A 135,862-nucleotide genomic window follows, 5' to 3' on the forward strand; every position below is an offset into this window, starting at 1 on the left:
TTACCCTGACCTTGAAGCTGACCCTGACCTTGGCCCTGACCCGAAACCTAACACTAACCCTAACTCTAACCCTAACCCTAGCTCTGCATTTAACCCTTACCCTAACCTTAACCATACCGCTAACCGAAACCCTACCCCAACTGTAACTCTAACCTTACTCAAAACCGAACACTGACCTGAACCTGGTTTGACCTTGACCCTGACCTTGAATGTAACCATGACCCCGACCCTGACCTTGACCCCATTCATAACGCTAACCCTAAGTCTATCCCTAACCCAAGCTCTACATTTAACCCTTACCCTAACCATAACCAGAACCCTAACAGTAACCCTACCCTAACCCTAACCCTAACTCTAATGTTACTCTACCCCGAACACTAACCGTGACCCTGTCTTTGAGCTTGACCCTGACCCTGTCCCTAACGCTAACCATGACCCAGACACTGACCTTGACTGTAACCATGACCCTGACTCTGACCTTGATGATGACCCTAACTTGACCCTGACCCTAATCCTAAATCTAACTCTAACCCTAACCCTAGCTCTGCATTTGGCTTTTACCCTACCTTAACCATAACCCTAACCATAACCCTACCCTAAATCGATCCCTAACCCTAACCTTTCTCTAACTCGAACACTGACCGTGACCCAGGTTTGACCTTGACCCTGACCCAGACCCTAAAGCTAACCATGACCCTGACCCTGACCTTGACCTTAACCGTGAGGCGGACACTGACCTTGACGCTGACGCTGTCCTTGACCGAGACTCTAACTCTAACCCTAACTCTAACCATAACCTTAGCTCTGCATTTAACCCTTACCGTAACCATAACCATAACCCTAACCGTAACCTTACCCTAATCCTTACCCTAACTCTAACCTTACTCTAACCCGAAAACTGACCCTAACCCAAGCTTTGACCTTGACCCTGACCCTAACCCTAACGCTAACCAAAACCCTGACACTGACCTTGACCATACCCATGACCCTGACGCTGACCTTGACGCTGACCCTGACCTTGACCGTGACCCTAACCCTAACTCTAACCATAACCCTAGCTCTGCATTGAACACTTACCCTACCTTAACCATAACTCTAACAGTAACCCTACCCTAACCCTAACGTTACTCAAACCCAAACCCAGACCCCGACCCTTGCTTTGACCTGGAGTCTTACCCAGACCCTAACGCTAACCATGACCCTGACCCTGACCTTGACCGTACCCATGACCCTTACCCTGAACTTGAAGCTGACCCTGACCTTGACCCTGACCCCAAACCTAACCCTAACCCTAACTCTAACCCTAACCCTAGCTCTGAATTTAACCCTTACCCTAACCTTAACCATACCGTTAACCGAAACCCTACCCTAACCCTAACTCTAACCTTCCTCTAACCGGAACACTGACCCTGAACCTGGTTTGACCTTGACCGTGACCATGACCTTGAATGTAACCATGACCCCGACCCTGACCTTGACCCTGATCATAACGCTAAACCTAAGTCTAACCCTAACCCAAGCTCTACATTTAGCTCTTACCCTACATCATAACCAGAACCCTAAAAGTAACCCTACCCTGACCCTAACCCTAACCCTAGCATTACTCTAACCCGAACACTGACCCTGATCCTGGATTTGACCTTGAATCTGAACCAGAACCTGACTCTAATTTTGACCCTGATCATGACCTTGAACGAAACCATGACCCTGACACTGACCTTGAGGCTGACCCTGACCTTGACCCTGACCAAAAACCTAACCCTAACCATAACTGTAACCCTAACCCTAGCTCTCCATTTAAACCTTACACTAACCTGAACCATAACGCTAACCATAACCCTACCCTAACCCTAACCCTAACCCTAACCCTAACTCAAACCTTACTCTAACTGGAACACTGACCCTGAACCTGTCTTTGACCTTGACCCTGACCCAGACCCTAACGCTAATCATGACCCTGACCATGACCTTGAATGTAACCATGACACTGACCATGACCTTGACACTGACCCTGACCCTGACCCTAAACCTAACCCTAACGCTAACTGTAACCTTAACCCTAGGTCTGCATGTAACCCTTAACCTAACCTTAAAAATAACCCTAAACGTAACCCTACCCTAACCCTAACTATAACCTTATTCTAACCCGAACAATGACCCTTATCATGCGTTTGACCTTGACCCTGACCCTGACCCTAACGCTAAACATGACCGAGATCCTGACCTTGACCGTAACTATGACCCTGACGTTGGCCTTGAGGCTGACACAGACCTTGACCCTGACCCTAACCATAACCTTAAATCTAACCCTAACCCTAGCTCTGCATTTAACCTTTACCCTATCTTAACCATAACCCTAACCGTAACCCTACACTAACTCTATCCGTAATCCTAACCTTACTGTAACCTGAACACTGACCCTGACCCTACCTTTGACCTTGACCCTGACCCTGACCCTAATGCTAACCATGACCGTTATCATGACCTTTACCGTAACCATGATCCTGATCATGACCTTGACGCTGACCCTGACCTTGACCCTGACCCTAACACTAACCCTAACTCTAACCCTAACCCTAGCTCTGCATTTGACCTTTACCCTACCTTAACCATAACCCTAACCGTAACCCTACCCTAACTCGAATCCTAACCCTAACCTTACTGTAACTCAAACACTGACTCTGACCCTGGTTGACCTTGACACTGACGCAGACCCTAACGCTTACCATAACCCTGACCATGACCTTGAAAGTAACCATGACACTGACCATGACCTTGACGCTGACCCTATTCTTGACCCTGACCCTAAACCTAACCCGAACCCTAACTGTAACCCTAAACCTAGCTCTGCATTTAACGCTTACCCTAACGTTAACCATAACCATAACCGTAACACTAGCCTAACCCTAACTCTAACCTTACTCTAAACCGACCACTGACCCTGACCCTGTATTTGACCTGACCCTGACCCTGACCCTAACGCTAACCCTGACCCTGACCCTGACCTTGACGCTGACCCTGACCTTGACCCTGACTCTAATCCTAAACCTAACTCTAAACCTAACCCTAGCTCTGCATTTAACCATTACGCTAACCTTAACCATAACCCTAACCGTAATCCTACCCTAACTCGATCCCTAACCCTAACCTTACTCTAACGCAACCACTGACCCTGAACCTGGTATGACCTTGACTCTGACCCAGACCCTAAGGCTAACCATGACTCTGAACATGACCTTGAATTTAAACATGACCCTGACCCTGACCTTGACGCTGACCCTAATGTTGACCGTGACCCTAAAACTAACCGTAACCCTAACTGTAACCCTAACCCTAGCTCTGAATTTAACCATAACCCTAACATTAACCATAACCCTAACAGTATCCCTACCCTAACCCTAAACCTAACCCTAAATCTAACCTTACTCTAAACCGACCACTGACCCTGACCCTGTCTTTGACCTTGACCGAGATCCTGACCCTCACGCTAAACATTACCCTGACCCTGACCTTGACCATAACCATGACCCAGACCCTGACCTTGACACTGACCCTGACCTTGACCCTGACCCTAACCCTAAACCTAACTCTAAAAATAAACCTAGCTCTACATTTAACCGTTACGCTAACCTTAACCATAACCCTAAACGTAACCCTACCCTAACCCTAACGCTAACCTTACTCTAACCCGAACACTGACTCTGACCCACGCTTTCACCTTGACCCTGACCGAGACCGAAACGCTAACCATGATCCTGACACTGACCCTGACCGTAACCATGACCCTGACCTTGACGCTGACCCAGACCTTGACCCTGACCCTAACCCTAACCTTAAATCTAACCCTAACCCTAGCTCTGCATTTGACCTTTACCCTACCTTAACCATAACCCTAACCTTAACCCTACCCTAAATCGATCCCTAACCCTAACCTTACTCTAACTCGAACACTGATCCTAACCCAGGTTTTGACCTTGACCCTGACCCAGACCCTAAAGCTAACCATGACCCTGATCCTGACCTTGACCTTAACCATGACCCGGACACTGACCTTGACGCTGACCCTGTCCTTGACTGTGACTCTAACCCTAACCCTAACTCTAACCCTAACCCTAGCTCTGCATTTAACCCTTACCGTAACCTTAACCATAACCCTAACCGTAACCCTATCCTAACCCTTACCCTAACTCTTACCTTACTCTAACCTGAACACTGACCCTAAACGAGGCTTTGACCTTGAACCTGACCCTGACCCGAACGCTAACCAAAACCCTGACCCTGACCTGAACATACCCATGACCCTGACCCTGACCTCGACGCTGACACTGACCGTGACCCTATCCCTAACTCTAATCCTAACCCTAGCTCTGTATTGAACCCTTACCCTAACCTTAACCATAACCCCAAGAGTAACCCTACACTAACTCTAACACTAACGTTACTCAAACCCAAACACAGACCCTGACCCTTGCTATGACCTTGAGTCTTACCCAGACCATAACGCTAACCATGACCATGACCCTGACCTTGACCGTAATCATGACCCTTACCCTGACCTTGAAGCTGACCCTGACCTTGACCCTGACCCCAAACCTAACCCTAACTCTGAACCTAACCCTAGCTCTGCATTTAACCCTTACCCTAAACTTAACCATACTGCTAACCGAAACCCTACCCTAACCGTAACTCTAACCTTACTCTAACCCGAAAACTGACCCTGAACCTGGTTTAACCTTGACCCTGACCCTGACTTTAATGTAACCATGACCCCAACCCTGACCTAGACCCTGATCATAACACTAACCCTAAGTCTAACCCTAACCCAAGCTCTACATTTAAACCTTACCCTAACCATAACCAGAACCCTAACAGTAACCCTACACTAACCCTAACCCTAACCCTAACCTTACTCTAACCTGAACACTGACCCTGACCGTGGCTTTGACCTTGACTGTGACCCAGAACCTAACGCTAATTTTGACCCTTATCATGACCTTGAACGTAACCATGACCCTGACACTGACCTTGAGGCTGACCCTAACCTTGACCCTGACCATAAACGTAACCCTAACCGTAACTGTAACCCTAATACTAGCTCTGCATTTAACCCTTAGGCTAACCTTAACCAAAATGCTAACAGTAACCCTACCCTAACCGGAACTCAAACCTTACTCTAACCGGAACACTGACCCTGACACTGTCTTTGACCTTGACTCTGACCCAGACTCTAAGGTTAACCATGACCCTGACCATGACCTTGAATGTAACCATGAACCTGACCCTGAACTTGAGGCTGACCCTGACCTTGACCCTGACCATAAACCTAACCCTAACCAAACTGTAACCCTAACCCTAGCTCTGCATTTAACCCTTACCCTAACATTAACCATAAACCTAACCATATCCCTACCCTAACCCTAAACCTAACCGTAACCCAAACCTTACTCTAAACGGACCACTGAACCTGACCCTGTCTTTGACCTTGACCCTGACCCTGGCCCTAACGCTAACCATGACCCTGACCCTGACCTTGACGCTGACCCTCACGTTGACCCTGACTCTAACCCTAACCCTAACTATAAACCTAACCCTACCTCTGCATGTAACCGTGATGCTAACCTTAACCATAACTCTAGCCGAAACCCTACCCTAACCCTAACTCTAACCTTACTCTAACCCGAACACTGACCCTGATCCAGATTTTAACCTTGACCCTGACCCACACCCTAAAGCTAACCATGACTCTGATCCTGACCTTGACCTTAACCATGACCCTGACTTGATGCTGACCCTGTCTTTAACCGTGACTCTAACGCTAACCCTAACTCTAAACCTAAACTTAGCTCTGCATTTAACGCTTACCGGAAACTTAACCATAACCCTAACCATAACCCTACCCTAACCCTTACCGTAACTCTACCTTACTCAAACCCTAACACTGACCCTAAACCAGGGTTTGACCTTGACCATGACCCTGAAGCGAACGCTAACAAAAACCCTGACCCTGACCTTGACCGTACCCATGACCCTGACCCTGACTGTGACCATAACCCTAACTCTAAACCTAACCCTAGCTCTGCATTGAACCCTTACCCTAAACTTAACCATAACCTTAACAGTAACCCTACCCTAACCCGAACATTACTCAAACCCAAACACAGACCCTGACCCTTGCTTTGATCTTGAGTCTTACCCAGACCCTAATGCTAACCATGAACCTGACCCTGACCATGACCGTAACCATGACCCTTACCCTGACCTTGAAGCTGACCTTTACCTTGACTCTGACCCCAAATCTAACACTAACCCTAACTCTAACCCTAACCCTAGCTCTGCATTTAACCCTTACCCTAACCTTAACCATACTGCTAACCGAAACCCTACCCTAACCGTAACTCTAACCTTACTCTAACCCGAACACTGACCCTGAACCTGGTTTGACCTTGACCATGACCCTGACCTTGAATGTAACCATAACCCCGACACTGACCTTGACACTGATCATAACGCTAACCCAAGGTCTAACCCTAACCCAAGCTCTACATTCAACCCTTACCCTAACCATAACCAGAACCCTAAAAGTAACCCTACCCTAACCCTAACCCTAACGTTAACCTTAACCTTACTCAGCCCGAACACTGACCCTGACCCTGGCTTTGACCTTGATTCTGACCCAGAACCTAACACTAATTTTGACCCTGATCATGACCTTGAATGTAAACAGGACCCTGACACTGACCTTGAGGCTGACCCTGACCTTGACCCTGACCCTAAACCTAACCCTAACCCTAACTGTAACCCTAACCCTAGCTCTGCATTTAACCCTTATGCTAACATTAACCATAACGCTAACCATAACCCTACCCTAACCCTAACCCTAACTCGAACCTTACTCTAACAGGAACACTGACCCTGACCCTGTCTTTGACCTTGACAGTGACCCAGACCCTAACGCCAACCATGACCCTGACCATGACCTTGAGTGTAACCATGACACTGACCATGACCTTGACGCTCAACCTGACCCTGACCCTAAAGCTAACCCTAACCCTAACTGTAACCTTAACCCTAGGTCTGCATTTAACCCTTACCCTAACCTTAGGCATAACCCTAACCGTAACCCTTCCCTAACTCTAACTGTAACCTTATTCTAACCAGAACACTGACCCTGAACCTGGTTTGACCTTGACCTTGACCCTGACCCTGAATGTAACCATGACCCCGACCCTGACCTTGACCCTGATCATAACGCTAACCCTAAGTCTAACCCTAACCCAAGCTCTACATTTAACCCTTACACTAACCATAACCAGAACCCTAACAGTAACCCTACCCAAACCCTAACCCTAACGTTAACCTTAACCAAACTCAGCCCGAACACTGACCCTGACCCTGGCTTTGACCTTGACTCTGACCCAGAACCTAACGCTAATTTTGACTCTGATCATGAACTTGAACGTAACCAGGACCCTGACACTGACCTTGAGGCTGACCCTGACCTTGACCCTGACCCTAAACCTAACCCTAACTGTAACTGTAACCCTAACCCTAGCTCTGCATTTAACACTTACCCTAACATTAACCATAACCCTAACCTTATCCCTACCCAAACCCTAAACCTAACCCTAACTCAAACCTTAATCTAAACCGACCACTGACCCTGACCTTGTCTTTGACCTTGACCGTGACCCTGACCGTAACGCTAACCAGGACCCTGACTCTGAACTTGATGCTGACCCTGACCTTGACCCTGACCCTAACCCTATACCTAACTCAAAACCTAACCCTAGCTCTGCATTTAACCGTTACGCTAACCTTAACCATAACCCTAACCTTAACCCTACCCTAACCCTAACTCTAACCTTACTCTAACCCGAACACTGACCCTGACCCAGGCTTTCACCTTGACCCAGACGGAGACCCAAACGCTAACCATGACCCTGACACTGACCCTGACCGTAACCATGACCCTGACCCTGCATTTTACGCTGACCCTGACCGTGACCCTGACCCTAACCCTAACCCTAACTCTAACCCTAACCCTAGCTCTACATTGGACCTTTACCCTACCTTAACCATAACCATAACAGTAACACTAAACTAAATCGATCCCTAATATTAAAATTACTCTAACTCAAACACTGACCCTGACCCTGGTTTGACCTTGACTCTGACCAAGACCCTAAGGCTAACCATGACCCTGACCATGACCTTGAATGTAATCATGACCGTGACCCTGACTTGACGCTGACCCTAATCTTGACCCTGACCGTAAACCTAACCCTAACTGTAACCCTAGCTCTGCATTTAACCCTTACCCTAACATTAACCATAACCCTAACCGTATCCCTAACCCTAACCCTAATCCTAACCCTACTCTAACCTTACTCTAAACCGACCACTGACCCTGACCCGGTTTTGACCTTGACCCTGACCCTGACCCTAAACCTAATTATGACCCTGACGCTGACCTTGACCATAACCATGACACTGACCTGACCTTCACGCTGACCCTGACATTGACCCTGACCCTATCCCTAAACCTAACTCTAAACCTAACCCTAGCTCTGCATTTAACCGTTACGCTAAACTTAACCATAACCCTAACTTTCACCCTATCCTAATTCTAACCCTAACCTTACTCTAACTCGAACATGACCCTAATCCTGTCTATGACCTTGACCGTGACCCTGATCAGAATGCTAACGACGACCCACACGCTGACCTTGACCGTAACCATGACCCTGTCCCTGACCTTGATTCTGACCCTAACCTTGACCCTGACCCTACCCTAAATCTAACTCTCACCCTAACCCTAGCTCTGCATTTGGCCTTTACCCTACCTTAACCATAAAACTAACCATAACCCTACACTAAATCGATCCCTAACCCTAATCTTACTCTAACTCGAACACTGACCCTGATCCTGGATTTGACCTTGACTCTGACCCAGAACCTAACGCTAATTTTGACGCTGATCATGACCTTGAAGGTAACCAAGACACTGACACTGACGTTGAGGCTGACCCTAACCTTGACCCTGACCCTAAACCTAACTCTAACCGTAACTGTAACCCTAACACTAGATCTGCATTTAACCCTTATGCTAACCTTAACCATAACGCTAACCATAACCCTACCCCAACCCTAACCCTAACCCTAACTCGAACCTTACTCTAACCGAAACACTGACCCTGACCCTGTCTTTGACCTTGACAGTGACCCAGACCCTAACGCCAACCATGACCCTGAACATGACCTTGAATGTAACCATGACATTGACCATGACCTTGACGCTGAACCTGACCCTGACCCTAAAGCTAACCCTAACCCTAACTGTAACCTTAAACCTAGGTCTGCATTTAACCCTTACAATAAACTTAACCATAACCCTAACTGTAACCCTACACTAACCCTAACCCTGGAATCCAATATCTAGTCGCCGATTTTTAGCGAGTCCACACGCCAGGGTGGTCGGGGTCCAATGCAGCCCCGGCCAGGCCCAGGCCCCTTGGACTGGGCCACAGGAGGACACAGAGGAGGGTCCCGGCCCCCACGGTAGCGGTGCGGGCAGTTCTCCAAGGGCTTGGGCGTTTTCCAGAGGGAGGAGATGGAGGGGACTGATTTCTTCAGCGCCCCACAGACCACGCCACCCCACCCCACCCATGGGACACATCCCGAGAGAGAGAGAGAGACGCCCCATACACTCGCTCCCCTCCCCCATGCGCTGTGCCCCAGCCCTGACCTGGGGGAATAGGCGGCAGCCCACCCACAGGGCGGGGGGCACAGCTGAAAGGGGTTGTGGGGGAGGGCGGCCCCTGGCCGGGGTCAAAGGGCGAGCGCCCCGCGCGTGCGCAGTCATTGGCAGCGGCGGCCACGCACTGGGGGTGGGGGGCGGGGAGGTGAAGGAGGCCAGGCGAGGAGAGGAGGGGGGCTGGAAGGTCTCCACCTTGGCGAGTCCAGCCGTGGAGGCGCATCTTGTGTTAGTGTGAGTGAGTGAGTGTGAGTGTGTGTGTGTGTGTGTGTGTGTGTGTTGTCTGTGTGTCTGTGTGTCTGTGTGTGTGTGTGTAGAGAGACAGCCCGCCACCCCGGCCCGCCCCTCCCTGCCCCCCCCGCCCCGCCCCGCCCCGCCCGTCACCCCGGTCCCTCGGAGCCCGCCGGACCCGGCCGGCAAATTCGACAGGCCCGGCCCGGCCCGGCCCCCGCGGGGCCTGGGGCGGGAGGAGGCGGCGGGGAAGCGCAGAGAGGCTCGGCTTCTTGAGCGGGGCAGGGGCGCCCTCCGCCGTCCACGGCCACACCACCCCGAACGCGCCCGATCTCCTCTGATCTCGGAAGCTAAGCAGGGTCGGGCCTGGGAATACCGGGTGCCGTAGGCTTATTCTTTTTTTTTTTGGCCTCTTGTTCTGTCCCCTTTCTGGGAGCGCGGCGGAGGCCCGGGCTGGGGGTCACCCCCACCCTCAGCGCCCACCGCGGTGCCTGGCACCCCAGCCAGCACCGTGGGACCTCCTCTTGTCCCGAGCCGCGACACCGCCGCCACGCGGCAGCATGCGTGGCATCTGGACTGTCAGGTCTCAGACCAAAGGTCTGCTCTGTGGGAACCGACAGAGCTGGAGGAAACCTTGAGAGTCTGAGAGGGGAGGGAGTTGCAGAAGAAGGCCAGGATGTCATTTTGAGGGAGTATGTGACCAGTACTCGTCCCGTTGCTTTTGGGGTTCTATGGGCTACACGTAGGAATCTTTGGTGGTGGCACCTGAAGTTGGGGGATCCGGAGTCACACCCAGACCTGCTCCACAGGCCTCCTTTTACTTTTCTCTTCGGATTCATTATTTTTAAAAAGTGTCTCTTATCTCTATTAGTGCATTTTCTTTTCTCTCTCTTTTCAAGCAGATGATGGGAGTCCAAGTATTAAGGTGACATGTGTTGCCCGTGCCCCCCTCCCCCCTGTGTTCTTATTCATCTACCTCTCATGTTGTTCCAGCGTATTGTGGGGGCACCAATGTTAAGGTCGGGTACATCGCCCCCTCCCCGCCTCCCCCCCGGGTCAGAGCTTCAAGTGCGCCCATCCCCCAGTGGGTGCGCACCCACCCCATTCCTAATGGAAGTGTATGCCCATCCCCTCCCCACGCCCGCCCGACACCCACCCGATGAAGGTGATTCCTCTGTGTCCACTTAGGTGTCCATCGGTTCGTACCCATTTGCTGGTGAGCGCGAGCACGTGCTGCTCGTGTGTCCATTCTTGGGATACTTGGCTTACTGGAACGGGTTCCAGCTCTGGCCAGGAGAACCACGAGAGGTGCCCTCTCACCGCTGCTCCTCACAGCCGAATGGCACTCCGTGGTGTCCACGCGCCACATTTTATTTACGCACTCGTGGGTCGATGGGCACTCGGGTCGCTTCCAGGTCTTTGCGATTGTGACTTGTGCCTTGACTCTAACCCTAACCCTTACCCAGCCCGTCCCCTCCTCGGCCCCTGCCTGACTGACTCCTTCCCGCCCGGCCTGTCACCTGTCACCTGTCACCGTCCTCGGCCCCTGCCTGACACGCTCCTCCCCACCCGGGCCGTCACCATCCTTGGCCCCTGCCTGACGGGGCTCCTCCGTCGCCTGGGCCTTCCAAGGGCTTGGTGTGGACGCTGCTTCCAGGACGCCCTCCCAGGAACCCGGTAGCAGGGCGGCCGCAGCGTCTCCCGCAACCCAACCGTCCGCCTGCCGCCCTGGCTAAGTGGCCTGCGGGGGACGTGCTCCCGCTGTGCCGCGGGGACCCAGCCTGGTGTCTTCTCTGAGGCCCCGCGGCTGCCACTCCCCGCAAGGGGAGAGCCGCAGAGGTGGGGACCGCCTCCTGATGGGGACGTACACGCAGCTCTCCACGTCGGATTCCGGGGCTCTCTGTCCTGCCCGAAGGCCCAGCTGGCCTGCGGGTCCTTAGAGTGGCAAAAACATCCGAAAACTGAGATTGAGGGTCCGGTGGGTGTCTGCGCTTTTGTACTGGGCACCCCAGGGAGGCCCCGGGGCTGCCTGGACTACGCGGTCTGCTGGGCGGGGGGTGTGGAGGAGCAACTGATGCCCTTTGCACTTTGGGTAGCAAGTGTCTGAGGTGTCTCTGATCCCTGCACCGTGTCGGGGGGGGAGGGGGGGGAGGAGGAGGAGGAGGAGGAGGAGGAGCGGGAGGCCGTGACCTGCAGTCGTGTTCCCGGGGTGGCACGGCATGTGGCTTCTTCCACGGGCTGCTTGGCCTGGGCTCCCTGCACCTGGGCCTTTGGAGGACTGGCCCTGTGCTTGCCAACACTTCCTGCAGGGACCCAGAGCTGGGAGGTTGCATCTCTGAGCCCTGGGTCGGGCAGAGCCCCAGCGGGCCATGCCCACAAGCTCTCTCAGCACGGGTCCCCCAGAAGGCTCCTTTGGGACCAGGATTCTCTTGCGGGTGACTCTTTAAGGTCTGGCCCCTGGACGGAGGGGCACCAGGAGTAGAGGAGCAGGAAGGGGAAGGGGGTGGCCATGCGAGGGGACACTTTCAGGCCAAGTCCCAGCTTCAGCCTGATCCTCGTGGGAACCCCGGGGTGGACATCACACCTCCTGGTTGTCCCGCTCTGAGACAAGGAGCCGGGCTTCGCATTCCCACAGCAGCCAGTCGTGGGCTGAGGACACCTGGGGCGTTGGGAACTCCCTGGCTTCTCCTTGGTTTAACATCTGGAGCTGCTTGTGAATTGTGCCGCCACACACACCCGAGTGCAGGTGTCTTCTGCACAGACTGCGGGCCTCGCTCTTCTGAATGCCGCTAGCTCGCCACCCACCCACGGGTGAACCTGGTCAGGGTACTTTCTCTCAGGGGCAGACTCTCCTCCGGGCGGGCTACCGGTGTCTCTGTTTGCTCCTTTCTTTCTTCCATTTCCGGAAAGGCTTCCTTACTGGGTGTGGAAATCTCCTATGCCTTTCCTCGCCTATTCTGTCAGCTTTCAAATTCTCTTTCAGTTGCCACCCTCACAGATGGATTAGGAAACTCTTTCCGGTGCACTCATTAGTGAAATGACCTCAATGACGCTGGAATCCAATATCTAGTCGCCGATTTTTAGCGAGTCCACACGCCAGGGTGGTCGGGGTCCAATGCAGCCCCGGCCAGGCCCAGGCCCCTTGGACTGGGCCACAGGAGGACACAGAGGAGGGTCCCGGCCCCCACGGTAGCGTTGCCGGCAGTTCTCCAAGGGCTTGGGCGTTTTCCAGAGGGAGGAGATGGAGGGGACTGATTTCTTCAGCGCCCCACAGACCACGCCACCCCACCCCACCCATGGGACACATCCCGAGAGAGAGAGACGCCCCATACACTCGCTCCCCTCCCCCATGCGCTGTGCCCCAGCCCTGACCTGGGGGAATAGGCGGCAGCCCACCCACAGGGCGGGGGGCACAGCTGAAAGGGGTTGTGTGGGAGGGCGGCCCCTGGCCGGGGTCAAAGGGCGAGCGCCCCGCGAGTGCGCAGTCATTGGCAGCGGCGGCCACGCGCTGGGGGTGGGCAGCGGGTAGGTGAAGGAGGCCAGGGGAGGAGAGGAGGGGGGCTGGAAGGTCTCCACCTTGGCGAGTCCAGCCGTGGAGGCGCATCTTGTGTTAGTGTGAGTGAGTGAGTGTGAGTGTGTGTGTGTGTGTGTGTGTGTGTGTGTTGTCTGTGTGTCTGTGTGTCTGTGTGTGTGTGTGTAGAGAGACAGCCCGCCACCCCGGCCCGCCCCTCCCTGCCCGCCCCGCCCCGCCCGTCACCCCGGTCCCTCGGAGCCCGCCGGACCGGCCGGCAAATTCGACAGGCCCGGCCCGGCCCGGCCCCCGCGGGGCCTGGGGCGGGAGGAGGCGGAGGGGAAGCGCAGAGAGGCTCGGCTTCTTGAGCGGGGCAGGGGCGCCCTCCGCCGTCCACGGCCACACCACCCCGAACGCGCCCGATCTCGTCTGATCTCAGAAGCTAAGCAGGGTCGGGCCTGGGAATACCGGGTGCCGTAGGCTTCTTCTTTTTTTTTTTTGGCCTCTTGTTCTGTCCCCTTTCTGGGAGCGCGGCGGAGGCCCGGGCTGGGGGTCACCCCACCCTCAGTGCCCGCCGCGGTGCCTGGCGCCCCAGCCAGCACCGTGGGGCCTCCTCTTGTCCCGAGCCGCGACACCGCCGCCACGCGGCAGCATGCGTGGCATCTGGACTGTCAGGTCTCAGACCAAAAGTCTGCTCTGTGGGAACCGACAGAGCTGGAGGAAACCTTGAGAGTCTGAGAGGGGAGGGAGTTGCAGAAGAAGGCCAGGATGTCATTTTGAGGGAGTATGTGACCAGTACTCGTCCCGTTGCTTTTGGGGTTCTATGGGCTACACGTAGGAATCTTTGGTGGTGGCACCTGATGTTGGGGGATCCGGAGTCACACCCAGACCTGCTCCACAGGCCTCCTTTTACTTTTCTCTTCGGATTCATTATTTTTAAAAAGTGTCTCTTATCTCTATTAGTGCATTTTCTTTTCTCTCTCTATTCAAGCAGATGATGGGAGTCCAAGTATTAAGGTGACATGTGTTGCCCGTGCCCCCCTCCCCCCTGTGTTCTTATTCATTTACCTCTCATGTTGTTCCAGCGTATTGTGGGGGCACCAATGTTAAGGTCGGGTACATCGCCCCCTCCCCGCCTCCCCCCTCGGGTCAGAGCTTCAAGTGCGCCCATCCCCCAGTGGGTGCGCACCCACCCCATTCCTAATGGAAGTGTATGCCCATCCCCTCCCCACGCCCGCCCGACACCCACCCGATGAAGGTGATTCCTCTGTGTCCACTTAGGTGTCCATCGGTTCGTACCCATTTGCTGGTGAGCGCGAGCACGTGCTGCTCGTGTGTCCATTCTTGGGATACTTGGCTTACTGGAACGGGTTCCAGCTCTGGCCAGGAGAACCACGAGAGGTGCCCTCTCACCGCTGCTCCTCACAGCCGAATGGCACTCCGTGGTGTCCACGCGCCACATTTTATTTACGCACTCGTGGGTCGATGGGCACTCGGGTCGCTTCCAGGTCTTTGCGATTGTGACTTGTGCCTTGACTCTAACCCTAACCCTTACCCAGCCCGTCCCCTCCTCGGCCCCTGCCTGACTGACTCCTTCCCGCCCGGCCTGTCACCTGTCACCTGTCACCGTCCTCGGCCCCTGCCTGACACGCTCCTCCCCACCCGGGCCGTCACCGTCCTCGGCCCCTGACTGACGGGGCTCCTCCGTCGCCTGGGCCTTCCAAAGGCTTGGTGTGGACGCTGCTTCCAGGACGCCCTCCCAGGAACCCGGTAGCAGGGCGGCCGCAGCGTCTCCCGCAACCCAACCGTCCGCCTGCCGCCCTGGCTAAGTGGCCTGCGGGGGACGTGCTCCCGCTGGGCCGCGGGGGCCCAGCCTGGTGTCTTCCCTGAGGCCCTGGGGCTGCCGGCTGCCGCTCCCCCCAAGGGGAGAGCCGCGGAGGTGGGGACCGCCTCCTGATGGGGACGTACACGCAGCTCTCCACGTCGGATTCTGGGGCTCTCTGTCCTGCCCGAAGGCCCAGCGGGCCTGCGGGTCCTTAGAGTGGCAAAAGCATCCGAAAGCTGAGATTGAGGGTCCGGTGGGTGTCTGCACTTTTGTGCTGGGCACCCCAGGGAGGCCCGGGGGCTGGCTGGACAACGCGGTCTGCTGGGCGGGGGGTTTGGAGGAGCAACTGATGCCCTTTGCACTTTGGGTAGCAAGAGTCTGAGGTGTCTCTGAGCCCTGTGCCATGTCGGGGGGGGTGCGGGGCGGAGGAGGAGGAGGAGGAGGTGGGAAGGGCCGGGGCCTGCAGTCCTGTTCCCGGGGTGGCACGGCAAGTGGCTTCTTCCACAGGCTGCTTGGCCTGGGCTCCCTGCACCTGGGCCTTTGGAGGACCGGCCCTGTGCTTGCCAACACTTCCTGCAGGGACCCAGAGCTGGGAGGTGGCATCTCTCAGCCCTGGGTCGGGCAGAGCCCCAGCGGGCCATGCCCACAACCTCTCTCAGCACCGGTCCCCCAGAAGGCTCCTTTGGGACCAGGATTCTCTTGCGGTGACTCTTTAAGGTCTGGACCCTGGATGGAGGGGCACCAGGAGTAGAGGAGCAGGAAGGGGAAGGGGGTGGCCATGCGAGGGGACACTTTGAGGCCGAGTCCCAGCTTCAGCCTGATCCTCCTGGGAACCCCGCTCTGAGACAAGGAGCCGGGCTTCGCATTCCCACAGCAGCCAGTCTTGGGCTGAGGACACCTGGGGCGTTGGGAACTCCCTGGCTTCTTCTGGGTTTAACGTCTAGAGCTGCTTGGGAATCGTGCCGCCACACACACCCGAGTGCAGGTGTCTTCCGCATAGACTGCGGGCCTCGCTCTTCTGAATGCCGCTGGCTCGCCACCCACCCACGGGTGGACCACCTGGTCAGGGTACTTTCTCTCAGGGGCAGACTCTTTTCCGGGCGGGCTACCGGTGTCTCTGTTTGCTCGTTTCGTTCTTCCATTTCGGGAAAGTCTTCCTTGCTGGGTGTGGAAATCTCCTGTGCCTTCCCTCGCCTATTCTGTCAGCTTTAAAATTCTCTTTCAGTTGCCACCCTCACAGATGGATTAGGAAACTCTTTCCGGTGCACTCATTAGTGAAATGACCTCAGTGAAGCTGGAATCCAATATCTAATGGCCGATTTTTAGCGAGTCCACACGCCAGGGTGGTCGGGGTCCAATGCAGCCCCGGCCAGGCCCGGGCCCCTTGGACTGGGCCACAGGAGGACACAGAGGAGGGTCCCGGCCCCCACGAAGCGGTGCCGGCAGTTCTCCACGGGCTTGGGCGATTTCCAGAGGTAGGAGATGGAGGGGACTGATTTCTTCAGCGCCCCACAGACCACGCCACCCCACCCCACCCATGGGACACATCCCCAGAGAGAGACGCATCATACACTGGCTCCCCTCCCCGTTGCGCTGTGCCCCAGCCCTGGCCCGGGGGAATAGGCGGCAGCCCACCCACAGGGCGAGGGGGGGCGCAGCTGAAAGGGGTTATGGGGGAGGGCGGCCCCTGGCTGGGGTCAAAGGGCGAGCTCCCCGCGCGTGCCCGTGTGCAGTCAGCGGCGGCGACGCGCCGGGGGTGGGCAGCGGGTACGTGAAGGAGGCCAGGCGAGGAGACGAGGGGGGCTGGGAGGGCTCCACCTTGGCGAGTCCAGCCGTGGAGGCGCATCTTGTGTGAGTATGCGTGAGTGTGAGTGTGTGTGTGTGTATAGAGAGACAGCCCCCCGCCCCGCCCCGCCCCGCCCCGCCCCGCCCGTCACCCCCGACCCTCGGAGCACACCGGACCCGGCCCGGCGCGGGGCCTGGGGCGGGAGGAGGCGGCGGCGGCGGCGGCGGCGGCGGCGGGAAAGCGCAGAGAGGCTCGGCTTCTTGAGCGGGGCAGGGGCGCCCTCCGCCGTCTAGGGCCACACCACCCCGAACGCCCCCGAGCTCGTCTGGTCTGGGAAGCTAATCAGGGTCGGGCCTCCTTAGTACTTGGATGGAAGACCGCCTGGGAATACCGGGTGCCTTAGGCTTCTTCTGTTTTTTTTTTTTTTTTTTTTTTTTTTTTTTTTTTGCCTCTTGTTCTATTCCCTTTCTGGGAGCGCGGCGGCGGCCCGGGGTGGGGGTGACCCCCACCCTCAGCGCCCGCCGCGGTGCCTGGCGCCCCAGCCCGCACCGTGGGGCCTCCTCTTGTCCCAAGCCGCGACACCGCCGCCACGCGGCAGCACGCGTGGCATCTGGACTGTCAGGTCTCAGACCAAAGGTCTGCTCTGTGGGAACCGACACGCTGGAGGAAACCTTGAGAGTCTGAGAGGGGAGGGAGTTCCAGAAGAAGGCCAGGATGTCATTTTGAGGGAGTATGTGACCAGAACTCGTCCCGTTGCTTTTGGGGTTCTATGGGCTACACGCAGGAATCTTTGGTGGTGGCACCTGATGTTGGGGGATCCGGAGTCACACCCAGACCTGCTCCACAGGCCTCCTTTTACTTTTCTCTTCGGATTCATTATTTTTAAAAAGTGTCTCTTACCTCTATTATTGCATTTTCTTTTCTCTCTCTCTTCAAGCAGATGATGGGAGTACAAGTATTCAGGTGACATGTGTTGCCCGTGCCCCCCTCCCCCCTGTGTTCTTATTCAGATACCTCTCATGTTGTCCCAGCGTATCGTGGGGGCACCAATGTTAAGGTCGGGTACGTCGCCCTCTCCAAGCCTCCACCCTCGGGTCAGAGCTTCAAGCGCGCCCATCCCCCAGTCGGTGCGCACCCACCCCATCCCTAACGGATGTGTATGCCCATCCCTCCCCCCACCCGCCCGACACCCACCCGATGAAGGTGATTCCTCTCTGTCCACTTAGGTGTCCAGACGTTTGTATCAGTTTGCAGGTGAGCGCGAGCACGTGGTGCTCGTGTGTCCATTCTTGGGATACTCGGCTTACTGGAACGGTTTCCAGCTCTGGCCAGGAGAACACGAGAGGCGCCCTCTCACCGCTGCTCCTCACAGCCGAATGGCACTCCGTGGTGTCCACGCGCCACATTTTATTAATGCACTCCTGGATGGATGGGCACTCGGGTCGCTTCCACATCTTTGCGATTGTGAATTGTGCCCTAACTGTCACCCTACCCCTTACCCAGCCCGTCTCCTCTGCCCCTGCCTGACGCACTCCTCCCCGGCCAGGCCCGTCACTGTCCTGGGCCCCCGCCTGACCGGCTCCTCCCCGCCCGGCCTGTCACCGTCCTCTGCCCCGGCCTGACATGCTCCTTCTCGCCCGGCCTCTCACCGTCCTCGGCCCCTGCCTGACCGGCTCCTCCGTCGCCTGGGCCTTCCAAGGGCTTGGTGTGGACGCTGCTTCCAGGAAGCCCTCCAGAAACCCGGCAGCAGGGTGGCCGCAGCAGTCTCCAGCAGCCGTCCCTAAGTCGCGTGAGTGCGGGGGACGTGCCCCCGCTGTGCCGCGGGGGCCCAGCCTGGTGTCTTCCCTGAGGCCCTGCGGCGGCTGCCGGCTGGGCTGCCGCTCCCCGCAAGGGGAGAGCCGCGGAGGTGGGGACCGCCTCCTGATGGGGACGTACACGCAGCTCTCCACGTCGGATTCCGGGGCTCTCTGTCCTGCCCGAAGGCCCAGCGGGCCTGCGGGTCCTTAGAGTGGCAAAAGCATCCGAAAGCTGAGATTGAGGGTCCGGTGGGTGTCTGCACTTTTGTGCTGGGCACCCCAGGGAGGCCCGGGGGCTGGCTGGACAACGCGGTCTGCTGGGCGGGGGGTTTGGAGGAGCAACTGATGCCCTTTGCACTTTGGGTAGCAAGAGTCTGAGGTGTCTCTGAGCCCTGTGCCATGTCGGGAGGGGGTGCGGGGCGGAGGAGGAGGAGGAGGAGGTGGGAAGGGCCGGGGCCTGCAGTCCTGTTCCCGGGGTGGCACGGCAAGTGGCTTCTTCCACAGGCTGCTTGGCCTGGGCTCCCTGCACCTGGGCCTTTGGAGGACCGGCCCTGTGCTTGCCAACACTTCCTGCAGGGACCCAGAGCTGGGAGGTGGCATCTCTCAGCCCTGGGTCGGGCAGAGCCCCAGCGGGCCATGCCCACAACCTCTCTCAGCACCGGTCCCCCAGAAGGCTCCTTTGGGACCAGGATTCTCTTGCGGTGACTCTTTAAGGTCTGGCCCCTGGATGGAGGGGCACCAGGAGTAGAGGAGCAGGAAGGGGAAGGGGGTGGCCATGCGAGGGGACACTTTGAGGCCGAGTCCCAGCTTCAGCCTGATCCTCCTGGGAACCCCGCTCTGAGACAAGGAGCCGGGCTTCGCATTCCCACAGCAGCCAGTCGTGGGCTGAGGACACCTGGGGCGTTGGGAACTCCCTGGCTTCTCCTTGGTTTAACGTCTAGAGCTGCTTGTGAATCGCGCCGCCACACACACCCGAGCGAGCGCAGGTGTCTTCCGCACAGACTGCGGGCCTCGCTCTTCTGAACGCCGCTAGCTCGCCACCCACCCATGGGTGAACCTGGTCAGGGTGCTTTCTCTAAGGGGCAGACTCTTTTCCGGGCGGGCTACCGGTGTCTCTGTTTGCTCGTTTCTTTCTTCCATTTCGGGAAAGTCTTCCTTGCTGGGTGTGGAAATCTCCTATGCCTTCCCTCGCCTATTCTGTCAGCTTTAAAATTCTCTTTCAGTGGCCACCCTCACAGATGGATTAGGAAACTCTTTCCGGTGCACTCATTAGTGAAATGACCTCCAGGAAGCTGGAATCCAATATCTAATGGCCGATTTTTAGCGAGTCCACACGCCAGGGTGGTCGGGGTCCAATGCAGCCCCGGCCAGGCCCAGGCCCCTTGGACTGGGCCACAGGAGGACACGGAGGAGGGTCCCGGCCCCCACGAAGCGGTGCCGGCAGTTCTCCACGGGCTTGGGCGTTTTCCAGAGGTAGGAGATGGAGGGGACTGATTTCTTCAGCGCCCCCCAAACCACGCCACCCCACCCCACCCATGGGACACATCCCCAGAGAGAGACGCCCCATACACTGGCTGTGCCCCAGCCCTGGCCCGGGGGAATAGGCGGCAGCCCACCCACAGGGCGAGGGGGGGGGCGCAGCTGAAAGGGGTTGTGGGGGAGGGCGGCCCCTGGCTGGGGTCAAAGGGCGAGCGTCCCGCGCGTGCGCAGTCAGCGGCAGGCAGCGACGCGCTGGGGGTGGGCAGCGGGTAGGTGAAGGAGGCCGGGCGAGGAGACGAGGGGGGCTGGGAGGGCTCCACCTTGGCGAGTCCAGCCGTGGAGGCGCATCTTGTGTGAGTGTGAGTGAGTGTGAGTGTGTGTGTGTGTGTATAGAGAGACAGCCCCCCGCCCCGCCCCGCCCCGCGCCGCCCCGCCCATCACCCCCGTCCCTGGGAGCCCGCGGGACCCGGCGGGAGAACTCAACCGGCCCGGCCCGGCACGGGAGGCGGCGGCGGCGGGGAAGCCCAGAGAGGCTCGGCTTCTTGAGCGGGGCAGGGGCGCCCTCCGCCGCCGTCTAGGGCCACACCACCCTGAACGCCCCCGATCTCGTCTGGTCTGGGAAGCTAAGCAGGGTCGGGCCCGGTTAGTACTTGGATGGGAGACCGCCTGGGAATACCGGGTGCCACAGGCTGCCGCTTTTTTTTTTTTTTTTTGCCTCTTGTTCTGTCCCCTTTCTGGGAGCGCGGCGGCGGCGGCCCGGGGTGGGGGTCACCCCCACCCTCAGCGCCTGCGCGTGGGGCCTCCTCTTGTCCCAAGCCGCGACACCGCCGCCACGCGGCAGCATGCGTGGCATCTGGACTGTCAGGTCTCAGACCAAAGGTCTGCTCTGTGGGAACCGACACGCTGGAGGAAACCTTGAGAGTCTGAGAGGGGAGGGAGTTCCAGAAGAAGGCCAGGATGTCATTTTGAGGGAGTATGTGACCAGAACTCGTCCCGTTGCTTTTGGGGTTCTATGGGCTACACGCAGGAATCTTTGGTGGAGGCACCTGATGTTGGGGGATCCGGAGTCACACCCAGACCTGCTCCACAGGCCTCCTTTTACTTTTCTCTTCGGATTCATTATTTTTAAAAAGTGTCTCTTACCTCTAGGATTGCATTTTCTTTTCTCTCTCTCTTCAAGCAGATGATGGGAGTACAAGTATTCAGGTGACATGTGACGCCCGTGCCCCCCTCCCCCCTGCGTTCTTTTTTTTTTTTTTTTTTGAGACAGAGTCTCGTTTTGCTGCCCAGGCTAGAGTGAGTGCCATGGCGTCAGTCTAGCTCACAGCAACCTCAATCTCCGGGCTCAAGCAATCCTGCTGCCTCAGCCTCCCGAGTAGTTGGGACTACAGGCATGCACCACCACGCCCGGCTGTGTTTTTCTATACATATTAGTTGGCCAATTAATTTCTTTCTATTTTTAGTAGAGACGGGGTCTCGCTCTTGCTCAGGCTGGTTTCGAACTCCTGACCTGGAGCAATCCGCCCGCCTCGGCCTCCCAGAGAGCTAGGATTACAGGCGTGAGCCACCGCGCCCGGCCCCCCCTGTGTTCTTATTCATATACCTCTCATGTTGTTCCAGCGTATTGTGGGGGTACCAATGTTAAGGTCGGGTGCCTTGCCCTCTCCAAGCCTCCCCCCTCGGGTCAGAGCTTCAAGTGCGCCCATCCCCCAGTCGGTGCGCACCCACCCCATGCCTAATGGATGTGTATGCCCCTCCCCTCCCCCCACCCGCCCGACACCCACCCGATGAAGGTGATTCCTCTCTGTCCACTTAGGCGTCCATCCGTTCGTACCAATTTGCCGGTGAGCGCGCTCACGTGGTGCTCGTGTGTCCATTCTTGGGATACCTGGCCTACTGGAACGGGTTCCAGCTCTGGCCAGGAGAACACGAGAGGCGCCCTCTCACCGCTGCTCCTCACAGCCGAATGGCACTCCGTGGTGTCCACGCGCCACATTTTATTGATGCACTCCTGGATGGATGGGCACTCGGGTCGCTTCCACGTCTTTGCGATTGTGAATTGTGCCCTAACTGTCACCCTAACCCTTACCCAGCCCGTCTCCTCTGCCCCTGCCTGACGCACTCCTCCCCGGCCAGGCCCGTCACTGTCCTGGGCCCCCGCCTGACCGGCTCCTCCCCGCCCGGCCTGTCACCGTCCTCTGCCCCTGCCTGACATGCTCCTTCCCGCCCGCCCGGCCTCTCACCGTCCTGGGCCCCTGCCTGACCGGCTCCTCCGTCGCCTGGGCCTTCCAAGGGCTTGGTGTGGACGCTGCTTCCAGGAAGCCCACCAGAAACCCGGCAACAGGGTGGCCGCAGCAGTCTCCAGCAGCCGTCCCTAAGTCGCCTGAGTGCGGGGGACGTGCCCCCGCTGTGCCGCGGGGGCCCAGCCTGGTGTCTTCCCTGAGGCCCTGCGGCGGCTGCCGGCTGGGCTGCCGCTCCCCGCAAGGGGAGAGCCGCGGAGGTGGGGACCGCCTCCTCATGGGGACGTACACGCAGCTCTCCACGTCGGATTCCGGGGCTCTCTGTCCTGCCCGAAGGCCCAGCTGGCCTGCGGGTCCTTAGAGTGGCAAAAACATCCGAAAACTGAGATTGAGGGTCCGGTGGGTGTCTGCACTTTTGTGCTGGGCACCCCAGGGAGGCCCGGGGGCTGGCTGGACAACGTGGTCTGCTGGGCGGGGGGGTTGGAGGAGCAACTGATGCCCTTTGCACTTTGGGTAGCAAGAGTCTGAGGTGTCTCTGAGCCCTGTGCCCTGTGGGGGGGGGCGGGGGGGGAGGAGGAGGAGGAGGAGGAGGAGGTGGGAAGGGCCGGGGCCTGCAGTCCTGTTCCCGGGGTGGCACGGCAAGTGGCTTCTTCCACAGGCTGCTTGGCCTGGGCTCCCTGCACCTGGGCCTTTGGAGGACCGGCCCTGTGCTTGCCAACACTTCCTGCAGGGACCCAGAGCTGGGAGGTGGCATCTCTCAGCCCTGGGTCGGGCAGAACCCCAGCGGGCCATGCCCACAACCTCTCTCAGCACCGGTCCCCCAGAAGGCTCCTTTGGGACCAGGATTCTCTTGCGGTGACTCTTTAAGGTCTGGCCCCTGGATGGAGGGGCACCAGGAGTAGAGGAGCAGGAAGGGGAAGGGGGTGGCCATGCGAGGGGACACTTTGAGGCCGAGTCCCAGCTTCAGCCTGATCCTCCTGGGAACCCCGCTCTGAGACAAGGAGCCGGGCTTCGCATTCCCACAGCAGCCAGTCGTGGGCTGAGGACACCTGGGGCGTTGGGAACTCCCTGGCTTCTCCTTGGTTTAACGTCTAGAGCTGCTTGTGAATCGCGCCGCCACACACACCCGAGCGCAGGTGTCTTCCGCACAGACTGCGGGCCTCGCTCTTCTGAACGCCGCTAGCTCGCCACCCACCCACGGGTGAACCTGGTCAGGGTGCTTTCTCTAAGGGGCAGACTCTTTTCCGGGCGGGCTACCGGTGTCTCTGTTTGCTCGTTTCTTTCTTCCATTTCGGGAAAGTCTTCCTTGCTGGGTGTGGAAATCTCCTATGCCTTCCCTCGCCTATTCTGTCAGCTTTCAAATTCTCTTTCAGTGGCCACCCTCACAGATGGATTAGGAAACTCTTTCCGGTGCACTCATTAGTGAAATGACCTCCAGGAAGCTGGAATCCAATATCTAATGGCCGATTTTTAGCGAGTCCACACGCCAGGGTGGTCGGGGTCCAATGCAGCCCCGGCCAGGCCCAGGCCCCTTGGACTGGGCCACAGGAGGACACGGAGGAGGGTCCCGGCCCCCACGAAGCGGTGCCGGCAGTTCTCCACGGGCTTGGGCGTTTTCCAGAGGTAGGAGATGGAGGGGACTGATTTCTTCAGCGCCCCCCAAACCACGCCACCCCACCCCACCCATGGGACACATCCCCAGAGAGAGACGCCCCATACACTGGCTGTGCCCCAGCCCTGGCCCGGGGGAATAGGCGGCAGCCCACCCACAGGGCGGGGGGGGGGGGGCGCAGCTGAAAGGGGTTGTGGGGGAGGGCGGCCCCTGGCTGGGGTCAAAGGGCGAGCGTCCCGCGCGTGCGCAGTCAGCGGCAGGCAGCGACGCGCTGGGGGTGGGCAGCGGGTAGGTGAAGGAGGCCGGGCGAGGAGACGAGGGGGGCTGGGAGGGCTCCACCTTGGCGAGTCCAGCCGTGGAGGCGCATCTTGTGTGAGTGTGAGTGAGTGTGAGTGTGTGTGTGTGTGTAGAGAGAGACAGCCCCCCGCCCCGCCCCGCCCATCACCCCCGTCCCTGGGAGCCCGCGGGACCCGGCCGGCGAACTCAACCGGCCCGGCCCGGCGCGGGAGGCGGCGGCGGGGAAGCCCAGAGAGGCTCGGCTTCTTGAGCGGGGCAGGGGCGCCCTCCGCCGCCGTCTAGGGCCACACCACCCTGAACGCCCCCGATCTCGTCTGGTCTGGGAAGCTAAGCAGGGTCGGGCCCGGTTAGTACTTGGATGGGAGACCGCCTGGGAATACCGGGTGCCACAGGCTGCTGCTTTTTTTTTTTTTTTTTTGCCTCTTGTTCTGTCCCCTTTCTGGGAGCGCGGCGGCGGCCCGGGGTGGGGGTCACCCCCACCCTCAGCGCCCGCGCGGTGCCTGGCGCCCCAGCCCGCACCGTGGGGCCTCCTCTTGTCCCAAGCCGCGACACCGCCGCCACGCGGCAGCATGCGTGGCATCTGGACTGTCAGGTCTCAGACCAAAGGTCTGCTCTGTGGGAACCGACACGCTGGAGGAAACCTTGAGAGTCTGAGAGGGGAGGGAGTTCCAGAAGAAGGCCAGGATGTCATTTTGAGGGAGTATGTGACCAGAACTCGTCCCGTTGCTTTTGGGGTTCTATGGGCTACACGCAGGAATCTTTGGTGGTGGCACCTGATGTTGGGGGATCCGGAGTCACACCCAGACCTGCTCCACAGGCCTCCTTTTACTTTTCTCTTCGGATTCATTATTTTTAAAAAGTGTCTCTTACCTCTATGATTGCATTTTCTTTTCTCTCTCTCTTCAAGCAGATGATGGGAGTACAAGTATTCAGGTGACATGTGACGCCCGTGCCCCCCTCCCCCCTGCGTTCTTTTTTTTTTTTTTTTTTGAGACAGAGTCTCGTTTTGCTGCCCAGGCTAGAGTGAGTGCCATGGCGTCAGCCTAGCTCACAGCAACCTCAATCTCCGGGCTCAAGCAATCCTGCTGCCTCAGCCTCCCGAGTAGTTGGGACTACAGGCATGCACCACCACGCCCGGCTGTGTTTTACTATATATATTAGTTGGCCAATTAATTTCTTTCTATTTTTAGTAGAGACGGGGTCTCGCTCTTGCTCAGGCTGGTTTCGAACTCCTGACCTGGAGCAATCCGCCCGCCTCGGCCTCCCAGAGAGCTAGGATTACAGGCGTGAGCCACCGCGCCCGGCCCCCCCTGTGTTCTTATTCATATACCTCTCATGTTGTTCCAGCGTATTGTGGGGGTACCAATGTTAAGGTCGGGTGCCTTGCCCTCTCCAAGCCTCCCCCCTCGGGTCAGAGCTTCAAGTGCGCCCATCCCCCAGTCGGTGCGCACCCACCCCATGCCTAATGGATGTGTATGCCCCTCCCCTCCCCCCACCCGCCCGACACCCACCCGATGAAGGTGATTCCTCTCTGTCCACTTAGGCGTCCATCCGTTCGTACCAATTTGCTGGTGAGCGCGCTCACGTGGTGCTCGTGTGTCCATTCTTGGGATACCTGGCCTACTGGAACGGGTTCCAGCTCTGGCCAGGAGAACACGAGAGGCGCCCTCTCACCGCTGCTCCTCACAGCCGAATGGCACTCCGTGGTGTCCACGCGCCACATTTTATTGATGCACTCCTGGATGGATGGGCACTCGGGTGGCTTCCACGTCTTTGCGATTGTGAATTGTGCCCTAACTGTCATCCTAACCCTTACCCAGCCCGTCTCCTCTGCCCCTGCCTGACGCACTCCTCCCCGGCCAGGCCCGTCACTGTCCTGGGCCCCCGCCTGACCGGCTCCTCCCCGCCCGGCCTGTCACCGTCCTCTGCCCCTGCCTGACATGCTCCTTCCCGCCCGCCCGGCCTCTCACCGTCCTGGGCCCCTGCCTGACCGGCTCCTCCGTCGCCTGGGCCTTCCATGGGCTTGGTGTGGACGCTGCTTCCAGGAAGCCCACCAGAAACCCGGCAGCAGGGTGGCCGCAGCAGTCTCCAGCAGCCGTCCCTAAGTCGCCTGAGTGCGGGGGACGTGCCCCCGCTGTGCCGCGGGGGCCCAGCCTGGTGTCTTCCCTGAGGCCCTGCGGCTGCCGGCTGGGCTGCCGCTCCCCGCAAGGGGAGAGCCGCGGAGGTGGGGACCGCCTCCTCATGGGGACGTACACGCAGCTCTCCACGTCGGATTCCGGGGCTCTCTGTCCTGCCCGAAGGCCCAGCTGGCCTGCGGGTCCTTAGAGTGGCAAAAACATCCGAAAACTGAGATTGAGGGTCCGGTGGGTGTCTGCACTTTTGTGCTGGGCACCCCAGGGAGGCCCGGGGGCTGGCTGGACAACGTGGTCTGCTGGGCGGGGGGGTTGGAGGAGCAACTGATGCCCTTTGCACTTTGGGTAGCAAGAGTCTGAGGTGTCTCTGAGCCCTGTGCCCTGTGGGGGGGGGGCGGAGGGGAGGAGGAGGAGGAGGAGGAGGAGGAGGTGGTGGGAAGGGCCAGGGCCTGCAGTCCTGTTCCCGGGGTGGCACGGCAAGTGGCTTCTTCCACAGGCTGCTTGGCCTGGGCTCCCTGCACCTGGGCCTTTGGAGGACCGGCCCTGTGCTTGCCAACACTTCCTGCAGGGACCCAGAGCTGGGAGGTGGCATCTCTCAGCCCTGGGTCGGGCAGAGCCCCAGCGGGCCATGCCCACAACCTCTCTCAGCACCGGTTCCCCAGAAGGCTCCTTTGGGACCAGGATTCTCTTGCGGTGACTCTTTAAGGTCTGGCCCCTGGATGTAGGGGCACCAGGAGTAGAGGAGCAGGAAGGGGAAGGGGGTGGCCATGCGAGGGGACACTTTGAGGCCGAGTCCCAGCTTCAGCCTGATCCTCCTGGGAACCCCGCTCTGAGACAAGGAGCCGGGCTTCGCATTCCCACAGCAGCCAGTCGTGGGCTGAGGACACCTGGGGCGTTGGGAACTCCTTGGCTTCTCCTTGGTTTAACGTCTAGAGCTGCTTGTGAATCGCGCCGCCACACACACCCGAGCGCAGGTGTCTTCCGCACAGACTGCGGGCCTCGCTCTTCTGAACGCCGCTAGCTCGCCACCCACCCATGGGTGAACCCGGTCAGGGTGCTTTCTCTAAGGGGCAGACTCTTTTCCGGGCGGGCTACCGGTGTCTCTGTTTGCTCGTTTCTTTCTTCCATTTCGGGAAAGTCTTCCTTGCTGGGTGTGGAAATCTCCTATGCCTTCCCTCGCCTATTCTGTCAGCTTTAAAATTCTCTTTCAGTTGCCACCCTCACAGATGGATTAGGAAACTCTTTCCGGTGCACTCATTAGTGAAATGACCTCCAGGAAGCTGGAATCCAATATCTAATGGCCGATTTTTAGCGAGTCCACACGCCAGGGTGGTCGGGGTCCAATGCAGCCCCGGCCAGGCCCAGGCCCCTTGGACTGGGCCACAGGAGGACACGGAGGAGGGTCCCGGCCCCCACGAAGCGGTGCCGGCAGTTCTCCACGGGCTTGGGCGTTTTCCAGAGGTAGGAGATGGAGGGGACTGATTTCTTCAGCGCCCCCCAAACCACGCCACCCCACCCCACCCATGGGACACATCCCCAGAGAGAGACGCCCCATACACTGGCTGTGCCCCAGCCCTGGCCCGGGGGAATAGGCGGCAGCCCACCCACAGGGCGAGGGGGGGGGGCGCAGCTGAAAGGGGTTGTGGGGGAGGGCGGCCCCTGGCTGGGGTCAAAGGGCGAGCGTCCCGCGCGTGCGCAGTCAGCGGCAGGCAGCGACGCGCTGGGGGTGGGCAGCGGGTAGGTGAAGGAGGCCGGGCGAGGAGACGAGGGGGGCTGGGAGGGCTCCACCTTGGCGAGTCCAGCCGTGGAGGCGCATCTTGTGTGAGTGTGAGTGAGTGTGAGTGTGTGTGTGTGTGTAGAGAGAGACAGCCACCCGCCCCGCCCCGCCCATCACCCCCGTCCCTGGGAGCCCGCGGGACCCGGCCGGCGAACTCAACCGGCCCGGCCCGGCGCGGGAGGCGGCGGCGGGGAAGCCCAGAGAGGCTCGGCTTCTTGAGCGGGGCAGGGGCGCCCTCCGCCGCCGTCTAGGGCCACACCACCCTGAACGCCCCCGATCTCGTCTGGTCTGGGAAGCTAAGCAGGGTCGGGCCCGGTTAGTACTTGGATGGGAGACCGCCTGGGAATACCGGGTGCCACAGGCTGCTGCTTTTTTTTTTTTTTTTTTGCCTCTTGTTCTGTCCCCTTTCTGGGAGCGCGGCGGCGGCCCGGGGTGGGGGTCACCCCCACCCTCAGCGCCCGCGCGGTGCCTGGCGCCCCAGCCCGCACCGTGGGGCCTCCTCTTGTCCCAAGCCGCGACACCGCCGCCACGCGGCAGCATGCGTGGCATCTGGACTGTCAGGTCTCAGACCAAAGGTCTGCTCTGTGGGAACCGACACGCTGGAGGAAACCTTGAGAGTCTGAGAGGGGAGGGAGTTCCAGAAGAAGGCCAGGATGTCATTTTGAGGGAGTATGTGACCAGAACTCGTCCCGTTGCTTTTGGGGTTCTATGGGCTACACGCAGGAATCTTTGGTGGTGGCACCTGATGTTGGGGGATCCGGAGTCACACCCAGACCTGCTCCACAGGCCTCCTTTTACTTTTCTCTTCGGATTCATTATTTTTAAAAAGTGTCTCTTACCTCTAGGATTGCATTTTCTTTTCTCTCTCTCTTCAAGCAGATGATGGGAGTACAAGTATTCAGGTGACATGTGACGCCCGTGCCCCCCTCCCCCCTGCGTTCTTTTTTTTTTTTTTTTTTTTGAGACAGAGTCTCGTTTTGCTGCCCAGGCTAGAGTGAGTGCCATGGCGTCAGCCTAGCTCACAGCAACCTCAATCTCCGGGCTCAAGCAATCCTGCTGCCTCAGCCTCCCGAGTAGTTGGGACTACAGGCATGCACCACCACGCCCGGCTGTGTTTTTCTATATATATTAGTTGGCCAATTAATTTCTTTCTATTTTTAGTAGAGACGGGGTCTCGCTCTTGCTCAGGCTGGTTTCGAACTCCTGACCTGGAGCAATCCGCCCGCCTCGGCCTCCCAGAGAGCTAGGATTACAGGCGTGAGCCACCGCGCCCGGCCCCCCCTGTGTTCTTATTCATATACCTCTCATGTTGTTCCAGCGTATTGTGGGGGTACCAATGTTAAGGTCGGGTGCCTTGCCCTCTCCAAGCCTCCCCCCTCGGGTCAGAGCTTCAAGTGCGCCCATCCCCCAGTCGGTGCGCACCCACCCCATGCCTAATGGATGTGTATGCCCCTCCCCTCCCCCCACCCGCCCGACACCCACCCGACGAAGGTGATTCCTCTCTGTCGACTTAGGCGTCCATCCGTTCGTACCAATTTGCTGGTGAGCGCGCTCACGTGGTGCTCGTGTGTCCATTCTTGGGATACCTGGCCTACTGGAACGGGTTCCAGCTCTGGCCAGGAGAACACGAGAGGCGCCCTCTCACCGCTGCTCCTCACAGCCGAATGGCACTCCGTGGTGTCCACGCGCCACATTTTATTGATGCACTCCTGGATGGATGGGCACTCGGGTCGCTTCCACGTCTTTGCGATTGTGAATTGTGCCCTAACTGTCACCCTAACCCTTACCCAGCCCGTCTCCTCTGCCCCTGCCTGACGCACTCCTCCCCGGCCAGGCCCGTCACTGTCCTGGGCCCCCGCCTGACCGGCTCCTCCCCGCCCGGCCTGTCACCGTCCTCTGCCCCTGCCTGACACGCTCCTTCCCGCCCGCCCGGCCTCTCACCGTCCTGGGCCCCTGCCTGACCGGCTCCTCCGTCGCCTGGGCCTTCCAAGGGCTTGGTGTGGACGCTGCTTCCAGGAAGCCCACCAGAAACCCGGCAGCAGGGTGGCCGCAGCAGTCTCCAGCAGCCGTCCCTAAGTCGCCTGAGTGCGGGGGACGTGCCCCCGCTGTGCCGCGGGGGCCCAGCCTGGTGTCTTCCCTGAGGCCCTGCGGCTGCCGGCTGGGCTGCCGCTCCCCGCAAGGGGAGAGCCGCGGAGGTGGGGACCGCCTCCTGATGGGGACGTACACGCAGCTCTCCACGTCGGATTCCGGGGCTCTCTGTCCTGCCCGAAGGCCCAGCTGGCCTGCGGGTCCTTAGAGTGGCAAAAACATCCGAAAACTGAGATTGAGGGTCCGGTGGGTGTCTGCACTTTTGTGCTGGGCACCCCAGGGAGGCCCGGGGGCTGGCTGGACAACGTGGTCTGCTGGGCGGGGGGGTTGGAGGAGCAACTGATGCCCTTTGCACTTTGGGTAGCAAGAGTCTGAGGTGTCTCTGAGCCCTGTGCCCTGTGGGGGGGGGCGGGGGGGGAGGAGGAGGAGGAGGAGGAGGAGGTGGGAAGGGCCGGGGCCTGCAGTCCTGTTCCCGGGGTGGCAAGGCAAGTGGCTTCTTCCACAGGCTGCTTGGCCTGGGCTCCCTGCACCTGGGCCTTTGGAGGACCGGCCCTGTGCTTGCCAACACTTCCTGCAGGGACCCAGAGCTGGGAGGTGGCATCTCTCAGCCCTGGGTCGGGCAGAGCCCCAGCGGGCCATGCCCACAACCTCTCTCAGCACCGGTCCCCCAGAAGGCTCCTTTGGGACCAGGATTCTCTTGCGGTGACTCTTTAAGGTCTGGCCCCTGGATGGAGGGGCACCAGGAGTAGAGGAGCAGGAAGGGGAAGGGGGTGGCCATGCGAGGGGACACTTTGAGGCCGAGTCCCAGCTTCAGCCTGATCCTCCTGGGAACCCCGCTCTGAGACAAGGAGCCGGGCTTCGCATTCCCACAGCAGCCAGTCGTGGGCTGAGGACACCTGGGGCGTTGGGAACTCCCTGGCTTCTCCTTGGTTTAACGTCTAGAGCTGCTTGTGAATCGCGCCGCCACACACACCCGAGCGCAGGTGTCTTCCGCACAGACTGCGGGCCTCGCTCTTCTGAACGCCGCTAGCTCGCCACCCACCCACGGGTGAACCCGGTCAGGGTGCTTTCTCTAAGGGGCAGACTCTTTTCCGGGCGGGCTACCGGTGTCTCTGTTTGCTCGTTTCTTTCTTCCATTTCGGGAAAGTCTTCCTTGCTGGGTGTGGAAATCTCCTATGCCTTCCCTCGCCTATTCTGTCAGCTTTCAAATTCTCTTTCAGTGGCCACCCTCACAGATGGATTAGGAAACTCTTTCCGGTGCACTCATTAGTGAAATGACCTCCAGGAAGCTGGAATCCAATATCTAATGGCCGATTTTTAGCGAGTCCACACGCCAGGGTGGTCGGGGTCCAATGCAGCCCCGGCCAGGCCCAGGCCCCTTGGACTGGGCCACAGGAGGACACGGAGGAGGGTCCCGGCCCCCACGAAGCGGTGCCGGCAGTTCTCCACGGGCTTGGGCGTTTTCCAGAGGTAGGAGATGGAGGGGACTGATTTCTTCAGCGCCCCCCAAACCACGCCACCCCACCCCACCCATGGGACACATCCCCAGAGAGAGACGCCCCATACACTGGCTGTGCCCCAGCCCTGGCCCGGGGGAATAGGCGGCAGCCCACCCACAGGGCGAGGGGGGGGGCGCAGCTGAAAGGGGTTGTGGGGGAGGGCGGCCCCTGGCTGGGGTCAAAGGGCGAGCGTCCCGCGCGTGCGCAGTCAGCGGCAGCGACGCGCTGGGGGTGGGCAGCGGGTAGGTGAAGGAGGCCGGGCGAGGAGACGAGGGGGGCTGGGAGGGCTCCACCTTGGCGAGTCCAGCCGTGGAGGCGCATCTTGTGTGAGTGTGAGTGAGTGTGAGTGTGTGTGTGTGTGTAGAGAGAGACAGCCCCCCGCCCCGCCCCGCCCATCACCCCCGTCCCTGGGAGCCCGCGGGACCCGGCCGGCGAACTCAACCGGCCCGGCCCGGCGCGGGAGGCGGCGGCGGGGAAGCCCAGAGAGGCTCGGCTTCTTGAGCGGGGCAGGGGCGCCCTCCGCCGCCGTCTAGGGCCACACCACCCTGAACGCCCCCGATCTCGTCTGCTCTGGGAAGCTAAGCAGGGTCGGGCCCGGTTAGTACTTGGATGGGAGACCGCCTGGGAATACCGGGTGCCACAGGCTGCTGCTTTTTTTTTTTTTTTTTTTTTTTTTTTGCCTCTTGTTCTGTCCCCTTTCTGGGAGCGCGGCGGCGGCCCGGGGTGGGGGTCACCCCCACCCTCAGCGCCCGCGCGGTGCCTGGCGCCCCAGCCCGCACCGTGGGGCCTCCTCTTGTCCCAAGCCGCGACACCGCCGCCACGCGGCAGCATGCGTGGCATCTGGACTGTCAGGTCTCAGACCAAAGGTCTGCTCTGTGGGAACCGACACGCTGGAGGAAACCTTGAGAGTCTGAGAGGGGAGGGAGTTCCAGAAGAAGGCCAGGATGTCATTTTGAGGGAGTATGTGACCAGAACTCGTCCCGTTGCTTTTGGGGTTCTATGGGCTACACGCAGGAATCTTTGGTGGTGGCACCTGATGTTGGGGGATCCGGAGTCACACCCAGACCTGCTCCACAGGCCTCCTTTTACTTTTCTCTTCGGATTCATTATTTTTAAAAAGTGTCTCTTACCTCTATGATTGCATTTTCTTTTCTCTCTCTCTTCAAGCAGATGATGGGAGTACAAGTATTCAGGTGACATGTGACGCCCGTGCCCCCCTCCCCCCTGCGTTCTTTTTTTTTTTTTTTTTTTGAGACAGAGTCTCGTTTTGCTGCCCAGGCTAGAGTGAGTGCCATGGCGTCAGCCTAGCTCACAGCAACCTCAATCTCCGGGCTCAAGCAATCCTGCTGCCTCAGCCTCCCGAGTAGTTGGGACTACAGGCATGCACCACCACGCCCGGCTGTGTTTTTCTATATATTAGTTGGCCAATTAATTTCTTTCTATTTTTAGTAGAGACGGGGTCTCGCTCTTGCTCAGGCTGGTTTCGAACTCCTGACCTGGAGCAATCCGCCCGCCTCGGCCTCCCAGAGAGCTAGGATTACAGGCGTGAGCCACCGCGCCCGGCCCCCCCTGTGTTCTTATTCATATACCTCTCATGTTGTTCCAGCGTATTGTGGGGGTACCAATGTTAAGGTCGGGTGCCTTGCCCTCTCCAAGCCTCCCCCCTCGGGTCAGAGCTTCAAGTGCGCCCATCCCCCAGTCGGTGCGCACCCACCCCATGCCTAATGGATGTGTATGCCCCTCCCCTCCCCCCACCCGCCCGACACCCACCCGACGAAGGTGATTCCTCTCTGTCCACTTAGGCGTCCATCCGTTCGTACCAATTTGCTGGTGAGCGCGCTCACGTGGTGCTCGTGTGTCCATTCTTGGGATACCTGGCCTACTGGAACGGGTTCCAGCTCTGGCCAGGAGAACACGAGAGGCGCCCTCTCACCGCTGCTCCTCACAGCCGAATGGCACTCCGTGGTGTCCACGCGCCACATTTTATTGATGCACTCCTGGATGGATGGGCACTCGGGTCGCTTCCACGTCTTTGCGATTGTGAATTGTGCCCTAACTGTCACCCTAACCCTTACCCAGCCCGTCTCCTCTGCCCCTGCCTGACGCACTCCTCCCCGGCCAGACCCGTCACTGTCCTGGGCCCCCGCCTGACCGGCTCCTCCCCGCCCGGCCTGTCACCGTCCTCTGCCCCTGCCTGACACGCTCCTTCCCGCCCGCCCGGCCTCTCACCGTCCTGGGCCCCTGCCTGACCGGCTCCTCCGTCGCCTGGGCCTTCCAAGGGCTTGGTGTGGACGCTGCTTCCAGGAAGCCCACCAGAAACCCGGCAGCAGGGTGGCCGCAGCAGTCTCCAGCAGCCGTCCCTAAGTCGCCTGAGTGCGGGGGACGTGCCCCCGCTGTGCCGCGGGGGCCCAGCCTGGTGTCTTCCCTGAGGCCCTGCGGCTGCCGGCTGGGCTGCCGCTCCCCGCAAGGGGAGAGCCGCGGAGGTGGGGACCGCCTCCTGATGGGGACGTACACGCAGCTCTCCACGTCGGATTCCGGGGCTCTCTGTCCTGCCCGAAGGCCCAGCTGGCCTGCGGGTCCTTAGAGTGGCAAAAACATCCGAAAACTGAGATTGAGGGTCCGGTGGGTGTCTGCACTTTTGTGCTGGGCACCCCAGGGAGGCCCGGGGGCTGGCTGGACAACGTGGTCTGCTGGGCGGGGGGGGTTGGAGGAGCAACTGATGCCCTTTGCACTTTGGGTAGCAAGAGTCTGAGGTGTCTCTGAGCCCTGTGCCCTGTGGGGGGGGCGGGGGGGGAGGAGGAGGAGGAGGAGGAGGAGGTGGGAAGGGCCGGGGCCTGCAGTCCTGTTCCCGGGGTGGCACGGCAAGTGGCTTCTTCCACAGGCTGCTTGGCCTGGGCTCCCTGCACCTGGGCCTTTGGAGGACCGGCCCTGTGCTTGCCAACACTTCCTGCAGGGACCCAGAGCTGGGAGGTGGCATCTCTCAGCCCTGGGTCGGGCAGAGCCCCAGCGGGCCATGCCCACAACCTCTCTCAGCACCGGTCCCCCAGAAGGCTCCTTTGGGACCAGGATTCTCTTGCGGTGACTCTTTAAGGTCTGGCCCCTGGATGGAGGGGCACCAGGAGTAGAGGAGCAGGAAGGGGAAGGGGGTGGCCATGCGAGGGGACACTTTGAGGCCGAGTCCCAGCTTCAGCCTGATCCTCCTGGGAACCCCGCTCTGAGACAAGGAGCCGGGCTTCGCATTCCCACAGCAGCCAGTCGTGGGCTGAGGACACCTGGGGCGTTGGGAACTCCCTGGCTTCTCCTTGGTTTAACGTCTAGAGCTGCTTGTGAATCGCGCCGCCACACACACCCGAGCGCAGGTGTCTTCCGCACAGACTGCGGGCCTCGCTCTTCTGAACGCCGCTAGCTCGCCACCCACCCACGGGTGAACCCGGTCAGGGTGCTTTCTCTAAGGGGCAGACTCTTTTCCGGGCGGGCTACCGGTGTCTCTGTTTGCTCGTTTCTTTCTTCCATTTCGGGAAAGTCTTCCTTGCTGGGTGTGGAAATCTCCTATGCCTTCCCTCGCCTATTCTGTCAGCTTTCAAATTCTCTTTCAGTGGCCACCCTCACAGATGGATTAGGAAACTCTTTCCGGTGCACTCATTAGTGAAATGACCTCCAGGAAGCTGGAATCCAATATCTAATGGCCGATTTTTAGCGAGTCCACACGCCAGGGTGGTCGGGGTCCAATGCAGCCCCGGCCAGGCCCAGGCCCGTTGGACTGGGCCACAGGAGGACACGGAGGAGGGTCCCGGCCCCCACGAAGCGGTGCCGGCAGTTCTCCACGGGCTTGGGCGTTTTCCAGAGGTAGGAGATGGAGGGGACTGATTTCTTCAGCGCCCCCCAAACCACGCCACCCCACCCCACCCATGGGACACATCCCCAGAGAGAGACGCCCCATACACTGGCTGTGCCCCAGCCCTGGCCCGGGGGAATAGGCGGCAGCCCACCCACAGGGCGAGGGGGGGGCGCAGCTGAAAGGGGTTGTGGGGGAGGGCGGCCCCTGGCTGGGGTCAAAGGGCGAGCGTCCCGCGCGTGCGCAGTCAGCGGCAGGCAGCGACGCGCTGGGGGTGGGCAGCGGGTAGGTGAAGGAGGCCGGGCGAGGAGACGAGGGGGGCTGGGAGGGCTCCACCTTGGCGAGTCCAGCCGTGGAGGCGCATCTTGTGTGAGTGTGAGTGAGTGTGAGTGTGTGTGTGTGTGTAGAGAGAGACAGCCCCCCGCCCCGCCCCGCCCATCACCCCCGTCCCTGGGAGCCCGCGGGACCCGGCCGGCGAACTCAACCGGCCCGGCCCGGCGCGGGAGGCGGCGGCGGGGAAGCCCAGAGAGGCTCGGCTTCTTGAGCGGGGCAGGGGCGCCCTCCGCCGCCGTCTAGGGCCACACCACCCTGAACGCCCCCGATCTCGTCTGCTCTGGGAAGCTAAGCAGGGTCGGGCCCGGTTAGTACTTGGATGGGAGACCGCCTGGGAATACCGGGTGCCACAGGCTGCTGCTTTTTTTTTTTTTTTTTTTTTTTTTTGCCTCTTGTTCTGTCCCCTTTCTGGGAGCGCGGCGGCGGCCCGGGGTGGGGGTCACCCCCACCCTCAGCGCCCGCGCGGTGCCTGGCGCCCCAGCCCGCACCGTGGGGCCTCCTCTTGTCCCAAGCCGCGACACCGCCGCCACGCGGCAGCATGCGTGGCATCTGGACTGTCAGGTCTCAGACCAAAGGTCTGCTCTGTGGGAACCGACACGCTGGAGGAAACCTTGAGAGTCTGAGAGGGGAGGGAGTTCCAGAAGAAGGCCAGGATGTCATTTTGAGGGAGTATGTGACCAGAACTCGTCCCGTTGCTTTTGGGGTTCTATGGGCTACACGCAGGAATCTTTGGTGGTGGCACCTGATGTTGGGGGATCCGGAGTCACACCCAGACCTGCTCCACAGGCCTCCTTTTACTTTTCTCTTCGGATTCATTATTTTTAAAAAGTGTCTCTTACCTCTAGGATTGCATTTTCTTTTCTCTCTCTCTTCAAGCAGATGATGGGAGTACAAGTATTCAGGTGACATGTGACGCCCGTGCCCCCCTCCCCCCTGCGTTCTTTTTTTTTTTTTTTTTTTGAGACAGAGTCTCGTTTTGCTGCCCAGGCTAGAGTGAGTGCCATGGCGTCAGCCTAGCTCACAGCAACCTCAATCTCCGGGCTCAAGCAATCCTGCTGCCTCAGCCTCCCGAGTAGTTGGGACTACAGGCATGCACCACCACGCCCGGCTGTGTTTTTCTATATATATTAGTTGGCCAATTAATTTCTTTCTATTTTTAGTAGAGACGGGGTCTCGCTCTTGCTCAGGCTGGTTTCGAACTCCTGACCTGGAGCAATCCGCCCGCCTCGGCCTCCCAGAGAGCTAGGATTACAGGCGTGAGCCACCGCGCCCGGCCCCCCCTGTGTTCTTATTCATATACCTCTCATGTTGTTCCAGCGTATTGTGGGGGTACCAATGTTAAGGTCGGGTGCCTTGCCCTCTCCAAGCCTCCCCCCTCGGGTCAGAGCTTCAAGTGCGCCCATCCCCCAGTCGGTGCGCACCCACCCCATGCCTAATGGATGTGTATGCCCCTCCCCTCCCCCCACCCGCCCGACACCCACCCGACGAAGGTGATTCCTCTCTGTCCACTTAGGCGTCCATCCGTTCGTACCAATTTGCCGGTGAGCGCGCTCACGTGGTGCTCGTGTGTCCATTCTTGGGATACCTGGCCTACTGGAACGGGTTCCAGCTCTGGCCAGGAGAACACGAGAGGCGCCCTCTCACCGCTGCTCCTCACAGCCGAATGGCACTCCGTGGTGTCCACGCGCCACATTTTATTGATGCACTCCTGGATGGATGGGCACTCGGGTGGCTTCCACGTCTTTGCGATTGTGAATTGTGCCCTAACTGTCACCCTAACCCTTACCCAGCCCGTCTCCTCTGCCCCTGCCTGACGCACTCCTCCCCGGCCAGGCCCGTCACTGTCCTGGGCCCCCGCCTGACCGGCTCCTCCCCGCCCGGCCTGTCACCGTCCTCTGCCCCTGCCTGACACGCTCCTTCCCGCCCGCCCGGCCTCTCACCGTCCTGGGCCCCTGCCTGACCGGCTCCTCCGTCGCCTGGGCCTTCCAAGGGCTTGGTGTGGACGCTGCTTCCAGGAAGCCCACCAGAAACCCGGCAGCAGGGTGGCCGCAGCAGTCTCCAGCAGCCGTCCCTAAGTCGCCTGAGTGCGGGGGACGTGCCCCCGCTGTGCCGCGGGGGCCCAGCCTGGTGTCTTCCCTGAGGCCCTGCGGCTGCCGGCTGGGCTGCCGCTCCCCGCAAGGGGAGAGCCGCGGAGGTGGGGACCACCTCCTGATGGGGACGTACACGCAGCTCTCCACGTCGGATTCCGGGGCTCTCTGTCCTGCCCGAAGGCCCAGCTGGCCTGCGGGTCCTTAGAGTGGCAAAAACATCCGAAAACTGAGATTGAGGGTCCGGTGGGTGTCTGCACTTTTGTGCTGGGCACCCCAGGGAGGCCCGGGGGCTGGCTGGACAACGTGGTCTGCTGGGCGGGGGGGTTGGAGGAGCAACTGATGCCCTTTGCACTTTGGGTAGCAAGAGTCTGAGGTGTCTCTGAGCCCTGTGCCCTGTGGGGGGGCGGCGGAGGGGAGGAGGAGGAGGAGGAGGAGGAGGAGGAGGTGGGAAGGGCCGGGGCCTGCAGTCCTGTTCCCGGGGTGGCACGGCAAGTGGCTTCTTCCACAGGCTGCTTGGCCTGGGCTCCCTGCACCTGGGCCTTTGGAGGACCGGCCCTGTGCTTGCCAACACTTCCTGCAGGGACCCAGAGCTGGGAGGTGGCATCTCTCAGCCCTGGGTCGGGCAGAGCCCCAGCGGGCCATGCCCACAACCTCTCTCAGCACCGGTCCCCCAGAAGGCTCCTTTGGGACCAGGATTCTCTTGCGGTGACTCTTTAAGGTCTGGCCCCTGGATGGAGGGGCACCAGGAGTAGAGGAGCAGGAAGGGGAAGGGGGTGGCCATGCGAGGGGACACTTTGAGGCCGAGTCCCAGCTTCAGCCTGATCCTCCTGGGAACCCCGCTCTGAGACAAGGAGCCGGGCTTCGCATTCCCACAGCAGCCAGTCGTGGGCTGAGGACACCTGGGGCGTTGGGAACTCCCTGGCTTCTCCTTGGTTTAACGTCTAGAGCTGCTTGTGAATCGCGCCGCCACACACACCCGAGCGCAGGTGTCTTCCGCACAGACTGCGGGCCTCGCTCTTCTGAACGCCGCTAGCTCGCCACCCACCCACGGGTGAACCCGGTCAGGGTGCTTTCTCTAAGGGGCAGACTCTTTTCCGGGCGGGCTACCGGTGTCTCTGTTTGCTCGTTTCTTTCTTCCATTTCGGGAAAGTCTTCCTTGCTGGGTGTGGAAATCTCCTATGCCTTCCCTCGCCTATTCTGTCAGCTTTCAAATTCTCTTTCAGTGGCCACCCTCACAGATGGATTAGGAAACTCTTTCCGGTGCACTCATTAGTGAAATGACCTCCAGGAAGCTGGAATCCAATATCTAATGGCCGATTTTTAGCGAGTCCACACGCCAGGGTGGTCGGGGTCCAATGCAGCCCCGGCCAGGCCCAGGCCCCTTGGACTGGGCCACAGGAGGACACGGAGGAGGGTCCCGGCCCCCACGAAGCGGTGCCGGCAGTTCTCCACGGGCTTGGGCGTTTTCCAGAGGTAGGAGATGGAGGGGACTGATTTCTTCAGCGCCCCCCAAACCACGCCACCCCACCCCACCCATGGGACACATCCCCAGAGAGAGACGCCCCATACACTGGCTGTGCCCCAGCCCTGGCCCGGGGGAATAGGCGGCAGCCCACCCACAGGGCGGGGGGGGGGGGCGCAGCTGAAAGGGGTTGTGGGGGAGGGCGGCCCCTGGCTGGGGTCAAAGGGCGAGCGTCCCGCGCGTGCGCAGTCAGCGGCAGGCAGCGACGCGCTGGGGGTGGGCAGCGGGTAGGTGAAGGAGGCCGGGCGAGGAGACGAGGGGGGCTGGGAGGGCTCCACCTTGGCGAGTCCAGCCGTGGAGGCGCATCTTGTGTGAGTGTGAGTGAGTGTGAGTGTGTGTGTGTGTGTAGAGAGAGACAGCCCCCCGCCCCGCCCCGCCCATCACCCCCGTCCCTGGGAGCCCGCGGGACCCGGCCGGCGAACTCAACCGGCCCGGCCCCGCGCGGGAGGCGGCGGCGGGGAAGCCCAGAGAGGCTCGGCTTCTTGAGCGGGGCAGGGGCGCCCTCCGCCGCCGTCTAGGGCCACACCACCCTGAACGCCCCCGATCTCGTCTGGTCTGGGAAGCTAAGCAGGGTCGGGCCCGGTTAGTACTTGGATGGGAGACCGCCTGGGAATACCGGGTGCCACAGGCTGCTGCTTTTTTTTTTTTTTTTTTTTTTTTTTGCCTCTTGTTCTGTCCCCTTTCTGGGAGCGCGGCGGCGGCCCGGGGTGGGGGTCACCCCCACCCTCAGCGCCCGCGCGGTGCCTGGCGCCCCAGCCCGCACCGTGGGGCCTCCTCTTGTCCCAAGCCGCGACACCGCCGCCACGCGGCAGCATGCGTGGCATCTGGACTGTCAGGTCTCAGACCAAAGGTCTGCTCTGTGGGAACCGACACGCTGGAGGAAACCTTGAGAGTCTGAGAGGGGAGGGAGTTCCAGAAGAAGGCCAGGATGTCATTTTGAGGGAGTATGTGACCAGAACTCGTCCCGTTGCTTTTGGGGTTCTATGGGCTACACGCAGGAATCTTTGGTGGTGGCACCTGATGTTGGGGGATCCGGAGTCACACCCAGACCTGCTCCACAGGCCTCCTTTTACTTTTCTCTTCGGATTCATTATTTTTAAAAAGTGTCTCTTACCTCTAGGATTGCATTTTCTTTTCTCTCTCTCTTCAAGCAGATGATGGGAGTACAAGTATTCAGGTGACATGTGACGCCCGTGCCCCCCTCCCCCCTGCGTTCTTTTTTTTTTTTTTTTTTTGAGACAGAGTCTCGTTTTGCTGCCCAGGCTAGAGTGAGTGCCATGGCGTCAGCCTAGCTCACAGCAACCTCAATCTCCGGGCTCAAGCAATCCTGCTGCCTCAGCCTCCCGAGTAGTTGGGACTACAGGCATGCACCACCACGCCCGGCTGTGTTTTTCTATATATATTAGTTGGCCAATTAATTTCTTTCTATTTTTAGTAGAGACGGGGTCTCGCTCTTGCTCAGGCTGGTTTCGAACTCCTGACCTGGAGCAATCCGCCCGCCTCGGCCTCCCAGAGAGCTAGGATTACAGGCGTGAGCCACCGCGCCCGGCCCCCCCTGTGTTCTTATTCATATACCTCTCATGTTGTTCCAGCGTATTGTGGGGGTACCAATGTTAAGGTCGGGTGCCTTGCCCTCTCCAAGCCTCCCCCCTCGGGTCAGAGCTTCAAGTGCGCCCATCCCCCAGTCGGTGCGCACCCACCCCATGCCTAATGGATGTGTATGCCCCTCCCCTCCCCCCACCCGCCCGACACCCACCCGACGAAGGTGATTCCTCTCTGTCCACTTAGGCGTCCATCCGTTCGTACCAATTTGCTGGTGAGCGCGCTCACGTGGTGCTCGTGTGTCCATTCTTGGGATACCTGGCCTACTGGAACGGGTTCCAGCTCTGGCCAGGAGAACACGAGAGGCGCCCTCTCACCGCTGCTCCTCACAGCCGAATGGCACTCCGTGGTGTCCACGCGCCACATTTTATTGATGCACTCCTGGATGGATGGGCACTCGGGTCGCTTCCACGTCTTTGCGATTGTGAATTGTGCCCTAACTGTCACCCTAACCCTTACCCAGCCCGTCTCCTCTGCCCCTGCCTGACGCACTCCTCCCCGGCCAGGCCCGTCACTGTCCTGGGCCCCCGCCTGACCGGCTCCTCCCCGCCCGGCCTGTCACCGTCCTCTGCCCCTGCCTGACACGCTCCTTCCCGCCCGCCCGGCCTCTCACCGTCCTGGGCCCCTGCCTGACCGGCTCCTCCGTCGCCTGGGCCTTCCAAGGGCTTGGTGTGGACGCTGCTTCCAGGAAGCCCACCAGAAACCCGGCAGCAGGGTGGCCGCAGCAGTCTCCAGCAGCCGTCCCTAAGTCGCCTGAGTGCGGGGGACGTGCCCCCGCTGTGCCGCGGGGGCCCAGCCTGGTGTCTTCCCTGAGGCCCTGCGGCTGCCGGCTGGGCTGCCGCTCCCCGCAAGGGGAGAGCCGCGGAGGTGGGGACCGCCTCCTGATGGGGACGTACACGCAGCTCTCCACGTCGGATTCCGGGGCTCTCTGTCCTGCCCGAAGGCCCAGCTGGCCTGCGGGTCCTTAGAGTGGCAAAAACATCCGAAAACTGAGATTGAGGGTCCGGTGGGTGTCTGCACTTTTGTGCTGGGCACCCCAGGGAGGCCCGGGGGCTGGCTGGACAACGTGGTCTGCTGGGCGGGGGGGTTGGAGGAGCAACTGATGCCCTTTGCACTTTGGGTAGCAAGAGTCTGAGGTGTCTCTGAGCCCTGTGCCCTGTGGGGGGGGGGCGGAGGGGAGGAGGAGGAGGAGGAGGAGGAGGAGGAGGTGGGAAGGGCCGGGGCCTGCAGTCCTGTTCCCGGGGTGGCACGGCAAGTGGCTTCTTCCACAGGCTGCTTGGCCTGGGCTCCCTGCACCTGGGCCTTTGGAGGACCGGCCCTGTGCTTGCCAACACTTCCTGCAGGGACCCAGAGCTGGGAGGTGGCATCTCTCAGCCCTGGGTCGGGCAGAGCCCCAGCGGGCCATGCCCACAACCTCTCTCAGCACCGGTCCCCCAGAAGGCTCCTTTGGGACCAGGATTCTCTTGCGGTGACTCTTTAAGGTCTGGCCCCTGGATGGAGGGGCACCAGGAGTAGAGGAGCAGGAAGGGGAAGGGGGTGGCCATGCGAGGGGACACTTTGAGGCCGAGTCCCAGCTTCAGCCTGATCCTCCTGGGAACCCCGCTCTGAGACAAGGAGCCGGGCTTCGCATTCCCACAGCAGCCAGTCGTGGGCTGAGGACACCTGGGGCGTTGGGAACTCCCTGGCTTCTCCTTGGTTTAACGTCTAGAGCTGCTTGTGAATCGCGCCGCCACACACACCCGAGCGAGCGCAGGTGTCTTCCGCACAGACTGCGGGCCTCGCTCTTCTGAACGCCGCTAGCTCGCCACCCACCCACGGGTGAACCCGGTCAGGGTGCTTTCTCTAAGGGGCAGACTCTTTTCCGGGCGGGCTACCGGTGTCTCTGTTTGCTCGTTTCTTTCTTCCATTTCGGGAAAGTCTTCCTTGCTGGGTGTGGAAATCTCCTATGCCTTCCCTCGCCTATTCTGTCAGCTTTAAAATTCTCTTTCAGTTGCCACCCTCACAGATGGATTAGGAAACTCTTTCCGGTGCACTCATTAGTGAAATGACCTCCAGGAAGCTGGAATCCAATATCTAATGGCCGATTTTTAGCGAGTCCACACGCCAGGGTGGTCGGGGCCAATGCAGCCCCGGCCAGGCCCAGGCCCCTTGGACTGGGCCACAGGAGGACACGGAGGAGGGTCCCGGCCCCCACGAAGCGGTGCCGGCAGTTCTCCACGGGCTTGGGCGTTTTCCAGAGGTAGGAGATGGAGGGGACTGATTTCTTCAGCGCCCCCCAAACCACGCCACCCCACCCCACCCATGGGACACATCCCCAGAGAGAGACGCCCCATACACTGGCTGTGCCCCAGCCCTGGCCCGGGGGAATAGGCGGCAGCCCACCCACAGGGCGGGGGGGGGGGGCGCAGCTGAAAGGGGTTGTGGGGGAGGGCGGCCCCTGGCTGGGGTCAAAGGGCGAGCGTCCCGCGCGTGCGCAGTCAGCGGCAGGCAGCGACGCGCTGGGGGTGGGCAGCGGGTAGGTGAAGGAGGCCGGGCGAGGAGACGAGGGGGGCTGGGAGGGCTCCACCTTGGCGAGTCCAGCCGTGGAGGCGCATCTTGTGTGAGTGTGAGTGAGTGTGAGTGTGTGTGTGTGTGTAGAGAGAGACAGCCCCCCGCCCCGCCCCGCCCATCACCCCCGTACCTGGGAGCCCGCGGGACCCGGCCGGCGAACTCAACCGGCCCGGCCCGGCGCGGGAGGCGGCGGCGGGGAAGCCCAGAGAGGCTCGGCTTCTTGAGCGGGGCAGGGGCGCCCTCCGCCGCCGTCTAGGGCCACACCACCCTGAACGCCCCCGATCTCGTCTGCTCTGGGAAGCTAAGCAGGGTCGGGCCCGGTTAGTACTTGGATGGGAGACCGCCTGGGAATACCGGGTGCCACAGGCTGCTGCTTTTTTTTTTTTTTTTTTTTTTTTTTGCCTCTTGTTCTGTCCCCTTTCTGGGAGCGCGGCGGCGGCCCGGGGTGGGGGTCACCCCCACCCTCAGCGCCCGCGCGGTGCCTGGCGCCCCAGCCCGCACCGTGGGGCCTCCTCTTGTCCCAAGCCGCGACACCGCCGCCACGCGGCAGCATGCGTGGCATCTGGACTGTCAGGTCTCAGACCAAAGGTCTGCTCTGTGGGAACCGACACGCTGGAGGAAACCTTGAGAGTCTGAGAGGGGAGGGAGTTCCAGAAGAAGGCCAGGATGTCATTTTGAGGGAGTATGTGACCAGAACTCGTCCCGTTGCTTTTGGGGTTCTATGGGCTACACGCAGGAATCTTTGGTGGTGGCACCTGATGTTGGGGGATCCGGAGTCACACCCAGACCTGCTCCACAGGCCTCCTTTTACTTTTCTCTTCGGATTCATTATTTTTAAAAAGTGTCTCTTACCTCTAGGATTGCATTTTCTTTTCTCTCTCTCTTCAAGCAGATGATGGGAGTACAAGTATTCAGGTGACATGTGACGCCCGTGCCCCCCTCCCCCCTGCGTTCTTTTTTTTTTTTTTTTTTTGAGACAGAGTCTCGTTTTGCTGCCCAGGCTAGAGTGAGTGCCATGGCGTCAGCCTAGCTCACAGCAACCTCAATCTCCGGGCTCAAGCAATCCTGCTGCCTCAGCCTCCCGAGTAGTTGGGACTACAGGCATGCACCACCACGCCCGGCTGTGTTTTTCTATATATATTAGTTGGCCAATTAATTTCTTTCTATTTTTAGTAGAGACGGGGTCTCGCTCTTGCTCAGGCTGGTTTCGAACTCCTGACCTGGAGCAATCCGCCCGCCTCGGCCTCCCAGAGAGCTAGGATTACAGGCGTGAGCCACCGCGCCCGGCCCCCCCTGTGTTCTTATTCATATACCTCTCATGTTGTTCCAGCGTATTGTGGGGGTACCAATGTTAAGGTCGGGTGCCTTGCCCTCTCCAAGCCTCCCCCCTCGGGTCAGAGCTTCAAGTGCGCCCATCCCCCAGTCGGTGCGCACCCACCCCATGCCTAATGGATGTGTATGCCCCTCCCCTCCCCCCACCCGCCCGACACCCACCCGACGAAGGTGATTCCTCTCTGTCCACTTAGGCGTCCATCCGTTCGTACCAATTTGCTGGTGAGCGCGCTCACGTGGTGCTCGTGTGTCCATTCTTGGGATACCTGGCCTACTGGAACGGGTTCCAGCTCTGGCCAGGAGAACACGAGAGGCGCCCTCTCACCGCTGCTCCTCACAGCCGAATGGCACTCCGTGGTGTCCACGCGCCACATTTTATTGATGCACTCCTGGATGGATGGGCACTCGGGTGGCTTCCACGTCTTTGCGATTGTGAATTGTGCCCTAACTGTCACCCTAACCCTTACCCAGCCCGTCTCCTCTGCCCCTGCCTGACGCACTCCTCCCCGGCCAGGCCCGTCACTGTCCTGGGCCCCCGCCTGACCGGCTCCTCCCCGCCCGGCCGGTCACCGTCCTCTGCCCCTGCCTGACACGCTCCTTCCCGCCCGGCCTCTCACCGTCCTCGGCCCCTGCCTGACCGGCTCCTCCGTCGCCTGGGCCTTCCAAGGGCTTGGTGTGGATGCTGCTTCCAGGAAGCCCTCCAGAAACCCGGCAGCAGGGTGGCCGCAGCAGTCTCCAGCAGCCGTCCCTAAGTCGCGTGAGTGCGGGGGACGTGCCCCCGCTGTGCCGCGGGGGCCCAGCCTGGTGTCTTCCCTGAGGCCCTGCGGCTGCCGGCTGGGCTGCGGCTCCCCGCAAGGGGAGAGCCGCGGAGGTGGGGACTGGGGACGTACACGCAGCTCTCCACGTCGGATTCCGGGGCTCTCTGTCCTGCCCGAAGGCCCAGCTGGCCTGCGGGTCCTTAGAGTGGCAAAAACCTCCGAAAACTGAGACTGAGGGTCCGGTGGGTGTCTGCACTTTTGTGCTGGGCACCCCAGGGAGGCCCGGGGGCTGGCTGGACAACGCGGTCTGCTGGGCGGGGGGGGGGGGGGGGGGGGGTTGGAGGAGCAACTGATGCCCTTTGCACTTTGGGTAGCAAGAGTCTGAGGTGTCTCTGAGCCCTGTGCCCTGTGGGGGCGGGGCGGGGGGGAGGAGGAGGAGGAGGAGGAGGAGGTGGGAAGGGCCGGGGCCTGCAGTCCTGTTCCCGGGGTGGCACGGCAAGTGGCTTCTTCCACAGGCTGCTTGGCCTGGGCTCCCTGCACCTGGGCCTTTGGAGGACCGGCCCTGTGCTTGCCAACACTTCCTGCAGGGACCCAGAGCTGGGAGGTGGCATCTCTCAGCCCTGGGTCGGGCAGAGCCCCAGCGGGCCATGCCCACAACCTCTCTCAGCACCGGTCCCCCAGAAGGCTCCTTTGGGACCAGGATTCTCTTGCGGTGACTCTTTAAGGTCTGGCCCCTGGATGGAGGGGCACCAGGAGTAGAGGAGCAGGAAGGGGAAGGGGGTGGCCATGCGAGGGGACACTTTGAGGCCAAGTCCCAGCTTCAGCCTGATCCTCCTGGGAACCCCGCTCTGAGACAAGGAGCCGGGCTTCGCATTCCCACAGCAGCCAGTCGTGGGCTGAGGACACCTGGGGCGTTGGGAACTCCCTGGCTTCTCCTTGGTTTAACATCTAGAGCTGCTTGTGAATCGCGCCGCCACACACACCCGAGCGCAGGTGTCTTCCGCACAGACTGCGGGCCTCGCTCTTCTGAATGCCGCTGGCTCGCCACCCACCCACGGGTGAACCTGGTCAGGGTGCTTTCTCTCAGGGGCAGACTCTTTTCCGGGCGGGCTACCGGTGTCTCTGTTTGCTCGTTTCTTTCTTCCATTTCGGGAAAGTCTTCCTTGCTGGGTGTGGAAATCTCCTATGCCTTCCCTCGCCTATTCTGTCAGCTTTAAAATTCTCTTTCAGTTGCCACCCTCACAGATGGATTAGGAAACTCTTTCCGGTGCACTCATTAGTGAAATGACCTCCAGGAGGCTGGAATCCAATATCTAATGGCCGATTTTTAGCGAGTCCACACGCCAGGGTGGTCGGGGTCCAATGCAGCCCCGGCCAGGCCCAGGCCCCTTGGACTGGGCCACAGGAGGACACGGAGGAGGGTCCCGGCCCCCACGAAGCGGTGCCGGCAGTTCTCCACGGGCTTGGGCGTTTTCCAGAGGTAGGAGATGGAGGGGACTGATTTCTTCAGCGCCCCCCAAACCACGCCACCCCACCCCACCCATGGGACACATCCCCAGAGAGAGACGCCCCATACACTGGCTGTGCCCCAGCCCTGGCCCGGGGGAATAGGCGGCAGCCCACCCACAGGGCGAGGGGGGGGGCGCAGCTGAAAGGGGTTGTGGGGGAGGGCGGCCCCTGGCTGGGGTCAAAGGGCGAGCGTCCCGCGCGTGCGCAGTCAGCGGCAGCGACGCGCTGGGGGTGGGCAGCGGGTAGGTGAAGGAGGCCGGGCGAGGAGACGAGGGGGGCTGGGAGGGCTCCACCTTGGCGAGTCCAGCCGTGGAGGCGCATCTTGTGTGAGTGTGAGTGAGTGTGAGTGTGTGTGTGTGTGTATAGAGAGACAGCCCCCCACCCCGCCCCGCCCCGCCCATCACCCCCGTCCCTGGGAGCCCGCCGGACCCGGCCGGCGAACTCAACCGGCCCGGCCCGGCGCGGGGCCTGGGGCGGGAGGCGGCGGCGGGGAAGCCCAGAGAGGCTCGGCTTCTCGAGCGGGGCAGGGGCGCCCTCCGCCGCCGTCTAGGGCCACACCACCCTGAACGCCCCCGATCTCGTCTGGTCTCGGAAGCTAAGCAGGGTCGGGCCTGGTTAGTACTTGGATGGGAGACCGCCTGGGAATACCGGGTGCCACAGGCTGCTGCTTTTTTTTTTTTTTTTTTTTCTTGCCTCTTGTTCTGTCCCCTTTCTGGGAGCGAGGCGGCGGCCCGGGGTGGGGGTCACCCCCACCCTCAGCGCCCGCGCGGTGCCTGGCGCCCCAGCCCGCACCGTGGGGCCTCCTCTTGTCCCAAGCCGCGACACCGCGGCCACGCGGCAGCATGCGTGGCATCTGGACTGTCAGGTCTCAGACCAAAGGTCTGCTCTGTGGGAACCGACACGCTGGAGGAAACCTTGAGAGTCTGAGAGGGGAGGGAGTTCCAGAAGAAGGCCAGGATGTCATTTTGAGGGAGTATGTGACCAGAACTCGTCCCGTTGCTTTTGGGGTTCTATGGGCTACACGCAGGAATCTTTGGTGGTGGCACCTGATGTTGGGGGATCCGGAGTCACACCCAGACCTGCTCCACAGGCCTCCTTTTACTTTTCTCTTCGGATTCATTATTTTTAAAAAGTGTCTCTTACCTCTAGGATTGCATTTTCTTTTCTCTCTCTTTTCAAGCAGATGATGGGAGTACAAGTATTCAGGTGACATGTGTTGCCCGTGCCGCCCTCCCCCCTGTGTTCTTTTTTTTTTTTTTTTTTTTGAGACAGAGTCTCGTTTTGCTGCCCAGGCTAGAGTGAGTGCCATGGCGTCAGCCTAGCTCACAGCAACCTCAATCTCCGGGCTCAAGCAATCCTGCTGCCTCAGCCTCCCGAGTAGTTGGGACTACAGGCATGCACCACCACGCCCGGCTGTGTTTTTCTATATATATTAGTTGGCCAATTAATTTCTTTCTATTTTTAGTAGAGACGGGGTCTCGCTCTTGCTCAGGCTGGTTTCGAACTCCTGACCTGGAGCAATCCGCCCGCCTCGGCCTCCCAGAGAGCTAGGATTACAGGCGTGAGCCACCGCGCCCGGCCCCCCCTGTGTTCTTATTCATATACCTCTCATGTTGTTCCAGCGTATTGTGGGGGTACCAATGTTAAGGTCGGGTGCCTTGCCCTCTCCAAGCCTCCCCCCTCGGGTCAGAGCTTCAAGTGCGCCCATCCCCCAGTCGGTGCGCACCCACCCCATGCCTAATGGATGTGTATGCCCCTCCCCTCCCCCCACCCGCCCGCCCGACACCCACCCGATGAAGGTGATTCCTCTCTGTCCACTTAGGCGTCCATCCGTTCGTACCAGTTTGCTGGTGAGCGCGCTCACGTGGTGCTCGTGTGTCCATTCTTGGGATACTTGGCTTACTGGAACGGGTTCCAGCTCTGGCCAGGAGAACACGAGAGGCGCCCTCTCACCGCTGCTCCTCACAGCCGAATGGCACTCCGTGGTGTCCACGCGCCACATTTTATTGATGCACTCCTGGATGGATGGGCACTCGGGTCGCTTCCACGTCTTTGGGATTGTGAATTGTGCCCTAACTGTAACCCTAACCCTTACCCAGCCCGTCTCCTCTGCCCCTGCCTGACGCACTCCTCCCCGGCCAGGCCCGTCACTGTCCTGGGCCCCCGCCTGACCGGCTCCTCCCCGCCCGGCCGGTCACCGTCCTCTGCCCCTGCCTGACACGCTCCTTCCCGCCCGGCCTCTCACCGTCCTCGGCCCCTGCCTGACCGGCTCCTCCGTCGCCTGGGCCTTCCAAGGGCTTGGTGTGGATGCTGCTTCCAGGAAGCCCTCCAGAAACCCGGCAGCAGGGTGGCCGCAGCAGTCTCCAGCAGCCGTCCCTAAGTCGCGTGAGTGCGGGGGACGTGCCCCCGCTGTGCCGCGGGGGCCCAGCCTGGTGTCTTCCCTGAGGCCCTGCGGCTGCCGGCTGGGCTGCGGCTCCCCGCAAGGGGAGAGCCGCGGAGGTGGGGACTGGGGACGTACACGCAGCTCTCCACGTCGGATTCCGGGGCTCTCTGTCCTGCCCGAAGGCCCAGCTGGCCTGCGGGTCCTTAGAGTGGCAAAAACCTCCGAAAACTGAGACTGAGGGTCCGGTGGGTGTCTGCACTTTTGTGCTGGGCACCCCAGGGAGGCCCGGGGGCTGGCTGGACAACGCGGTCTGCTGGGCGGGGGGGGGGGGGGTTGGAGGAGCAACTGATGCCCTTTGCACTTTGGGTAGCAAGAGTCTGAGGTGTCTCTGAGCCCTGTGCCCTGTGGGGGCGGGGCGGGGGGGAGGAGGAGGAGGAGGAGGAGGAGGTGGGAAGGGCCGGGGCCTGCAGTCCTGTTCCCGGGGTGGCACGGCAAGTGGCTTCTTCCACAGGCTGCTTGGCCTGGGCTCCCTGCACCTGGGCCTTTGGAGGACCGGCCCTGTGCTTGCCAACACTTCCTGCAGGGACCCAGAGCTGGGAGGTGGCATCTCTCAGCCCTGGGTCGGGCAGAGCCCCAGCGGGCCATGCCCACAACCTCTCTCAGCACCGGTCCCCCAGAAGGCTCCTTTGGGACCAGGATTCTCTTGCGGTGACTCTTTAAGGTCTGGCCCCTGGATGGAGGGGCACCAGGAGTAGAGGAGCAGGAAGGGGAAGGGGGTGGCCATGCGAGGGGACACTTTGAGGCCAAGTCCCAGCTTCAGCCTGATCCTCCTGGGAACCCCGCTCTGAGACAAGGAGCCGGGCTTCGCATTCCCACAGCAGCCAGTCGTGGGCTGAGGACACCTGGGGCGTTGGGAACTCCCTGGCTTCTCCTTGGTTTAACATCTAGAGCTGCTTGTGAATCGCGCCGCCACACACACCCGAGCGCAGGTGTCTTCCGCACAGACTGCGGGCCTCGCTCTTCTGAATGCCGCTGGCTCGCCACCCACCCACGGGTGAACCTGGTCAGGGTGCTTTCTCTCAGGGGCAGACTCTTTTCCGGGCGGGCTACCGGTGTCTCTGTTTGCTCGTTTCTTTCTTCCATTTCGGGAAAGTCTTCCTTGCTGGGTGTGGAAATCTCCTATGCCTTCCCTCGCCTATTCTGTCAGCTTTAAAATTCTCTTTCAGTTGCCACCCTCACAGATGGATTAGGAAACTCTTTCCGGTGCACTCATTAGTGAAATGACCTCCAGGAGGCTGGAATCCAATATCAAACGGCCGATTTTTAGCGAGTCCACACGCCAGGGTGGTCGGGGTCCAATGCAGCCCCGGCCAGGCCCAGGCCCCTTGGACTGGGCCACAGGAGGACACGGAGGAGGGTCCCGGCCCCCACGAAGCGGTGCCGGCAGTTCTCCACGGGCTTGGGCGTTTTCCAGAGGTAGGAGATGGAGGGGACTGATTTCTTCAGCGCCCCCCAAACCACGCCACCCCACCCCACCCATGGGACACATCCCCAGAGAGAGACGCCCCATACACTGGCTGTGCCCCAGCCCTGGCCCGGGGGAATAGGCGGCAGCCCACCCACAGGGCGAGGGGGGGGGCGCAGCTGAAAGGGGTTGTGGGGGAGGGCGGCCCCTGGCTGGGGTCAAAGGGCGAGCGTCCCGCGCGTGCGCAGTCAGCGGCAGCGACGCGCTGGGGGTGGGCAGCGGGTAGGTGAAGGAGGCCGGGCGAGGAGACGAGGGGGGCTGGGAGGGCTCCACCTTGGCGAGTCCAGCCGTGGAGGCGCATCTTGTGTGAGTGTGAGTGAGTGTGAGTGTGTGTGTGTGTGTATAGAGAGACAGCCCCCCACCCCGCCCCGCCCCGCCCATCACCCCCGTCCCTGGGAGCCCGCCGGACCCGGCCGGCGAACTCAACCGGCCCGGCCCGGCGCGGGGCCTGGGGCGGGAGGCGGCGGCGGGGAAGCCCAGAGAGGCTCGGCTTCTCGAGCGGGGCAGGGGCGCCCTCCGCCGCCGTCTAGGGCCACACCACCCTGAACGCCCCCGATCTCGTCTGGTCTCGGAAGCTAAGCAGGGTCCGGCCTGGTTAGTACTTGGATGGGAGACCGCCTGGGAATACCGGGTGCCACAGGCTGCTGCTTTTTTTTTTTTTTTTTTTTCTTGCCTCTTGTTCTGTCCCCTTTCTGGGAGCGAGGCGGCGGCCCGGGGTGGGGGTCACCCCCACCCTCAGCGCCCGCGCGGTGCCTGGCGCCCCAGCCCGCACCGTGGGGCCTCCTCTTGTCCCAAGCCGCGACACCGCGGCCACGCGGCAGCATGCGTGGCATCTGGACTGTCAGGTCTCAGACCAAAGGTCTGCTCTGTGGGAACCGACACGCTGGAGGAAACCTTGAGAGTCTGAGAGGGGAGGGAGTTCCAGAAGAAGGCCAGGATGTCATTTTGAGGGAGTATGTGACCAGAACTCGTCCCGTTGCTTTTGGGGTTCTATGGGCTACACGCAGGAATCTTTGGTGGTGGCACCTGATGTTGGGGGATCCGGAGTCACACCCAGACCTGCTCCACAGGCCTCCTTTTACTTTTCTCTTCGGATTCATTATTTTTAAAAAGTGTCTCTTACCTCTAGGATTGCATTTTCTTTTCTCTCTCTTTTCAAGCAGATGATGGGAGTACAAGTATTCAGGTGACATGTGTTGCCCGTGCCGCCCTCCCCCCTGTGTTCTTTTTTTTTTTTTTTTTTTTGAGACAGAGTCTCGTTTTGCTGCCCAGGCTAGAGTGAGTGCCATGGCGTCAGCCTAGCTCACAGCAACCTCAATCTCCGGGCTCAAGCAATCCTGCTGCCTCAGCCTCCCGAGTAGTTGGGACTACAGGCATGCACCACCACGCCCGGCTGTGTTTTTCTATATATATTAGTTGGCCAATTAATTTCTTTCTATTTTTAGTAGAGACGGGGTCTCGCTCTTGCTCAGGCTGGTTTCGAACTCCTGACCTGGAGCAATCCGCCCGCCTCGGCCTCCCAGAGAGCTAGGATTACAGGCGTGAGCCACCGCGCCCGGCCCCCCCTGTGTTCTTATTCATATACCTCTCATGTTGTTCCAGCGTATTGTGGGGGTACCAATGTTAAGGTCGGGTGCCTTGCCCTCTCCAAGCCTCCCCCCTCGGGTCAGAGCTTCAAGTGCGCCCATCCCCCAGTCGGTGCGCACCCACCCCATGCCTAATGGATGTGTATGCCCCTCCCCTCCCCCCACCCGCCCGCCCGACACCCACCCGATGAAGGTGATTCCTCTCTGTCCACTTAGGCGTCCATCCGTTCGTACCAGTTTGCTGGTGAGCGCGCTCACGTGGTGCTCGTGTGTCCATTCTTGGGATACTTGGCTTACTGGAACGGGTTCCAGCTCTGGCCAGGAGAACACGAGAGGCGCCCTCTCACCGCTGCTCCTCACAGCCGAATGGCACTCCGTGGTGTCCACGCGCCACATTTTATTGATGCACTCCTGGATGGATGGGCACTCGGGTCGCTTCCACGTCTTTGGGATTGTGAATTGTGCCCTAACTGTAACCCTAACCCTTACCCAGCCCGTCTCCTCTGCCCCTGCCTGACGCACTCCTCCCCGGCCAGGCCCGTCACTGTCCTGGGCCCCCGCCTGACCGGCTCCTCCCCGCCCGGCCGGTCACCGTCCTCTGCCCCTGCCTGACACGCTCCTTCCCGCCCGGCCTCTCACCGTCCTCGGCCCCTGCCTGACCGGCTCCTCCGTCGCCTGGGCCTTCCAAGGGCTTGGTGTGGATGCTGCTTCCAGGAAGCCCTCCAGAAACCCGGCAGCAGGGTGGCCGCAGCAGTCTCCAGCAGCCGTCCCTAAGTCGCGTGAGTGCGGGGGACGTGCCCCCGCTGTGCCGCGGGGGCCCAGCCTGGTGTCTTCCCTGAGGCCCTGCGGCTGCCGGCTGGGCTGCGGCTCCCCGCAAGGGGAGAGCCGCGGAGGTGGGGACTGGGGACGTACACGCAGCTCTCCACGTCGGATTCCGGGGCTCTCTGTCCTGCCCGAAGGCCCAGCTGGCCTGCGGGTCCTTAGAGTGGCAAAAACCTCTGAAAACTGAGACTGAGGGTCCGGTGGGTGTCTGCACTTTTGTGCTGGGCACCCCAGGGAGGCCCGGGGGCTGGCTGGACAACGCGGTCTGCTGGGCGGGGGGGGGGGGGGGGGGGTGTTGGAGGAGCAACTGATGCCCTTTGCACTTTGGGTAGCAAGAGTCTGAGGTGTCTCTGAGCCCTGTGCCCTGTGGGGGCGGGGCGGGGGGGAGGAGGAGGAGGAGGAGGAGGAGGTGGGAAGGGCCGGGGCCTGCAGTCCTGTTCCCGGGGTGGCACGGCAAGTGGCTTCTTCCACAGGCTGCTTGGCCTGGGCTCCCTGCACCTGGGCCTTTGGAGGACCGGCCCTGTGCTTGCCAACACTTCCTGCAGGGACCCAGAGCTGGGAGGTGGCATCTCTCAGCCCTGGGTCGGGCAGAGCCCCAGCGGGCCATGCCCACAACCTCTCTCAGCACCGGTCCCCCAGAAGGCTCCTTTGGGACCAGGATTCTCTTGCGGTGACTCTTTAAGGTCTGGCCCCTGGATGGAGGGGCACCAGGAGTAGAGGAGCAGGAAGGGGAAGGGGGTGGCCATGCGAGGGGACACTTTGAGGCCAAGTCCCAGCTTCAGCCTGATCCTCCTGGGAACCCCGCTCTGAGACAAGGAGCCGGGCTTCGCATTCCCACAGCAGCCAGTCGTGGGCTGAGGACACCTGGGGCGTTGGGAACTCCCTGGCTTCTCCTTGGTTTAACATCTAGAGCTGCTTGTGAATCGCGCCGCCACACACACCCGAGCGCAGGTGTCTTCCGCACAGACTGCGGGCCTCGCTCTTCTGAATGCCGCTGGCTCGCCACCCACCCACGGGTGAACCTGGTCAGGGTGCTTTCTCTCAGGGGCAGACTCTTTTCCGGGCGGGCTACCGGTGTCTCTGTTTGCTCGTTTCTTTCTTCCATTTCGGGAAAGTCTTCCTTGCTGGGTGTGGAAATCTCCTATGCCTTCCCTCGCCTATTCTGTCAGCTTTAAAATTCTCTTTCAGTTGCCACCCTCACAGATGGATTAGGAAACTCTTTCCGGTGCACTCATTAGTGAAATGACCTCCAGGAGGCTGGAATCCAATATCAAACGGCCGATTTTTAGCGAGTCCACACGCCAGGGTGGTCGGGGTCCAATGCAGCCCCGGCCAGGCCCAGGCCCCTTGGACTGGGCCACAGGAGGACACGGAGGAGGGTCCCGGCCCCCACGAAGCGGTGCCGGCAGTTCTCCACGGGCTTGGGCGTTTTCCAGAGGTAGGAGATGGAGGGGACTGATTTCTTCAGCGCCCCCCAAACCACGCCACCCCACCCCACCCATGGGACACATCCCCAGAGAGAGACGCCCCATACACTGGCTGTGCCCCAGCCCTGGCCCGGGGGAATAGGCGGCAGCCCACCCACAGGGCGAGGGGGGGGGCGCAGCTGAAAGGGGTTGTGGGGGAGGGCGGCCCCTGGCTGGGGTCAAAGGGCGAGCGTCCCGCGCGTGCGCAGTCAGCGGCAGCGACGCGCTGGGGGTGGGCAGCGGGTAGGTGAAGGAGGCCGGGCGAGGAGACGAGGGGGGCTGGGAGGGCTCCACCTTGGCGAGTCCAGCCGTGGAGGCGCATCTTGTGTGAGTGTGAGTGAGTGTGAGTGTGTGTGTGTGTGTATAGAGAGACAGCCCCCCACCCCGCCCCGCCCCGCCCATCACCCCCGTCCCTGGGAGCCCGCCGGACCCGGCCGGCGAACTCAACCGGCCCGGCCCGGCGCGGGGCCTGGGGCGGGAGGCGGCGGCGGGGAAGCCCAGAGAGGCTCGGCTTCTCGAGCGGGGCAGGGGCGCCCTCCGCCGCCGTCTAGGGCCACACCACCCTGAACGCCCCCGATCTCGTCTGGTCTCGGAAGCTAAGCAGGGTCGGGCCTGGTTAGTACTTGGATGGGAGACCGCCTGGGAATACCGGGTGCCACAGGCTGCTGCTTTTTTTTTTTTTTTTTTTTCTTGCCTCTTGTTCTGTCCCCTTTCTGGGAGCGAGGCGGCGGCCCGGGGTGGGGGTCACCCCCACCCTCAGCGCCCGCGCGGTGCCTGGCGCCCCAGCCCGCACCGTGGGGCCTCCTCTTGTCCCAAGCCGCGACACCGCGGCCACGCGGCAGCATGCGTGGCATCTGGACTGTCAGGTCTCAGACCAAAGGTCTGCTCTGTGGGAACCGACACGCTGGAGGAAACCTTGAGAGTCTGAGAGGGGAGGGAGTTCCAGAAGAAGGCCAGGATGTCATTTTGAGGGAGTATGTGACCAGAACTCGTCCCGTTGCTTTTGGGGTTCTATGGGCTACACGCAGGAATCTTTGGTGGTGGCACCTGATGTTGGGGGATCCGGAGTCACACCCAGACCTGCTCCACAGGCCTCCTTTTACTTTTCTCTTCGGATTCATTATTTTTAAAAAGTGTCTCTTACCTCTAGGATTGCATTTTCTTTTCTCTCTCTTTTCAAGCAGATGATGGGAGTACAAGTATTCAGGTGACATGTGTTGCCCGTGCCGCCCTCCCCCCTGTGTTCTTTTTTTTTTTTTTTTTTTGAGACAGAGTCTCGTTTTGCTGCCCAGGCTAGAGTGAGTGCCATGGCGTCAGCCTAGCTCACAGCAACCTCAATCTCCGGGCTCAAGCAATCCTGCTGCCTCAGCCTCCCGAGTAGTTGGGACTACAGGCATGCACCACCACGCCCGGCTGTGTTTTTCTATATATATTAGTTGGCCAATTAATTTCTTTCTATTTTTAGTAGAGACGGGGTCTCGCTCTTGCTCAGGCTGGTTTCGAACTCCTGACCTGGAGCAATCCGCCCGCCTCGGCCTCCCAGAGAGCTAGGATTACAGGCGTGAGCCACCGCGCCCGGCCCCCCCTGTGTTCTTATTCATATACCTCTCATGTTGTTCCAGCGTATTGTGGGGGTACCAATGTTAAGGTCGGGTGCCTTGCCCTCTCCAAGCCTCCCCCCTCGGGTCAGAGCTTCAAGTGCGCCCATCCCCCAGTCGGTGCGCACCCACCCCATGCCTAATGGATGTGTATGCCCCTCCCCTCCCCCCACCCGCCCGCCCGACACCCACCCGATGAAGGTGATTCCTCTCTGTCCACTTAGGCGTCCATCCGTTCGTACCAGTTTGCTGGTGAGCGCGCTCACGTGGTGCTCGTGTGTCCATTCTTGGGATACTTGGCTTACTGGAACGGGTTCCAGCTCTGGCCAGGAGAACACGAGAGGCGCCCTCTCACCGCTGCTCCTCACAGCCGAATGGCACTCCGTGGTGTCCACGCGCCACATTTTATTGATGCACTCCTGGATGGATGGGCACTCGGGTCGCTTCCACGTCTTTGGGATTGTGAATTGTGCCCTAACTGTAACCCTAACCCTTACCCAGCCCGTCTCCTCTGCCCCTGCCTGACGCACTCCTCCCCGGCCAGGCCCGTCACTGTCCTGGGCCCCCGCCTGACCGGCTCCTCCCCGCCCGGCCGGTCACCGTCCTCTGCCCCTGCCTGACACGCTCCTTCCCGCCCGGCCTCTCACCGTCCTCGGCCCCTGCCTGACCGGCTCCTCCGTCGCCTGGGCCTTCCAAGGGCTTGGTGTGGATGCTGCTTCCAGGAAGCCCTCCAGAAACCCGGCAGCAGGGTGGCCGCAGCAGTCTCCAGCAGCCGTCCCTAAGTCGCGTGAGTGCGGGGGACGTGCCCCCGCTGTGCCGCGGGGGCCCAGCCTGGTGTCTTCCCTGAGGCCCTGCGGCTGCCGGCTGGGCTGCGGCTCCCCGCAAGGGGAGAGCCGCGGAGGTGGGGACTGGGGACGTACACGCAGCTCTCCACGTCGGATTCCGGGGCTCTCTGTCCTGCCCGAAGGCCCAGCTGGCCTGCGGGTCCTTAGAGTGGCAAAAACCTCCGAAAACTGAGACTGAGGGTCCGGTGGGTGTCTGCACTTTTGTGCTGGGCACCCCAGGGAGGCCCGGGGGCTGGCTGGACAACGCGGTCTGCTGGGCGGGGGGGGGGGGGTTGGAGGAGCAACTGATGCCCTTTGCACTTTGGGTAGCAAGAGTCTGAGGTGTCTCTGAGCCCTGTGCCCTGTGGGGGCGGGGCGGGGGGGAGGAGGAGGAGGAGGAGGAGGAGGTGGGAAGGGCCGGGGCCTGCAGTCCTGTTCCCGGGGTGGCACGGCAAGTGGCTTCTTCCACAGGCTGCTTGGCCTGGGCTCCCTGCACCTGGGCCTTTGGAGGACCGGCCCTGTGCTTGCCAACACTTCCTGCAGGGACCCAGAGCTGGGAGGTGGCATCTCTCAGCCCTGGGTCGGGCAGAGCCCCAGCGGGCCATGCCCACAACCTCTCTCAGCACCGGTCCCCCAGAAGGCTCCTTTGGGACCAGGATTCTCTTGCGGTGACTCTTTAAGGTCTGGCCCCTGGATGGAGGGGCACCAGGAGTAGAGGAGCAGGAAGGGGAAGGGGGTGGCCATGCGAGGGGACACTTTGAGGCCAAGTCCCAGCTTCAGCCTGATCCTCCTGGGAACCCCGCTCTGAGACAAGGAGCCGGGCTTCGCATTCCCACAGCAGCCAGTCGTGGGCTGAGGACACCTGGGGCGTTGGGAACTCCCTGGCTTCTCCTTGGTTTAACATCTAGAGCTGCTTGTGAATCGCGCCGCCACACACACCCGAGCGCAGGTGTCTTCCGCACAGACTGCGGGCCTCGCTCTTCTGAATGCCGCTGGCTCGCCACCCACCCACGGGTGAACCTGGTCAGGGTGCTTTCTCTCAGGGGCAGACTCTTTTCCGGGCGGGCTACCGGTGTCTCTGTTTGCTCGTTTCTTTCTTCCATTTCGGGAAAGTCTTCCTTGCTGGGTGTGGAAATCTCCTATGCCTTCCCTCGCCTATTCTGTCAGCTTTAAAATTCTCTTTCAGTTGCCACCCTCACAGATGGATTAGGAAACTCTTTCCGGTGCACTCATTAGTGAAATGACCTCCAGGAGGCTGGAATCCAATATCAAACGGCCGATTTTTAGCGAGTCCACACGCCAGGGTGGTCGGGGTCCAATGCAGCCCCGGCCAGGCCCAGGCCCCTTGGACTGGGCCACAGGAGGACACGGAGGAGGGTCCCGGCCCCCACGAAGCGGTGCCGGCAGTTCTCCACGGGCTTGGGCGTTTTCCAGAGGTAGGAGATGGAGGGGACTGATTTCTTCAGCGCCCCCCAAACCACGCCACCCCACCCCACCCATGGGACACATCCCCAGAGAGAGACGCCCCATACACTGGCTGTGCCCCAGCCCTGGCCCGGGGGAATAGGCGGCAGCCCACCCACAGGGCGAGGGGGGGGGCGCAGCTGAAAGGGGTTGTGGGGGAGGGCGGCCCCTGGCTGGGGTCAAAGGGCGAGCGTCCCGCGCGTGCGCAGTCAGCGGCAGCGACGCGCTGGGGGTGGGCAGCGGGTAGGTGAAGGAGGCCGGGCGAGGAGACGAGGGGGGCTGGGAGGGCTCCACCTTGGCGAGTCCAGCCGTGGAGGCGCATCTTGTGTGAGTGTGAGTGAGTGTGAGTGTGTGTGTGTGTGTATAGAGAGACAGCCCCCCACCCCGCCCCGCCCCGCCCATCACCCCCGTCCCTGGGAGCCCGCCGGACCCGGCCGGCGAACTCAACCGGCCCGGCCCGGCGCGGGGCCTGGGGCGGGAGGCGGCGGCGGGGAAGCCCAGAGAGGCTCGGCTTCTCGAGCGGGGCAGGGGCGCCCTCCGCCGCCGTCTAGGGCCACACCACCCTGAACGCCCCCGATCTCGTCTGGTCTCGGAAGCTAAGCAGGGTCGGGCCTGGTTAGTACTTGGATGGGAGACCGCCTGGGAATACCGGGTGCCACAGGCTGCTGCTTTTTTTTTTTTTTTTTTTTCTTGCCTCTTGTTCTGTCCCCTTTCTGGGAGCGAGGCGGCGGCCCGGGGTGGGGGTCACCCCCACCCTCAGCGCCCGCGCGGTGCCTGGCGCCCCAGCCCGCACCGTGGGGCCTCCTCTTGTCCCAAGCCGCGACACCGCGGCCACGCGGCAGCATGCGTGGCATCTGGACTGTCAGGTCTCAGACCAAAGGTCTGCTCTGTGGGAACCGACACGCTGGAGGAAACCTTGAGAGTCTGAGAGGGGAGGGAGTTCCAGAAGAAGGCCAGGATGTCATTTTGAGGGAGTATGTGACCAGAACTCGTCCCGTTGCTTTTGGGGTTCTATGGGCTACACGCAGGAATCTTTGGTGGTGGCACCTGATGTTGGGGGATCCGGAGTCACACCCAGACCTGCTCCACAGGCCTCCTTTTACTTTTCTCTTCGGATTCATTATTTTTAAAAAGTGTCTCTTACCTCTAGGATTGCATTTTCTTTTCTCTCTCTTTTCAAGCAGATGATGGGAGTACAAGTATTCAGGTGACATGTGTTGCCCGTGCCGCCCTCCCCCCTGTGTTCTTTTTTTTTTTTTTTTTTTGAGACAGAGTCTCGTTTTGCTGCCCAGGCTAGAGTGAGTGCCATGGCGTCAGCCTAGCTCACAGCAACCTCAATCTCCGGGCTCAAGCAATCCTGCTGCCTCAGCCTCCCGAGTAGTTGGGACTACAGGCATGCACCACCACGCCCGGCTGTGTTTTTCTATATATATTAGTTGGCCAATTAATTTCTTTCTATTTTTAGTAGAGACGGGGTCTCGCTCTTGCTCAGGCTGGTTTCGAACTCCTGACCTGGAGCAATCCGCCCGCCTCGGCCTCCCAGAGAGCTAGGATTACAGGCGTGAGCCACCGCGCCCGGCCCCCCCTGTGTTCTTATTCATATACCTCTCATGTTGTTCCAGCGTATTGTGGGGGTACCAATGTTAAGGTCGGGTGCCTTGCCCTCTCCAAGCCTCCCCCCTCGGGTCAGAGCTTCAAGTGCGCCCATCCCCCAGTCGGTGCGCACCCACCCCATGCCTAATGGATGTGTATGCCCCTCCCCTCCCCCCACCCGCCCGCCCGACACCCACCCGATGAAGGTGATTCCTCTCTGTCCACTTAGGCGTCCATCCGTTCGTACCAGTTTGCTGGTGAGCGCGCTCACGTGGTGCTCGTGTGTCCATTCTTGGGATACTTGGCTTACTGGAACGGGTTCCAGCTCTGGCCAGGAGAACACGAGAGGCGCCCTCTCACCGCTGCTCCTCACAGCCGAATGGCACTCCGTGGTGTCCACGCGCCACATTTTATTGATGCACTCCTGGATGGATGGGCACTCGGGTCGCTTCCACGTCTTTGGGATTGTGAATTGTGCCCTAACTGTAACCCTAACCCTTACCCAGCCCGTCTCCTCTGCCCCTGCCTGACGCACTCCTCCCCGGCCAGGCCCGTCACTGTCCTGGGCCCCCGCCTGACCGGCTCCTCCCCGCCCGGCCGGTCACCGTCCTCTGCCCCTGCCTGACACGCTCCTTCCCGCCCGGCCTCTCACCGTCCTCGGCCCCTGCCTGACCGGCTCCTCCGTCGCCTGGGCCTTCCAAGGGCTTGGTGTGGATGCTGCTTCCAGGAAGCCCTCCAGAAACCCGGCAGCAGGGTGGCCGCAGCAGTCTCCAGCAGCCGTCCCTAAGTCGCGTGAGTGCGGGGGACGTGCCCCCGCTGTGCCGCGGGGGCCCAGCCTGGTGTCTTCCCTGAGGCCCTGCGGCTGCCGGCTGGGCTGCGGCTCCCCGCAAGGGGAGAGCCGCGGAGGTGGGGACTGGGGACGTACACGCAGCTCTCCACGTCGGATTCCGGGGCTCTCTGTCCTGCCCGAAGGCCCAGCTGGCCTGCGGGTCCTTAGAGTGGCAAAAACCTCCGAAAACTGAGACTGAGGGTCCGGTGGGTGTCTGCACTTTTGTGCTGGGCACCCCAGGGAGGCCCGGGGGCTGGCTGGACAACGTGGTCTGCTGGGCGGGGGGGGTTGGAGGAGCAACTGATGCCCTTTGCACTTTGGGTAGCAAGAGTCTGAGGTGTCTCTGAGCCCTGTGCCCTGTGGGGGGGGCGGGGGGGGAGGAGGAGGAGGAGGAGGAGGAGGTGGGAAGGGCCGGGGCCTGCAGTCCTGTTCCCGGGGTGGCACGGCAAGTGGCTTCTTCCACAGGCTGCTTGGCCTGGGCTCCCTGCACCTGGGCCTTTGGAGGACCGGCCCTGTGCTTGCCAACACTTCCTGCAGGGACCCAGAGCTGGGAGGTGGCATCTCTCAGCCCTGGGTCGGGCAGAGCCCCAGCGGGCCATGCCCACAACCTCTCTCAGCACCGGTCCCCCAGAAGGCTCCTTTGGGACCAGGATTCTCTTGCGGTGACTCTTTAAGGTCTGGCCCCTGGATGGAGGGGCACCAGGAGTAGAGGAGCAGGAAGGGGAAGGGGGTGGCCATGCGAGGGGACACTTTGAGGCCGAGTCCCAGCTTCAGCCTGATCCTCCTGGGAACCCCGCTCTGAGACAAGGAGCCGGGCTTCGCATTCCCACAGCAGCCAGTCGTGGGCTGAGGACACCTGGGGCGTTGGGAACTCCCTGGCTTCTCCTTGGTTTAACGTCTAGAGCTGCTTGTGAATCGCGCCGCCACACACACCCGAGCGCAGGTGTCTTCCGCACAGACTGCGGGCCTCGCTCTTCTGAACGCCGCTAGCTCGCCACCCACCCACGGGTGAACCCGGTCAGGGTGCTTTCTCTAAGGGGCAGACTCTTTTCCGGGCGGGCTACCGGTGTCTCTGTTTGCTCGTTTCTTTCTTCCATTTCGGGAAAGTCTTCCTTGCTGGGTGTGGAAATCTCCTATGCCTTCCCTCGCCTATTCTGTCAGCTTTCAAATTCTCTTTCAGTGGCCACCCTCACAGATGGATTAGGAAACTCTTTCCGGTGCACTCATTAGTGAAATGACCTCCAGGAAGCTGGAATCCAATATCTAATGGCCGATTTTTAGCGAGTCCACACGCCAGGGTGGTCGGGGTCCAATGCAGCCCCGGCCAGGCCCAGGCCCCTTGGACTGGGCCACAGGAGGACACGGAGGAGGGTCCCGGCCCCCACGAAGCGGTGCCGGCAGTTCTCCACGGGCTTGGGCGTTTTCCAGAGGTAGGAGATGGAGGGGACTGATTTCTTCAGCGCCCCCCAAACCACGCCACCCCACCCCACCCATGGGACACATCCCCAGAGAGAGACGCCCCATACACTGGCTGTGCCCCAGCCCTGGCCCGGGGGAATAGGCGGCAGCCCACCCACAGGGCGAGGGGGGGGGCGCAGCTGAAAGGGGTTGTGGGGGAGGGCGGCCCCTGGCTGGGGTCAAAGGGCGAGCGTCCCGCGCGTGCGCAGTCAGCGGCAGCGACGCGCTGGGGGTGGGCAGCGGGTAGGTGAAGGAGGCCGGGCGAGGAGACGAGGGGGGCTGGGAGGGCTCCACCTTGGCGAGTCCAGCCGTGGAGGCGCATCTTGTGTGAGTGTGAGTGAGTGTGAGTGTGTGTGTGTGTGTAGAGAGAGACAGCCCCCCGCCCCGCCCCGCCCATCACCCCCGTCCCTGGGAGCCCGCGGGACCCGGCCGGCGAACTCAACCGGCCCGGCCCGGCGCGGGAGGCGGCGGCGGGGAAGCCCAGAGAGGCTCGGCTTCTTGAGCGGGGCAGGGGCGCCCTCCGCCGCCGTCTAGGGCCACACCACCCTGAACGCCCCCGATCTCGTCTGCTCTGGGAAGCTAAGCAGGGTCGGGCCCGGTTAGTACTTGGATGGGAGACCGCCTGGGAATACCGGGTGCCACAGGCTGCTGCTTTTTTTTTTTTTTTTTTTTTTTTTTGCCTCTTGTTCTGTCCCCTTTCTGGGAGCGCGGCGGCGGCCCGGGGTGGGGGTCACCCCCACCCTCAGCGCCCGCGCGGTGCCTGGCGCCCCAGCCCGCACCGTGGGGCCTCCTCTTGTCCCAAGCCGCGACACCGCCGCCACGCGGCAGCATGCGTGGCATCTGGACTGTCAGGTCTCAGACCAAAGGTCTGCTCTGTGGGAACCGACACGCTGGAGGAAACCTTGAGAGTCTGAGAGGGGAGGGAGTTCCAGAAGAAGGCCAGGATGTCATTTTGAGGGAGTATGTGACCAGAACTCGTCCCGTTGCTTTTGGGGTTCTATGGGCTACACGCAGGAATCTTTGGTGGTGGCACCTGATGTTGGGGGATCCGGAGTCACACCCAGACCTGCTCCACAGGCCTCCTTTTACTTTTCTCTTCGGATTCATTATTTTTAAAAAGTGTCTCTTACCTCTATGATTGCATTTTCTTTTCTCTCTCTCTTCAAGCAGATGATGGGAGTACAAGTATTCAGGTGACATGTGACGCCCGTGCCCCCCTCCCCCCTGCGTTCTTTTTTTTTTTTTTTTTTGAGACAGAGTCTCGTTTTGCTGCCCAGGCTAGAGTGAGTGCCATGGCGTCAGCCTAGCTCACAGCAACCTCAATCTCCGGGCTCAAGCAATCCTGCTGCCTCAGCCTCCCGAGTAGTTGGGACTACAGGCATGCACCACCACGCCCGGCTGTGTTTTTCTATATATTAGTTGGCCAATTAATTTCTTTCTATTTTTAGTAGAGACGGGGTCTCGCTCTTGCTCAGGCTGGTTTCGAACTCCTGACCTGGAGCAATCCGCCCGCCTCGGCCTCCCAGAGAGCTAGGATTACAGGCGTGAGCCACCGCGCCCGGCCCCCCCTGTGTTCTTATTCATATACCTCTCATGTTGTTCCAGCGTATTGTGGGGGTACCAATGTTAAGGTCGGGTGCCTTGCCCTCTCCAAGCCTCCCCCCTCGGGTCAGAGCTTCAAGTGCGCCCATCCCCCAGTCGGTGCGCACCCACCCCATGCCTAATGGATGTGTATGCCCCTCCCCTCCCCCCACCCGCCCGACACCCACCCGACGAAGGTGATTCCTCTCTGTCCACTTAGGCGTCCATCCGTTCGTACCAATTTGCTGGTGAGCGCGCTCACGTGGTGCTCGTGTGTCCATTCTTGGGATACCTGGCCTACTGGAACGGGTTCCAGCTCTGGCCAGGAGAACACGAGAGGCGCCCTCTCACCGCTGCTCCTCACAGCCGAATGGCACTCCGTGGTGTCCACGCGCCACATTTTATTGATGCACTCCTGGATGGATGGGCACTCGGGTCGCTTCCACGTCTTTGCGATTGTGAATTGTGCCCTAACTGTCACCCTAACCCTTACCCAGCCCGTCTCCTCTGCCCCTGCCTGACGCACTCCTCCCCGGCCAGACCCGTCACTGTCCTGGGCCCCCGCCTGACCGGCTCCTCCCCGCCCGGCCTGTCACCGTCCTCTGCCCCTGCCTGACACGCTCCTTCCCGCCCGCCCGGCCTCTCACCGTCCTGGGCCCCTGCCTGACCGGCTCCTCCGTCGCCTGGGCCTTCCAAGGGCTTGGTGTGGACGCTGCTTCCAGGAAGCCCACCAGAAACCCGGCAGCAGGGTGGCCGCAGCAGTCTCCAGCAGCCGTCCCTAAGTCGCCTGAGTGCGGGGGACGTGCCCCCGCTGTGCCGCGGGGGCCCAGCCTGGTGTCTTCCCTGAGGCCCTGCGGCTGCCGGCTGGGCTGCCGCTCCCCGCAAGGGGAGAGCCGCGGAGGTGGGGACCGCCTCCTGATGGGGACGTACACGCAGCTCTCCACGTCGGATTCCGGGGCTCTCTGTCCTGCCCGAAGGCCCAGCTGGCCTGCGGGTCCTTAGAGTGGCAAAAACATCCGAAAACTGAGATTGAGGGTCCGGTGGGTGTCTGCACTTTTGTGCTGGGCACCCCAGGGAGGCCCGGGGGCTGGCTGGACAACGTGGTCTGCTGGGCGGGGGGGGTTGGAGGAGCAACTGATGCCCTTTGCACTTTGGGTAGCAAGAGTCTGAGGTGTCTCTGAGCCCTGTGCCCTGTGGGGGGGGCGGGGGGGGAGGAGGAGGAGGAGGAGGTGGGAAGGGCCGGGGCCTGCAGTCCTGTTCCCGGGGTGGCACGGCAAGTGGCTTCTTCCACAGGCTGCTTGGCCTGGGCTCCCTGCACCTGGGCCTTTGGAGGACCGGCCCTGTGCTTGCCAACACTTCCTGCAGGGACCCAGAGCTGGGAGGTGGCATCTCTCAGCCCTGGGTCGGGCAGAGCCCCAGCGGGCCATGCCCACAACCTCTCTCAGCACCGGTCCCCCAGAAGGCTCCTTTGGGACCAGGATTCTCTTGCGGTGACTCTTTAAGGTCTGGCCCCTGGATGGAGGGGCACCAGGAGTAGAGGAGCAGGAAGGGGAAGGGGGTGGCCATGCGAGGGGACACTTTGAGGCCGAGTCCCAGCTTCAGCCTGATCCTCCTGGGAACCCCGCTCTGAGACAAGGAGCCGGGCTTCGCATTCCCACAGCAGCCAGTCGTGGGCTGAGGACACCTGGGGCGTTGGGAACTCCCTGGCTTCTCCTTGGTTTAACGTCTAGAGCTGCTTGTGAATCGCGCCGCCACACACACCCGAGCGCAGGTGTCTTCCGCACAGACTGCGGGCCTCGCTCTTCTGAACGCCGCTAGCTCGCCACCCACCCACGGGTGAACCCGGTCAGGGTGCTTTCTCTAAGGGGCAGACTCTTTTCCGGGCGGGCTACCGGTGTCTCTGTTTGCTCGTTTCTTTCTTCCATTTCGGGAAAGTCTTCCTTGCTGGGTGTGGAAATCTCCTATGCCTTCCCTCGCCTATTCTGTCAGCTTTCAAATTCTCTTTCAGTGGCCACCCTCACAGATGGATTAGGAAACTCTTTCCGGTGCACTCATTAGTGAAATGACCTCCAGGAAGCTGGAATCCAATATCTAATGGCCGATTTTTAGCGAGTCCACACGCCAGGGTGGTCGGGGTCCAATGCAGCCCCGGCCAGGCCCAGGCCCGTTGGACTGGGCCACAGGAGGACACGGAGGAGGGTCCCGGCCCCCACGAAGCGGTGCCGGCAGTTCTCCACGGGCTTGGGCGTTTTCCAGAGGTAGGAGATGGAGGGGACTGATTTCTTCAGCGCCCCCCAAACCACGCCACCCCACCCCACCCATGGGACACATCCCCAGAGAGAGACGCCCCATACACTGGCTGTGCCCCAGCCCTGGCCCGGGGGAATAGGCGGCAGCCCACCCACAGGGCGAGGGGGGGGCGCAGCTGAAAGGGGTTGTGGGGGAGGGCGGCCCCTGGCTGGGGTCAAAGGGCGAGCGTCCCGCGCGTGCGCAGTCAGCGGCAGGCAGCGACGCGCTGGGGGTGGGCAGCGGGTAGGTGAAGGAGGCCGGGCGAGGAGACGAGGGGGGCTGGGAGGGCTCCACCTTGGCGAGTCCAGCCGTGGAGGCGCATCTTGTGTGAGTGTGAGTGAGTGTGAGTGTGTGTGTGTGTGTAGAGAGAGACAGCCCCCCGCCCCGCCCCGCCCATCACCCCCGTCCCTGGGAGCCCGCGGGACCCGGCCGGCGAACTCAACCGGCCCGGCCCGGCGCGGGAGGCGGCGGCGGGGAAGCCCAGAGAGGCTCGGCTTCTTGAGCGGGGCAGGGGCGCCCTCCGCCGCCGTCTAGGGCCACACCACCCTGAACGCCCCCGATCTCGTCTGGTCTGGGAAGCTAAGCAGGGTCGGGCCCGGTTAGTACTTGGATGGGAGACCGCCTGGGAATACCGGGTGCCACAGGCTGCTGCTTTTTTTTTTTTTTTTTTTTTTTTTTGCCTCTTGTTCTGTCCCCTTTCTGGGAGCGCGGCGGCGGCCCGGGGTGGGGGTCACCCCCACCCTCAGCGCCCGCGCGGTGCCTGGCGCCCCAGCCCGCACCGTGGGGCCTCCTCTTGTCCCAAGCCGCGACACCGCCGCCACGCGGCAGCATGCGTGGCATCTGGACTGTCAGGTCTCAGACCAAAGGTCTGCTCTGTGGGAACCGACACGCTGGAGGAAACCTTGAGAGTCTGAGAGGGGAGGGAGTTCCAGAAGAAGGCCAGGATGTCATTTTGAGGGAGTATGTGACCAGAACTCGTCCCGTTGCTTTTGGGGTTCTATGGGCTACACGCAGGAATCTTTGGTGGTGGCACCTGATGTTGGGGGATCCGGAGTCACACCCAGACCTGCTCCACAGGCCTCCTTTTACTTTTCTCTTCGGATTCATTATTTTTAAAAAGTGTCTCTTACCTCTAGGATTGCATTTTCTTTTCTCTCTCTCTTCAAGCAGATGATGGGAGTACAAGTATTCAGGTGACATGTGACGCCCGTGCCCCCCTCCCCCCTGCGTTCTTTTTTTTTTTTTTTTTTTGAGACAGAGTCTCGTTTTGCTGCCCAGGCTAGAGTGAGTGCCATGGCGTCAGCCTAGCTCACAGCAACCTCAATCTCCGGGCTCAAGCAATCCTGCTGCCTCAGCCTCCCGAGTAGTTGGGACTACAGGCATGCACCACCACGCCCGGCTGTGTTTTTCTATATATATTAGTTGGCCAATTAATTTCTTTCTATTTTTAGTAGAGACGGGGTCTCGCTCTTGCTCAGGCTGGTTTCGAACTCCTGACCTGGAGCAATCCGCCCGCCTCGGCCTCCCAGAGAGCTAGGATTACAGGCGTGAGCCACCGCGCCCGGCCCCCCCTGTGTTCTTATTCATATACCTCTCATGTTGTTCCAGCGTATTGTGGGGGTACCAATGTTAAGGTCGGGTGCCTTGCCCTCTCCAAGCCTCCCCCCTCGGGTCAGAGCTTCAAGTGCGCCCATCCCCCAGTCGGTGCGCACCCACCCCATGCCTAATGGATGTGTATGCCCCTCCCCTCCCCCCACCCGCCCGACACCCACCCGACGAAGGTGATTCCTCTCTGTCCACTTAGGCGTCCATCCGTTCGTACCAATTTGCCGGTGAGCGCGCTCACGTGGTGCTCGTGTGTCCATTCTTGGGATACCTGGCCTACTGGAACGGGTTCCAGCTCTGGCCAGGAGAACACGAGAGGCGCCCTCTCACCGCTGCTCCTCACAGCCGAATGGCACTCCGTGGTGTCCACGCGCCACATTTTATTGATGCACTCCTGGATGGATGGGCACTCGGGTGGCTTCCACGTCTTTGCGATTGTGAATTGTGCCCTAACTGTCACCCTAACCCTTACCCAGCCCGTCTCCTCTGCCCCTGCCTGACGCACTCCTCCCCGGCCAGGCCCGTCACTGTCCTGGGCCCCCGCCTGACCGGCTCCTCCCCGCCCGGCCTGTCACCGTCCTCTGCCCCTGCCTGACACGCTCCTTCCCGCCCGCCCGGCCTCTCACCGTCCTGGGCCCCTGCCTGACCGGCTCCTCCGTCGCCTGGGCCTTCCAAGGGCTTGGTGTGGACGCTGCTTCCAGGAAGCCCACCAGAAACCCGGCAGCAGGGTGGCCGCAGCAGTCTCCAGCAGCCGTCCCTAAGTCGCCTGAGTGCGGGGGACGTGCCCCCGCTGTGCCGCGGGGGCCCAGCCTGGTGTCTTCCCTGAGGCCCTGCGGCTGCCGGCTGGGCTGCCGCTCCCCGCAAGGGGAGAGCCGCGGAGGTGGGGACCACCTCCTGATGGGGACGTACACGCAGCTCTCCACGTCGGATTCCGGGGCTCTCTGTCCTGCCCGAAGGCCCAGCTGGCCTGCGGGTCCTTAGAGTGGCAAAAACATCCGAAAACTGAGATTGAGGGTCCGGTGGGTGTCTGCACTTTTGTGCTGGGCACCCCAGGGAGGCCCGGGGGCTGGCTGGACAACGTGGTCTGCTGGGCGGGGGGGTTGGAGGAGCAACTGATGCCCTTTGCACTTTGGGTAGCAAGAGTCTGAGGTGTCTCTGAGCCCTGTGCCCTGTGGGGGGGCGGCGGAGGGGAGGAGGAGGAGGAGGAGGAGGAGGAGGAGGTGGGAAGGGCCGGGGCCTGCAGTCCTGTTCCCGGGGTGGCACGGCAAGTGGCTTCTTCCACAGGCTGCTTGGCCTGGGCTCCCTGCACCTGGGCCTTTGGAGGACCGGCCCTGTGCTTGCCAACACTTCCTGCAGGGACCCAGAGCTGGGAGGTGGCATCTCTCAGCCCTGGGTCGGGCAGAGCCCCAGCGGGCCATGCCCACAACCTCTCTCAGCACCGGTCCCCCAGAAGGCTCCTTTGGGACCAGGATTCTCTTGCGGTGACTCTTTAAGGTCTGGCCCCTGGATGGAGGGGCACCAGGAGTAGAGGAGCAGGAAGGGGAAGGGGGTGGCCATGCGAGGGGACACTTTGAGGCCGAGTCCCAGCTTCAGCCTGATCCTCCTGGGAACCCCGCTCTGAGACAAGGAGCCGGGCTTCGCATTCCCACAGCAGCCAGTCGTGGGCTGAGGACACCTGGGGCGTTGGGAACTCCCTGGCTTCTCCTTGGTTTAACGTCTAGAGCTGCTTGTGAATCGCGCCGCCACACACACCCGAGCGCAGGTGTCTTCCGCACAGACTGCGGGCCTCGCTCTTCTGAACGCCGCTAGCTCGCCACCCACCCACGGGTGAACCCGGTCAGGGTGCTTTCTCTAAGGGGCAGACTCTTTTCCGGGCGGGCTACCGGTGTCTCTGTTTGCTCGTTTCTTTCTTCCATTTCGGGAAAGTCTTCCTTGCTGGGTGTGGAAATCTCCTATGCCTTCCCTCGCCTATTCTGTCAGCTTTCAAATTCTCTTTCAGTGGCCACCCTCACAGATGGATTAGGAAACTCTTTCCGGTGCACTCATTAGTGAAATGACCTCCAGGAAGCTGGAATCCAATATCTAATGGCCGATTTTTAGCGAGTCCACACGCCAGGGTGGTCGGGGTCCAATGCAGCCCCGGCCAGGCCCAGGCCCCTTGGACTGGGCCACAGGAGGACACGGAGGAGGGTCCCGGCCCCCACGAAGCGGTGCCGGCAGTTCTCCACGGGCTTGGGCGTTTTCCAGAGGTAGGAGATGGAGGGGACTGATTTCTTCAGCGCCCCCCAAACCACGCCACCCCACCCCACCCATGGGACACATCCCCAGAGAGAGACGCCCCATACACTGGCTGTGCCCCAGCCCTGGCCCGGGGGAATAGGCGGCAGCCCACCCACAGGGCGGGGGGGGGGGCGCAGCTGAAAGGGGTTGTGGGGGAGGGCGGCCCCTGGCTGGGGTCAAAGGGCGAGCGTCCCGCGCGTGCGCAGTCAGCGGCAGGCAGCGACGCGCTGGGGGTGGGCAGCGGGTAGGTGAAGGAGGCCGGGCGAGGAGACGAGGGGGGCTGGGAGGGCTCCACCTTGGCGAGTCCAGCCGTGGAGGCGCATCTTGTGTGAGTGTGAGTGAGTGTGAGTGTGTGTGTGTGTGTAGAGAGAGACAGCCCCCCGCCCCGCCCCGCCCATCACCCCCGTCCCTGGGAGCCCGCGGGACCCGGCCGGCGAACTCAACCGGCCCGGCCCGGCGCGGGAGGCGGCGGCGGGGAAGCCCAGAGAGGCTCGGCTTCTTGAGCGGGGCAGGGGCGCCCTCCGCCGCCGTCTAGGGCCACACCACCCTGAACGCCCCCGATCTCGTCTGGTCTGGGAAGCTAAGCAGGGTCGGGCCCGGTTAGTACTTGGATGGGAGACCGCCTGGGAATACCGGGTGCCACAGGCTGCTGCTTTTTTTTTTTTTTTTTTTTTTTTTTGCCTCTTGTTCTGTCCCCTTTCTGGGAGCGCGGCGGCGGCCCGGGGTGGGGGTCACCCCCACCCTCAGCGCCCGCGCGGTGCCTGGCGCCCCAGCCCGCACCGTGGGGCCTCCTCTTGTCCCAAGCCGCGACACCGCCGCCACGCGGCAGCATGCGTGGCATCTGGACTGTCAGGTCTCAGACCAAAGGTCTGCTCTGTGGGAACCGACACGCTGGAGGAAACCTTGAGAGTCTGAGAGGGGAGGGAGTTCCAGAAGAAGGCCAGGATGTCATTTTGAGGGAGTATGTGACCAGAACTCGTCCCGTTGCTTTTGGGGTTCTATGGGCTACACGCAGGAATCTTTGGTGGTGGCACCTGATGTTGGGGGATCCGGAGTCACACCCAGACCTGCTCCACAGGCCTCCTTTTACTTTTCTCTTCGGATTCATTATTTTTAAAAAGTGTCTCTTACCTCTAGGATTGCATTTTCTTTTCTCTCTCTCTTCAAGCAGATGATGGGAGTACAAGTATTCAGGTGACATGTGACGCCCGTGCCCCCCTCCCCCCTGCGTTCTTTTTTTTTTTTTTTTTTTGAGACAGAGTCTCGTTTTGCTGCCCAGGCTAGAGTGAGTGCCATGGCGTCAGCCTAGCTCACAGCAACCTCAATCTCCGGGCTCAAGCAATCCTGCTGCCTCAGCCTCCCGAGTAGTTGGGACTACAGGCATGCACCACCACGCCCGGCTGTGTTTTTCTATATATATTAGTTGGCCAATTAATTTCTTTCTATTTTTAGTAGAGACGGGGTCTCGCTCTTGCTCAGGCTGGTTTCGAACTCCTGACCTGGAGCAATCCGCCCGCCTCGGCCTCCCAGAGAGCTAGGATTACAGGCGTGAGCCACCGCGCCCGGCCCCCCCTGTGTTCTTATTCATATACCTCTCATGTTGTTCCAGCGTATTGTGGGGGTACCAATGTTAAGGTCGGGTGCCTTGCCCTCTCCAAGCCTCCCCCCTCGGGTCAGAGCTTCAAGTGCGCCCATCCCCCAGTCGGTGCGCACCCACCCCATGCCTAATGGATGTGTATGCCCCTCCCCTCCCCCCACCCGCCCGACACCCACCCGACGAAGGTGATTCCTCTCTGTCCACTTAGGCGTCCATCCGTTCGTACCAATTTGCTGGTGAGCGCGCTCACGTGGTGCTCGTGTGTCCATTCTTGGGATACCTGGCCTACTGGAACGGGTTCCAGCTCTGGCCAGGAGAACACGAGAGGCGCCCTCTCACCGCTGCTCCTCACAGCCGAATGGCACTCCGTGGTGTCCACGCGCCACATTTTATTGATGCACTCCTGGATGGATGGGCACTCGGGTCGCTTCCACGTCTTTGCGATTGTGAATTGTGCCCTAACTGTCACCCTAACCCTTACCCAGCCCGTCTCCTCTGCCCCTGCCTGACGCACTCCTCCCCGGCCAGGCCCGTCACTGTCCTGGGCCCCCGCCTGACCGGCTCCTCCCCGCCCGGCCTGTCACCGTCCTCTGCCCCTGCCTGACACGCTCCTTCCCGCCCGCCCGGCCTCTCACCGTCCTGGGCCCCTGCCTGACCGGCTCCTCCGTCGCCTGGGCCTTCCAAGGGCTTGGTGTGGACGCTGCTTCCAGGAAGCCCACCAGAAACCCGGCAGCAGGGTGGCCGCAGCAGTCTCCAGCAGCCGTCCCTAAGTCGCCTGAGTGCGGGGGACGTGCCCCCGCTGTGCCGCGGGGGCCCAGCCTGGTGTCTTCCCTGAGGCCCTGCGGCTGCCGGCTGGGCTGCCGCTCCCCGCAAGGGGAGAGCCGCGGAGGTGGGGACCGCCTCCTGATGGGGACGTACACGCAGCTCTCCACGTCGGATTCCGGGGCTCTCTGTCCTGCCCGAAGGCCCAGCTGGCCTGCGGGTCCTTAGAGTGGCAAAAACATCCGAAAACTGAGATTGAGGGTCCGGTGGGTGTCTGCACTTTTGTGCTGGGCACCCCAGGGAGGCCCGGGGGCTGGCTGGACAACGTGGTCTGCTGGGCGGGGGGGTTGGAGGAGCAACTGATGCCCTTTGCACTTTGGGTAGCAAGAGTCTGAGGTGTCTCTGAGCCCTGTGCCCTGTGGGGGGGGGCGGGGGGGGAGGAGGAGGAGGAGGAGGAGGAGGTGGGAAGGGCCGGGGCCTGCAGTCCTGTTCCCGGGGTGGCACGGCAAGTGGCTTCTTCCACAGGCTGCTTGGCCTGGGCTCCCTGCACCTGGGCCTTTGGAGGACCGGCCCTGTGCTTGCCAACACTTCCTGCAGGGACCCAGAGCTGGGAGGTGGCATCTCTCAGCCCTGGGTCGGGCAGAGCCCCAGCGGGCCATGCCCACAACCTCTCTCAGCACCGGTCCCCCAGAAGGCTCCTTTGGGACCAGGATTCTCTTGCGGTGACTCTTTAAGGTCTGGCCCCTGGATGGAGGGGCACCAGGAGTAGAGGAGCAGGAAGGGGAAGGGGGTGGCCATGCGAGGGGACACTTTGAGGCCGAGTCCCAGCTTCAGCCTGATCCTCCTGGGAACCCCGCTCTGAGACAAGGAGCCGGGCTTCGCATTCCCACAGCAGCCAGTCGTGGGCTGAGGACACCTGGGGCGTTGGGAACTCCCTGGCTTCTCCTTGGTTTAACGTCTAGAGCTGCTTGTGAATCGCGCCGCCACACACACCCGAGCGCAGGTGTCTTCCGCACAGACTGCGGGCCTCGCTCTTCTGAACGCCGCTAGCTCGCCACCCACCCACGGGTGAACCCGGTCAGGGTGCTTTCTCTAAGGGGCAGACTCTTTTCCGGGCGGGCTACCGGTGTCTCTGTTTGCTCGTTTCTTTCTTCCATTTCGGGAAAGTCTTCCTTGCTGGGTGTGGAAATCTCCTATGCCTTCCCTCGCCTATTCTGTCAGCTTTCAAATTCTCTTTCAGTGGCCACCCTCACAGATGGATTAGGAAACTCTTTCCGGTGCACTCATTAGTGAAATGACCTCCAGGAAGCTGGAATCCAATATCTAATGGCCGATTTTTAGCGAGTCCACACGCCAGGGTGGTCGGGGTCCAATGCAGCCCCGGCCAGGCCCAGGCCCCTTGGACTGGGCCACAGGAGGACACGGAGGAGGGTCCCGGCCCCCACGAAGCGGTGCCGGCAGTTCTCCACGGGCTTGGGCGTTTTCCAGAGGTAGGAGATGGAGGGGACTGATTTCTTCAGCGCCCCCCAAACCACGCCACCCCACCCCACCCATGGGACACATCCCCAGAGAGAGACGCCCCATACACTGGCTGTGCCCCAGCCCTGGCCCGGGGGAATAGGCGGCAGCCCACCCACAGGGCGGGGGGGGGGGGCGCAGCTGAAAGGGGTTGTGGGGGAGGGCGGCCCCTGGCTGGGGTCAAAGGGCGAGCGTCCCGCGCGTGCGCAGTCAGCGGCAGGCAGCGACGCGCTGGGGGTGGGCAGCGGGTAGGTGAAGGAGGCCGGGCGAGGAGACGAGGGGGGCTGGGAGGGCTCCACCTTGGCGAGTCCAGCCGTGGAGGCGCATCTTGTGTGAGTGTGAGTGAGTGTGAGTGTGTGTGTGTGTGTAGAGAGAGACAGCCCCCCGCCCCGCCCCGCCCATCACCCCCGTCCCTGGGAGCCCGCGGGACCCGGCCGGCGAACTCAACCGGCCCGGCCCCGCGCGGGAGGCGGCGGCGGGGAAGCCCAGAGAGGCTCGGCTTCTTGAGCGGGGCAGGGGCGCCCTCCGCCGCCGTCTAGGGCCACACCACCCTGAACGCCCCCGATCTCGTCTGGTCTGGGAAGCTAAGCAGGGTCGGGCCCGGTTAGTACTTGGATGGGAGACCGCCTGGGAATACCGGGTGCCACAGGCTGCTGCTTTTTTTTTTTTTTTTTTTTTTTTTTTGCCTCTTGTTCTGTCCCCTTTCTGGGAGCGCGGCGGCGGCCCGGGGTGGGGGTCACCCCCACCCTCAGCGCCCGCGCGGTGCCTGGCGCCCCAGCCCGCACCGTGGGGCCTCCTCTTGTCCCAAGCCGCGACACCGCCGCCACGCGGCAGCATGCGTGGCATCTGGACTGTCAGGTCTCAGACCAAAGGTCTGCTCTGTGGGAACCGACACGCTGGAGGAAACCTTGAGAGTCTGAGAGGGGAGGGAGTTCCAGAAGAAGGCCAGGATGTCATTTTGAGGGAGTATGTGACCAGAACTCGTCCCGTTGCTTTTGGGGTTCTATGGGCTACACGCAGGAATCTTTGGTGGTGGCACCTGATGTTGGGGGATCCGGAGTCACACCCAGACCTGCTCCACAGGCCTCCTTTTACTTTTCTCTTCGGATTCATTATTTTTAAAAAGTGTCTCTTACCTCTAGGATTGCATTTTCTTTTCTCTCTCTCTTCAAGCAGATGATGGGAGTACAAGTATTCAGGTGACATGTGACGCCCGTGCCCCCCTCCCCCCTGCGTTCTTTTTTTTTTTTTTTTTTTGAGACAGAGTCTCGTTTTGCTGCCCAGGCTAGAGTGAGTGCCATGGCGTCAGCCTAGCTCACAGCAACCTCAATCTCCGGGCTCAAGCAATCCTGCTGCCTCAGCCTCCCGAGTAGTTGGGACTACAGGCATGCACCACCACGCCCGGCTGTGTTTTTCTATATATATTAGTTGGCCAATTAATTTCTTTCTATTTTTAGTAGAGACGGGGTCTCGCTCTTGCTCAGGCTGGTTTCGAACTCCTGACCTGGAGCAATCCGCCCGCCTCGGCCTCCCAGAGAGCTAGGATTACAGGCGTGAGCCACCGCGCCCGGCCCCCCCTGTGTTCTTATTCATATACCTCTCATGTTGTTCCAGCGTATTGTGGGGGTACCAATGTTAAGGTCGGGTGCCTTGCCCTCTCCAAGCCTCCCCCCTCGGGTCAGAGCTTCAAGTGCGCCCATCCCCCAGTCGGTGCGCACCCACCCCATGCCTAATGGATGTGTATGCCCCTCCCCTCCCCCCACCCGCCCGACACCCACCCGACGAAGGTGATTCCTCTCTGTCCACTTAGGCGTCCATCCGTTCGTACCAATTTGCTGGTGAGCGCGCTCACGTGGTGCTCGTGTGTCCATTCTTGGGATACCTGGCCTACTGGAACGGGTTCCAGCTCTGGCCAGGAGAACACGAGAGGCGCCCTCTCACCGCTGCTCCTCACAGCCGAATGGCACTCCGTGGTGTCCACGCGCCACATTTTATTGATGCACTCCTGGATGGATGGGCACTCGGGTCGCTTCCACGTCTTTGCGATTGTGAATTGTGCCCTAACTGTCACCCTAACCCTTACCCAGCCCGTCTCCTCTGCCCCTGCCTGACGCACTCCTCCCCGGCCAGGCCCGTCACTGTCCTGGGCCCCCGCCTGACCGGCTCCTCCCCGCCCGGCCTGTCACCGTCCTCTGCCCCTGCCTGACACGCTCCTTCCCGCCCGCCCGGCCTCTCACCGTCCTGGGCCCCTGCCTGACCGGCTCCTCCGTCGCCTGGGCCTTCCAAGGGCTTGGTGTGGACGCTGCTTCCAGGAAGCCCACCAGAAACCCGGCAGCAGGGTGGCCGCAGCAGTCTCCAGCAGCCGTCCCTAAGTCGCCTGAGTGCGGGGGACGTGCCCCCGCTGTGCCGCGGGGGCCCAGCCTGGTGTCTTCCCTGAGGCCCTGCGGCTGCCGGCTGGGCTGCCGCTCCCCGCAAGGGGAGAGCCGCGGAGGTGGGGACCGCCTCCTGATGGGGACGTACACGCAGCTCTCCACGTCGGATTCCGGGGCTCTCTGTCCTGCCCGAAGGCCCAGCTGGCCTGCGGGTCCTTAGAGTGGCAAAAACATCCGAAAACTGAGATTGAGGGTCCGGTGGGTGTCTGCACTTTTGTGCTGGGCACCCCAGGGAGGCCCGGGGGCTGGCTGGACAACGTGGTCTGCTGGGCGGGGGGGTTGGAGGAGCAACTGATGCCCTTTGCACTTTGGGTAGCAAGAGTCTGAGGTGTCTCTGAGCCCTGTGCCCTGTGGGGGGGGGGCGGAGGGGAGGAGGAGGAGGAGGAGGAGGAGGAGGAGGTGGGAAGGGCCGGGGCCTGCAGTCCTGTTCCCGGGGTGGCACGGCAAGTGGCTTCTTCCACAGGCTGCTTGGCCTGGGCTCCCTGCACCTGGGCCTTTGGAGGACCGGCCCTGTGCTTGCCAACACTTCCTGCAGGGACCCAGAGCTGGGAGGTGGCATCTCTCAGCCCTGGGTCGGGCAGAGCCCCAGCGGGCCATGCCCACAACCTCTCTCAGCACCGGTCCCCCAGAAGGCTCCTTTGGGACCAGGATTCTCTTGCGGTGACTCTTTAAGGTCTGGCCCCTGGATGGAGGGGCACCAGGAGTAGAGGAGCAGGAAGGGGAAGGGGGTGGCCATGCGAGGGGACACTTTGAGGCCGAGTCCCAGCTTCAGCCTGATCCTCCTGGGAACCCCGCTCTGAGACAAGGAGCCGGGCTTCGCATTCCCACAGCAGCCAGTCGTGGGCTGAGGACACCTGGGGCGTTGGGAACTCCCTGGCTTCTCCTTGGTTTAACGTCTAGAGCTGCTTGTGAATCGCGCCGCCACACACACCCGAGCGAGCGCAGGTGTCTTCCGCACAGACTGCGGGCCTCGCTCTTCTGAACGCCGCTAGCTCGCCACCCACCCACGGGTGAACCCGGTCAGGGTGCTTTCTCTAAGGGGCAGACTCTTTTCCGGGCGGGCTACCGGTGTCTCTGTTTGCTCGTTTCTTTCTTCCATTTCGGGAAAGTCTTCCTTGCTGGGTGTGGAAATCTCCTATGCCTTCCCTCGCCTATTCTGTCAGCTTTAAAATTCTCTTTCAGTTGCCACCCTCACAGATGGATTAGGAAACTCTTTCCGGTGCACTCATTAGTGAAATGACCTCCAGGAAGCTGGAATCCAATATCTAATGGCCGATTTTTAGCGAGTCCACACGCCAGGGTGGTCGGGGCCAATGCAGCCCCGGCCAGGCCCAGGCCCCTTGGACTGGGCCACAGGAGGACACGGAGGAGGGTCCCGGCCCCCACGAAGCGGTGCCGGCAGTTCTCCACGGGCTTGGGCGTTTTCCAGAGGTAGGAGATGGAGGGGACTGATTTCTTCAGCGCCCCCCAAACCACGCCACCCCACCCCACCCATGGGACACATCCCCAGAGAGAGACGCCCCATACACTGGCTGTGCCCCAGCCCTGGCCCGGGGGAATAGGCGGCAGCCCACCCACAGGGCGGGGGGGGGGGGCGCAGCTGAAAGGGGTTGTGGGGGAGGGCGGCCCCTGGCTGGGGTCAAAGGGCGAGCGTCCCGCGCGTGCGCAGTCAGCGGCAGGCAGCGACGCGCTGGGGGTGGGCAGCGGGTAGGTGAAGGAGGCCGGGCGAGGAGACGAGGGGGGCTGGGAGGGCTCCACCTTGGCGAGTCCAGCCGTGGAGGCGCATCTTGTGTGAGTGTGAGTGAGTGTGAGTGTGTGTGTGTGTGTAGAGAGAGACAGCCCCCCGCCCCGCCCCGCCCATCACCCCCGTACCTGGGAGCCCGCGGGACCCGGCCGGCGAACTCAACCGGCCCGGCCCGGCGCGGGAGGCGGCGGCGGGGAAGCCCAGAGAGGCTCGGCTTCTTGAGCGGGGCAGGGGCGCCCTCCGCCGCCGTCTAGGGCCACACCACCCTGAACGCCCCCGATCTCGTCTGCTCTGGGAAGCTAAGCAGGGTCGGGCCCGGTTAGTACTTGGATGGGAGACCGCCTGGGAATACCGGGTGCCACAGGCTGCTGCTTTTTTTTTTTTTTTTTTTTTTTTTTGCCTCTTGTTCTGTCCCCTTTCTGGGAGCGCGGCGGCGGCCCGGGGTGGGGGTCACCCCCACCCTCAGCGCCCGCGCGGTGCCTGGCGCCCCAGCCCGCACCGTGGGGCCTCCTCTTGTCCCAAGCCGCGACACCGCCGCCACGCGGCAGCATGCGTGGCATCTGGACTGTCAGGTCTCAGACCAAAGGTCTGCTCTGTGGGAACCGACACGCTGGAGGAAACCTTGAGAGTCTGAGAGGGGAGGGAGTTCCAGAAGAAGGCCAGGATGTCATTTTGAGGGAGTATGTGACCAGAACTCGTCCCGTTGCTTTTGGGGTTCTATGGGCTACACGCAGGAATCTTTGGTGGTGGCACCTGATGTTGGGGGATCCGGAGTCACACCCAGACCTGCTCCACAGGCCTCCTTTTACTTTTCTCTTCGGATTCATTATTTTTAAAAAGTGTCTCTTACCTCTAGGATTGCATTTTCTTTTCTCTCTCTCTTCAAGCAGATGATGGGAGTACAAGTATTCAGGTGACATGTGACGCCCGTGCCCCCCTCCCCCCTGCGTTCTTTTTTTTTTTTTTTTTTTGAGACAGAGTCTCGTTTTGCTGCCCAGGCTAGAGTGAGTGCCATGGCGTCAGCCTAGCTCACAGCAACCTCAATCTCCGGGCTCAAGCAATCCTGCTGCCTCAGCCTCCCGAGTAGTTGGGACTACAGGCATGCACCACCACGCCCGGCTGTGTTTTTCTATATATATTAGTTGGCCAATTAATTTCTTTCTATTTTTAGTAGAGACGGGGTCTCGCTCTTGCTCAGGCTGGTTTCGAACTCCTGACCTGGAGCAATCCGCCCGCCTCGGCCTCCCAGAGAGCTAGGATTACAGGCGTGAGCCACCGCGCCCGGCCCCCCCTGTGTTCTTATTCATATACCTCTCATGTTGTTCCAGCGTATTGTGGGGGTACCAATGTTAAGGTCGGGTGCCTTGCCCTCTCCAAGCCTCCCCCCTCGGGTCAGAGCTTCAAGTGCGCCCATCCCCCAGTCGGTGCGCACCCACCCCATGCCTAATGGATGTGTATGCCCCTCCCCTCCCCCCACCCGCCCGACACCCACCCGACGAAGGTGATTCCTCTCTGTCCACTTAGGCGTCCATCCGTTCGTACCAATTTGCTGGTGAGCGCGCTCACGTGGTGCTCGTGTGTCCATTCTTGGGATACCTGGCCTACTGGAACGGGTTCCAGCTCTGGCCAGGAGAACACGAGAGGCGCCCTCTCACCGCTGCTCCTCACAGCCGAATGGCACTCCGTGGTGTCCACGCGCCACATTTTATTGATGCACTCCTGGATGGATGGGCACTCGGGTGGCTTCCACGTCTTTGCGATTGTGAATTGTGCCCTAACTGTCACCCTAACCCTTACCCAGCCCGTCTCCTCTGCCCCTGCCTGACGCACTCCTCCCCGGCCAGGCCCGTCACTGTCCTGGGCCCCCGCCTGACCGGCTCCTCCCCGCCCGGCCTGTCACCGTCCTCTGCCCCTGCCTGACACGCTCCTTCCCGCCCGCCCGGCCTCTCACCGTCCTGGGCCCCTGCCTGACCGGCTCCTCCGTCGCCTGGGCCTTCCAAGGGCTTGGTGTGGACGCTGCTTCCAGGAAGCCCACCAGAAACCCGGCAGCAGGGTGGCCGCAGCAGTCTCCAGCAGCCGTCCCTAAGTCGCGTGAGTGCGGGGGACGTGCCCCCGCTGTGCCGCGGGGGCCCAGCCTGGTGTCTTCCCTGAGGCCCTGCGGCTGCCGGCTGGGCTGCCGCTCCCCGCAAGGGGAGAGCCGCGGAGGTGGGGACCGCCTCCTGATGGGGACGTACACGCAGCTCTCCACGTCGGATTCCGGGGCTCTCTGTCCTGCCCGAAGGCCCAGCTGGCCTGCGGGTCCTTAGAGTGGCAAAAACCTCCGAAAACTGAGACTGAGGGTCCGGTGGGTGTCTGCACTTTTGTGCTGGGCACCCCAGGGAGGCCCGGGGGCTGGCTGGACAACGCGGTCTGCTGGGCGGGGGGTTTGGAGGAGCAACTGATGCCCTTTGCACTTTGGGTAGCAAGAGTCTGAGGTGTCTCTGAGCCCTGTGCCATGTCGGGGGGGGGGGTGCGGGGCGGAGGAGGAGGAGGAGGAGGTGGGAAGGGCCGGGGCCTGCAGTCCTGTTCCCGGGGTGGCACGGCAAGTGGCTTCTTCCACAGGCTGCTTGGCCTGGGCTCCCTGCACCTGGGCCTTTGGAGGACCGGCCCTGTGCTTGCCAACACTTCCTGCAGGGACCCAGAGCTGGGAGGTGGCATCTCTCAGCCCTGGGTCGGGCAGAGCCCCAGCGGGCCATGCCCACAACCTCTCTCAGCACCGGTCCCCCAGAAGGCTCCTTTGGGACCAGGATTCTCTTGCGGTGACTCTTTAAGGTCTGGCCCCTGGATGGAGGGGCACCAGGAGTAGAGGAGCAGGAAGGGGAAGGGGGTGGCCATGCGAGGGGACACTTTGAGGCCAAGTCCCAGCTTCAGCCTGATCCTCCTGGGAACCCCGCTCTGAGACAAGGAGCCGGGCTTCGCATTCCCACAGCAGCCAGTCGTGGGCTGAGGACACCTGGGGCGTTGGGAACTCCCTGGCTTCTCCTTGGTTTAACATCTAGAGCTGCTTGTGAATCGCGCCGCCACACACACCCGAGCGCAGGTGTCTTCCGCACAGACTGCGGGCCTCGCTCTTCTGAATGCCGCTGGCTCGCCACCCACCCACGGGTGAACCTGGTCAGGGTGCTTTCTCTCAGGGGCAGACTCTTTTCCGGGCGGGCTACCGGTGTCTCTGTTTGCTCGTTTCTTTCTTCCATTTCGGGAAAGTCTTCCTTGCTGGGTGTGGAAATCTCCTATGCCTTCCCTCGCCTATTCTGTCAGCTTTAAAATTCTCTTTCAGTTGCCACCCTCACAGATGGATTAGGAAACTCTTTCCGGTGCACTCATTAGTGAAATGACCTCCAGGAAGCTGGAATCCAATATCTAATGGCCGATTTTTAGCGAGTCCACACGCCAGGGTGGTCGGGGTCCAATGCAGCCCCGGCCAGGCCCAGGCCCCTTGGACTGGGCCACAGGAGGACACGGAGGAGGGTCCCGGCCCCCACGAAGCGGTGCCGGCAGTTCTCCACGGGCTTGGGCGTTTTCCAGAGGTAGGAGATGGAGGGGACTGATTTCTTCAGCGCCCCCCAAACCACGCCACCCCACCCCACCCATGGGACACATCCCCAGAGAGAGACGCCCCATACACTGGCTGTGCCCCAGCCCTGGCCCGGGGGAATAGGCGGCAGCCCACCCACAGGGCGAGGGGGGGGCGCAGCTGAAAGGGGTTGTGGGGGAGGGCGGCCCCTGGCTGGGGTCAAAGGGCGAGCGTCCCGCGCGTGCGCAGTCAGCGGCAGCGACGCGCTGGGGGTGGGCAGCGGGTAGGTGAAGGAGGCCGGGCGAGGAGACGAGGGGGGCTGGGAGGGCTCCACCTTGGCGAGTCCAGCCGTGGAGGCGCATCTTGTGTGAGTGTGAGTGAGTGTGAGTGTGTGTGTGTGTGTATAGAGAGACAGCCCCCCACCCCGCCCCGCCCCGCCCCGCCCCGCCCCGCCCATCACCCCCGTCCCTGGGAGCCAGCGGGACCCGGCCGGCGAACTCAACCGGCCCGGCCCGGCCCGGCGCGGGGCCTGGGGCGGGAGGCGGCGGCGGGGAAGCCCAGAGAGGCTCGGCTTCTCGAGCGGGGCAGGGGCGCCCTCCGCCGCCGTCTAGGGCCACACCACCCTGAACGCCCCCGATCTCGTCTGGTCTCGGAAGCTAAGCAGGGTCGGGCCTGGTTAGTACTTGGATGGGAGACCGCCTGGGAATACCGGGTGCCACAGGCTGCTGCTTTTTTTTTTTTTTTCTTGCCTCTTGTTCTGTCCCCTTTCTGGGAGCGAGGCGGCGGCCCGGGGTGGGGGTCACCCCCACCCTCAGCGCCCGCGCGGTGCCTGGCGCCCCAGCCCGCACCGTGGGGCCTCCTCTTGTCCCAAGCCGCGACACCGCGGCCACGCGGCAGCATGCGTGGCATCTGGACTGTCAGGTCTCAGACCAAAGGTCTGCTCTGTGGGAACCGACACGCTGGAGGAAACCTTGAGAGTCTGAGAGGGGAGGGAGTTCCAGAAGAAGGCCAGGATGTCATTTTGAGGGAGTATGTGACCAGAACTCGTCCCGTTGCTTTTGGGGTTCTATGGGCTACACGCAGGAATCTTTGGTGGTGGCACCTGATGTTGGGGGATCCGGAGTCACACCCAGACCTGCTCCACAGGCCTCCTTTTACTTTTCTCTTCGGATTCATTATGTTTAAAAAGTGTCTCTTACCTCTAGGATTGCATTTTCTTTTCTCTCTCTTTTCAAGCAGATGATGGGAGTACAAGTATTCAGGTGACATGTGTTGCCCGTGCCGCCCTCCCCCCTGTGTTCTTTTTTTTTTTTTTTTTTTGAGACAGAGTCTCGTTTTGCTGCCCAGGCTAGAGTGAGTGCCATGGCGTCAGCCTAGCTCACAGCAACCTCAATCTCCGGGCTCAAGCAATCCTGCTGCCTCAGCCTCCCGAGTAGTTGGGACTACAGGCATGCACCACCACGCCCGGCTGTGTTTTTCTATATATATTAGTTGGCCAATTAATTTCTTTCTATTTTTAGTAGAGACGGGGTCTCGCTCTTGCTCAGGCTGGTTTCGAACTCCTGACCTGGAGCAATCCGCCCGCCTCGGCCTCCCAGAGAGCTAGGATTACAGGCGTGAGCCACCGCGCCCGGCCCCCCCTGTGTTCTTATTCATATACCTCTCATGTTGTTCCAGCGTATTGTGGGGGTACCAATGTTAAGGTCGGGTGCCTTGCCCTCTCCAAGCCTCCCCCCTCGGGTCAGAGCTTCAAGTGCGCCCATCCCCCAGTCGGTGCGCACCCACCCCATGCCTAATGGATGTGTATGCCCCTCCCCTCCCCCCACCCGCCCGACACCCACCCGATGAAGGTGATTCCTCTCTGTCCACTTAGGCGTCCATCCGTTCGTACCAATTTGCTGGTGAGCGCGCTCACGTGGTGCTCGTGTGTCCATTCTTGGGATACTTGGCTTCCTGGAACGGGTTCCAGCTCTGGCCAGGAGAACACGAGAGGCGCCCTCTCACCGCTGCTCCTCACAGCCGAATGGCACTCCGTGGTGTCCACGCGCCACATTTTATTGATGCACTCCTGGATGGATGGGCACTCGGGTCGCTTCCACGTCTTTGGGATTGTGAATTGTGCCCTAACTGTAACCCTAACCCTTACCCAGCCCGTCTCCTCTGCCCCTGCCTGACGCACTCCTCCCCGGCCAGGCCCGTCACTGTCCTGGGCCCCCGCCTGACCGGCTCCTCCCCGCCCGGCCGGTCACCGTCCTCTGCCCCTGCCTGACACGCTCCTTCCCGCCCGGCCTCTCACCGTCCTCGGCCCCTGCCTGACCGGCTCCTCCGTCGCCTGGGCCTTCCAAGGGCTTGGTGTGGATGCTGCTTCCAGGAAGCCCTCCAGAAACCCGGCAGCAGGGTGGCCGCAGCAGTCTCCAGCAGCCGTCCCTAAGTCGCGTGAGTGCGGGGGACGTGCCCCCGCTGTGCCGCGGGGGCCCAGCCTGGTGTCTTCCCTGAGGCCCTGCGGCTGCCGGCTGGGCTGCCGCTCCCCGCAAGGGGAGAGCCGCGGAGGTGGGGACCGCCTCCTGATGGGGACGTACACGCAGCTCTCCACGTCGGATTCCGGGGCTCTCTGTCCTGCCCGAAGGCCCAGCTGGCCTGCGGGTCCTTAGAGTGGCAAAAACCTCCGAAAACTGAGACTGAGGGTCCGGTGGGTGTCTGCACTTTTGTGCTGGGCACCCCAGGGAGGCCCGGGGGCTGGCTGGACAACGCGGTCTGCTGGGCGGGGGGTTTGGAGGAGCAACTGATGCCCTTTGCACTTTGGGTAGCAAGAGTCTGAGGTGTCTCTGAGCCCTGTGCCATGTCGGGGGGGGGGGGTGCGGGGCGGAGGAGGAGGAGGAGGAGGAGGTGGGAAGGGCCGGGGCCTGCAGTCCTGTTCCCGGGGTGGCACGGCAAGTGGCTTCTTCCACAGGCTGCTTGGCCTGGGCTCCCTGCACCTGGGCCTTTGGAGGACCGGCCCTGTGCTTGCCAACACTTCCTGCAGGGACCCAGAGCTGGGAGGTGGCATCTCTCAGCCCTGGGTCGGGCAGAGCCCCAGCGGGCCATGCCCACAACCTCTCTCAGCACCGGTCCCCCAGAAGGCTCCTTTGGGACCAGGATTCTCTTGCGGTGACTCTTTAAGGTCTGGCCCCTGGATGGAGGGGCACCAGGAGTAGAGGAGCAGGAAGGGGAAGGGGGTGGCCATGCGAGGGGACACTTTGAGGCCAAGTCCCAGCTTCAGCCTGATCCTCCTGGGAACCCCGCTCTGAGACAAGGAGCCGGGCTTCGCATTCCCACAGCAGCCAGTCGTGGGCTGAGGACACCTGGGGCGTTGGGAACTCCCTGGCTTCTCCTTGGTTTAACATCTAGAGCTGCTTGTGAATCGCGCCGCCACACACACCCGAGCGCAGGTGTCTTCCGCACAGACTGCGGGCCTCGCTCTTCTGAATGCCGCTGGCTCGCCACCCACCCACGGGTGAACCTGGTCAGGGTGCTTTCTCTCAGGGGCAGACTCTTTTCCGGGCGGGCTACCGGTGTCTCTGTTTGCTCGTTTCTTTCTTCCATTTCGGGAAAGTCTTCCTTGCTGGGTGTGGAAATCTCCTATGCCTTCCCTCGCCTATTCTGTCAGCTTTAAAATTCTCTTTCAGTTGCCACCCTCACAGATGGATTAGGAAACTCTTTCCGGTGCACTCATTAGTGAAATGACCTCCAGGAAGCTGGAATCCAATATCTAATGGCCGATTTTTAGCGAGTCCACACGCCAGGGTGGTCGGGGTCCAATGCAGCCCCGGCCAGGCCCAGGCCCGTTGGACTGGGCCACAGGAGGACACGGAGGAGGGTCCCGGCCCCCACGAAGCGGTGCCGGCAGTTCTCCACGGGCTTGGGCGTTTTCCAGAGGTAGGAGATGGAGGGGACTGATTTCTTCAGCGCCCCCCAAACCACGCCACCCCACCCCACCCATGGGACACATCCCCAGAGAGAGACGCCCCATACACTGGCTGTGCCCCAGCCCTGGCCCGGGGGAATAGGCGGCAGCCCACCCACAGGGCGAGGGGGGGGGCGCAGCTGAAAGGGGTTGTGGGGGAGGGCGGCCCCTGGCTGGGGTCAAAGGGCGAGCGTCCCGCGCGTGCGCAGTCAGCGGCAGCGACGCGCTGGGGGTGGGCAGCGGGTAGGTGAAGGAGGCCGGGCGAGGAGACGAGGGGGGCTGGGAGGGCTCCACCTTGGCGAGTCCAGCCGTGGAGGCGCATCTTGTGTGAGTGTGAGTGAGTGTGAGTGTGTGTGTGTGTGTGTATAGAGAGACAGCCCCCCACCCCGCCCCGCCCCGCCCCGCCCCGCCCCGCCCATCACCCCCGTCCCTGGGAGCCAGCGGGACCCGGCCGGCGAACTCAACCGGCCCGGCCCGGCCCGGCGCGGGGCCTGGGGCGGGAGGCGGCGGCGGGGAAGCCCAGAGAGGCTCGGCTTCTCGAGCGGGGCAGGGGCGCCCTCCGCCGCCGTCTAGGGCCACACCACCCTGAACGCCCCCGATCTCGTCTGGTCTCGGAAGCTAAGCAGGGTCGGGCCTGGTTAGTACTTGGATGGGAGACCGCCTGGGAATACCGGGTGCCACAGGCTGCTGCTTTTTTTTTTTTTTTTCTTGCCTCTTGTTCTGTCCCCTTTCTGGGAGCGAGGCGGCGGCCCGGGGTGGGGGTCACCCCCACCCTCAGCGCCCGCGCGGTGCCTGGCGCCCCAGCCCGCACCGTGGGGCCTCCTCTTGTCCCAAGCCGCGACACCGCCGCCACGCGGCAGCATGCGTGGCATCTGGACTGTCAGGTCTCAGACCAAAGGTCTGCTCTGTGGGAACCGACACGCTGGAGGAAACCTTGAGAGTCTGAGAGGGGAGGGAGTTCCAGAAGAAGGCCAGGATGTCATTTTGAGGGAGTATGTGACCAGAACTCGTCCCGTTGCTTTTGGGGTTCTATGGGCTACACGCAGGAATCTTTGGTGGTGGCACCTGATGTTGGGGGATCCGGAGTCACACCCAGACCTGCTCCACAGGCCTCCTTTTACTTTTCTCTTCGGATTCATTATGTTTAAAAAGTGTCTCTTACCTCTAGGATTGCATTTTCTTTTCTCTCTCTTTTCAAGCAGATGATGGGAGTACAAGTATTCAGGTGACATGTGTTGCCCGTGCCGCCCTCCCCCCTGTGTTCTTTTTTTTTTTTTTTTTTTGAGACAGAGTCTCGTTTTGCTGCCCAGGCTAGAGTGAGTGCCATGGCGTCAGCCTAGCTCACAGCAACCTCAATCTCCGGGCTCAAGCAATCCTGCTGCCTCAGCCTCCCGAGTAGTTGGGACTACAGGCATGCACCACCACGCCCGGCTGTGTTTTTCTATATATATTAGTTGGCCAATTAATTTCTTTCTATTTTTAGTAGAGACGGGGTCTCGCTCTTGCTCAGGCTGGTTTCGAACTCCTGACCTGGAGCAATCCGCCCGCCTCGGCCTCCCAGAGAGCTAGGATTACAGGCGTGAGCCACCGCGCCCGGCCCCCCCTGTGTTCTTATTCATATACCTCTCATGTTGTTCCAGCGTATTGTGGGGGTACCAATGTTAAGGTCGGGTGCCTTGCCCTCTCCAAGCCTCCCCCCTCGGGTCAGAGCTTCAAGTGCGCCCATCCCCCAGTCGGTGCGCACCCACCCCATGCCTAATGGATGTGTATGCCCCTCCCCTCCCCCCACCCGCCCGACACCCACCCGATGAAGGTGATTCCTCTCTGTCCACTTAGGCGTCCATCCGTTCGTACCAATTTGCTGGTGAGCGCGCTCACGTGGTGCTCGTGTGTCCATTCTTGGGATACTTGGCTTCCTGGAACGGGTTCCAGCTCTGGCCAGGAGAACACGAGAGGCGCCCTCTCACCGCTGCTCCTCACAGCCGAATGGCACTCCGTGGTGTCCACGCGCCACATTTTATTGATGCACTCCTGGATGGATGGGCACTCGGGTCGCTTCCACGTCTTTGGGATTGTGAATTGTGCCCTAACTGTAACCCTAACCCTTACCCAGCCCGTCTCCTCTGCCCCTGCCTGACGCACTCCTCCCCGGCCAGGCCCGTCACTGTCCTGGGCCCCCGCCTGACCGGCTCCTCCCCGCCCGGCCGGTCACCGTCCTCTGCCCCTGCCTGACACGCTCCTTCCCGCCCGGCCTCTCACCGTCCTCGGCCCCTGCCTGACCGGCTCCTCCGTCGCCTGGGCCTTCCAAGGGCTTGGTGTGGATGCTGCTTCCAGGAAGCCCTCCAGAAACCCGGCAGCAGGGTGGCCGCAGCAGTCTCCAGCAGCCGTCCCTAAGTCGCGTGAGTGCGGGGGACGTGCCCCCGCTGTGCCGCGGGGGCCCAGCCTGGTGTCTTCCCTGAGGCCCTGCGGCTGCCGGCTGGGCTGCCGCTCCCCGCAAGGGGAGAGCCGCGGAGGTGGGGACCGCCTCCTGATGGGGACGTACACGCAGCTCTCCACGTCGGATTCCGGGGCTCTCTGTCCTGCCCGAAGGCCCAGCTGGCCTGCGGGTCCTTAGAGTGGCAAAAACCTCCGAAAACTGAGACTGAGGGTCCGGTGGGTGTCTGCACTTTTGTGCTGGGCACCCCAGGGAGGCCCGGGGGCTGGCTGGACAACGCGGTCTGCTGGGCGGGGGGTTTGGAGGAGCAACTGATGCCCTTTGCACTTTGGGTAGCAAGAGTCTGAGGTGTCTCTGAGCCCTGTGCCATGTCGGGGGGGGGGGGTGCGGGGCGGAGGAGGAGGAGGAGGAGGAGGTGGGAAGGGCCGGGGCCTGCAGTCCTGTTCCCGGGGTGGCACGGCAAGTGGCTTCTTCCACAGGCTGCTTGGCCTGGGCTCCCTGCACCTGGGCCTTTGGAGGACCGGCCCTGTGCTTGCCAACACTTCCTGCAGGGACCCAGAGCTGGGAGGTGGCATCTCTCAGCCCTGGGTCGGGCAGAGCCCCAGCGGGCCATGCCCACAACCTCTCTCAGCACCGGTCCCCCAGAAGGCTCCTTTGGGACCAGGATTCTCTTGCGGTGACTCTTTAAGGTCTGGCCCCTGGATGGAGGGGCACCAGGAGTAGAGGAGCAGGAAGGGGAAGGGGGTGGCCATGCGAGGGGACACTTTGAGGCCAAGTCCCAGCTTCAGCCTGATCCTCCTGGGAACCCCGCTCTGAGACAAGGAGCCGGGCTTCGCATTCCCACAGCAGCCAGTCGTGGGCTGAGGACACCTGGGGCGTTGGGAACTCCCTGGCTTCTCCTTGGTTTAACATCTAGAGCTGCTTGTGAATCGCGCCGCCACACACACCCGAGCGCAGGTGTCTTCCGCACAGACTGCGGGCCTCGCTCTTCTGAATGCCGCTAGCTCGCCACCCACCCACGGGTGAACCTGGTCAGGGTGCTTTCTCTCAGGGGCAGACTCTTTTCCGGGCGGGCTACCGGTGTCTCTGTTTGCTCGTTTCTTTCTTCCATTTCGGGAAAGTCTTCCTTGCTGGGTGTGGAAATCTCCTATGCCTTCCCTCGCCTATTCTGTCAGCTTTAAAATTCTCTTTCAGTTGCCACCCTCACAGATGGATTAGGAAACTCTTTCCGGTGCACTCATTAGTGAAATGACCTCCAGGAAGCTGGAATCCAATATCTAATGGCCGATTTTTAGCGAGTCCACACGCCAGGGTGGTCGGGGTCCAATGCAGCCCCGGCCAGGCCCAGGCCCGTTGGACTGGGCCACAGGAGGACACGGAGGAGGGTCCCGGCCCCCACGAAGCGGTGCCGGCAGTTCTCCACGGGCTTGGGCGTTTTCCAGAGGTAGGAGATGGAGGGGACTGATTTCTTCAGCGCCCCCCAAACCACGCCACCCCACCCCACCCATGGGACACATCCCCAGAGAGAGACGCCCCATACACTGGCTGTGCCCCAGCCCTGGCCCGGGGGAATAGGCGGCAGCCCACCCACAGGGCGAGGGGGGGGGCGCAGCTGAAAGGGGTTGTGGGGGAGGGCGGCCCCTGGCTGGGGTCAAAGGGCGAGCGTCCCGCGCGTGCGCAGTCAGCGGCAGCGACGCGCTGGGGGTGGGCAGCGGGTAGGTGAAAGAGGCCGGGCGAGGAGACGAGGGGGGCTGGGAGGGCTCCACCTTGGCGAGTCCAGCCGTGGAGGCGCATCTTGTGTGAGTGTGAGTGAGTGTGAGTGTGTGTGTGTGTGTGTATAGAGAGACAGCCCCCCACCCCGCCCCGCCCCGCCCCGCCCATCACCCCCGTCCCTGGGAGCCCGCCGGACCCGGCCGGCGAACTCAACCGGCCCGGCCCGGCGCGGGGCCTGGGGCGGGAGGCGGCGGCGGGGAAGCCCAGAGAGGCTCGGCTTCTCGAGCGGGGCAGGGGCGCCCTCCGCCGCCGTCTAGGGCCACACCACCCTGAACGCCCCCGATCTCGTCTGGTCTCGGAAGCTAAGCAGGGTCGGGCCTGGTTAGTACTTGGATGGGAGACCGCCTGGGAATACCGGGTGCCACAGGCTGCTGCTTTTTTTTTTTTTTTCTTGCCTCTTGTTCTGTCCCCTTTCTGGGAGCGAGGCGGCGGCCCGGGGTGGGGGTCACCCCCACCCTCAGCGCCCGCGCGGTGCCTGGCGCCCCAGCCCGCACCGTGGGGCCTCCTCTTGTCCCAAGCCGCGACACCGCGGCCACGCGGCAGCATGCGTGGCATCTGGACTGTCAGGTCTCAGACCAAAGGTCTGCTCTGTGGGAACCGACACGCTGGAGGAAACCTTGAGAGTCTGAGAGGGGAGGGAGTTCCAGAAGAAGGCCAGGATGTCATTTTGAGGGAGTATGTGACCAGAACTCGTCCCGTTGCTTTTGGGGTTCTATGGGCTACACGCAGGAATCTTTGGTGGTGGCACCTGATGTTGGGGGATCCGGAGTCACACCCAGACCTGCTCCACAGGCCTCCTTTTACTTTTCTCTTCGGATTCATTATGTTTAAAAAGTGTCTCTTACCTCTAGGATTGCATTTTCTTTTCTCTCTCTTTTCAAGCAGATGATGGGAGTACAAGTATTCAGGTGACATGTGTTGCCCGTGCCGCCCTCCCCCCTGTGTTCTTTTTTTTTTTTTTTTTTTGAGACAGAGTCTCGTTTTGCTGCCCAGGCTAGAGTGAGTGCCATGGCGTCAGCCTAGCTCACAGCAACCTCAATCTCCGGGCTCAAGCAATCCTGCTGCCTCAGCCTCCCGAGTAGTTGGGACTACAGGCATGCACCACCACGCCCGGCTGTGTTTTTCTATATATATTAGTTGGCCAATTAATTTCTTTCTATTTTTAGTAGAGACGGGGTCTCGCTCTTGCTCAGGCTGGTTTCGAACTCCTGACCTGGAGCAATCCGCCCGCCTCGGCCTCCCAGAGAGCTAGGATTACAGGCGTGAGCCACCGCGCCCGGCCCCCCCTGTGTTCTTATTCATATACCTCTCATGTTGTTCCAGCGTATTGTGGGGGTACCAATGTTAAGGTCGGGTGCCTTGCCCTCTCCAAGCCTCCCCCCTCGGGTCAGAGCTTCAAGTGCGCCCATCCCCCAGTCGGTGCGCACCCACCCCATGCCTAATGGATGTGTATGCCCCTCCCCTCCCCCCACCCGCCCGACACCCACCCGATGAAGGTGATTCCTCTCTGTCCACTTAGGCGTCCATCCGTTCGTACCAATTTGCTGGTGAGCGCGCTCACGTGGTGCTCGTGTGTCCATTCTTGGGATACTTGGCTTCCTGGAACGGGTTCCAGCTCTGGCCAGGAGAACACGAGAGGCGCCCTCTCACCGCTGCTCCTCACAGCCGAATGGCACTCCGTGGTGTCCACGCGCCACATTTTATTGATGCACTCCTGGATGGATGGGCACTCGGGTCGCTTCCACGTCTTTGGGATTGTGAATTGTGCCCTAACTGTAACCCTAACCCTTACCCAGCCCGTCTCCTCTGCCCCTGCCTGACGCACTCCTCCCCGGCCAGGCCCGTCACTGTCCTGGGCCCCCGCCTGACCGGCTCCTCCCCGCCCGGCCGGTCACCGTCCTCTGCCCCTGCCTGACACGCTCCTTCCCGCCCGGCCTCTCACCGTCCTCGGCCCCTGCCTGACCGGCTCCTCCGTCGCCTGGGCCTTCCAAGGGCTTGGTGTGGATGCTGCTTCCAGGAAGCCCTCCAGAAACCCGGCAGCAGGGTGGCCGCAGCAGTCTCCAGCAGCCGTCCCTAAGTCGCGTGAGTGCGGGGGACGTGCCCCCGCTGTGCCGCGGGGGCCCAGCCTGGTGTCTTCCCTGAGGCCCTGCGGCTGCCGGCTGGGCTGCCGCTCCCCGCAAGGGGAGAGCCGCGGAGGTGGGGACCGCCTCCTGATGGGGACGTACACGCAGCTCTCCACGTCGGATTCCGGGGCTCTCTGTCCTGCCCGAAGGCCCAGCTGGCCTGCGGGTCCTTAGAGTGGCAAAAACCTCCGAAAACTGAGACTGAGGGTCCGGTGGGTGTCTGCACTTTTGTGCTGGGCACCCCAGGGAGGCCCGGGGGCTGGCTGGACAACGCGGTCTGCTGGGCGGGGGGTTTGGAGGAGCAACTGATGCCCTTTGCACTTTGGGTAGCAAGAGTCTGAGGTGTCTCTGAGCCCTGTGCCATGTCGGGGGGGGGGGGTGCGGGGCGGAGGAGGAGGAGGAGGAGGAGGTGGGAAGGGCCGGGGCCTGCAGTCCTGTTCCCGGGGTGGCACGGCAAGTGGCTTCTTCCACAGGCTGCTTGGCCTGGGCTCCCTGCACCTGGGCCTTTGGAGGACCGGCCCTGTGCTTGCCAACACTTCCTGCAGGGACCCAGAGCTGGGAGGTGGCATCTCTCAGCCCTGGGTCGGGCAGAGCCCCAGCGGGCCATGCCCACAACCTCTCTCAGCACCGGTCCCCCAGAAGGCTCCTTTGGGACCAGGATTCTCTTGCGGTGACTCTTTAAGGTCTGGCCCCTGGATGGAGGGGCACCAGGAGTAGAGGAGCAGGAAGGGGAAGGGGGTGGCCATGCGAGGGGACACTTTGAGGCCAAGTCCCAGCTTCAGCCTGATCCTCCTGGGAACCCCGCTCTGAGACAAGGAGCCGGGCTTCGCATTCCCACAGCAGCCAGTCGTGGGCTGAGGACACCTGGGGCGTTGGGAACTCCCTGGCTTCTCCTTGGTTTAACATCTAGAGCTGCTTGTGAATCGCGCCGCCACACACACCCGAGCGCAGGTGTCTTCCGCACAGACTGCGGGCCTCGCTCTTCTGAATGCCGCTAGCTCGCCACCCACCCACGGGTGAACCTGGTCAGGGTGCTTTCTCTCAGGGGCAGACTCTTTTCCGGGCGGGCTACCGGTGTCTCTGTTTGCTCGTTTCTTTCTTCCATTTCGGGAAAGTCTTCCTTGCTGGGTGTGGAAATCTCCTATGCCTTCCCTCGCCTATTCTGTCAGCTTTAAAATTCTCTTTCAGTTGCCACCCTCACAGATGGATTAGGAAACTCTTTCCGGTGCACTCATTAGTGAAATGACCTCCAGGAAGCTGGAATCCAATATCTAATGGCCGATTTTTAGCGAGTCCACACGCCAGGGTGGTCGGGGTCCAATGCAGCCCCGGCCAGGCCCAGGCCCGTTGGACTGGGCCACAGGAGGACACGGAGGAGGGTCCCGGCCCCCACGAAGCGGTGCCGGCAGTTCTCCACGGGCTTGGGCGTTTTCCAGAGGTAGGAGATGGAGGGGACTGATTTCTTCAGCGCCCCCCAAACCACGCCACCCCACCCCACCCATGGGACACATCCCCAGAGAGAGACGCCCCATACACTGGCTGTGCCCCAGCCCTGGCCCGGGGGAATAGGCGGCAGCCCACCCACAGGGCGAGGGGGGGGGCGCAGCTGAAAGGGGTTGTGGGGGAGGGCGGCCCCTGGCTGGGGTCAAAGGGCGAGCGTCCCGCGCGTGCGCAGTCAGCGGCAGCGACGCGCTGGGGGTGGGCAGCGGGTAGGTGAAGGAGGCCGGGCGAGGAGACGAGGGGGGCTGGGAGGGCTCCACCTTGGCGAGTCCAGCCGTGGAGGCGCATCTTGTGTGAGTGTGAGTGAGTGTGAGTGTGTGTGTGTGTGTGTATAGAGAGACAGCCCCCCACCCCGCCCCGCCCCGCCCCGCCCCGCCCCGCCCATCACCCCCGTCCCTGGGAGCCAGCGGGACCCGGCCGGCGAACTCAACCGGCCCGGCCCGGCCCGGCGCGGGGCCTGGGGCGGGAGGCGGCGGCGGGGAAGCCCAGAGAGGCTCGGCTTCTCGAGCGGGGCAGGGGCGCCCTCCGCCGCCGTCTAGGGCCACACCACCCTGAACGCCCCCGATCTCGTCTGGTCTCGGAAGCTAAGCAGGGTCGGGCCTGGTTAGTACTTGGATGGGAGACCGCCTGGGAATACCGGGTGCCACAGGCTGCTGCTTTTTTTTTTTTTTTTCTTGCCTCTTGTTCTGTCCCCTTTCTGGGAGCGAGGCGGCGGCCCGGGGTGGGGGTCACCCCCACCCTCAGCGCCCGCGCGGTGCCTGGCGCCCCAGCCCGCACCGTGGGGCCTCCTCTTGTCCCAAGCCGCGACACCGCCGCCACGCGGCAGCATGCGTGGCATCTGGACTGTCAGGTCTCAGACCAAAGGTCTGCTCTGTGGGAACCGACACGCTGGAGGAAACCTTGAGAGTCTGAGAGGGGAGGGAGTTCCAGAAGAAGGCCAGGATGTCATTTTGAGGGAGTATGTGACCAGAACTCGTCCCGTTGCTTTTGGGGTTCTATGGGCTACACGCAGGAATCTTTGGTGGTGGCACCTGATGTTGGGGGATCCGGAGTCACACCCAGACCTGCTCCACAGGCCTCCTTTTACTTTTCTCTTCGGATTCATTATGTTTAAAAAGTGTCTCTTACCTCTAGGATTGCATTTTCTTTTCTCTCTCTTTTCAAGCAGATGATGGGAGTACAAGTATTCAGGTGACATGTGTTGCCCGTGCCGCCCTCCCCCCTGTGTTCTTTTTTTTTTTTTTTTTTTGAGACAGAGTCTCGTTTTGCTGCCCAGGCTAGAGTGAGTGCCATGGCGTCAGCCTAGCTCACAGCAACCTCAATCTCCGGGCTCAAGCAATCCTGCTGCCTCAGCCTCCCGAGTAGTTGGGACTACAGGCATGCACCACCACGCCCGGCTGTGTTTTTCTATATATATTAGTTGGCCAATTAATTTCTTTCTATTTTTAGTAGAGACGGGGTCTCGCTCTTGCTCAGGCTGGTTTCGAACTCCTGACCTGGAGCAATCCGCCCGCCTCGGCCTCCCAGAGAGCTAGGATTACAGGCGTGAGCCACCGCGCCCGGCCCCCCCTGTGTTCTTATTCATATACCTCTCATGTTGTTCCAGCGTATTGTGGGGGTACCAATGTTAAGGTCGGGTGCCTTGCCCTCTCCAAGCCTCCCCCCTCGGGTCAGAGCTTCAAGTGCGCCCATCCCCCAGTCGGTGCGCACCCACCCCATGCCTAATGGATGTGTATCCCCCTCCCCTCCCCCCACCCGCCCGACACCCACCCGATGAAGGTGATTCCTCTCTGTCCACTTAGGCGTCCATCCGTTCGTACCAATTTGCTGGTGAGCGCGCTCACGTGGTGCTCGTGTGTCCATTCTTGGGATACTTGGCTTCCTGGAACGGGTTCCAGCTCTGGCCAGGAGAACACGAGAGGCGCCCTCTCACCGCTGCTCCTCACAGCCGAATGGCACTCCGTGGTGTCCACGCGCCACATTTTATTGATGCACTCCTGGATGGATGGGCACTCGGGTCGCTTCCACGTCTTTGGGATTGTGAATTGTGCCCTAACTGTAACCCTAACCCTTACCCAGCCCGTCTCCTCTGCCCCTGCCTGACGCACTCCTCCCCGGCCAGGCCCGTCACTGTCCTGGGCCCCCGCCTGACCGGCTCCTCCCCGCCCGGCCGGTCACCGTCCTCTGCCCCTGCCTGACACGCTCCTTCCCGCCCGGCCTCTCACCGTCCTCGGCCCCTGCCTGACCGGCTCCTCCGTCGCCTGGGCCTTCCAAGGGCTTGGTGTGGATGCTGCTTCCAGGAAGCCCTCCAGAAACCCGGCAGCAGGGTGGCCGCAGCAGTCTCCAGCAGCCGTCCCTAAGTCGCGTGAGTGCGGGGGACGTGCCCCCGCTGTGCCGCGGGGGCCCAGCCTGGTGTCTTCCCTGAGGCCCTGCGGCTGCCGGCTGGGCTGCCGCTCCCCGCAAGGGGAGAGCCGCGGAGGTGGGGACCGCCTCCTGATGGGGACGTACACGCAGCTCTCCACGTCGGATTCCGGGGCTCTCTGTCCTGCCCGAAGGCCCAGCTGGCCTGCGGGTCCTTAGAGTGGCAAAAACCTCCGAAAACTGAGACTGAGGGTCCGGTGGGTGTCTGCACTTTTGTGCTGGGCACCCCAGGGAGGCCCGGGGGCTGGCTGGACAACGCGGTCTGCTGGGCGGGGGGTTTGGAGGAGCAACTGATGCCCTTTGCACTTTGGGTAGCAAGAGTCTGAGGTGTCTCTGAGCCCTGTGCCATGTCGGGGGGGGGGGTGCGGGGCGGAGGAGGAGGAGGAGGAGGAGGTGGGAAGGGCCGGGGCCTGCAGTCCTGTTCCCGGGGTGGCACGGCAAGTGGCTTCTTCCACAGGCTGCTTGGCCTGGGCTCCCTGCACCTGGGCCTTTGGAGGACCGGCCCTGTGCTTGCCAACACTTCCTGCAGGGACCCAGAGCTGGGAGGTGGCATCTCTCAGCCCTGGGTCGGGCAGAGCCCCAGCGGGCCATGCCCACAACCTCTCTCAGCACCGGTCCCCCAGAAGGCTCCTTTGGGACCAGGATTCTCTTGCGGTGACTCTTTAAGGTCTGGCCCCTGGATGGAGGGGCACCAGGAGTAGAGGAGCAGGAAGGGGAAGGGGGTGGCCATGCGAGGGGACACTTTGAGGCCAAGTCCCAGCTTCAGCCTGATCCTCCTGGGAACCCCGCTCTGAGACAAGGAGCCGGGCTTCGCATTCCCACAGCAGCCAGTCGTGGGCTGAGGACACCTGGGGCGTTGGGAACTCCCTGGCTTCTCCTTGGTTTAACATCTAGAGCTGCTTGTGAATCGCGCCGCCACACACACCCGAGCGCAGGTGTCTTCCGCACAGACTGCGGGCCTCGCTCTTCTGAATGCCGCTAGCTCGCCACCCACCCACGGGTGAACCTGGTCAGGGTGCTTTCTCTCAGGGGCAGACTCTTTTCCGGGCGGGCTACCGGTGTCTCTGTTTGCTCGTTTCTTTCTTCCATTTCGGGAAAGTCTTCCTTGCTGGGTGTGGAAATCTCCTATGCCTTCCCTCGCCTATTCTGTCAGCTTTAAAATTCTCTTTCAGTTGCCACCCTCACAGATGGATTAGGAAACTCTTTCCGGTGCACTCATTAGTGAAATGACCTCCAGGAAGCTGGAATCCAATATCTAATGGCCGATTTTTAGCGAGTCCACACGCCAGGGTGGTCGGGGTCCAATGCAGCCCCGGCCAGGCCCAGGCCCGTTGGACTGGGCCACAGGAGGACACGGAGGAGGGTCCCGGCCCCCACGAAGCGGTGCCGGCAGTTCTCCACGGGCTTGGGCGTTTTCCAGAGGTAGGAGATGGAGGGGACTGATTTCTTCAGCGCCCCCCAAACCACGCCACCCCACCCCACCCATGGGACACATCCCCAGAGAGAGACGCCCCATACACTGGCTGTGCCCCAGCCCTGGCCCGGGGGAATAGGCGGCAGCCCACCCACAGGGCGAGGGGGGGGGCGCAGCTGAAAGGGGTTGTGGGGGAGGGCGGCCCCTGGCTGGGGTCAAAGGGCGAGCGTCCCGCGCGTGCGCAGTCAGCGGCAGCGACGCGCTGGGTGTGGGCAGCGGGTAGGTGAAGGAGGCCGGGCGAGGAGACGAGGGGGGCTGGGAGGGCTCCACCTTGGCGAGTCCAGCCGTGGAGGCGCATCTTGTGTGAGTGTGAGTGAGTGTGAGTGTGTGTGTGTGTGTGTATAGAGAGACAGCCCCCCACCCCGCCCCGCCCCGCCCCGCCCATCACCCCCGTCCCTGGGAGCCAGCGGGACCCGGCCGGCGAACTCAACCGGCCCGGCCCGGCCCGGCGCGGGGCCTGGGGCGGGAGGCGGCGGCGGGGAAGCCCAGAGAGGCTCGGCTTCTCGAGCGGGGCAGGGGCGCCCTCCGCCGCCGTCTAGGGCCACACCACCCTGAACGCCCCCGATCTCGTCTGGTCTCGGAAGCTAAGCAGGGTCGGGCCTGGTTAGTACTTGGATGGGAGACCGCCTGGGAATACCGGGTGCCACAGGCTGCTGCTTTTTTTTTTTTTTTTCTTGCCTCTTGTTCTGTCCCCTTTCTGGGAGCGAGGCGGCGGCCCGGGGTGGGGGTCACCCCCACCCTCAGCGCCCGCGCGGTGCCTGGCGCCCCAGCCCGCACCGTGGGGCCTCCTCTTGTCCCAAGCCGCGACACCGCCGCCACGCGGCAGCATGCGTGGCATCTGGACTGTCAGGTCTCAGACCAAAGGTCTGCTCTGTGGGAACCGACACGCTGGAGGAAACCTTGAGAGTCTGAGAGGGGAGGGAGTTCCAGAAGAAGGCCAGGATGTCATTTTGAGGGAGTATGTGACCAGAACTCGTCCCGTTGCTTTTGGGGTTCTATGGGCTACACGCAGGAATCTTTGGTGGTGGCACCTGATGTTGGGGGATCCGGAGTCACACCCAGACCTGCTCCACAGGCCTCCTTTTACTTTTCTCTTCGGATTCATTATGTTTAAAAAGTGTCTCTTACCTCTAGGATTGCATTTTCTTTTCTCTCTCTTTTCAAGCAGATGATGGGAGTACAAGTATTCAGGTGACATGTGTTGCCCGTGCCGCCCTCCCCCCTGTGTTCTTTTTTTTTTTTTTTTTTTGAGACAGAGTCTCGTTTTGCTGCCCAGGCTAGAGTGAGTGCCATGGCGTCAGCCTAGCTCACAGCAACCTCAATCTCCGGGCTCAAGCAATCCTGCTGCCTCAGCCTCCCGAGTAGTTGGGACTACAGGCATGCACCACCACGCCCGGCTGTGTTTTTCTATATATATTAGTTGGCCAATTAATTTCTTTCTATTTTTAGTAGAGACGGGGTCTCGCTCTTGCTCAGGCTGGTTTCGAACTCCTGACCTGGAGCAATCCGCCCGCCTCGGCCTCCCAGAGAGCTAGGATTACAGGCGTGAGCCACCGCGCCCGGCCCCCCCTGTGTTCTTATTCATATACCTCTCATGTTGTTCCAGCGTATTGTGGGGGTACCAATGTTAAGGTCGGGTGCCTTGCCCTCTCCAAGCCTCCCCCCTCGGGTCAGAGCTTCAAGTGCGCCCATCCCCCAGTCGGTGCGCACCCACCCCATGCCTAATGGATGTGTATGCCCCTCCCCTCCCCCCACCCGCCCGACACCCACCCGATGAAGGTGATTCCTCTCTGTCCACTTAGGCGTCCATCCGTTCGTACCAATTTGCTGGTGAGCGCGCTCACGTGGTGCTCGTGTGTCCATTCTTGGGATACTTGGCTTCCTGGAACGGGTTCCAGCTCTGGCCAGGAGAACACGAGAGGCGCCCTCTCACCGCTGCTCCTCACAGCCGAATGGCACTCCGTGGTGTCCACGCGCCACATTTTATTGATGCACTCCTGGATGGATGGGCACTCGGGTCGCTTCCACGTCTTTGGGATTGTGAATTGTGCCCTAACTGTAACCCTAACCCTTACCCAGCCCGTCTCCTCTGCCCCTGCCTGACGCACTCCTCCCCGGCCAGGCCCGTCACTGTCCTGGGCCCCCGCCTGACCGGCTCCTCCCCGCCCGGCCGGTCACCGTCCTCTGCCCCTGCCTGACACGCTCCTTCCCGCCCGGCCTCTCACCGTCCTCGGCCCCTGCCTGACCGGCTCCTCCGTCGCCTGGGCCTTCCAAGGGCTTGGTGTGGATGCTGCTTCCAGGAAGCCCTCCAGAAACCCGGCAGCAGGGTGGCCGCAGCAGTCTCCAGCAGCCGTCCCTAAGTCGCGTGAGTGCGGGGGACGTGCCCCCGCTGTGCCGCGGGGGCCCAGCCTGGTGTCTTCCCTGAGGCCCTGCGGCTGCCGGCTGGGCTGCCGCTCCCCGCAAGGGGAGAGCCGCGGAGGTGGGGACCGCCTCCTGATGGGGACGTACACGCAGCTCTCCACGTCGGATTCCGGGGCTCTCTGTCCTGCCCGAAGGCCCAGCTGGCCTGCGGGTCCTTAGAGTGGCAAAAACCTCCGAAAACTGAGACTGAGGGTCCGGTGGGTGTCTGCACTTTTGTGCTGGGCACCCCAGGGAGGCCCGGGGGCTGGCTGGACAACGCGGTCTGCTGGGCGGGGGGTTTGGAGGAGCAACTGATGCCCTTTGCACTTTGGGTAGCAAGAGTCTGAGGTGTCTCTGAGCCCTGTGCCATGTCGGGGGGGGGGGGTGCGGGGCGGAGGAGGAGGAGGAGGAGGAGGTGGGAAGGGCCGGGGCCTGCAGTCCTGTTCCCGGGGTGGCACGGCAAGTGGCTTCTTCCACAGGCTGCTTGGCCTGGGCTCCCTGCACCTGGGCCTTTGGAGGACCGGCCCTGTGCTTGCCAACACTTCCTGCAGGGACCCAGAGCTGGGAGGTGGCATCTCTCAGCCCTGGGTCGGGCAGAGCCCCAGCGGGCCATGCCCACAACCTCTCTCAGCACCGGTCCCCCAGAAGGCTCCTTTGGGACCAGGATTCTCTTGCGGTGACTCTTTAAGGTCTGGCCCCTGGATGGAGGGGCACCAGGAGTAGAGGAGCAGGAAGGGGAAGGGGGTGGCCATGCGAGGGGACACTTTGAGGCCAAGTCCCAGCTTCAGCCTGATCCTCCTGGGAACCCCGCTCTGAGACAAGGAGCCGGGCTTCGCATTCCCACAGCAGCCAGTCGTGGGCTGAGGACACCTGGGGCGTTGGGAACTCCCTGGCTTCTCCTTGGTTTAACATCTAGAGCTGCTTGTGAATCGCGCCGCCACACACACCCGAGCGCAGGTGTCTTCCGCACAGACTGCGGGCCTCGCTCTTCTGAATGCCGCTAGCTCGCCACCCACCCACGGGTGAACCTGGTCAGGGTGCTTTCTCTCAGGGGCAGACTCTTTTCCGGGCGGGCTACCGGTGTCTCTGTTTGCTCGTTTCTTTCTTCCATTTCGGGAAAGTCTTCCTTGCTGGGTGTGGAAATCTCCTATGCCTTCCCTCGCCTATTCTGTCAGCTTTAAAATTCTCTTTCAGTTGCCACCCTCACAGATGGATTAGGAAACTCTTTCCGGTGCACTCATTAGTGAAATGACCTCCAGGAAGCTGGAATCCAATATCTAATGGCCGATTTTTAGCGAGTCCACACGCCAGGGTGGTCGGGGTCCAATGCAGCCCCGGCCAGGCCCAGGCCCGTTGGACTGGGCCACAGGAGGACACGGAGGAGGGTCCCGGCCCCCACGAAGCGGTGCCGGCAGTTCTCCACGGGCTTGGGCGTTTTCCAGAGGTAGGAGATGGAGGGGACTGATTTCTTCAGCGCCCCCCAAACCACGCCACCCCACCCCACCCATGGGACACATCCCCAGAGAGAGACGCCCCATACACTGGCTGTGCCCCAGCCCTGGCCCGGGGGAATAGGCGGCAGCCCACCCACAGGGCGAGGGGGGGGGCGCAGCTGAAAGGGGTTGTGGGGGAGGGCGGCCCCTGGCTGGGGTCAAAGGGCGAGCGTCCCGCGCGTGCGCAGTCAGCGGCAGCGACGCGCTGGGGGTGGGCAGCGGGTAGGTGAAAGAGGCCGGGCGAGGAGACGAGGGGGGCTGGGAGGGCTCCACCTTGGCGAGTCCAGCCGTGGAGGCGCATCTTGTGTGAGTGTGAGTGAGTGTGAGTGTGTGTGTGTGTGTGTATAGAGAGACAGCCCCCCACCCCGCCCCGCCCCGCCCCGCCCCGCCCCGCCCATCACCCCCGTCCCTGGGAGCCAGCGGGACCCGGCCGGCGAACTCAACCGGCCCGGCCCGGCCCGGCGCGGGGCCTGGGGCGGGAGGCGGCGGCGGGGAAGCCCAGAGAGGCTCGGCTTCTCGAGCGGGGCAGGGGCGCCCTCCGCCGCCGTCTAGGGCCACACCACCCTGAACGCCCCCGATCTCGTCTGGTCTCGGAAGCTAAGCAGGGTCGGGCCTGGTTAGTACTTGGATGGGAGACCGCCTGGGAATACCGGGTGCCACAGGCTGCTGCTTTTTTTTTTTTTTTTCTTGCCTCTTGTTCTGTCCCCTTTCTGGGAGCGAGGCGGCGGCCCGGGGTGGGGGTCACCCCCACCCTCAGCGCCCGCGCGGTGCCTGGCGCCCCAGCCCGCACCGTGGGGCCTCCTCTTGTCCCAAGCCGCGACACCGCCGCCACGCGGCAGCATGCGTGGCATCTGGACTGTCAGGTCTCAGACCAAAGGTCTGCTCTGTGGGAACCGACACGCTGGAGGAAACCTTGAGAGTCTGAGAGGGGAGGGAGTTCCAGAAGAAGGCCAGGATGTCATTTTGAGGGAGTATGTGACCAGAACTCGTCCCGTTGCTTTTGGGGTTCTATGGGCTACACGCAGGAATCTTTGGTGGTGGCACCTGATGTTGGGGGATCCGGAGTCACACCCAGACCTGCTCCACAGGCCTCCTTTTACTTTTCTCTTCGGATTCATTATGTTTAAAAAGTGTCTCTTACCTCTAGGATTGCATTTTCTTTTCTCTCTCTTTTCAAGCAGATGATGGGAGTACAAGTATTCAGGTGACATGTGTTGCCCGTGCCGCCCTCCCCCCTGTGTTCTTTTTTTTTTTTTTTTTTTGAGACAGAGTCTCGTTTTGCTGCCCAGGCTAGAGTGAGTGCCATGGCGTCAGCCTAGCTCACAGCAACCTCAATCTCCGGGCTCAAGCAATCCTGCTGCCTCAGCCTCCCGAGTAGTTGGGACTACAGGCATGCACCACCACGCCCGGCTGTGTTTTTCTATATATATTAGTTGGCCAATTAATTTCTTTCTATTTTTAGTAGAGACGGGGTCTCGCTCTTGCTCAGGCTGGTTTCGAACTCCTGACCTGGAGCAATCCGCCCGCCTCGGCCTCCCAGAGAGCTAGGATTACAGGCGTGAGCCACCGCGCCCGGCCCCCCCTGTGTTCTTATTCATATACCTCTCATGTTGTTCCAGCGTATTGTGGGGGTACCAATGTTAAGGTCGGGTGCCTTGCCCTCTCCAAGCCTCCCCCCTCGGGTCAGAGCTTCAAGTGCGCCCATCCCCCAGTCGGTGCGCACCCACCCCATGCCTAATGGATGTGTATGCCCCTCCCCTCCCCCCACCCGCCCGACACCCACCCGATGAAGGTGATTCCTCTCTGTCCACTTAGGCGTCCATCCGTTCGTACCAATTTGCTGGTGAGCGCGCTCACGTGGTGCTCGTGTGTCCATTCTTGGGATACTTGGCTTCCTGGAACGGGTTCCAGCTCTGGCCAGGAGAACACGAGAGGCGCCCTCTCACCGCTGCTCCTCACAGCCGAATGGCACTCCGTGGTGTCCACGCGCCACATTTTATTGATGCACTCCTGGATGGATGGGCACTCGGGTCGCTTCCACGTCTTTGGGATTGTGAATTGTGCCCTAACTGTAACCCTAACCCTTACCCAGCCCGTCTCCTCTGCCCCTGCCTGACGCACTCCTCCCCGGCCAGGCCCGTCACTGTCCTGGGCCCCCGCCTGACCGGCTCCTCCCCGCCCGGCCGGTCACCGTCCTCTGCCCCTGCCTGACACGCTCCTTCCCGCCCGGCCTCTCACCGTCCTCGGCCCCTGCCTGACCGGCTCCTCCGTCGCCTGGGCCTTCCAAGGGCTTGGTGTGGATGCTGCTTCCAGGAAGCCCTCCAGAAACCCGGCAGCAGGGTGGCCGCAGCAGTCTCCAGCAGCCGTCCCTAAGTCGCGTGAGTGCGGGGGACGTGCCCCCGCTGTGCCGCGGGGGCCCAGCCTGGTGTCTTCCCTGAGGCCCTGCGGCTGCCGGCTGGGCTGCCGCTCCCCGCAAGGGGAGAGCCGCGGAGGTGGGGACCGCCTCCTGATGGGGACGTACACGCAGCTCTCCACGTCGGATTCCGGGGCTCTCTGTCCTGCCCGAAGGCCCAGCTGGCCTGCGGGTCCTTAGAGTGGCAAAAACCTCCGAAAACTGAGACTGAGGGTCCGGTGGGTGTCTGCACTTTTGTGCTGGGCACCCCAGGGAGGCCCGGGGGCTGGCTGGACAACGCGGTCTGCTGGGCGGGGGGTTTGGAGGAGCAACTGATGCCCTTTGCACTTTGGGTAGCAAGAGTCTGAGGTGTCTCTGAGCCCTGTGCCATGTCGGGGGGGGGTGCGGGGCGGAGGAGGAGGAGGAGGAGGAGGTGGGAAGGGCCGGGGCCTGCAGTCCTGTTCCCGGGGTGGCACGGCAAGTGGCTTCTTCCACAGGCTGCTTGGCCTGGGCTCCCTGCACCTGGGCCTTTGGAGGACCGGCCCTGTGCTTGCCAACACTTCCTGCAGGGACCCAGAGCTGGGAGGTGGCATCTCTCAGCCCTGGGTCGGGCAGAGCCCCAGCGGGCCATGCCCACAACCTCTCTCAGCACCGGTCCCCCAGAAGGCTCCTTTGGGACCAGGATTCTCTTGCGGTGACTCTTTAAGGTCTGGCCCCTGGATGGAGGGGCACCAGGAGTAGAGGAGCAGGAAGGGGAAGGGGGTGGCCATGCGAGGGGACACTTTGAGGCCAAGTCCCAGCTTCAGCCTGATCCTCCTGGGAACCCCGCTCTGAGACAAGGAGCCGGGCTTCGCATTCCCACAGCAGCCAGTCGTGGGCTGAGGACACCTGGGGCGTTGGGAACTCCCTGGCTTCTCCTTGGTTTAACATCTAGAGCTGCTTGTGAATCGCGCCGCCACACACACCCGAGCGCAGGTGTCTTCCGCACAGACTGCGGGCCTCGCTCTTCTGAATGCCGCTGGCTCGCCACCCACCCACGGGTGAACCTGGTCAGGGTGCTTTCTCTCAGGGGCAGACTCTTTTCCGGGCGGGCTACCGGTGTCTCTGTTTGCTCGTTTCTTTCTTCCATTTCGGGAAAGTCTTCCTTGCTGGGTGTGGAAATCTCCTATGCCTTCCCTCGCCTATTCTGTCAGCTTTAAAATTCTCTTTCAGTTGCCACCCTCACAGATGGATTAGGAAACTCTTTCCGGTGCACTCATTAGTGAAATGACCTCCAGGAAGCTGGAATCCAATATCTAATGGCCGATTTTTAGCGAGTCCACACGCCAGGGTGGTCGGGGTCCAATGCAGCCCCGGCCAGGCCCAGGCCCGTTGGACTGGGCCACAGGAGGACACGGAGGAGGGTCCCGGCCCCCACGAAGCGGTGCCGGCAGTTCTCCACGGGCTTGGGCCTTTTCCAGAGGTAGGAGATGGAGGGGACTGATTTCTTCAGCGCCCCCCAAACCACGCCACCCCACCCCACCCATGGGACACATCCCCAGAGAGAGACGCCCCATACACTGGCTGTGCCCCAGCCCTGGCCCGGGGGAATAGGCGGCAGCCCACCCACAGGGCGAGGGGGGGGGCGCAGCTGAAAGGGGTTGTGGGGGAGGGCGGCCCCTGGCTGGGGTCAAAGGGCGAGCGTCCCGCGCGTGCGCAGTCAGCGGCAGCGACGCGCTGGGGGTGGGCAGCGGGTAGGTGAAGGAGGCCGGGCGAGGAGACGAGGGGGGCTGGGAGGGCTCCACCTTGGCGAGTCCAGCCGTGGAGGCGCATCTTGTGTGAGTGTGAGTGAGTGTGAGTGTGTGTGTGTGTGTGTATAGAGAGACAGCCCCCCACCCCGCCCCGCCCCGCCCCGCCCATCACCCCCGTCCCTGGGAGCCAGCGGGACCCGGCCGGCGAACTCAACCGGCCCGGCCCGGCCCGGCGCGGGGCCTGGGGCGGGAGGCGGCGGCGGGGAAGCCCAGAGAGGCTCGGCTTCTCGAGCGGGGCAGGGGCGCCCTCCGCCGCCGTCTAGGGCCACACCACCCTGAACGCCCCCGATCTCGTCTGGTCTCGGAAGCTAAGCAGGGTCGGGCCTGGTTAGTACTTGGATGGGAGACCGCCTGGGAATACCGGGTGCCACAGGCTGCTGCTTTTTTTTTTTTTTTCTTGCCTCTTGTTCTGTCCCCTTTCTGGGAGCGAGGCGGCGGCCCGGGGTGGGGGTCACCCCCACCCTCAGCGCCCGCGCGGTGCCTGGCGCCCCAGCCCGCACCGTGGGGCCTCCTCTTGTCCCAAGCCGCGACACCGCCGCCACGCGGCAGCATGCGTGGCATCTGGACTGTCAGGTCTCAGACCAAAGGTCTGCTCTGTGGGAACCGACACGCTGGAGGAAACCTTGAGAGTCTGAGAGGGGAGGGAGTTCCAGAAGAAGGCCAGGATGTCATTTTGAGGGAGTATGTGACCAGAACTCGTCCCGTTGCTTTTGGGGTTCTATGGGCTACACGCAGGAATCTTTGGTGGTGGCACCTGATGTTGGGGGATCCGGAGTCACACCCAGACCTGCTCCACAGGCCTCCTTTTACTTTTCTCTTCGGATTCATTATGTTTAAAAAGTGTCTCTTACCTCTAGGATTGCATTTTCTTTTCTCTCTCTTTTCAAGCAGATGATGGGAGTACAAGTATTCAGGTGACATGTGTTGCCCGTGCCGCCCTCCCCCCTGTGTTCTTTTTTTTTTTTTTTTTTGAGACAGAGTCTCGTTTTGCTGCCCAGGCTAGAGTGAGTGCCATGGCGTCAGCCTAGCTCACAGCAACCTCAATCTCCGGGCTCAAGCAATCCTGCTGCCTCAGCCTCCCGAGTAGTTGGGACTACAGGCATGCACCACCACGCCCGGCTGTGTTTTTCTATATATATTAGTTGGCCAATTAATTTCTTTCTATTTTTAGTAGAGACGGGGTCTCGCTCTTGCTCAGGCTGGTTTCGAACTCCTGACCTGGAGCAATCCGCCCGCCTCGGCCTCCCAGAGAGCTAGGATTACAGGCGTGAGCCACCGCGCCCGGCCCCCCCTGTGTTCTTATTCATATACCTCTCATGTTGTTCCAGCGTATTGTGGGGGTACCAATGTTAAGGTCGGGTGCCTTGCCCTCTCCAAGCCTCCCCCCTCGGGTCAGAGCTTCAAGTGCGCCCATCCCCCAGTCGGTGCGCACCCACCCCATGCCTAATGGATGTGTATGCCCCTCCCCTCCCCCCACCCGCCCGACACCCACCCGATGAAGGTGATTCCTCTCTGTCCACTTAGGCGTCCATCCGTTCGTACCAATTTGCTGGTGAGCGCGCTCACGTGGTGCTCGTGTGTCCATTCTTGGGATACTTGGCTTCCTGGAACGGGTTCCAGCTCTGGCCAGGAGAACACGAGAGGCGCCCTCTCACCGCTGCTCCTCACAGCCGAATGGCACTCCGTGGTGTCCACGCGCCACATTTTATTGATGCACTCCTGGATGGATGGGCACTCGGGTCGCTTCCACGTCTTTGGGATTGTGAATTGTGCCCTAACTGTAACCCTAACCCTTACCCAGCCCGTCTCCTCTGCCCCTGCCTGACGCACTCCTCCCCGGCCAGGCCCGTCACTGTCCTGGGCCCCCGCCTGACCGGCTCCTCCCCGCCCGGCCGGTCACCGTCCTCTGCCCCTGCCTGACACGCTCCTTCCCGCCCGGCCTCTCACCGTCCTCGGCCCCTGCCTGACCGGCTCCTCCGTCGCCTGGGCCTTCCAAGGGCTTGGTGTGGATGCTGCTTCCAGGAAGCCCTCCAGAAACCCGGCAGCAGGGTGGCCGCAGCAGTCTCCAGCAGCCGTCCCTAAGTCGCGTGAGTGCGGGGGACGTGCCCCCGCTGTGCCGCGGGGGCCCAGCCTGGTGTCTTCCCTGAGGCCCTGCGGCTGCCGGCTGGGCTGCCGCTCCCCGCAAGGGGAGAGCCGCGGAGGTGGGGACCGCCTCCTGATGGGGACGTACACGCAGCTCTCCACGTCGGATTCCGGGGCTCTCTGTCCTGCCCGAAGGCCCAGCTGGCCTGCGGGTCCTTAGAGTGGCAAAAACCTCCGAAAACTGAGACTGAGGGTCCGGTGGGTGTCTGCACTTTTGTGCTGGGCACCCCAGGGAGGCCCGGGGGCTGGCTGGACAACGCGGTCTGCTGGGCGGGGGGTTTGGAGGAGCAACTGATGCCCTTTGCACTTTGGGTAGCAAGAGTCTGAGGTGTCTCTGAGCCCTGTGCCATGTCGGGGGGGGGGGTGCGGGGCGGAGGAGGAGGAGGAGGAGGAGGTGGGAAGGGCCGGGGCCTGCAGTCCTGTTCCCGGGGTGGCACGGCAAGTGGCTTCTTCCACAGGCTGCTTGGCCTGGGCTCCCTGCACCTGGGCCTTTGGAGGACCGGCCCTGTGCTTGCCAACACTTCCTGCAGGGACCCAGAGCTGGGAGGTGGCATCTCTCAGCCCTGGGTCGGGCAGAGCCCCAGCGGGCCATGCCCACAACCTCTCTCAGCACCGGTCCCCCAGAAGGCTCCTTTGGGACCAGGATTCTCTTGCGGTGACTCTTTAAGGTCTGGCCCCTGGATGGAGGGGCACCAGGAGTAGAGGAGCAGGAAGGGGAAGGGGGTGGCCATGCGAGGGGACACTTTGAGGCCAAGTCCCAGCTTCAGCCTGATCCTCCTGGGAACCCCGCTCTGAGACAAGGAGCCGGGCTTCGCATTCCCACAGCAGCCAGTCGTGGGCTGAGGACACCTGGGGCGTTGGGAACTCCCTGGCTTCTCCTTGGTTTAACATCTAGAGCTGCTTGTGAATCGCGCCGCCACACACACCCGAGCGCAGGTGTCTTCCGCACAGACTGCGGGCCTCGCTCTTCTGAATGCCGCTAGCTCGCCACCCACCCACGGGTGAACCTGGTCAGGGTGCTTTCTCTCAGGGGCAGACTCTTTTCCGGGCGGGCTACCGGTGTCTCTGTTTGCTCGTTTCTTTCTTCCATTTCGGGAAAGTCTTCCTTGCTGGGTGTGGAAATCTCCTATGCCTTCCCTCGCCTATTCTGTCAGCTTTAAAATTCTCTTTCAGTTGCCACCCTCACAGATGGATTAGGAAACTCTTTCCGGTGCACTCATTAGTGAAATGACCTCCAGGAAGCTGGAATCCAATATCTAATGGCCGATTTTTAGCGAGTCCACACGCCAGGGTGGTCGGGGTCCAATGCAGCCCCGGCCAGGCCCAGGCCCGTTGGACTGGGCCACAGGAGGACACGGAGGAGGGTCCCGGCCCCCACGAAGCGGTGCCGGCAGTTCTCCACGGGCTTGGGCGTTTTCCAGAGGTAGGAGATGGAGGGGACTGATTTCTTCAGCGCCCCCCAAACCACGCCACCCCACCCCACCCATGGGACACATCCCCAGAGAGAGACGCCCCATACACTGGCTGTGCCCCAGCCCTGGCCCGGGGGAATAGGCGGCAGCCCACCCACAGGGCGAGGGGGGGGGCGCAGCTGAAAGGGGTTGTGGGGGAGGGCGGCCCCTGGCTGGGGTCAAAGGGCGAGCGTCCCGCGCGTGCGCAGTCAGCGGCAGCGACGCGCTGGGGGTGGGCAGCGGGTAGGTGAAAGAGGCCGGGCGAGGAGACGAGGGGGGCTGGGAGGGCTCCACCTTGGCGAGTCCAGCCGTGGAGGCGCATCTTGTGTGAGTGTGAGTGAGTGTGAGTGTGTGTGTGTGTGTGTATAGAGAGACAGCCCCCCACCCCGCCCCGCCCCGCCCCGCCCATCACCCCCGTCCCTGGGAGCCCGCCGGACCCGGCCGGCGAACTCAACCGGCCCGGCCCGGCGCGGGGCCTGGGGCGGGAGGCGGCGGCGGGGAAGCCCAGAGAGGCTCGGCTTCTCGAGCGGGGCAGGGGCGCCCTCCGCCGCCGTCTAGGGCCACACCACCCTGAACGCCCCCGATCTCGTCTGGTCTCGGAAGCTAAGCAGGGTCGGGCCTGGTTAGTACTTGGATGGGAGACCGCCTGGGAATACCGGGTGCCACAGGCTGCTGCTTTTTTTTTTTTTTTCTTGCCTCTTGTTCTGTCCCCTTTCTGGGAGCGAGGCGGCGGCCCGGGGTGGGGGTCACCCCCACCCTCAGCGCCCGCGCGGTGCCTGGCGCCCCAGCCCGCACCGTGGGGCCTCCTCTTGTCCCAAGCCGCGACACCGCGGCCACGCGGCAGCATGCGTGGCATCTGGACTGTCAGGTCTCAGACCAAAGGTCTGCTCTGTGGGAACCGACACGCTGGAGGAAACCTTGAGAGTCTGAGAGGGGAGGGAGTTCCAGAAGAAGGCCAGGATGTCATTTTGAGGGAGTATGTGACCAGAACTCGTCCCGTTGCTTTTGGGGTTCTATGGGCTACACGCAGGAATCTTTGGTGGTGGCACCTGATGTTGGGGGATCCGGAGTCACACCCAGACCTGCTCCACAGGCCTCCTTTTACTTTTCTCTTCGGATTCATTATGTTTAAAAAGTGTCTCTTACCTCTAGGATTGCATTTTCTTTTCTCTCTCTTTTCAAGCAGATGATGGGAGTACAAGTATTCAGGTGACATGTGTTGCCCGTGCCGCCCTCCCCCCTGTGTTCTTTTTTTTTTTTTTTTTTTGAGACAGAGTCTCGTTTTGCTGCCCAGGCTAGAGTGAGTGCCATGGCGTCAGCCTAGCTCACAGCAACCTCAATCTCCGGGCTCAAGCAATCCTGCTGCCTCAGCCTCCCGAGTAGTTGGGACTACAGGCATGCACCACCACGCCCGGCTGTGTTTTTCTATATATATTAGTTGGCCAATTAATTTCTTTCTATTTTTAGTAGAGACGGGGTCTCGCTCTTGCTCAGGCTGGTTTCGAACTCCTGACCTGGAGCAATCCGCCCGCCTCGGCCTCCCAGAGAGCTAGGATTACAGGCGTGAGCCACCGCGCCCGGCCCCCCCTGTGTTCTTATTCATATACCTCTCATGTTGTTCCAGCGTATTGTGGGGGTACCAATGTTAAGGTCGGGTGCCTTGCCCTCTCCAAGCCTCCCCCCTCGGGTCAGAGCTTCAAGTGCGCCCATCCCCCAGTCGGTGCGCACCCACCCCATGCCTAATGGATGTGTATGCCCCTCCCCTCCCCCCACCCGATGAAGGTGATTCCTCTCTGTCCACTTAGGCGTCCATCCGTTCGTACCAATTTGCTGGTGAGCGCGCTCACGTGGTGCTCGTGTGTCCATTCTTGGGATACTTGGCTTCCTGGAACGGGTTCCAGCTCTGGCCAGGAGAACACGAGAGGCGCCCTCTCACCGCTGCTCCTCACAGCCGAATGGCACTCCGTGGTGTCCACGCGCCACATTTTATTGATGCACTCCTGGATGGATGGGCACTCGGGTCGCTTCCACGTCTTTGGGATTGTGAATTGTGCCCTAACTGTAACCCTAACCCTTACCCAGCCCGTCTCCTCTGCCCCTGCCTGACGCACTCCTCCCCGGCCAGGCCCGTCACTGTCCTGGGCCCCCGCCTGACCGGCTCCTCCCCGCCCGGCCGGTCACCGTCCTCTGCCCCTGCCTGACACGCTCCTTCCCGCCCGGCCTCTCACCGTCCTCGGCCCCTGCCTGACCGGCTCCTCCGTCGCCTGGGCCTTCCAAGGGCTTGGTGTGGATGCTGCTTCCAGGAAGCCCTCCAGAAACCCGGCAGCAGGGTGGCCGCAGCAGTCTCCAGCAGCCGTCCCTAAGTCGCGTGAGTGCGGGGGACGTGCCCCCGCTGTGCCGCGGGGGCCCAGCCTGGTGTCTTCCCTGAGGCCCTGCGGCTGCCGGCTGGGCTGCCGCTCCCCGCAAGGGGAGAGCCGCGGAGGTGGGGACCGCCTCCTGATGGGGACGTACACGCAGCTCTCCACGTCGGATTCCGGGGCTCTCTGTCCTGCCCGAAGGCCCAGCTGGCCTGCGGGTCCTTAGAGTGGCAAAAACCTCCGAAAACTGAGACTGAGGGTCCGGTGGGTGTCTGCACTTTTGTGCTGGGCACCCCAGGGAGGCCCGGGGGCTGGCTGGACAACGCGGTCTGCTGGGCGGGGGGTTTGGAGGAGCAACTGATGCCCTTTGCACTTTGGGTAGCAAGAGTCTGAGGTGTCTCTGAGCCCTGTGCCATGTCGGGGGGGGGGGGTGCGGGGCGGAGGAGGAGGAGGAGGAGGAGGTGGGAAGGGCCGGGGCCTGCAGTCCTGTTCCCGGGGTGGCACGGCAAGTGGCTTCTTCCACAGGCTGCTTGGCCTGGGCTCCCTGCACCTGGGCCTTTGGAGGACCGGCCCTGTGCTTGCCAACACTTCCTGCAGGGACCCAGAGCTGGGAGGTGGCATCTCTCAGCCCTGGGTCGGGCAGAGCCCCAGCGGGCCATGCCCACAACCTCTCTCAGCACCGGTCCCCCAGAAGGCTCCTTTGGGACCAGGATTCTCTTGCGGTGACTCTTTAAGGTCTGGCCCCTGGATGGAGGGGCACCAGGAGTAGAGGAGCAGGAAGGGGAAGGGGGTGGCCATGCGAGGGGACACTTTGAGGCCAAGTCCCAGCTTCAGCCTGATCCTCCTGGGAACCCCGCTCTGAGACAAGGAGCCGGGCTTCGCATTCCCACAGCAGCCAGTCGTGGGCTGAGGACACCTGGGGCGTTGGGAACTCCCTGGCTTCTCCTTGGTTTAACATCTAGAGCTGCTTGTGAATCGCGCCGCCACACACACCCGAGCGCAGGTGTCTTCCGCACAGACTGCGGGCCTCGCTCTTCTGAATGCCGCTAGCTCGCCACCCACCCACGGGTGAACCTGGTCAGGGTGCTTTCTCTCAGGGGCAGACTCTTTTCCGGGCGGGCTACCGGTGTCTCTGTTTGCTCGTTTCTTTCTTCCATTTCGGGAAAGTCTTCCTTGCTGGGTGTGGAAATCTCCTATGCCTTCCCTCGCCTATTCTGTCAGCTTTAAAATTCTCTTTCAGTTGCCACCCTCACAGATGGATTAGGAAACTCTTTCCGGTGCACTCATTAGTGAAATGACCTCCAGGAAGCTGGAATCCAATATCTAATGGCCGATTTTTAGCGAGTCCACACGCCAGGGTGGTCGGGGTCCAATGCAGCCCCGGCCAGGCCCAGGCCCGTTGGACTGGGCCACAGGAGGACACGGAGGAGGGTCCCGGCCCCCACGAAGCGGTGCCGGCAGTTCTCCACGGGCTTGGGCGTTTTCCAGAGGTAGGAGATGGAGGGGACTGATTTCTTCAGCGCCCCCCAAACCACGCCACCCCACCCCACCCATGGGACACATCCCCAGAGAGAGACGCCCCATACACTGGCTGTGCCCCAGCCCTGGCCCGGGGGAATAGGCGGCAGCCCACCCACAGGGCGAGGGGGGGGGCGCAGCTGAAAGGGGTTGTGGGGGAGGGCGGCCCCTGGCTGGGGTCAAAGGGCGAGCGTCCCGCGCGTGCGCAGTCAGCGGCAGCGACGCGCTGGGGGTGGGCAGCGGGTAGGTGAAGGAGGCCGGGCGAGGAGACGAGGGGGGCTGGGAGGGCTCCACCTTGGCGAGTCCAGCCGTGGAGGCGCATCTTGTGTGAGTGTGAGTGAGTGTGAGTGTGTGTGTGTGTGTGTATAGAGAGACAGCCCCCCACCCCGCCCCGCCCCGCCCCGCCCCGCCCCGCCCATCACCCCCGTCCCTGGGAGCCAGCGGGACCCGGCCGGCGAACTCAACCGGCCCGGCCCGGCCCGGCGCGGGGCCTGGGGCGGGAGGCGGCGGCGGGGAAGCCCAGAGAGGCTCGGCTTCTCGAGCGGGGCAGGGGCGCCCTCCGCCGCCGTCTAGGGCCACACCACCCTGAACGCCCCCGATCTCGTCTGGTCTCGGAAGCTAAGCAGGGTCGGGCCTGGTTAGTACTTGGATGGGAGACCGCCTGGGAATACCGGGTGCCACAGGCTGCTGCTTTTTTTTTTTTTTTTCTTGCCTCTTGTTCTGTCCCCTTTCTGGGAGCGAGGCGGCGGCCCGGGGTGGGGGTCACCCCCACCCTCAGCGCCCGCGCGGTGCCTGGCGCCCCAGCCCGCACCGTGGGGCCTCCTCTTGTCCCAAGCCGCGACACCGCCGCCACGCGGCAGCATGCGTGGCATCTGGACTGTCAGGTCTCAGACCAAAGGTCTGCTCTGTGGGAACCGACACGCTGGAGGAAACCTTGAGAGTCTGAGAGGGGAGGGAGTTCCAGAAGAAGGCCAGGATGTCATTTTGAGGGAGTATGTGACCAGAACTCGTCCCGTTGCTTTTGGGGTTCTATGGGCTACACGCAGGAATCTTTGGTGGTGGCACCTGATGTTGGGGGATCCGGAGTCACACCCAGACCTGCTCCACAGGCCTCCTTTTACTTTTCTCTTCGGATTCATTATGTTTAAAAAGTGTCTCTTACCTCTAGGATTGCATTTTCTTTTCTCTCTCTTTTCAAGCAGATGATGGGAGTACAAGTATTCAGGTGACATGTGTTGCCCGTGCCGCCCTCCCCCCTGTGTTCTTTTTTTTTTTTTTTTTTTGAGACAGAGTCTCGTTTTGCTGCCCAGGCTAGAGTGAGTGCCATGGCGTCAGCCTAGCTCACAGCAACCTCAATCTCCGGGCTCAAGCAATCCTGCTGCCTCAGCCTCCCGAGTAGTTGGGACTACAGGCATGCACCACCACGCCCGGCTGTGTTTTTCTATATATATTAGTTGGCCAATTAATTTCTTTCTATTTTTAGTAGAGACGGGGTCTCGCTCTTGCTCAGGCTGGTTTCGAACTCCTGACCTGGAGCAATCCGCCCGCCTCGGCCTCCCAGAGAGCTAGGATTACAGGCGTGAGCCACCGCGCCCGGCCCCCCCTGTGTTCTTATTCATATACCTCTCATGTTGTTCCAGCGTATTGTGGGGGTACCAATGTTAAGGTCGGGTGCCTTGCCCTCTCCAAGCCTCCCCCCTCGGGTCAGAGCTTCAAGTGCGCCCATCCCCCAGTCGGTGCGCACCCACCCCATGCCTAATGGATGTGTATGCCCCTCCCCTCCCCCCACCCGCCCGACACCCACCCGATGAAGGTGATTCCTCTCTGTCCACTTAGGCGTCCATCCGTTCGTACCAATTTGCTGGTGAGCGCGCTCACGTGGTGCTCGTGTGTCCATTCTTGGGATACTTGGCTTCCTGGAACGGGTTCCAGCTCTGGCCAGGAGAACACGAGAGGCGCCCTCTCACCGCTGCTCCTCACAGCCGAATGGCACTCCGTGGTGTCCACGCGCCACATTTTATTGATGCACTCCTGGATGGATGGGCACTCGGGTCGCTTCCACGTCTTTGGGATTGTGAATTGTGCCCTAACTGTAACCCTAACCCTTACCCAGCCCGTCTCCTCTGCCCCTGCCTGACGCACTCCTCCCCGGCCAGGCCCGTCACTGTCCTGGGCCCCCGCCTGACCGGCTCCTCCCCGCCCGGCCGGTCACCGTCCTCTGCCCCTGCCTGACACGCTCCTTCCCGCCCGGCCTCTCACCGTCCTCGGCCCCTGCCTGACCGGCTCCTCCGTCGCCTGGGCCTTCCAAGGGCTTGGTGTGGATGCTGCTTCCAGGAAGCCCTCCAGAAACCCGGCAGCAGGGTGGCCGCAGCAGTCTCCAGCAGCCGTCCCTAAGTCGCGTGAGTGCGGGGGACGTGCCCCCGCTGTGCCGCGGGGGCCCAGCCTGGTGTCTTCCCTGAGGCCCTGCGGCTGCCGGCTGGGCTGCCGCTCCCCGCAAGGGGAGAGCCGCGGAGGTGGGGACCGCCTCCTGATGGGGACGTACACGCAGCTCTCCACGTCGGATTCCGGGGCTCTCTGTCCTGCCCGAAGGCCCAGCTGGCCTGCGGGTCCTTAGAGTGGCAAAAACCTCCGAAAACTGAGACTGAGGGTCCGGTGGGTGTCTGCACTTTTGTGCTGGGCACCCCAGGGAGGCCCGGGGGCTGGCTGGACAACGCGGTCTGCTGGGCGGGGGGTTTGGAGGAGCAACTGATGCCCTTTGCACTTTGGGTAGCAAGAGTCTGAGGTGTCTCTGAGCCCTGTGCCATGTCGGGGGGGGGGGTGCGGGGCGGAGGAGGAGGAGGAGGAGGAGGTGGGAAGGGCCGGGGCCTGCAGTCCTGTTCCCGGGGTGGCACGGCAAGTGGCTTCTTCCACAGGCTGCTTGGCCTGGGCTCCCTGCACCTGGGCCTTTGGAGGACCGGCCCTGTGCTTGCCAACACTTCCTGCAGGGACCCAGAGCTGGGAGGTGGCATCTCTCAGCCCTGGGTCGGGCAGAGCCCCAGCGGGCCATGCCCACAACCTCTCTCAGCACCGGTCCCCCAGAAGGCTCCTTTGGGACCAGGATTCTCTTGCGGTGACTCTTTAAGGTCTGGCCCCTGGATGGAGGGGCACCAGGAGTAGAGGAGCAGGAAGGGGAAGGGGGTGGCCATGCGAGGGGACACTTTGAGGCCAAGTCCCAGCTTCAGCCTGATCCTCCTGGGAACCCCGCTCTGAGACAAGGAGCCGGGCTTCGCATTCCCACAGCAGCCAGTCGTGGGCTGAGGACACCTGGGGCGTTGGGAACTCCCTGGCTTCTCCTTGGTTTAACATCTAGAGCTGCTTGTGAATCGCGCCGCCACACACACCCGAGCGCAGGTGTCTTCCGCACAGACTGCGGGCCTCGCTCTTCTGAATGCCGCTGGCTCGCCACCCACCCACGGGTGAACCTGGTCAGGGTGCTTTCTCTCAGGGGCAGACTCTTTTCCGGGCGGGCTACCGGTGTCTCTGTTTGCTCGTTTCTTTCTTCCATTTCGGGAAAGTCTTCCTTGCTGGGTGTGGAAATCTCCTATGCCTTCCCTCGCCTATTCTGTCAGCTTTAAAATTCTCTTTCAGTTGCCACCCTCACAGATGGATTAGGAAACTCTTTCCGGTGCACTCATTAGTGAAATGACCTCCAGGAAGCTGGAATCCAATATCTAATGGCCGATTTTTAGCGAGTCCACACGCCAGGGTGGTCGGGGTCCAATGCAGCCCCGGCCAGGCCCAGGCCCGTTGGACTGGGCCACAGGAGGACACGGAGGAGGGTCCCGGCCCCCACGAAGCGGTGCCGGCAGTTCTCCACGGGCTTGGGCGTTTTCCAGAGGTAGGAGATGGAGGGGACTGATTTCTTCAGCGCCCCCCAAACCACGCCACCCCACCCCACCCATGGGACACATCCCCAGAGAGAGACGCCCCATACACTGGCTGTGCCCCAGCCCTGGCCCGGGGGAATAGGCGGCAGCCCACCCACAGGGCGAGGGGGGGGGCGCAGCTGAAAGGGGTTGTGGGGGAGGGCGGCCCCTGGCTGGGGTCAAAGGGCGAGCGTCCCGCGCGTGCGCAGTCAGCGGCAGCGACGCGCTGGGGGTGGGCAGCGGGTAGGTGAAGGAGGCCGGGCGAGGAGACGAGGGGGGCTGGGAGGGCTCCACCTTGGCGAGTCCAGCCGTGGAGGCGCATCTTGTGTGAGTGTGAGTGAGTGTGAGTGTGTGTGTGTGTGTGTATAGAGAGACAGCCCCCCACCCCGCCCCGCCCCGCCCCGCCCCGCCCCGCCCATCACCCCCGTCCCTGGGAGCCAGCGGGACCCGGCCGGCGAACTCAACCGGCCCGGCCCGGCCCGGCGCGGGGCCTGGGGCGGGAGGCGGCGGCGGGGAAGCCCAGAGAGGCTCGGCTTCTCGAGCGGGGCAGGGGCGCCCTCCGCCGCCGTCTAGGGCCACACCACCCTGAACGCCCCCGATCTCGTCTGGTCTCGGAAGCTAAGCAGGGTCGGGCCTGGTTAGTACTTGGATGGGAGACCGCCTGGGAATACCGGGTGCCACAGGCTGCTGCTTTTTTTTTTTTTTTTCTTGCCTCTTGTTCTGTCCCCTTTCTGGGAGCGAGGCGGCGGCCCGGGGTGGGGGTCACCCCCACCCTCAGCGCCCGCGCGGTGCCTGGCGCCCCAGCCCGCACCGTGGGGCCTCCTCTTGTCCCAAGCCGCGACACCGCCGCCACGCGGCAGCATGCGTGGCATCTGGACTGTCAGGTCTCAGACCAAAGGTCTGCTCTGTGGGAACCGACACGCTGGAGGAAACCTTGAGAGTCTGAGAGGGGAGGGAGTTCCAGAAGAAGGCCAGGATGTCATTTTGAGGGAGTATGTGACCAGAACTCGTCCCGTTGCTTTTGGGGTTCTATGGGCTACACGCAGGAATCTTTGGTGGTGGCACCTGATGTTGGGGGATCCGGAGTCACACCCAGACCTGCTCCACAGGCCTCCTTTTACTTTTCTCTTCGGATTCATTATGTTTAAAAAGTGTCTCTTACCTCTAGGATTGCATTTTCTTTTCTCTCTCTTTTCAAGCAGATGATGGGAGTACAAGTATTCAGGTGACATGTGTTGCCCGTGCCGCCCTCCCCCCTGTGTTCTTTTTTTTTTTTTTTTTTTGAGACAGAGTCTCGTTTTGCTGCCCAGGCTAGAGTGAGTGCCATGGCGTCAGCCTAGCTCACAGCAACCTCAATCTCCGGGCTCAAGCAATCCTGCTGCCTCAGCCTCCCGAGTAGTTGGGACTACAGGCATGCACCACCACGCCCGGCTGTGTTTTTCTATATATATTAGTTGGCCAATTAATTTCTTTCTATTTTTAGTAGAGACGGGGTCTCGCTCTTGCTCAGGCTGGTTTCGAACTCCTGACCTGGAGCAATCCGCCCGCCTCGGCCTCCCAGAGAGCTAGGATTACAGGCGTGAGCCACCGCGCCCGGCCCCCCCTGTGTTCTTATTCATATACCTCTCATGTTGTTCCAGCGTATTGTGGGGGTACCAATGTTAAGGTCGGGTGCCTTGCCCTCTCCAAGCCTCCCCCCTCGGGTCAGAGCTTCAAGTGCGCCCATCCCCCAGTCGGTGCGCACCCACCCCATGCCTAATGGATGTGTATGCCCCTCCCCTCCCCCCACCCGCCCGACACCCACCCGATGAAGGTGATTCCTCTCTGTCCACTTAGGCGTCCATCCGTTCGTACCAATTTGCTGGTGAGCGCGCTCACGTGGTGCTCGTGTGTCCATTCTTGGGATACTTGGCTTCCTGGAACGGGTTCCAGCTCTGGCCAGGAGAACACGAGAGGCGCCCTCTCACCGCTGCTCCTCACAGCCGAATGGCACTCCGTGGTGTCCACGCGCCACATTTTATTGATGCACTCCTGGATGGATGGGCACTCGGGTCGCTTCCACGTCTTTGGGATTGTGAATTGTGCCCTAACTGTAACCCTAACCCTTACCCAGCCCGTCTCCTCTGCCCCTGCCTGACGCACTCCTCCCCGGCCAGGCCCGTCACTGTCCTGGGCCCCCGCCTGACCGGCTCCTCCCCGCCCGGCCGGTCACCGTCCTCTGCCCCTGCCTGACACGCTCCTTCCCGCCCGGCCTCTCACCGTCCTCGGCCCCTGCCTGACCGGCTCCTCCGTCGCCTGGGCCTTCCAAGGGCTTGGTGTGGATGCTGCTTCCAGGAAGCCCTCCAGAAACCCGGCAGCAGGGTGGCCGCAGCAGTCTCCAGCAGCCGTCCCTAAGTCGCGTGAGTGCGGGGGACGTGCCCCCGCTGTGCCGCGGGGGCCCAGCCTGGTGTCTTCCCTGAGGCCCTGCGGCTGCCGGCTGGGCTGCCGCTCCCCGCAAGGGGAGAGCCGCGGAGGTGGGGACCGCCTCCTGATGGGGACGTACACGCAGCTCTCCACGTCGGATTCCGGGGCTCTCTGTCCTGCCCGAAGGCCCAGCTGGCCTGCGGGTCCTTAGAGTGGCAAAAACCTCCGAAAACTGAGACTGAGGGTCCGGTGGGTGTCTGCACTTTTGTGCTGGGCACCCCAGGGAGGCCCGGGGGCTGGCTGGACAACGCGGTCTGCTGGGCGGGGGGTTTGGAGGAGCAACTGATGCCCTTTGCACTTTGGGTAGCAAGAGTCTGAGGTGTCTCTGAGCCCTGTGCCATGTCGGGGGGGGGGGGTGCGGGGCGGAGGAGGAGGAGGAGGAGGAGGTGGGAAGGGCCGGGGCCTGCAGTCCTGTTCCCGGGGTGGCACGGCAAGTGGCTTCTTCCACAGGCTGCTTGGCCTGGGCTCCCTGCACCTGGGCCTTTGGAGGACCGGCCCTGTGCTTGCCAACACTTCCTGCAGGGACCCAGAGCTGGGAGGTGGCATCTCTCAGCCCTGGGTCGGGCAGAGCCCCAGCGGGCCATGCCCACAACCTCTCTCAGCACCGGTCCCCCAGAAGGCTCCTTTGGGACCAGGATTCTCTTGCGGTGACTCTTTAAGGTCTGGCCCCTGGATGGAGGGGCACCAGGAGTAGAGGAGCAGGAAGGGGAAGGGGGTGGCCATGCGAGGGGACACTTTGAGGCCAAGTCCCAGCTTCAGCCTGATCCTCCTGGGAACCCCGCTCTGAGACAAGGAGCCGGGCTTCGCATTCCCACAGCAGCCAGTCGTGGGCTGAGGACACCTGGGGCGTTGGGAACTCCCTGGCTTCTCCTTGGTTTAACATCTAGAGCTGCTTGTGAATCGCGCCGCCACACACACCCGAGCGCAGGTGTCTTCCGCACAGACTGCGGGCCTCGCTCTTCTGAATGCCGCTAGCTCGCCACCCACCCACGGGTGAACCTGGTCAGGGTGCTTTCTCTCAGGGGCAGACTCTTTTCCGGGCGGGCTACCGGTGTCTCTGTTTGCTCGTTTCTTTCTTCCATTTCGGGAAAGTCTTCCTTGCTGGGTGTGGAAATCTCCTATGCCTTCCCTCGCCTATTCTGTCAGCTTTAAAATTCTCTTTCAGTTGCCACCCTCACAGATGGATTAGGAAACTCTTTCCGGTGCACTCATTAGTGAAATGACCTCCAGGAAGCTGGAATCCAATATCTAATGGCCGATTTTTAGCGAGTCCACACGCCAGGGTGGTCGGGGTCCAATGCAGCCCCGGCCAGGCCCAGGCCCGTTGGACTGGGCCACAGGAGGACACGGAGGAGGGTCCCGGCCCCCACGAAGCGGTGCCGGCAGTTCTCCACGGGCTTGGGCGTTTTCCAGAGGTAGGAGATGGAGGGGACTGATTTCTTCAGCGCCCCCCAAACCACGCCACCCCACCCCACCCATGGGACACATCCCCAGAGAGAGACGCCCCATACACTGGCTGTGCCCCAGCCCTGGCCCGGGGGAATAGGCGGCAGCCCACCCACAGGGCGAGGGGGGGGGCGCAGCTGAAAGGGGTTGTGGGGGAGGGCGGCCCCTGGCTGGGGTCAAAGGGCGAGCGTCCCGCGCGTGCGCAGTCAGCGGCAGCGACGCGCTGGGGGTGGGCAGCGGGTAGGTGAAGGAGGCCGGGCGAGGAGACGAGGGGGGCTGGGAGGGCTCCACCTTGGCGAGTCCAGCCGTGGAGGCGCATCTTGTGTGAGTGTGAGTGAGTGTGAGTGTGTGTGTGTGTGTGTATAGAGAGACAGCCCCCCACCCCGCCCCGCCCCGCCCCGCCCATCACCCCCGTCCCTGGGAGCCAGCGGGACCCGGCCGGCGAACTCAACCGGCCCGGCCCGGCCCGGCGCGGGGCCTGGGGCGGGAGGCGGCGGCGGGGAAGCCCAGAGAGGCTCGGCTTCTCGAGCGGGGCAGGGGCGCCCTCCGCCGCCGTCTAGGGCCACACCACCCTGAACGCCCCCGATCTCGTCTGGTCTCGGAAGCTAAGCAGGGTCGGGCCTGGTTAGTACTTGGATGGGAGACCGCCTGGGAATACCGGGTGCCACAGGCTGCTGCTTTTTTTTTTTTTTTTCTTGCCTCTTGTTCTGTCCCCTTTCTGGGAGCGAGGCGGCGGCCCGGGGTGGGGGTCACCCCCACCCTCAGCGCCCGCGCGGTGCCTGGCGCCCCAGCCCGCACCGTGGGGCCTCCTCTTGTCCCAAGCCGCGACACCGCCGCCACGCGGCAGCATGCGTGGCATCTGGACTGTCAGGTCTCAGACCAAAGGTCTGCTCTGTGGGAACCGACACGCTGGAGGAAACCTTGAGAGTCTGAGAGGGGAGGGAGTTCCAGAAGAAGGCCAGGATGTCATTTTGAGGGAGTATGTGACCAGAACTCGTCCCGTTGCTTTTGGGGTTCTATGGGCTACACGCAGGAATCTTTGGTGGTGGCACCTGATGTTGGGGGATCCGGAGTCACACCCAGACCTGCTCCACAGGCCTCCTTTTACTTTTCTCTTCGGATTCATTATGTTTAAAAAGTGTCTCTTACCTCTAGGATTGCATTTTCTTTTCTCTCTCTTTTCAAGCAGATGATGGGAGTACAAGTATTCAGGTGACATGTGTTGCCCGTGCCGCCCTCCCCCCTGTGTTCTTTTTTTTTTTTTTTTTTTGAGACAGAGTCTCGTTTTGCTGCCCAGGCTAGAGTGAGTGCCATGGCGTCAGCCTAGCTCACAGCAACCTCAATCTCCGGGCTCAAGCAATCCTGCTGCCTCAGCCTCCCGAGTAGTTGGGACTACAGGCATGCACCACCACGCCCGGCTGTGTTTTTCTATATATATTAGTTGGCCAATTAATTTCTTTCTATTTTTAGTAGAGACGGGGTCTCGCTCTTGCTCAGGCTGGTTTCGAACTCCTGACCTGGAGCAATCCGCCCGCCTCGGCCTCCCAGAGAGCTAGGATTACAGGCGTGAGCCACCGCGCCCGGCCCCCCCTGTGTTCTTATTCATATACCTCTCATGTTGTTCCAGCGTATTGTGGGGGTACCAATGTTAAGGTCGGGTGCCTTGCCCTCTCCAAGCCTCCCCCCTCGGGTCAGAGCTTCAAGTGCGCCCATCCCCCAGTCGGTGCGCACCCACCCCATGCCTAATGGATGTGTATGCCCCTCCCCTCCCCCCACCCGCCCGACACCCACCCGATGAAGGTGATTCCTCTCTGTCCACTTAGGCGTCCATCCGTTCGTACCAATTTGCTGGTGAGCGCGCTCACGTGGTGCTCGTGTGTCCATTCTTGGGATACTTGGCTTCCTGGAACGGGTTCCAGCTCTGGCCAGGAGAACACGAGAGGCGCCCTCTCACCGCTGCTCCTCACAGCCGAATGGCACTCCGTGGTGTCCACGCGCCACATTTTATTGATGCACTCCTGGATGGATGGGCACTCGGGTCGCTTCCACGTCTTTGGGATTGTGAATTGTGCCCTAACTGTAACCCTAACCCTTACCCAGCCCGTCTCCTCTGCCCCTGCCTGACGCACTCCTCCCCGGCCAGGCCCGTCACTGTCCTGGGCCCCCGCCTGACCGGCTCCTCCCCGCCCGGCCGGTCACCGTCCTCTGCCCCTGCCTGACACGCTCCTTCCCGCCCGGCCTCTCACCGTCCTCGGCCCCTGCCTGACCGGCTCCTCCGTCGCCTGGGCCTTCCAAGGGCTTGGTGTGGATGCTGCTTCCAGGAAGCCCTCCAGAAACCCGGCAGCAGGGTGGCCGCAGCAGTCTCCAGCAGCCGTCCCTAAGTCGCGTGAGTGCGGGGGACGTGCCCCCGCTGTGCCGCGGGGGCCCAGCCTGGTGTCTTCCCTGAGGCCCTGCGGCTGCCGGCTGGGCTGCCGCTCCCCGCAAGGGGAGAGCCGCGGAGGTGGGGACCGCCTCCTGATGGGGACGTACACGCAGCTCTCCACGTCGGATTCCGGGGCTCTCTGTCCTGCCCGAAGGCCCAGCTGGCCTGCGGGTCCTTAGAGTGGCAAAAACCTCCGAAAACTGAGACTGAGGGTCCGGTGGGTGTCTGCACTTTTGTGCTGGGCACCCCAGGGAGGCCCGGGGGCTGGCTGGACAACGCGGTCTGCTGGGCGGGGGGTTTGGAGGAGCAACTGATGCCCTTTGCACTTTGGGTAGCAAGAGTCTGAGGTGTCTCTGAGCCCTGTGCCATGTCGGGGGGGGGGGGTGCGGGGCGGAGGAGGAGGAGGAGGAGGAGGTGGGAAGGGCCGGGGCCTGCAGTCCTGTTCCCGGGGTGGCACGGCAAGTGGCTTCTTCCACAGGCTGCTTGGCCTGGGCTCCCTGCACCTGGGCCTTTGGAGGACCGGCCCTGTGCTTGCCAACACTTCCTGCAGGGACCCAGAGCTGGGAGGTGGCATCTCTCAGCCCTGGGTCGGGCAGAGCCCCAGCGGGCCATGCCCACAACCTCTCTCAGCACCGGTCCCCCAGAAGGCTCCTTTGGGACCAGGATTCTCTTGCGGTGACTCTTTAAGGTCTGGCCCCTGGATGGAGGGGCACCAGGAGTAGAGGAGCAGGAAGGGGAAGGGGGTGGCCATGCGAGGGGACACTTTGAGGCCAAGTCCCAGCTTCAGCCTGATCCTCCTGGGAACCCCGCTCTGAGACAAGGAGCCGGGCTTCGCATTCCCACAGCAGCCAGTCGTGGGCTGAGGACACCTGGGGCGTTGGGAACTCCCTGGCTTCTCCTTGGTTTAACATCTAGAGCTGCTTGTGAATCGCGCCGCCACACACACCCGAGCGCAGGTGTCTTCCGCACAGACTGCGGGCCTCGCTCTTCTGAATGCCGCTAGCTCGCCACCCACCCACGGGTGAACCTGGTCAGGGTGCTTTCTCTCAGGGGCAGACTCTTTTCCGGGCGGGCTACCGGTGTCTCTGTTTGCTCGTTTCTTTCTTCCATTTCGGGAAAGTCTTCCTTGCTGGGTGTGGAAATCTCCTATGCCTTCCCTCGCCTATTCTGTCAGCTTTAAAATTCTCTTTCAGTTGCCACCCTCACAGATGGATTAGGAAACTCTTTCCGGTGCACTCATTAGTGAAATGACCTCCAGGAAGCTGGAATCCAATATCTAATGGCCGATTTTTAGCGAGTCCACACGCCAGGGTGGTCGGGGTCCAATGCAGCCCCGGCCAGGCCCAGGCCCGTTGGACTGGGCCACAGGAGGACACGGAGGAGGGTCCCGGCCCCCACGAAGCGGTGCCGGCAGTTCTCCACGGGCTTGGGCGTTTTCCAGAGGTAGGAGATGGAGGGGACTGATTTCTTCAGCGCCCCCCAAACCACGCCACCCCACCCCACCCATGGGACACATCCCCAGAGAGAGACGCCCCATACACTGGCTGTGCCCCAGCCCTGGCCCGGGGGAATAGGCGGCAGCCCACCCACAGGGCGAGGGGGGGGGCGCAGCTGAAAGGGGTTGTGGGGGAGGGCGGCCCCTGGCTGGGGTCAAAGGGCGAGCGTCCCGCGCGTGCGCAGTCAGCGGCAGCGACGCGCTGGGGGTGGGCAGCGGGTAGGTGAAGGAGGCCGGGCGAGGAGACGAGGGGGGCTGGGAGGGCTCCACCTTGGCGAGTCCAGCCGTGGAGGCGCATCTTGTGTGAGTGTGAGTGAGTGTGAGTGTGTGTGTGTGTGTGTATAGAGAGACAGCCCCCCACCCCGCCCCGCCCCGCCCCGCCCATCACCCCCGTCCCTGGGAGCCAGCGGGACCCGGCCGGCGAACTCAACCGGCCCGGCCCGGCCCGGCGCGGGGCCTGGGGCGGGAGGCGGCGGCGGGGAAGCCCAGAGAGGCTCGGCTTCTCGAGCGGGGCAGGGGCGCCCTCCGCCGCCGTCTAGGGCCACACCACCCTGAACGCCCCCGATCTCGTCTGGTCTCGGAAGCTAAGCAGGGTCGGGCCTGGTTAGTACTTGGATGGGAGACCGCCTGGGAATACCGGGTGCCACAGGCTGCTGCTTTTTTTTTTTTTTTTCTTGCCTCTTGTTCTGTCCCCTTTCTGGGAGCGAGGCGGCGGCCCGGGGTGGGGGTCACCCCCACCCTCAGCGCCCGCGCGGTGCCTGGCGCCCCAGCCCGCACCGTGGGGCCTCCTCTTGTCCCAAGCCGCGACACCGCCGCCACGCGGCAGCATGCGTGGCATCTGGACTGTCAGGTCTCAGACCAAAGGTCTGCTCTGTGGGAACCGACACGCTGGAGGAAACCTTGAGAGTCTGAGAGGGGAGGGAGTTCCAGAAGAAGGCCAGGATGTCATTTTGAGGGAGTATGTGACCAGAACTCGTCCCGTTGCTTTTGGGGTTCTATGGGCTACACGCAGGAATCTTTGGTGGTGGCACCTGATGTTGGGGGATCCGGAGTCACACCCAGACCTGCTCCACAGGCCTCCTTTTACTTTTCTCTTCGGATTCATTATGTTTAAAAAGTGTCTCTTACCTCTAGGATTGCATTTTCTTTTCTCTCTCTTTTCAAGCAGATGATGGGAGTACAAGTATTCAGGTGACATGTGTTGCCCGTGCCGCCCTCCCCCCTGTGTTCTTTTTTTTTTTTTTTTTTTGAGACAGAGTCTCGTTTTGCTGCCCAGGCTAGAGTGAGTGCCATGGCGTCAGCCTAGCTCACAGCAACCTCAATCTCCGGGCTCAAGCAATCCTGCTGCCTCAGCCTCCCGAGTAGTTGGGACTACAGGCATGCACCACCACGCCCGGCTGTGTTTTTCTATATATATTAGTTGGCCAATTAATTTCTTTCTATTTTTAGTAGAGACGGGGTCTCGCTCTTGCTCAGGCTGGTTTCGAACTCCTGACCTGGAGCAATCCGCCCGCCTCGGCCTCCCAGAGAGCTAGGATTACAGGCGTGAGCCACCGCGCCCGGCCCCCCCTGTGTTCTTATTCATATACCTCTCATGTTGTTCCAGCGTATTGTGGGGGTACCAATGTTAAGGTCGGGTGCCTTGCCCTCTCCAAGCCTCCCCCCTCGGGTCAGAGCTTCAAGTGCGCCCATCCCCCAGTCGGTGCGCACCCACCCCATGCCTAATGGATGTGTATGCCCCTCCCCTCCCCCCACCCGCCCGACACCCACCCGATGAAGGTGATTCCTCTCTGTCCACTTAGGCGTCCATCCGTTCGTACCAATTTGCTGGTGAGCGCGCTCACGTGGTGCTCGTGTGTCCATTCTTGGGATACTTGGCTTCCTGGAACGGGTTCCAGCTCTGGCCAGGAGAACACGAGAGGCGCCCTCTCACCGCTGCTCCTCACAGCCGAATGGCACTCCGTGGTGTCCACGCGCCACATTTTATTGATGCACTCCTGGATGGATGGGCACTCGGGTCGCTTCCACGTCTTTGGGATTGTGAATTGTGCCCTAACTGTAACCCTAACCCTTACCCAGCCCGTCTCCTCTGCCCCTGCCTGACGCACTCCTCCCCGGCCAGGCCCGTCACTGTCCTGGGCCCCCGCCTGACCGGCTCCTCCCCGCCCGGCCGGTCACCGTCCTCTGCCCCTGCCTGACACGCTCCTTCCCGCCCGGCCTCTCACCGTCCTCGGCCCCTGCCTGACCGGCTCCTCCGTCGCCTGGGCCTTCCAAGGGCTTGGTGTGGATGCTGCTTCCAGGAAGCCCTCCAGAAACCCGGCAGCAGGGTGGCCGCAGCAGTCTCCAGCAGCCGTCCCTAAGTCGCGTGAGTGCGGGGGACGTGCCCCCGCTGTGCCGCGGGGGCCCAGCCTGGTGTCTTCCCTGAGGCCCTGCGGCTGCCGGCTGGGCTGCCGCTCCCCGCAAGGGGAGAGCCGCGGAGGTGGGGACCGCCTCCTGATGGGGACGTACACGCAGCTCTCCACGTCGGATTCCGGGGCTCTCTGTCCTGCCCGAAGGCCCAGCTGGCCTGCGGGTCCTTAGAGTGGCAAAAACCTCCGAAAACTGAGACTGAGGGTCCGGTGGGTGTCTGCACTTTTGTGCTGGGCACCCCAGGGAGGCCCGGGGGCTGGCTGGACAACGCGGTCTGCTGGGCGGGGGGTTTGGAGGAGCAACTGATGCCCTTTGCACTTTGGGTAGCAAGAGTCTGAGGTGTCTCTGAGCCCTGTGCCATGTCGGGGGGGGGGGGTGCGGGGCGGAGGAGGAGGAGGAGGAGGAGGTGGGAAGGGCCGGGGCCTGCAGTCCTGTTCCCGGGGTGGCACGGCAAGTGGCTTCTTCCACAGGCTGCTTGGCCTGGGCTCCCTGCACCTGGGCCTTTGGAGGACCGGCCCTGTGCTTGCCAACACTTCCTGCAGGGACCCAGAGCTGGGAGGTGGCATCTCTCAGCCCTGGGTCGGGCAGAGCCCCAGCGGGCCATGCCCACAACCTCTCTCAGCACCGGTCCCCCAGAAGGCTCCTTTGGGACCAGGATTCTCTTGCGGTGACTCTTTAAGGTCTGGCCCCTGGATGGAGGGGCACCAGGAGTAGAGGAGCAGGAAGGGGAAGGGGGTGGCCATGCGAGGGGACACTTTGAGGCCAAGTCCCAGCTTCAGCCTGATCCTCCTGGGAACCCCGCTCTGAGACAAGGAGCCGGGCTTCGCATTCCCACAGCAGCCAGTCGTGGGCTGAGGACACCTGGGGCGTTGGGAACTCCCTGGCTTCTCCTTGGTTTAACATCTAGAGCTGCTTGTGAATCGCGCCGCCACACACACCCGAGCGCAGGTGTCTTCCGCACAGACTGCGGGCCTCGCTCTTCTGAATGCCGCTAGCTCGCCACCCACCCACGGGTGAACCTGGTCAGGGTGCTTTCTCTCAGGGGCAGACTCTTTTCCGGGCGGGCTACCGGTGTCTCTGTTTGCTCGTTTCTTTCTTCCATTTCGGGAAAGTCTTCCTTGCTGGGTGTGGAAATCTCCTATGCCTTCCCTCGCCTATTCTGTCAGCTTTAAAATTCTCTTTCAGTTGCCACCCTCACAGATGGATTAGGAAACTCTTTCCGGTGCACTCATTAGTGAAATGACCTCCAGGAAGCTGGAATCCAATATCTAATGGCCGATTTTTAGCGAGTCCACACGCCAGGGTGGTCGGGGTCCAATGCAGCCCCGGCCAGGCCCAGGCCCGTTGGACTGGGCCACAGGAGGACACGGAGGAGGGTCCCGGCCCCCACGAAGCGGTGCCGGCAGTTCTCCACGGGCTTGGGCGTTTTCCAGAGGTAGGAGATGGAGGGGACTGATTTCTTCAGCGCCCCCCAAACCACGCCACCCCACCCCACCCATGGGACACATCCCCAGAGAGAGACGCCCCATACACTGGCTGTGCCCCAGCCCTGGCCCGGGGGAATAGGCGGCAGCCCACCCACAGGGCGAGGGGGGGGGCGCAGCTGAAAGGGGTTGTGGGGGAGGGCGGCCCCTGGCTGGGGTCAAAGGGCGAGCGTCCCGCGCGTGCGCAGTCAGCGGCAGCGACGCGCTGGGGGTGGGCAGCGGGTAGGTGAAGGAGGCCGGGCGAGGAGACGAGGGGGGCTGGGAGGGCTCCACCTTGGCGAGTCCAGCCGTGGAGGCGCATCTTGTGTGAGTGTGAGTGAGTGTGAGTGTGTGTGTGTGTGTGTATAGAGAGACAGCCCCCCACCCCGCCCCGCCCCGCCCCGCCCCGCCCCGCCCATCACCCCCGTCCCTGGGAGCCAGCGGGACCCGGCCGGCGAACTCAACCGGCCCGGCCCGGCCCGGCGCGGGGCCTGGGGCGGGAGGCGGCGGCGGGGAAGCCCAGAGAGGCTCGGCTTCTCGAGCGGGGCAGGGGCGCCCTCCGCCGCCGTCTAGGGCCACACCACCCTGAACGCCCCCGATCTCGTCTGGTCTCGGAAGCTAAGCAGGGTCGGGCCTGGTTAGTACTTGGATGGGAGACCGCCTGGGAATACCGGGTGCCACAGGCTGCTGCTTTTTTTTTTTTTTTTCTTGCCTCTTGTTCTGTCCCCTTTCTGGGAGCGAGGCGGCGGCCCGGGGTGGGGGTCACCCCCACCCTCAGCGCCCGCGCGGTGCCTGGCGCCCCAGCCCGCACCGTGGGGCCTCCTCTTGTCCCAAGCCGCGACACCGCCGCCACGCGGCAGCATGCGTGGCATCTGGACTGTCAGGTCTCAGACCAAAGGTCTGCTCTGTGGGAACCGACACGCTGGAGGAAACCTTGAGAGTCTGAGAGGGGAGGGAGTTCCAGAAGAAGGCCAGGATGTCATTTTGAGGGAGTATGTGACCAGAACTCGTCCCGTTGCTTTTGGGGTTCTATGGGCTACACGCAGGAATCTTTGGTGGTGGCACCTGATGTTGGGGGATCCGGAGTCACACCCAGACCTGCTCCACAGGCCTCCTTTTACTTTTCTCTTCGGATTCATTATGTTTAAAAAGTGTCTCTTACCTCTAGGATTGCATTTTCTTTTCTCTCTCTTTTCAAGCAGATGATGGGAGTACAAGTATTCAGGTGACATGTGTTGCCCGTGCCGCCCTCCCCCCTGTGTTCTTTTTTTTTTTTTTTTTTTGAGACAGAGTCTCGTTTTGCTGCCCAGGCTAGAGTGAGTGCCATGGCGTCAGCCTAGCTCACAGCAACCTCAATCTCCGGGCTCAAGCAATCCTGCTGCCTCAGCCTCCCGAGTAGTTGGGACTACAGGCATGCACCACCACGCCCGGCTGTGTTTTTCTATATATATTAGTTGGCCAATTAATTTCTTTCTATTTTTAGTAGAGACGGGGTCTCGCTCTTGCTCAGGCTGGTTTCGAACTCCTGACCTGGAGCAATCCGCCCGCCTCGGCCTCCCAGAGAGCTAGGATTACAGGCGTGAGCCACCGCGCCCGGCCCCCCCTGTGTTCTTATTCATATACCTCTCATGTTGTTCCAGCGTATTGTGGGGGTACCAATGTTAAGGTCGGGTGCCTTGCCCTCTCCAAGCCTCCCCCCTCGGGTCAGAGCTTCAAGTGCGCCCATCCCCCAGTCGGTGCGCACCCACCCCATGCCTAATGGATGTGTATGCCCCTCCCCTCCCCCCACCCGCCCGACACCCACCCGATGAAGGTGATTCCTCTCTGTCCACTTAGGCGTCCATCCGTTCGTACCAATTTGCTGGTGAGCGCGCTCACGTGGTGCTCGTGTGTCCATTCTTGGGATACTTGGCTTCCTGGAACGGGTTCCAGCTCTGGCCAGGAGAACACGAGAGGCGCCCTCTCACCGCTGCTCCTCACAGCCGAATGGCACTCCGTGGTGTCCACGCGCCACATTTTATTGATGCACTCCTGGATGGATGGGCACTCGGGTCGCTTCCACGTCTTTGGGATTGTGAATTGTGCCCTAACTGTAACCCTAACCCTTACCCAGCCCGTCTCCTCTGCCCCTGCCTGACGCACTCCTCCCCGGCCAGGCCCGTCACTGTCCTGGGCCCCCGCCTGACCGGCTCCTCCCCGCCCGGCCGGTCACCGTCCTCTGCCCCTGCCTGACACGCTCCTTCCCGCCCGGCCTCTCACCGTCCTCGGCCCCTGCCTGACCGGCTCCTCCGTCGCCTGGGCCTTCCAAGGGCTTGGTGTGGATGCTGCTTCCAGGAAGCCCTCCAGAAACCCGGCAGCAGGGTGGCCGCAGCAGTCTCCAGCAGCCGTCCCTAAGTCGCGTGAGTGCGGGGGACGTGCCCCCGCTGTGCCGCGGGGGCCCAGCCTGGTGTCTTCCCTGAGGCCCTGCGGCTGCCGGCTGGGCTGCCGCTCCCCGCAAGGGGAGAGCCGCGGAGGTGGGGACCGCCTCCTGATGGGGACGTACACGCAGCTCTCCACGTCGGATTCCGGGGCTCTCTGTCCTGCCCGAAGGCCCAGCTGGCCTGCGGGTCCTTAGAGTGGCAAAAACCTCCGAAAACTGAGACTGAGGGTCCGGTGGGTGTCTGCACTTTTGTGCTGGGCACCCCAGGGAGGCCCGGGGGCTGGCTGGACAACGCGGTCTGCTGGGCGGGGGGTTTGGAGGAGCAACTGATGCCCTTTGCACTTTGGGTAGCAAGAGTCTGAGGTGTCTCTGAGCCCTGTGCCATGTCGGGGGGGGGTGCGGGGCGGAGGAGGAGGAGGAGGAGGAGGTGGGAAGGGCCGGGGCCTGCAGTCCTGTTCCCGGGGTGGCACGGCAAGTGGCTTCTTCCACAGGCTGCTTGGCCTGGGCTCCCTGCACCTGGGCCTTTGGAGGACCGGCCCTGTGCTTGCCAACACTTCCTGCAGGGACCCAGAGCTGGGAGGTGGCATCTCTCAGCCCTGGGTCGGGCAGAGCCCCAGCGGGCCATGCCCACAACCTCTCTCAGCACCGGTCCCCCAGAAGGCTCCTTTGGGACCAGGATTCTCTTGCGGTGACTCTTTAAGGTCTGGCCCCTGGATGGAGGGGCACCAGGAGTAGAGGAGCAGGAAGGGGAAGGGGGTGGCCATGCGAGGGGACACTTTGAGGCCAAGTCCCAGCTTCAGCCTGATCCTCCTGGGAACCCCGCTCTGAGACAAGGAGCCGGGCTTCGCATTCCCACAGCAGCCAGTCGTGGGCTGAGGACACCTGGGGCGTTGGGAACTCCCTGGCTTCTCCTTGGTTTAACATCTAGAGCTGCTTGTGAATCGCGCCGCCACACACACCCGAGCGCAGGTGTCTTCCGCACAGACTGCGGGCCTCGCTCTTCTGAATGCCGCTGGCTCGCCACCCACCCACGGGTGAACCTGGTCAGGGTGCTTTCTCTCAGGGGCAGACTCTTTTCCGGGCGGGCTACCGGTGTCTCTGTTTGCTCGTTTCTTTCTTCCATTTCGGGAAAGTCTTCCTTGCTGGGTGTGGAAATCTCCTATGCCTTCCCTCGCCTATTCTGTCAGCTTTAAAATTCTCTTTCAGTTGCCACCCTCACAGATGGATTAGGAAACTCTTTCCGGTGCACTCATTAGTGAAATGACCTCCAGGAAGCTGGAATCCAATATCTAATGGCCGATTTTTAGCGAGTCCACACGCCAGGGTGGTCGGGGTCCAATGCAGCCCCGGCCAGGCCCAGGCCCGTTGGACTGGGCCACAGGAGGACACGGAGGAGGGTCCCGGCCCCCACGAAGCGGTGCCGGCAGTTCTCCACGGGCTTGGGCGTTTTCCAGAGGTAGGAGATGGAGGGGACTGATTTCTTCAGCGCCCCCCAAACCACGCCACCCCACCCCACCCATGGGACACATCCCCAGAGAGAGACGCCCCATACACTGGCTGTGCCCCAGCCCTGGCCCGGGGGAATAGGCGGCAGCCCACCCACAGGGCGAGGGGGGGGGCGCAGCTGAAAGGGGTTGTGGGGGAGGGCGGCCCCTGGCTGGGGTCAAAGGGCGAGCGTCCCGCGCGTGCGCAGTCAGCGGCAGCGACGCGCTGGGGGTGGGCAGCGGGTAGGTGAAGGAGGCCGGGCGAGGAGACGAGGGGGGCTGGGAGGGCTCCACCTTGGCGAGTCCAGCCGTGGAGGCGCATCTTGTGTGAGTGTGAGTGAGTGTGAGTGTGTGTGTGTGTGTGTATAGAGAGACAGCCCCCCACCCCGCCCCGCCCCGCCCCGCCCCGCCCCGCCCATCACCCCCGTCCCTGGGAGCCAGCGGGACCCGGCCGGCGAACTCAACCGGCCCGGCCCGGCCCGGCGCGGGGCCTGGGGCGGGAGGCGGCGGCGGGGAAGCCCAGAGAGGCTCGGCTTCTCGAGCGGGGCAGGGGCGCCCTCCGCCGCCGTCTAGGGCCACACCACCCTGAACGCCCCCGATCTCGTCTGGTCTCGGAAGCTAAGCAGGGTCGGGCCTGGTTAGTACTTGGATGGGAGACCGCCTGGGAATACCGGGTGCCACAGGCTGCTGCTTTTTTTTTTTTTTTTCTTGCCTCTTGTTCTGTCCCCTTTCTGGGAGCGAGGCGGCGGCCCGGGGTGGGGGTCACCCCCACCCTCAGCGCCGCGCGGTGCCTGGCGCCCCAGCCCGCACCGTGGGGCCTCCTCTTGTCCCAAGCCGCGACACCGCCGCCACGCGGCAGCATGCGTGGCATCTGGACTGTCAGGTCTCAGACCAAAGGTCTGCTCTGTGGGAACCGACACGCTGGAGGAAACCTTGAGAGTCTGAGAGGGGAGGGAGTTCCAGAAGAAGGCCAGGATGTCATTTTGAGGGAGTATGTGACCAGAACTCGTCCCGTTGCTTTTGGGGTTCTATGGGCTACACGCAGGAATCTTTGGTGGTGGCACCTGATGTTGGGGGATCCGGAGTCACACCCAGACCTGCTCCACAGGCCTCCTTTTACTTTTCTCTTCGGATTCATTATGTTTAAAAAGTGTCTCTTACCTCTAGGATTGCATTTTCTTTTCTCTCTCTTTTCAAGCAGATGATGGGAGTACAAGTATTCAGGTGACATGTGTTGCCCGTGCCGCCCTCCCCCCTGTGTTCTTTTTTTTTTTTTTTTTTTTGAGACAGAGTCTCGTTTTGCTGCCCAGGCTAGAGTGAGTGCCATGGCGTCAGCCTAGCTCACAGCAACCTCAATCTCCGGGCTCAAGCAATCCTGCTGCCTCAGCCTCCCGAGTAGTTGGGACTACAGGCATGCACCACCACGCCCGGCTGTGTTTTTCTATATATATTAGTTGGCCAATTAATTTCTTTCTATTTTTAGTAGAGACGGGGTCTCGCTCTTGCTCAGGCTGGTTTCGAACTCCTGACCTGGAGCAATCCGCCCGCCTCGGCCTCCCAGAGAGCTAGGATTACAGGCGTGAGCCACCGCGCCCGGCCCCCCCTGTGTTCTTATTCATATACCTCTCATGTTGTTCCAGCGTATTGTGGGGGTACCAATGTTAAGGTCGGGTGCCTTGCCCTCTCCAAGCCTCCCCCCTCGGGTCAGAGCTTCAAGTGCGCCCATCCCCCAGTCGGTGCGCACCCACCCCATGCCTAATGGATGTGTATGCCCCTCCCCTCCCCCCACCCGCCCGACACCCACCCGATGAAGGTGATTCCTCTCTGTCCACTTAGGCGTCCATCCGTTCGTACCAATTTGCTGGTGAGCGCGCTCACGTGGTGCTCGTGTGTCCATTCTTGGGATACTTGGCTTCCTGGAACGGGTTCCAGCTCTGGCCAGGAGAACACGAGAGGCGCCCTCTCACCGCTGCTCCTCACAGCCGAATGGCACTCCGTGGTGTCCACGCGCCACATTTTATTGATGCACTCCTGGATGGATGGGCACTCGGGTCGCTTCCACGTCTTTGGGATTGTGAATTGTGCCCTAACTGTAACCCTAACCCTTACCCAGCCCGTCTCCTCTGCCCCTGCCTGACGCACTCCTCCCCGGCCAGGCCCGTCACTGTCCTGGGCCCCCGCCTGACCGGCTCCTCCCCGCCCGGCCGGTCACCGTCCTCTGCCCCTGCCTGACACGCTCCTTCCCGCCCGGCCTCTCACCGTCCTCGGCCCCTGCCTGACCGGCTCCTCCGTCGCCTGGGCCTTCCAAGGGCTTGGTGTGGATGCTGCTTCCAGGAAGCCCTCCAGAAACCCGGCAGCAGGGTGGCCGCAGCAGTCTCCAGCAGCCGTCCCTAAGTCGCGTGAGTGCGGGGGACGTGCCCCCGCTGTGCCGCGGGGGCCCAGCCTGGTGTCTTCCCTGAGGCCCTGCGGCTGCCGGCTGGGCTGCCGCTCCCCGCAAGGGGAGAGCCGCGGAGGTGGGGACCGCCTCCTGATGGGGACGTACACGCAGCTCTCCACGTCGGATTCCGGGGCTCTCTGTCCTGCCCGAAGGCCCAGCTGGCCTGCGGGTCCTTAGAGTGGCAAAAACCTCCGAAAACTGAGACTGAGGGTCCGGTGGGTGTCTGCACTTTTGTGCTGGG

General features: G+C 62.0%; 17 non-coding genes and 14 pseudogenes across 17 annotated transcripts; all 31 read left to right on the forward strand.

The window, feature by feature from the left end:
- Positions 1-17,394: 17,394 nt before the first annotated feature.
- LOC142868402 (uncharacterized) lies at positions 17,395-17,513 on the forward strand (annotated as a pseudogene).
- A 3,441-nt stretch (positions 17,514-20,954) lies between these two features.
- On the forward strand, positions 20,955-21,073 carry LOC142868389 (uncharacterized; annotated as a pseudogene).
- Positions 21,074-24,807: 3,734 nt separating this feature from the next.
- On the forward strand, positions 24,808-24,926 carry LOC142868390 (uncharacterized; annotated as a pseudogene).
- Positions 24,927-28,685: 3,759 nt separating this feature from the next.
- LOC142868391 (uncharacterized) lies at positions 28,686-28,804 on the forward strand (annotated as a pseudogene).
- Positions 28,805-32,554: 3,750 nt separating this feature from the next.
- Positions 32,555-32,673, forward strand: LOC142868396 (uncharacterized; annotated as a pseudogene).
- A 3,759-nt stretch (positions 32,674-36,432) lies between these two features.
- On the forward strand, positions 36,433-36,551 carry LOC142868397 (uncharacterized; annotated as a pseudogene).
- A 3,768-nt stretch (positions 36,552-40,319) lies between these two features.
- Positions 40,320-40,438, forward strand: LOC142868392 (uncharacterized; annotated as a pseudogene).
- A 3,771-nt stretch (positions 40,439-44,209) lies between these two features.
- LOC142868398 (uncharacterized) lies at positions 44,210-44,328 on the forward strand (annotated as a pseudogene).
- Positions 44,329-48,102: 3,774 nt separating this feature from the next.
- On the forward strand, positions 48,103-48,221 carry LOC142868355 (5S ribosomal RNA). The gene has a single exon (XR_012917373.1). It is a non-coding gene; the product is annotated as a 5S ribosomal RNA (ribosomal RNA).
- Positions 48,222-51,990: 3,769 nt separating this feature from the next.
- Positions 51,991-52,109, forward strand: LOC142868387 (uncharacterized; annotated as a pseudogene).
- A 3,776-nt stretch (positions 52,110-55,885) lies between these two features.
- On the forward strand, positions 55,886-56,004 carry LOC142868366 (5S ribosomal RNA). Its single transcript, XR_012917384.1, has one exon. It is a non-coding gene; the product is annotated as a 5S ribosomal RNA (ribosomal RNA).
- A 3,767-nt stretch (positions 56,005-59,771) lies between these two features.
- Positions 59,772-59,890, forward strand: LOC142868377 (5S ribosomal RNA). The gene has a single exon (XR_012917395.1). It is a non-coding gene; the product is annotated as a 5S ribosomal RNA (ribosomal RNA).
- Positions 59,891-63,634: 3,744 nt separating this feature from the next.
- Positions 63,635-63,753, forward strand: LOC142868400 (uncharacterized; annotated as a pseudogene).
- Positions 63,754-67,504: 3,751 nt separating this feature from the next.
- Positions 67,505-67,623, forward strand: LOC142868393 (uncharacterized; annotated as a pseudogene).
- Positions 67,624-71,390: 3,767 nt separating this feature from the next.
- Positions 71,391-71,509, forward strand: LOC142868394 (uncharacterized; annotated as a pseudogene).
- Positions 71,510-75,271: 3,762 nt separating this feature from the next.
- On the forward strand, positions 75,272-75,390 carry LOC142868395 (uncharacterized; annotated as a pseudogene).
- Positions 75,391-79,162: 3,772 nt separating this feature from the next.
- Positions 79,163-79,281, forward strand: LOC142868401 (uncharacterized; annotated as a pseudogene).
- A 3,791-nt stretch (positions 79,282-83,072) lies between these two features.
- Positions 83,073-83,191, forward strand: LOC142868388 (5S ribosomal RNA). Its single transcript, XR_012917404.1, has one exon. It is a non-coding gene; the product is annotated as a 5S ribosomal RNA (ribosomal RNA).
- Positions 83,192-86,977: 3,786 nt separating this feature from the next.
- LOC142868399 (5S ribosomal RNA) lies at positions 86,978-87,096 on the forward strand. Its single transcript, XR_012917405.1, has one exon. It is a non-coding gene; the product is annotated as a 5S ribosomal RNA (ribosomal RNA).
- Positions 87,097-90,868: 3,772 nt separating this feature from the next.
- Positions 90,869-90,987, forward strand: LOC142868356 (5S ribosomal RNA). Its single transcript, XR_012917374.1, has one exon. It is a non-coding gene; the product is annotated as a 5S ribosomal RNA (ribosomal RNA).
- A 3,786-nt stretch (positions 90,988-94,773) lies between these two features.
- LOC142868357 (5S ribosomal RNA) lies at positions 94,774-94,892 on the forward strand. Its single transcript, XR_012917375.1, has one exon. It is a non-coding gene; the product is annotated as a 5S ribosomal RNA (ribosomal RNA).
- A 3,776-nt stretch (positions 94,893-98,668) lies between these two features.
- Positions 98,669-98,787, forward strand: LOC142868358 (5S ribosomal RNA). The gene has a single exon (XR_012917376.1). It is a non-coding gene; the product is annotated as a 5S ribosomal RNA (ribosomal RNA).
- A 3,787-nt stretch (positions 98,788-102,574) lies between these two features.
- Positions 102,575-102,693, forward strand: LOC142868359 (5S ribosomal RNA). Its single transcript, XR_012917377.1, has one exon. It is a non-coding gene; the product is annotated as a 5S ribosomal RNA (ribosomal RNA).
- Positions 102,694-106,467: 3,774 nt separating this feature from the next.
- Positions 106,468-106,586, forward strand: LOC142868360 (5S ribosomal RNA). The gene has a single exon (XR_012917378.1). It is a non-coding gene; the product is annotated as a 5S ribosomal RNA (ribosomal RNA).
- Positions 106,587-110,355: 3,769 nt separating this feature from the next.
- LOC142868361 (5S ribosomal RNA) lies at positions 110,356-110,474 on the forward strand. Its single transcript, XR_012917379.1, has one exon. It is a non-coding gene; the product is annotated as a 5S ribosomal RNA (ribosomal RNA).
- A 3,771-nt stretch (positions 110,475-114,245) lies between these two features.
- LOC142868362 (5S ribosomal RNA) lies at positions 114,246-114,364 on the forward strand. Its single transcript, XR_012917380.1, has one exon. It is a non-coding gene; the product is annotated as a 5S ribosomal RNA (ribosomal RNA).
- Positions 114,365-118,150: 3,786 nt separating this feature from the next.
- On the forward strand, positions 118,151-118,269 carry LOC142868363 (5S ribosomal RNA). The gene has a single exon (XR_012917381.1). It is a non-coding gene; the product is annotated as a 5S ribosomal RNA (ribosomal RNA).
- A 3,777-nt stretch (positions 118,270-122,046) lies between these two features.
- On the forward strand, positions 122,047-122,165 carry LOC142868364 (5S ribosomal RNA). Its single transcript, XR_012917382.1, has one exon. It is a non-coding gene; the product is annotated as a 5S ribosomal RNA (ribosomal RNA).
- Positions 122,166-125,942: 3,777 nt separating this feature from the next.
- On the forward strand, positions 125,943-126,061 carry LOC142868365 (5S ribosomal RNA). Its single transcript, XR_012917383.1, has one exon. It is a non-coding gene; the product is annotated as a 5S ribosomal RNA (ribosomal RNA).
- Positions 126,062-129,848: 3,787 nt separating this feature from the next.
- Positions 129,849-129,967, forward strand: LOC142868367 (5S ribosomal RNA). The gene has a single exon (XR_012917385.1). It is a non-coding gene; the product is annotated as a 5S ribosomal RNA (ribosomal RNA).
- A 3,784-nt stretch (positions 129,968-133,751) lies between these two features.
- Positions 133,752-133,870, forward strand: LOC142868368 (5S ribosomal RNA). The gene has a single exon (XR_012917386.1). It is a non-coding gene; the product is annotated as a 5S ribosomal RNA (ribosomal RNA).
- The last annotated feature ends 1,992 nt before the right edge of the window (positions 133,871-135,862 follow it).

Source organism: Microcebus murinus, unplaced genomic scaffold (assembly GCF_040939455.1).
Source record: "Microcebus murinus isolate Inina unplaced genomic scaffold, M.murinus_Inina_mat1.0 scaf030_hap2_Mmur4.0, whole genome shotgun sequence".
NCBI lineage: Eukaryota > Metazoa > Chordata > Mammalia > Primates > Cheirogaleidae > Microcebus > Microcebus murinus.